The 144179-nt window shown below is 42.9% G+C and overlaps 3 protein-coding genes across 9 annotated transcripts; 2 read left to right on the forward strand and 1 right to left on the reverse strand.

Annotated features, from left to right (window-relative positions):
- Positions 1-5139: 5139 nt before the first annotated feature.
- On the reverse strand, positions 5140-40395 carry NPY5R (neuropeptide Y receptor Y5). 5 transcript variants are annotated; one of them, XM_081208969.1, is made up of 3 exons: positions 24219-24271; positions 23133-23231; positions 5140-7319 (listed from the first exon to the last, which is right to left on the reverse strand). In XM_081208969.1, the coding sequence occupies exon 3, from the start codon at positions 7308-7310 to the stop codon at positions 5988-5990; it is 1323 nt and encodes a 440-aa protein (XP_081065095.1). In that variant the 5' UTR covers positions 7311-7319; positions 23133-23231; positions 24219-24271; the 3' UTR covers positions 5140-5987. The 5 variants fall into 5 exon arrangements, 4 of the variants coding, with proteins under 4 accessions (XP_081065095.1, XP_081065096.1, XP_081065097.1 ...); XM_081208970.1 differs by having other exon boundaries at positions 23133-23196; positions 24219-24253; XM_081208971.1 differs by lacking the exons at positions 23133-23231; positions 24219-24271 and adding an exon at positions 40289-40314.
- Positions 38820-59397, forward strand: NPY1R (neuropeptide Y receptor Y1). 3 transcript variants are annotated; one of them, XM_081208962.1, is made up of 3 exons: positions 38820-39359; positions 55062-55931; positions 56053-59397. In XM_081208962.1, the coding sequence occupies exons 2-3, from the start codon at positions 55236-55238 to the stop codon at positions 56509-56511; spliced, it is 1155 nt and encodes a 384-aa protein (XP_081065088.1). In that variant the 5' UTR covers positions 38820-39359; positions 55062-55235; the 3' UTR covers positions 56512-59397. The 3 variants fall into 3 exon arrangements, with proteins under 3 accessions (XP_081065088.1, XP_081065086.1, XP_081065087.1); XM_081208960.1 differs by lacking the exon at positions 38820-39359 and adding an exon at positions 39939-40553 and having other exon boundaries at positions 55264-55931; XM_081208961.1 differs by lacking the exon at positions 38820-39359 and adding an exon at positions 40456-40553.
- Positions 59398-100387: 40990 nt separating this feature from the next.
- Positions 100388-116630, forward strand: NAF1 (nuclear assembly factor 1 ribonucleoprotein; the record flags this gene model as incomplete). The annotated part of the gene is given in 9 exon segments (XM_081208890.1): positions 100388-100403; positions 100406-101144; positions 103693-103834; positions 105269-105365; positions 110617-110699; positions 111749-111909; positions 113660-113711; positions 114612-114714; positions 115213-116630. Coding segments are annotated over 9 exon segments (1836 nt in total). The 3' UTR covers positions 115656-116630.
- Between the last annotated feature and the right edge of the window lie 27549 nt (positions 116631-144179).

The raw sequence follows: 144179 nt of genomic DNA on the forward strand, positions 1-144179 counted from the left end.
TACCTCAACCGTTCCTCATAGGGCTTGAATTCCAGACACTTTATCATATCGGTCGCCATCTTCTGCACACATTCCAGCTTGTCAATCTCCTTCTGAAATTGTGGTGCCCAAAACTGGACACAGTATTCTAGGTGTGGTCTGACCAAGGCAGAATAGGGCAGTGCTATGATTTCTCTTGATCTGGACACTTTATCTCTGTTGATGCAGCGTAGAATAGCGTTATCTCTCTCTCCCCCCCCCCCATTGCATCGCATTGTTAACTCATGTTAAGCTTGTGGTCTACTAAGACCCCAGATCCTGTTTCAATCATAATTCTCTTGATATTTACTCTTAGGGAAGTAAACATGCTCTGTCTTGGTGACATATGTTCCTGCCCCCTCCCAACCATATTTTAATAATATTGATTCCAGGAAATCATTCAGCCTTTATGCTACAAAACCAAACTGATTGTAAAGCATTTTACCTGCCCTGATTTCTCTAGACCTTACGTAAAGATCAAACCACCCTCCCATCACACCATCAAGTTGAGAAATTTGGCCAAGGATCTATGAAAGCGACAATGGCATTTGCAGCAAATCGCACTGCTAGCCAAATAAGCAGGCTAGCAGTTATTTCTGCAATTAGAATCTCATTAAACTTCTTTCATTAATGTGGCCTATGCAATTAATAATATTCGGGCAGAGAAGATGAGAGTTGCGGCAGAGGTTTAGGTATTGACAAGGGCAATAGGCTACTCCAGAATCCAATTAAAAATTATTCCATTGCTTCTGCTGTTGCCTTCTGTTTGTGTTCATTGCTGCATTTGTAAAGACATGTTGAATGTATCTGCTTGTTAATTTCACATGCAGTACAGTATTCCTATTAAGTGCCCTGCTTTTAATAAAGCCATGGTGAGATAGAGCAGCAGTGCACGCAGTGTGAAATATCTTAGAAGAGACTGTGTCCTGCTGTATATTGGTGCAATAAACTGCCACTGGGATGGGACGAAGAGAAAGCAGGTTGCCTATAGCCCATATCTGTCATTACTGATAGATTCATAGTGGGTGTTGCTAAACAAAATCAATATTTATTATGTTGTTGTTGTAGTTTAGTCTTTTAGTCATGTCCGACTCTTCGTGAACCCATGGACCAGAGCACGCCAGGCACTCCTGTCTTCCACTGCCTCCCACAGCTTGGTCAAACTCATGTTTGTAGCTTCAAGAACACTGTCCAACCATTATACCATGCTCTTAAAATTCCCTTTGGCTACATGGATATAATCAGACAGCCTACCTAGGAAAGACCAGCAGAGAAGAGAACCAAGACAAGAGTGTTTTACTAATCATTAGTCTTACCCACTGACTGAGCAACAGCTAAAAGCTAGCTGTTACTGTGTTTCTCTTGAATCTGGCAGGCCACAGGTTTGCCCTCCCTGTTCTAAACTCTAGGATGCAAGAGGATTTTCCTGCTGGGCTCACTTGTTTGTCACCTATCTGACACATTTCAGCAAGAGAGTCATATCACAGAGTGAGAGTTTCATAGATGAGTTATTCCAGGCTTCATGGGGACTGCTTTGTCAAAGGTGCTGTGCTGCTCTTCATCCTGTTTCCTTCATAAATTGATTTGATCTTTATAACCAGCTGATGAAAGTCAATAGTCCAATATGTTTGTCTTTTCGTAAGCATAACAGTATCCTTTAATAAGCATTCAATCACCAGGAGGTGTGAAATCATTTATGGCTAGTGTTGCCAATGAGACAATGATTGTGGACAGAATCCACACCTTAGATAGAGAAGCAAAGGATAAGTCTTGTTTTGAGGTTTTCTATGGATCCCATGTAAAACATTGTAAAACAGTACCTTTGTAAAGCAGAGATGCACATTAGTGACTCACATCCAACTCAGGGACCATTCAAAGAAATAAGCAGGTAAGCTCATGCATTATGAAAATAAATGATGAGGCACTAGTAAGGCAATGGGGACCACAGCTCAAGTTATTTCAGCCTCTCCCTACGGCAAGCCTTGTGTATCTCCTGGTTTCCATTCTACTGCTCTTACCAGAAGCTGCCCACAGATTTACCAGGCAGCTCCTGTTACGGCCTGCTTTAAGCTTGTTGCTATTTTTCCTTGCACATGTAGCCCTTGCAAAATGCTTGTTCTCCTCACACAGACGCCAATGTGTGCGTGTTTGGTGGAGTGTTTTGAAAACAATCTCTGTGGGAACATTATTCCCATGGTGAGATTCAGGCCCTTCCTTTTTGGGGGCCCATGGGTTCTCTGTGCAGGCTTCCTACCTGCTGGGTAATGAGGGTGGCATGGCTGGCCCATCCATGAGGCAAGGTGAGGTGACTGCCTTAGGCAGCAGGATCCACAGGGGCAGCAGATCCTTATATCTTTATTGGCCTCTTGTTCCTGATGTAGATATTCACTCATCCCTTATTGTCTGGTGGTGGGCGGGTAGCTATTTTGTAGTTTACCTCAGGTGCCAAAATGTATTGTGCTGGCACTGGAGGGTGGTTACCAGTTATGATAAGGCCGTGAGGCCTTCCTTTGCTCCGACAGTTTCCCTGGCAAAAGGGCAGTTGTTAGCAGGCTGACATGGGATTCAAACTATGGAAAGGGCTGGAGCTTGAGTTCGCAGGTGGTTGTTTCTGGCCTGTCCATTGCACTATAAGGGCTTGTTCTGGTGCATATGCATGCTCTATAGCAGGGGTGCCCAAACTTTTTTCAGAGGGCCAGATTTGATGAAGTGAACATGTGTGAGGGCCAGCCAAAATTTTTAGGATTGAAGTTGAGCTTTTTTAAAGATTTTACCCCAAAGTTGTTGAGCTTTTTTAGGATTTTGACAGGGACTGGATAAAACTGAGGGTGGGGGGCAGATTGGCCCCCCGAAACAGACTTTGGACATGCCTGCTCTATAGGGTATCATTGGCTGTCTGGTTGTGCATTGTGTGTAGAGATAGAGAACCTGTGGCTCTCCAGAGACTGTTGGAGTCTGACTCCCATCACTCCCAGCTAGCATGGCCAGTATTCAAGGGTGATGGGAGATATATGCTGCATACTGTGCGATTACTGAGTATCGATTGGTGCTTTCCTTGCTTGGGGTGGGGTCATCATTAATGCATAATTGCTGTGGTTGGTAGATAGTGTTACCATGGACATTCTCTCTGGATGTTGTCACGTAATCTCATTTCTACTGATACCGTTTTGCTCTCTCCTTTGCTACTGAGAGTGCATGAGATGGGTGCTCCCTTGCACTAACATAATCACCAACATATCAAGAGCATAAAAGCTGCCAGTCTAGCAGGACCATAGGATCAGGATTTCACTATGTACCAATCCCATGCTGCCTGGATGAAAAGAAGGGATGGCCTGGTAGAAATGCTGCTACAACATTTTAGTGCTCATTCAATTTTCTCATGATTCTGTGTTCGTACACACACACAAATGAATGCAAAACAGCATGAAATAATATTCATTTCATCTAGATGTGTTCATATAAATAACAAGTTAGAAAAAGACAATCATTTGAGCATTCATTTATCCATGTTTTTCTTTGTAAGCCTATGGATTTATAAAAATGTCTAATTTAATGAATTTATACTCGACTTGTTGCTATCAGATCTTGCTGTTCTGCTCCCAAATGTCAATTTAATTTTTCATTTAAGACCCTGGATCAACTACCAGTTATCTGTGTTGATATTTCTTGTTTGCCAGGCTTTAACTTTGTATTGGATTCTGCACATAAACTCACCACTGTGCACTTAAGGCAGGCTACAATATTGATCAGTTCTTATGTATCAACTGGCTTGGGTAGTTAGAGAGTCTAGACTGTAGCTGTAAGAGCATGGTTGGGGCCACGGATTCTTTTCTTCACTGTGAAATGGTGGTAGATGACAGGAACAGTCACTAGGGTCTTCTACCCCCAATACAAGGGGATACTGCAGTTTCACAGTCTCTGGGAATGAATTCCATTCCTTATGTTGGAGTACCAGTAATCAGAAAACTTAACATTGAAAGGTCCACCTACAATTGAAGAGCAGACATGATGGGGCTATGGGATGCTTTCATGGTACCAGTTTGACATCCTTAAACCTATAGTCCCATCTGTCTTTTATTTACACAACCTTACACTTGCCAAGCTAGCATAGAAAGGCTCTGCACAGGGTCTTAGAGAGGCAGCTAGAGCAGAACTGGAAAGCTGTAGCCAAATTGGAAAACAGTCAATGTGATTATAGCACCTCCTGGGGCACAAAGATATGCTTATGCTGAGAGAGATATAATGGGAGATATGACCAAGTTGTCATACCACACTTTAAAGAAAAGATCAGCAACACAGCTCAATTCTTTCAGAAGCAAGACATCCCTTTGCTGAGCTAAACTTTGGTATTAAAGTATAGCTGCTTGATCCACAGTACAGACATACCAAAGTGCAAGGATTTACGTGCATGCAATCCCACTGAAGTCTCTGATGTGATATAATACAGTAGGCTGCTCCAGAACAGGAAAGATACAGAGTATTTACTTTTTTCTGTCTCCTCTCTCAAAGCTGCACTCCAGCAAAACTAATTAGCTGAATGCTGATTTAAAATTTTTGCCTCTTTTTTTACTGTATATCTATGTATGTTTGTTGTAAACTGCTTTGATTTTTTTTTTAAAAATGAAGTGTTATACAATTTTTTTCTAAATAAATAAATAATCTCAAGCAAGAGTTCCCTGATGCATGTGCTTCTATTGTACTTGTCTAAAGCGTAGCTTGCATCCCACATTAATCCTACTCAGAGAAGACCCATTGAAATTAAAGGACATGAGTAACTTAGGTCCATGGACTTCAGTGGATCTACTCTGAGTATGATGTGGTTGAGACAGCCCTCAATATACACAACACGGGTATGTGCTAAAATGTAATGTGGGTTATTTCTTATCATTGTCTCTTCCTTCCCTCTATTGTCTTATTTAGATTGCAAGCTTCTAGAGCCAAAAACTCTGATTCAGTAGTACTAAACGATAGAAAGTCATCATGTATGCACAAGCTTCTTTTCAACCAGATTCAACCAGTTTCTTAAAATAGAAATTATTTATATCAAGCAATAAAGAGATTGCCTTATTTATTCCATTCACACAGAAGCCAACGATTTATTTAAAAAGAAATATTGCCTAAAGAGCAATGGGTTCACTCATGACAACAATACATTGTTCTTAATATTTGATTGTTACCTCATGACAATACATTGTTTTAAGTATCTGCTAGCAAGATTTGCAATCTAGCTATCTTTGACATGATGTTAAAGCAGCTTTAGAAGGAACTTTGTGGAACTGCGTTTCGATATTGCATTTCTGCTTATAGGGTAGCATCCAGTGATATTTTTCTAGAAAAAGAGGTTCCGGGACTCACCATGAACGCCTCTCTCGTTCTCTTATCATGGCAATGGTGCCCACCTGAGAAGTGCAGGAACTGAGTTCTAGTGAAAAAAAGCCCTGGTAGCATCCAACACAGTGCTGCTCCTAACACAAGGATTTTTGACTACAAAGGAGCCCCTCTTTTTCTTCTCTTTGAGCATCCTCTAAATCTGTCCAGGGGATTCTCCCAACCCTCTGGAGCAGATTTGGGGAGCATGGGGTTTATGGGTAGAGGGAGGGGAAGTTCCCTTGCACAAGTCGGAATCCTTGCACTACCAGAAATACTTTGCTGGATGCCACCCATAGTGTACATATTGAAAACGATCTGTTTCTTTTGTAGATTAGATGCCTCCTGACAGAAAATCTGACATGAGTGGTTTTCATAGAGGGAATGATGAGAGGATTGTAGATTGACCAGTCAAACCTTGACACCTGGCATGTTTACAAGCTGAGAAGTGTTATATCCAACCACCGAGTTAACCTTTGCCACATTAAATGGACAAGAGGAACTTTCCGTAACGCATTCCCGCAAGCAGTCAGATGATATGTTTCACAGTTTGAACCTGCGAGGATAATAATTTGTGTTTTATTGTTCCATTTACAGCAGTTTTATGATAATTGTAAGCATGGAATAAGGGTCATCAAATCAGCTTTTATGCCGTTATTAAGAAATCCATATAGAATGGGATTTAAACAGCAGGACATCATGCCCAGCAAATGACAAATACAGTACACCAATTTAAAATGCTTGTTTGAGATGAGATTGCTATTAAAATCTGTTACAACGTGGAAAACGTGAAGAGGCATCCAACTGACTGCAAAAACTATAATCAGCACCGTCAGTCGGCAGAAAACCTTCCGAGACCTTTTCCGAATCCGAGTGGTGGATCGGGCTATTGTAATCCCATCCTGTGTTTCAGAACTCTCTGGTTTCCCCTCAAAGCAGATGGGAATCCCTGGGATGAATTTGCTGGATGAAAGCTGACTTCTTTCTGTCCCTGATGTTTCAGGGAGATCCCCAGAAGTATTGCCCCGATGGTGCCTTAATATTGCTGGCACCACGCTAGCTGTCTTTTTGCTGTACCTCCTCCGATGTTTCCTAACCAAAGTATAACTCCACCTCTCGGAGCTGGAGAGCTGTCCCTGAGGCCCCTGGCTCTTGGGCGCATGGAGGGTTAAGTTTATCATCTCGTTCTCTTCCAGTTTGTTTTCTTTGCCTGACAATCTGGAACTTACAGACCTGCAGACTCTGGTGTGACTGACGGTGAGGCAAACCAAAGGCAAAATGTACTGCATGAGCAACAAGGAAATAGTGAATGCAACCCTGTAGCATGTAGATGGCCAAGACTCCACACACAAGCGCTTGCTTTTCAGTGCTTCCAGGTGGAGATCTTCGAGCTTGTGGAAAACAAGCAGAGGGGAGCAAATGGCTAAGCCAAGAGTCCAGATGGCGAAAATGAGGTAGCAGCCGTGTCTCAGGGTCAGGTTACTAGAAAGAGGGTGGCGGATCAAACGGTACCTGACCACAGCAATGGAAATCAGCATCCAGGTGGACAGCAGGACAGACACACATTGGAGGAAAGGCATTACATGGCACATGACTTCGCCAAACATCCACTGGTCAAGTAGAACTGAGGTCAAGGTGAAGGGAGAGCAAAAGACCACCACTAGTATGTCGGAAAAGGCTAAGTTGCCAATGAGGAAGTTTATTATGGTTTTTTGCTTGCACTTCATTAGAGCCATGAGAATCAGCAGGTTTCCTATGAAGCCAGCGAGGCTGATGAAAGTGTAAAGCCCAATCAGGAAGTACTGAATGTCATCTACGCTGTTTTTATAGTCTTCCCAGGTAGGAAAATGGGAGCCCTTGGAAGGGGCTGAGTTGTTCTCTGCGGCAAGTGTCCTGTTACTGTAATCTTTGAGGTCTCTGTCCATAATGAAGTCCTGTTTGGAACCAGAAATAAAATGATTATCAGCTGCAGAAACAAGGGCACCCATGCAAACCACATTTCAATACCTAATAAATAAGTGTGGTGCTGTAATTTTACTTATGTTAAGTGGCAAATGTATTCCAAAGAATGTATGCTATCCAAAGCCAAATTTCCCTCTTAAAAAATTCAAAAAACAGATTTTTCTCTTAATCATCTTTCAGAAGCAGCTTTTTTAAAATGATGCTCAAAATGTATTTCCCACCTTTCTCAAGGCAAATTGCAGAACAAGAGAACTAAGATAATACATAAATAATACAAATAACAACACATATCACAATCAGCTAAAAAGGAAGCATTAGTGTAAAATCATCTTAATGGAAATAATTTGCAAAAGCTCACCAAAGTGAAAAACTGTTTGCTGACTGTCTAAAAGCAGGAGGCTACTTCAGATCTTGGATGCAACGACCAAACTCTGTGCAGTGCCCAACAATAGTACTGAAAACGGTTCATTTGTATGAGAGGAGAGAGAGAGAACGCAGGCAGGTTCTAAGAAACATCAGAACTTCAATGACAGTCTTTTGTACAGCACATCATAGTAATCTACCGTATTTTTCGCCCCATAGGGCACAACAGTCCATAAGGCGCACCTAGGTTTTTTGGGGGGAAATAAAGAAAAAAAATTATTCCCCCCCCCCAGGTGCGGGGCTGGGGAAGCTCGGGCTTCCCCCGCCCCCAGCCCCCAGAACAAGCTGCTATTCGCAAGCCGTGGGAGAGCTGCGGGACTTCGCGCAGCTCTCCCACGGCTTGCGAATAGCAGCTTGTTCTGGGGGCTGGGGGCGGGGGAAGCTCGGGCTTCCCCTGCCCCAGCCCTGCACCTGGTGCATCTGGTGGTAACTAGAACAGTGGTTCCCAAACCTTTCCCTCCTGTTGACCACTTGAAGACTGCTGAGGCTCTTGGCAGATGACTTGATGATTTTGATTTCAAATACGATAAAATGCAATACGGTAAAGCGCCATCTTCTGCCTTCAACCACAAATCCACAGAAATGCCATGGACAACCAGAATGAAGCTCGCAAAACACTGGTGATTCACAGATCACAGTTTGGGAGCCCCTCAACTAAAGCATGAACCAATGAGACTACAAAATTATTTTACCAATCCCCCTTTTATTGAACTGAGATTCCTTTTCTCCACCCACACATAGCAGTTAATAGCAGTCATACTTTCTACAATACAGATAATTTGTATTATGCAAAATGTGCTTTCTGCCTTTCACTTCCACAAACATCAGTATTATTTGTTATGGAAGGAAATTTACAGATTGTGTGCGAGCAAGATTTTGGGTACTGCATATGTGTTACCAGTAGCTGTATTATTTGTATTTTGAGGATCAGTATTTTGTCTGCTTATATGTAATTTTTCTGGGATGAAATACCAGTCTCTTTTTAAAAAATCAAAATAAAATAAAAACCTCACAATAATACAGAATTCCCTGGAATTATTCCAATAGTTGATTCTTCCCACTAGGCAGTCAGCATTAATGTGAAAAAGCTCTTCAGTGGTGTCAAGAGATGGCTCTTGATTTTGGTTACTAGGGTGAAGTGAGGACCTCTTCTGATTAGATAAGGGATTTTGTGTGCAATTAACATGCTGGGGTTGTGAGTTACTTTTTCTCCTATCCCCTTTTGCCTGAAATGGATTGGTAATAAAATACCATTTTCTTTTGCAAAAGGACACCACACATTCCCTGAAGATTACTGCCTTATATTTGATCATTAAGTTCTACAGCACTCTTGAAAAACAAATAGAGATAGATGATATAATTCCAGCAGCCTAAGTTCTCTAGCAGGTGCCTATATTTTGTCAGCATGAAAATTGCTATTGATTGCCTGTATCTCGGTCACAGGCTTCACTAGTTCCCTGCCCACTGTGAAATAACCAGACCTCTTATATACTTTAAACAGCCTGGGATAATTTTTCTAACACCATTCTGAAAAATGGGTAGTAAGCATATATTGAATTCTTTTTTTTTTTAATAATTTTTTATTGCTTTTTTTCCAAGGTCAGAATACATCGTCAACAACACGACAAAAGCGTTTTTACAAAAAGAAAAAAGAAGTTAAATATAAAAAGAAAAAATCATTTTTCCAGATCTTTTGTCAAAGTCAACTGGACTTCCCCACGTCTTCCATCCCCTGCTTTCTTTACAATAAACAATAAACAGCAAATTGATACCTTGTTTCATGTGTTTTTGTACTTTCGTCTAATTATATACTCTAGAAATTTAAACTTTTCGCAGTCATAACTTAATTTCCAACATCATCAAATCTCAATACTGAAGCATGTTTTTCCCAAAACTTAGCAAATTCTCAACATTCATATAACTTGTAATGTTTTTGAAGATAGTCCTTAAATTTTTTCCAATCCTCTTCCACTGCCTCTTCTCCCAGGTCTCGAATTCTGCCCGTCATTTCGGCTAATTCCATGTAGTCCATCAGTTGGGTACGCCACTCTTCCAGCGTGGGTAACTCCTGTGGCTTCCAATATTTAGCCATAAGGATTCTTGCTGCTGTAGTTGCGTATAAAAAGAAAGTTCTATCTTTCTTTGACACTCTCTGGCCTACAATGCCCAGGAGGAAGGCCTCTGGTTTCTTATGAAAGGTATACTTAAACACCTTTTTCAACTCATTGTAAATCATTTCCCAAAAAGCCTTCACCCTCGGGCATGTCCACCAGAGGTGAAAGAATGTTCCTTCAGCCTCCTTACATTTCCAACATTTATTATCAGACAGATGATATATCTTTGCAAGTTTGACTGGGGTCATGTACCACCTGTATACCATTTTCATAATGTTTTCTTTTAAGGCACTACATGCCGTGAATTTCATACCGGTGGTCCATAACCTTTCCCAGTCTTCAAACATAATGTTGTGCCCAATGTCTTGTGCCCATTTTATCATAGCTGATTTGACTGTCTCGTCTTGAGTGTTCCATTTAAGCAACAAGTTATACATTCTTGAAAGCACTTTCGTCTTAGGTTCAAGTAGTTCTGTCTCTAATTTTGATTTTTCCACCTGGAAACCAATTTTTTTATCCTTTTTAAAGATCTCTAAAATTTGGGCATAGTGAAACCAATCTCGCACCTTTCCTTTCATTTTTTCAAAACTCTGCAACCTCCAAGTATCACCAACTCTTTCTATTATCTCACCGTATTTTACCCAGCCACTCTCCATGTTACGTAGTTTTATGGCCTTGGCCTCCGTCGGTGATAACCACCTCGGGGTCTTACTTTCAAGTAAGTCCTTATATTTAGTCCAGACAATGAATAAAGCTTTCCTGACAATATGGTTTTTAAACAATTTATGAAACTTTATCTTGTCATACCACAAGTATGCATGCCACCCAAAAGCATTGCTAAACCCTTCCAGATCTAGGACATCAGTGTTTTCTAACAGAAACCAATCCTTCATCCAGCAGAAGGATGCAGCTTCGTAATACAATCTTAAGTCCGGCAGGGCAAATCCCCCTCTTTCCTTTGCATCTGTTAGTACCTTAAATTTTATTCGGGGCTTTTTGCCCTGCCAGACAAACTTCATGATGTCCCTCTGCCACTTTCCAAAGCACTCCACTCTGTCCACGATCTGAAGGGTTTGAAACAGAAACAACATTCTTGGCAGTACATTCATCTTAACTGCTGCAATTCTTCCCAACAAGGAAAGTTTCAATCTTGACCAAATTTCCAAGTCCTTTTTAATTTCAGACCAACATTTTTCATAATTATCTTTAAACAAATTCAAATTTCTCCCAGTCAAGTTGACCCCCAGGTATTTCACTTTTGTAACCACATTTAATTCTGTTTCCTTCTGGAACCCATCTATTTCTGAAGGTGTCAAGTTTTTTGCCAAAACCTTAGTTTTTTGTTTGTTCAACTTGAATCCCGCCACCCGACCAAACTCAGAGATTAGTTCTAGAGCTCTTTTTGTACTAGTTTCTGGCTCCTAAACTGTCAAAACCAGATCGTCTGCAAAAGCCTTCAATTTATATTGTTTTTCTCCGACCTGTATTCCTTCCACCTGCTGGTCCTTCCTAATCAAGTTCAGCAACACCTCCAGGACAGAAATAAATAACAAGGGTGATAAGGGGCATCCCTGTCGTGTCCCTTTTTCAATTTTAAACTCCTCTGTCACCACATTATTTACTATCAATTTGGCTTTTTGTTCTGAATAAATTGCTTCAATACCATTTTGGAACGCCCTTCCCACCCCCATCACTTCCAAATTTTTCTTCATAAATTTCCAGGATATATTATCAAAGGCCTTCTCTGCATCTATGAAAATCAAAACTGCTTTCGTGTTCAAATTTGTCTGTAATAATTCCAAAACGTCAACAATATTCCTGGTGTTGTCAGACAAATGCCTACCAGGGAGAAAGCCTGCTTGGTCTTTGTGAATTACTTCGTTTAAAACTTTTTTCAGTCTATTTGCCAAAATATCAGCGAAAATTTTGTAATCCACGTTTAGGAGTGAGATGGGACGGTAGTTCTTAAGTTGAGTCTTTTCAGATTCCAATTTTGGTATCAAAGTGATGAATGCCTCTTTCCACGATTCTGGTGCCCCCTTCCCTTCCATAATTTGGTTACATACCTCCATTAGTGGCTGGACCAGATATTCCTTCAATGTCTTATAGTATTTGGAGGTAAGTCCATCTGGGCCTGGGGATTTGCCTAATTGCATATTCTGAATGGCACTTTCAATTTCCTGTTGTGTTATTTTGTAGTTCAGGGCTGTTTGTTTGTCTTGTGTTAGTTTTTGCAGGCCATGGCTTTTCAGAAATTTGTTTATCTCAGTCTCTGCTTGGGGTCCTTGGGTAAACAATTTTTTGAAATATCTCTGGAAACACTTTCTAATTTCTTCTGGTTTCTGAATACATTCTCCTTCAACCTCCAGATTGGTAACAAAGTTCAATTTCTGTCTCTTTTTCAGCTGCCATGCCAGCAGCTTCCCACATTTATTTGCCGATTCGAATGATCTTTGTTTCATCTGTTTAATTTTCCATTCAACTTCTTGATTTATCAATTTCGCATATTGTGCTTGATGGAATTTTATTTCTCTTAAAACTTCTTTTGATTTTGGATTTAGTCTCAACTTTTTCTCTCCGACTCTTATCTTCTCCAGAATCTTGTCCTTTTTACCACTCCAGAGTTTTTTCTTAATAGTATTCTGTTGTATCAGGAACCCTCTCATAACAGCTTTGCTCGCGTCCCAGATTATTTTCTTTTCCACCGAGGTATTCAAATTTATTTCAAAATAGTCTTTCAACGTTTTTTGGGCCTGCTTCACAATCTCCTGATCTCTAAACAAGTAGTCATTCATTCTCCATCTGAAGGATCCAGCTGGTGTGAGTCTCAAGTCTATTTTCAAAGCGTTATGGTCGGAGCAGGTTTTAGGACAAATCTCTATTTTTTTAGTCTTAGGTGCCAGTCCTCTAGATATCCAGATTTGGTCGATTCTTGTCCAAGATAGGTGGGCTTCAGAAAAGAATGTTCCCTCTTTACCTAGAGGGTTCTTTGTCCTCCAAATATCAATCAAGTCCATATTGTCTGTAAGTTCAAAAAAAGTCTTTGGAAGTCTGCCATCTTTAGTCAAGTTCTGATTTTGTGACTTATCCATGTAGGTGGAGACAACCCCATTCATATCTCCCATCAGAATGATGTTAGTATAGTCAATATGGTCCAGCATTATCTCCTGCAGCTTCTTATAAAATTCCGATTTCCCATCGTTTGGTGCATAGATTCCTACTATCAAGAATTTTTCTCCTTGTGATTGAATTTCAATCGCCAAAATTCTTCCTTGTTCATCTTTAAATACCAACTTTGGTGCTAGGCTCTCCTTTGCATATATCACTACTCCTCTTTTTTTGACCTTGTCTGATGAAATAAATTCTTGGCCTAGTCTCTTGTTAATTAACACTCTCCTGTGGAGCCTAGTCACATGTGTTTCTTGAAGGCAAATGACGTCTAATTGTTCTTTTCTCAATATGTGAAAAATCCTTTTCCTTTTTTCGGGCGAATTTGCGCCATTAATATTCCAACTGAGAAGCTGCAGAGACATCCTGGATCAATTTATTGGCCAGTGGGGGTGTCTCCTTTGTCGTCTTTGTCTGGAGGTGGAACCGGATTGAAACCAAACGAAGGAGGTGGCCAAGCTCCTGCTACTCCTTTCCGAAGGTCCTCCCCGTGATCGTTTAGGAACTTTTCTTGCTCCTCTGCTGTTCTAATTCTTACCTTCTTCCCTTTCCAAGTAAAAGATAGTCCTTGAGGAAATTCCCACCTGTAGGGTATTTTGTTGTTTCTCAATAAGCTTGCCAGGTCCTTATATGTAGCTCTTAAATCCAGTAGCTGTTTTGGTATGTCTCTGAAGATTTCTGCTGTCTTTCCCTGTATCACCAATGTATTTTTAAAATGCAGGCCGAGTATATTATCTTTTTCTTGCTTAGATCTCAAAATGATCAAGCAATCTCTTGGTTTGTCCTTCTTGGCCACTCTTCCCAATCTGAAAGCGGTGACAATTTTGAAGTCCTTCTCTGATAGCCATGTTCAAATATATAAAAGGATGTCACATAGAGGAGGGAGAAAGGTTGTTTTCTGCTGCTCCAGAGAAGCGGACACGGAGCAATGGATCCAAACTACAAGAAAGAAGATTCCACCTAAACATTAGGAAGAACTTCCTGACAGTAAGAGCTGTTCGACAGTGGAATTTGCTGCCAAGGAGTGTGGTGGAGTCTCCTACTTTGGAGGTCTTTAAGCAGAGGCTTGACAACCATATGCCAGGAGTGCTCTGATGGTGTTTCCTGCTTGGCAGGGGGTTGGACTCGATGGCCCTTGTGGTCTCTTCCAACTCTAGGATTCTATGATTCTATGATTCTGCCAGCCCCCAGAACTTGGATATTTCTGCTGTCAAGAAACCAATCAAATCTTCTTTTTCTGATTCTGGGATATTTCTGATCCTGAGATTGCTTTCCCTGTTTTTCAGTTCCGCCATGGACAGGTACGCTTGCTGTTCAGTAACCTGTCTGCTCAGTGGTCGTACTTCTCCTCTTAATTCCTCTATTCTCTTTTTATTTTGGTCTGCTTTTGAATTTGCTTCCTCGGCTAATTTTCGATTTTCTGTTATTGTCTTCTCAGTGTTGCTTATTGCCTGTGTATTTAAAGCGACTTGGTCTGTCAGTCTATTAATTGTAGCTGTCACCTGATCAAATTTAGCCGCTTGTTCCTCAAATTTTGCCGCTTGTTCATCCGCTTTCTTATTTAATGCAGCCAGCTGATCCAATATTTCTCTAGAGACAGGGTCTAGCCCTCCTGCAGCCATATCACCAAAAGCTGGCTGTATGGATTGTCCTTCTTGCAGACCTGTCACAATTGGAACAGATGATCTACGTGGCTGCACAGGCAGCGTTGATTGCAACAGTTCAGTTTGTTTTGCTTTCTTGGCAGCCCTTGTTTTTGCTGTACCACTCATTCCACAGCTGTCCAAGTGTCAAGGTTAAATTGTAAATCCCATGGGAAAGGCAATTCAAAATGTAAACATCCAGACGTAAAAGTTCCAAAACAATCAGCAGTTCCCAGAGACTAATAATTCCACAATCCAGCAGGGGGAGCTCCCCAGAAATTAAGGAGAAGGATAAAGAATTTCCGCCATTAAGTTCCCAAAAGAAAAGTTAGTTAAAATCCAAAACAGGGGGGGGGAACCCTCTGAATTCACTTTTTAACTGCAGAGAATAAAAGTTCTTTCCAGAGGTGCATGCAACAGTTCCTTCTTTATAGGTTACAAAATGGCCCAATGTAACTTTACGCTTTATATACAGTTTCCACAATCTGATGTTACTTTATATCCAGACAGCCCGAGAGCTGGGTTTCGTAGCTTTGTAATCCACAAAAGGTAGGAAGAGAAATCACAGTCTCTAACCACTTATAATACAGATTTAGCTTTTCTTTCACCTTTAAACAATTAAATCCGAATTTGCAGGGTAAATTCCAACTTCTTTTAAACTCCTTTCAACGCTTCCGCTTTAATAAGTCTTTGCTCAGCACTTTAAACAGAGTCGGAAGACTGACTTCCTTTTTAGCGTCTCCTGCTTTCAGCCGAAATTCACAAATTTAAGTTCCAATAAGGTCTCAGATTTCTTACTCACGAGTATGTTGTTTCAAATCAGATGTTTCAAAGAAGAAAGGTCAGCGCTCATCAGCAGCAGCCGCGCGGCTTCACTTCCGCGGAAAGAGCGATGGATTCACAGCACCGCTACCCCTTCCATGTTCCGGAGCCCCTTACGGGGTCCCTTCTGCGTTTCCGAGGTCACTCCTGGTGCCCGCCGAACCCCACGGCCACGGGCTCACTCTACCCATGGTTTTTCTGGATGGGTCGTCGCTGTGCCGCAGCGCACAACCCTTTTCCGCGGAGCCCCTCTTCAGCAGCTGAAGAGGACCGCCATTGCCGTTTCGCGCCGCCTCCGGAAGTCTCAGCGTATATTGAATTCTTAAACCTGCTTAGGCGAACAAGGCTAGCCTGAAGGATGTAAGAGATATGAGCAAACCCAGACTCCACCTTTCTGATTCATGTATTATATTTTATAATGGGTTACACTTATACAAAGAGGCACACACTTTCTCATGTTCTACTCATTCAAAACCTGAAATCTGCCAAAGGCCAGACAGTGGGGCCATTGCTGTCCCAAGTATTTTGCATTTAATAAAAAAAGAGAACACAACCATTTTGTTCTTTCCAACTGATTGAGAGACACTATGTTCTAAAATAACTCTGATTAAAGACTACGAGCCTATTCTCCTGACCATGGCACTTTAGCCTATAGAGGTTGCTTGCTCTTTTGTTTCCAGTCTATGGTGCACCAACCATTCCTCTATACTTTATTTAATTTTCTGTATGCATTAAGAAGTCCTTTTTCTCACGCTTCCCAGCAAAATTATATTCTATGCATGGCAGTGTTTGCATACGATCAACTTGCCATGCTCAAAGAATCAAAACTCACAGGCTCTTCTCACATCTACCATGATGATCATAATGAGAATAGATTAACATATGGGTAGGTAACCTGTTTTCCATCAGGTATTTGCCATTATGCTGCAATTCCAACCATCCTTGACCACTGGTCATCTTGGCTGGGATGGATGTAATTTAAAGTCCGACAACATCAGGAAAGCCACAGGTTTCCCCATCCCTGGGTTAGGAATTTGTGTATCACAAGGAGGAAGTGATCTCATCATTGATGGTCCATTCTATTTCCAGCCAAAGATCTCTGGGAAGTCAGAAGCATGAAGGCAACAGCTGCTTCCTATTGTTTGTCCACTGTAACTTTTAGATTGCTCTGCCTCCCCTAGTTTATAATATGCCTTATTACTAGCAGAGGCACGTGCCATCGTTTTGAGTAACAGCAACCCTGGCTCCCAAGAATCAGATGTATTGAACATAGATTACAAACCACATATAAGAAGGGCCAAGACATGCTTTTCCATTGCTAGGTCTTTCTTTCATGAGGGTGAAAATGTATTCCTGTTATACTTTTGATTTCTGCCAACAGCTTAACATGAATGAATCAGGGGTTGTTTGTTATGGAGATGAGGGATTAGCAAACCACATGGGCTTCTCTTCAGAATTACAACATATTGTAGTATTATTCATGAATGATACCAACTAAATAGGCAGCCCTTTTACTTACTGTTGCCTCACCTCAGCAGCCAGTCCTACCATTGGACATAGTGGTCACCTCAGGCATCTGATTCTGGGTGTCACAAATTTGGAGCGAAGTGCCATCAATATACAGTGGTACCTCGGGTTACATACGCTTCAGGTTACAGACGCTTCAGGTTACATACACCGCTAACCCAGAAATAGTACCTCGGGTTAAGAACTTTGCTTCAGGATGAGAACAGAAATCGTGCTCCGGTGGCGCGGCAGCAGCAGGAGGCCCCATTAGCTAAAGTGGTGCTTCAGGTTAAGAACAGTTTCAGGTTAAGAATGGACCTCCAGAACGACTTAAGTACTTAACGCGAGGTACCACTATACAGATCATACCTAGCTCTGGCTCTCTGTTCTATCTGAAACAGGAGAGGTGGTTGAGATGTTAGACCAGTGCTTAAAGGCAGTGATGGGCTGGATGTGGGCCAATAAACAGAAGCAGAATCTTGAAAAGACAGAGGTGTTGTGCGTCCTCATTTCTCATGTCTAAGAGGTGGGGAGACGGCCTGCCCTGGAAGCGGTTGCACTCCCCTGGAAGGAGCTTGGAGATATTCTTGGATTTAACACTGTCATTGGAGTCTCAGATGACTTCAGTGGCTAGGAGTGCCTTTTTCAGCTCCAGCAGGTTCACCAGCTACAACCTCTTTCGGACAGAAATGTCTTGAACTCCATGCTCTGATAACTTCTTTTGCAATATGCTCAATGTTTAGACATTCTGCCCTGGCACCTGAGGTTTCACTTTCCTGATCTTCCAGATCTCTTAAAAAAACACCTTTCAACTGGAGTTATCACTGGGGTCATATGCACTTACTGGCACAGATGAGAAAGCGGAAAGATAAATTTACTGTAACAAATACATGGATTCATTCAAGTTTGGCCCATTCTGTGTCTTACTTTCCTCTATGTTGCTTCTGGGTAGTTTATATGGTACAGTTATCTACCACGGGAGACGAAACCATTGTTTTTACTCATGATGTAAAATGCCGACTGGCAGAAGAGGACCTATTTCTTCTCTTACAGGTTTTTGGGGGGTCTTTCTTTTCCTCCAGGTTCAAGCAAACAGCATATTTATCGCTAGGCAATCCCCACTGCAGCAGACAATTGCTGTACCCAGTTCTGTCACCTTTTTAAAAAGAGATTGATAATTTTGGCATCCCTGAAGTCTGCTGGGATCGCTTCTCTCTCCCAGATTTTTTTGATGAGCTTGTGAAGTTGTTGTGTAAGTTCAATTCCACCCACTTTGAAGATTTCAGCAGGTATCCCATCAGGTCCACTGGCTTTGTTGTTTTTCACTTGGTTAATAGCTGTACACAACTCTCCCAGATTTGGAGATACTGCAAGCTCATCTCTAATTTGTTTTTGCGGGATTTGTGAGAGGACCTCAGCAGCTATGGGGGAGTTGTGGTTAAGGAGATGTTGGTAGTGTCCTTTCCAGCACAGTGCAATAGCTTCTTTATCTTTTAGAAGTGTGGTACCATCTGCTGAGCGTAGGGGGGCATATGCCATGATTTATTGGTCCATAGATGGTCTTTGTGGCTTTAAAGAAACTCTGTGCATCATGAGTGTCGGCTAAGTGCTAGATCTCTTGAGGGTTTTTTTATCCACCAGGTGTTTTTTAGTTCTCTGGTTCTTAGCATTGGCATATGTTTTTTTTTCTTAGTGGCACAGTTTCTTTCTCTTTGACAGATCTGAAATGCCTTCCTTTTCTTGTCAATCATAGCATTCAATCTCACTGTCATTCTCATCAAACCAGTCCTGGTGTTTCTTGGTTTGGTATCCAATAGTTTGTTCACAGACTGCAATAAGGGATGTTTTTTAGCTTGGTACAGTGTTCCTTGATGTTATCAGGGAATTCTGAAAGCAGATGGTCCTTAAGAGTCATTTAGAAGCAATCCCTCTTAATGGGAACGTGAAGGGCTTGAGTGTTCATTTTGTGCCTTGGTTTTCTTCCCTGAAGCCTGCATTGAGGTATAATCTTGATAGCCATCGTGGCACGTATTAGTTGGTGATCTGTCCAGCAGTCGTCGGTGATCGACATAGCTCTGGTAAGGAGCACATCACGTTGATCTTTAGCACGGACAATAACATAGCCTAAGAGGTGCCAGTGGTTTGACCGAGGATGCCTCCATGAAGTTTTAAATTTATTTTTCTGTCAAAAGAGTGTTTTGGTAATAACAAGGTTGTGCGCTGCACATATCGTCAAAAGTAAGATTCCATTCTGGTTGCTGTTGCCAACTCCTTCTTTCCCAATAGTCCCAGGCCAAAGATCAAAATCTCACCCAACTCTTGCATTAAAATCACCCAGAAGGATAATTTTATCTTCCTTAGGCGTCTCTGACAGGATGGTATCCAGCTGAGAGTAAAAATTTTCTTTAATGCCTTCATCAGCATCCAGTGTTGGTGCATAAGTGCTTATAATAGTAGTCTGTTTTTTTGTGAGCTTTATTCGAAGGGTTGAAAGTCGCTCATTAATGCCAGTAGGGACTTCTGACAGGAGCTTCACAAGGTCGTTTTTCATAGTGAAGCCTACCTATGTATTCAATGTTCTTGTTCAGATAGACCTTTCCAGAAGAATGTGTAGCCTCCTTTTTCTTCCTTCAGTTGTCCCTCGCCTGCTCTTCGAGAGTCTTGAAGCGCTGTGTTTAGGACGTTCGCTGTCTGTGTTATCTGACAAAGTCCATATATTCCATGTTCCAAAGTTCAATTGTCTTTTACGACCCCTGGGTGGTGACCCCACTGGGCGCGGTAATCCAGTCAGGGGGAAAGGGAGGCAGACTATGTTTAGGGCACAGTTTCCAGCCCCTTCCCCTTTTTGGGGTGAGCAGAGTGGATCCTAAAAAGGGCTGCTCAGTCATGGATACAGCTGCTGAGCCACTCAACTGCCTCATTCCTTGAGTCAGAATGACTGACCACCCATGTGTCGGTTCATGACTAGGGGCTTCCAGATTTCACATTCCTGCCTCTGTAGCCATTTAGTGATCGCCATGGGGGGGAGGGCTTGTGGGGGTTGGGTTGGGTTTTTGGAAGACGCCTGTGCGTGAATTTGTTTTATGTGTAGAGATCAGTGCATGCTGACCAACGCACAGTCTTTGCAGTAGGGCTCTGTTCTGATGGCATGAGTAGTCACGACGAACTGGTGGATCCTATCTGCTGCAGCCTTCATTCACCTTCACAGCCGTTGTAACACACTGCTTGTTATCATCCGCCTGTTCTGCCATTGAGGACTTCTTGGATCATTCTTTGTCTAGCTCCTTCCCTGTTATGTACTAAGCTTGGATCCTAGAACAATAGGCAAGTAGGATCCTAGAATGCAAGAACTGATTGGCTTGCAGGAAAAGACTAATCAGGCTCCAGGAGGGAAGCAGAATCAGCCAATCACACGGGACTCATTGTATATAAATAATGTATATAAAGGCCTGAGGTTTGGGGGGAAATTCAGTCACTGTTTCACAAGCTGCAATAAAGAGCATGAAATCACTACAGGACTCTGAGCATATTTAATTTTCTTTGACCTTACCGCCTTGGGTGACCCTGCTGGGAGTACGAGATTCCCGACGGCTTCACTCACAAGGGTCATAGGAATGTGCAAGCCCACTCACCATTACAAGTGAGAGAAATGAGATAGATTGCACTGAGCCCTGGTCTCATTAGACAAAGCGTCCCACCAAAAAGGCTCTGGCTCTGGTCAAGGACAGCTGGATATGTTTTGGGCCAGGGACCACCAGTAGGTTGCTCTTAGATGAGCGTCACACTCATGGGGGTGTATTGGAAGATAATTCCCACAGATAAGAAAGGTCACTGACTATTTAGGGCTTTAAAGATTAGCACCAAAACCTTGAACCTGATTCAATACTCCACCTGGAGCCAATCCAGCTGATGAACCAACAACTGAATGTGGGCTCTCCACAAAGTCCAAGTAAGAACTCATGCATTTTAGACCATTTGGAGTTTCTGGAGCAGTCTCAAGGGTAGCCCTGCATTTCTTTCTCTCTCTATCGCATTTATACCCTGCCCTCCCCGGCTCAGGTGTACAGCAAGTTAAAGTAGTCTAGTCTGCAGGTGACTACTGCATGGATCACCATGGATAGGTTGGAAAGGGACAGGTACGGTACCAATCGCCTAACCTGACATAGATTAAAAAATGCCAGTTTGGCTACATTTGTGACCAATGCCTCCATAGAGACAGAAGCAGCCAGGATCACACCGGGACTCCTGATGGCGGCTACAGGTGACTATATTGCCCCATGAAGAGCTGGGAGCAGGCAAACCGAACCAAAATCATTCTGGCCCAGCCATTGGAAGACCATCTTTCATGGATAGAGATTCAGCCAACTCCGTTTCCTCCATCCCAGCACACCCACCTAAAAAGTGGCCTGTATATCCAGGGTAGCATCTGACCAGGGCCATGAAGCAGTAGATCCATAATGTTTGTGGTCAGATCTGTGGTTATGTACAAGATATTTGAATAAAGGGTGAATTTGGGGTTCCCCAATGCAAAAAGCGTGAGGATCCATGGGCCATGGTATGACCAGGAAGCCATGGATCCGAGTTTTATGTGGTGCAGGCTGTGCCCCTGGCTATGCTGTGTGATTTGACGGTGATTTAGGGGTGGCCCAATGCAAAAAGTGTGAGGATCCATGAGGATCTGTGCTTCAAAACCACATTTTTGGGCCATGGTATGACCTGGAAGCTGTGGATCCGTGATTTTTGTGTTGCATGCTGTTCCCCTGGCCCTGATGTTTGATCTGATGATGACTTTGGGCTGATCTTGTGCAAAAATCATGAGGATCCATGCTTCGGAACCACGTTTTTGGGCCATGGTATGGCCAGGCAGGCATGGATCTGAGTTTTTGGTGGTGTAGGTTGTGCTCCTGGCTATGATATGTGATTTGACGGTGAGTTTGGGTTGGCCCGATGCAAAAAGCGTGAGGATCCGTGAGGATCCATGAGGATCCGTGCTTCAAAACCACGTTTTTGGGCCACGGTATGGCCAGGAAGCCGTGGATCCGTGATTTTTGTGGTGCAGGCTGTGCCCCTGGCCATGATGTTTTATCTGATGGTGACTTTGGGCTGATCTAGTGCAAAAATCATGAGGATCCATGAGGACCCGTGTTTTTTAACCATGTTTTTGCGCCCCTGCGGCCCCACGAAATAGTGGATGCATGATTTTTTTTATGCTGTCTGCAGAGTAAGACATGGTCTACAGTATCATGGTGGTTTTATTTAATTTGAATGAAAAAAATCATATGAATTCACAAGGATCCGTCTAGATCCGCCTTTTAGCTTCTTCCCTTCTGGAGCTAGGACTGGAAGACTGTTTTTTTCTGAACCCTGGATATCTGTTGCTAAGCAGTGGATGACACTGAGTTAGATTGCCCAATGGTCTGATTTGGTATAAGGTACAGTGGTACCTCAGGTTACATACACTTACTGAGAGCCAGTGTGGTGTAGTGGTTAAGAGCGGTAGACTCCTAATCTGGGGAACCGGGTTCGCGTCTCTGCTCCTCCACATGCAGCTGTTGGGTGACCTTGGGCCAGTCACACTTCCTTGAAGTCTCTCAGCCCCACTCACCTCACAGAGTGTTTGTTGTGGGGGAGGAAGGGAAAGGAGAATGTGAGCCGCTTTGAGACTCCTTAAAAGGGAGTGAAAGGCGGGATATCAAATCCAAACTCTTCTTCTTCTTCTTCTACATACGCTTCAGGTTACAGACTCCACTAACCCAGAAATAGTGCTTCAGGTTAAGAACTTTGCTTTAGGATGAGAACAGAAATCGTGCAGCGGCGGAGCGGCGACAGCAGGAGGCCCCATTAGCTAAAGTGGTGCTTCAGGTTAAGAACAGTTTCAGGTTAAGAACAGACCTCCGGAACGAATTAAGTACTTAACCCGAGGTACCACTGTATTGTTCTCGGTTTCTATACATTAGCTATACATCCAAAAAGCCAGCACATAAATACTTAACAATTTATTCTAACAACGCAGTGCTAAGCATATCTTCTCAGGAGTAGCTCCTAGTGGGTTCAGTGGGCTTTACAAATAATCTTTAATTGTGAATCTGCCAAATGGATTACAACTAACCTGTTGCACCACCGCGACTCCAGAAGGCAGAGTTTCTGAACGCTCCGTTTAAGAGGAAGCCTGGCTGATATTCCCCAAAAGAGCAATAGTTTGATTTAGCTTTAGATAAAACACGAAACGTGGGATAATTAGAAACCGATTGGCAGCCAAGTCAAGCACAAGGCAATTAGTGACGGTTTGGCGCATTACGCCTTCGCCCGCGGCGGAAAGTTTCCACCTTCTTCTTCTTTATATAAAAAAAGAAGATTTCCCACTTCTATTTCAAGCAAGGCTGAATAAAGTTGGAAACGCTCATTATCTGAAGGACGCCGGAAGAGAAGAAGTTCCTTAACCCCCTAATATCCAAAGTAAGGGCGTTTTCAGAGAAGGGTTCCCCCGTCTGGGTCGCGCGTTGGAGGGCGTCGCCAGGGGCAGGTGGAAGAAGCAGGGCCCGGAGATCCTCGCCCCTGCTTCCTCCCCAGGGCCGCCTTCTACCCTTCATCCACCACCTAACCGCGCGGCACTGCAGACCGCGGAGGGAGAAGAGAAGGCAGAGATTCGATCTGGCACGTTCCTGGTGCGAAGAAAACGCTCTTTCTGGAGCTTCTGGGCGCACTCAAGCTCTCCAACCGATGGGCGCGCTAAGTGTTTTGGGTTTAAGAGGAAAAATGGGAAAAGGCGGGTTGTTGACAAAACGGTTATGAATCTAAAAGGCGCGTTGATGAAACCGCCGTAGGCAGCGACGCGGGGAGCCTTGAGCCAAAGCTACGGAGGATCGGGGCTGCGCGTCTTTCTTTACTCGCCCTGCGCGCCTTCCTGGGGCACGGCAGCTGGGCCCTGTCTCGGCGTCTCCCCCGGACCCCGCTCCCAGCGCGGCCCTTTCCTGACCTCGCGCTCGCTCCGGAGGCTAAGCTCGGCTTCCAGAAACCTTCCGGCAGCAGCGCCCCCCGAGGACCGGCTCGCCCCTGGGGCTCCGCGTTGTGCCTGGTTTGGGTCTATCAAAAGCGCCCCCAGGCAGCCAGGAAGAAGCTCTCGCCGACCCGCTAAAGCTGCCTTGCATTTGGGCATCTGCCTTTCGAAACGCTTAGCGGGGAGAGCAGCGCTTACCCGGGGTCTCGAGGTGCTCCGCGCCGGATGGGGAAGAGCCAGGCTGCCCGTTCCGCGCCCGCTCGGTTCCAAGGAGATGTGCGCTGCTGCTGCTGCGCACAGCGCGCTGCCTCGCCTGGCCCCCCGACCGCAGCGTCTCCCTCGGCTAACTTTCCGCCGGATCGATCTCCCTTCCTCTCTCCGCGTCGATTTCCCAATTAAGATGCCGAAGGGGGGTGGGAGACACCAGCCGCCCCTTGCCTGGCTGCGTTTTTTAGGGTCCGCTGCTGCAAAAGCTGCAGGAGGTGGAGACCGGCAGAATCCTCGGGCTGTAACTTCTGCTATGGTGGCATATTGGATAAGTTGGTCGTGCGCGGAATGACCTGCCTGGCAAGTTATTCACACAGGAGATTTATCACGTTTGAAATAAGTCTTCCTCTTCCTCTTCCTCCTCTTCTTTAAGATTTGTTTCTCATAATTCACACTTTGTGTTACTAGGAAAATACCGTTCAGCGGTGGAAGGAAGGATATTCCCTTCCCGTTTGGACTGCCATGCAGTTAACCTGTGCGAGGTGAGCTGTGGTTGCTTTAGTAAAGAGGGAGATACACTCTGCATATCCTGAACAATCCCCCCCCCCTCTGTCATTATTTCTACTGTCCAGAGTGGAGTCCTGGTGTTAAAATGACGTTCCACAGCTGAGCTCTGTGTCAATTTAATCTCTGCATTTCCCGATTTTATTTCATGAAAAAGGACTTTGGCTTTTCAGCCAAAATGTTTTCCCAAGCATCATTTCAAAATTCATCTGCTTCTTTCAGTGCTGTGGGGAGGGGCAAGGTAGTGGACCCTTTAATGAAACCTACAAGCCCATCACACCTGGACTTCATTTTATCTAGGAACATAGGAGGCTGTGTTACATCATCGAGCCATCGAGCTCCACACTGACTGACAATGGCTTTTCAAGGTTTCAGACATTCCAGCCCTGCCTTGGGACACAGGAACTGATCCTGGGCTCGTCTGCATGCAAGAGGGCCACACTTAAAATTAAGGGGCCAGCTCCCCTGGAGCTTGAGGACGAGTTTCTTCTCCTGCCACCCCACGCCTGGTTATCTTCTTTTCTGACTTAATTTCATCACAGACATCACCAATCCACTCACAATTTCCCCATTAATTATAGCGCAAAGGACAGAGCTGTAATTATATGTTCTTAGAGCCCCTCTTAGGCTTACATGAAACAGCAAAATTCCACCTGGAACACATTTTTGCATAGGGAAATAGCCTGTATGAAAAAGGTTTGTATATTATTATTATTATTATTATTATTATTATTATTATTATTATACATACCCTTTCTGTGTATGTGCAACTGGAAACAATGGGCAATAATTTCCCAATGTGCATATATATATATATATATATATATATATATATATATATATATAGCAGCATGCATGAATATGAATCATGACACTAATAATCTATACCTAGGGTGGGGAATGTCTTGCTCTCCAGATGTTGCTGGACTTCACCTTCCATCAGCTCCAGCCAACATGGCCAATGGTCAAGGATGATGGGAGTTGCAGTCTAGCAACATCTGAAGAGCCACAGGTTCCCATCCTTCATCTATATCAATCTTTGCCAATGTGGTACCCTCCAGATGTTTTGGATACACCTGCCCCAGCCAACACAGCCATACTGGAACTGATGGGAATTGTACTCAAAGACATACGGAGAGCATCAGACTGGGGAAGGCTGAGCCATGCAATTATTTCATGCTAGTTCCTTTGCAGTAGAGCAGGCATAGGCAAAGTTGGCCCTCCAGATGTTTTGAGACTACAGTTCCCATCATCCCTGACCACTGGTTCTGTTAGCTAGAGATGATGGGAGTTGTAGTCCCAAAACATCTGGAGGGCCAACTTTGCCTATGCCTGCAGTAGAGTATTCCATGTTGGTATTTGTGTCTTCTTTAAAGCACCCCTTGCAATATAATTTCTTTTCACCTCCATCCTTGATCAAGAAGGTGGGGGCTTCTATAATTGTGGGCAATTCTTTCCTTCATGTTAATTGTCCAATTATTTTGAAATGTTCATATAGGGTAGAAGAGAGACCAAACCCACTAATTGACTCTGGCCTTTCAACTTCAGATTTATGGATGGATGAAAGCAGTGGTGCAATAACAAAGGGAAATGCATACTTTGTCAGGGTTCACATAAGGAGTGGGCTTCAAGAGCTCTTGCATAAGAAAGCATTCAAAAGAAATGCTCTTTTTATTTATTATGGTGTTTATTTTAAACATTTAAAACATTTAGAATGTATGTACAATGGTACTTTGGTTGTCGAATGGCTTGGCTCCCAAACAAATCGGCTCCTGAAACCCGGAAGTAAGTGTTCTGGTTTGCAAACATTTTTTGGAAGCCTAATGTCCGATGTGGCTTCCGCAGCTTTGAGTGCAGGAAGCTCCTGCAGCCAATAGGAAGCCACACCTGGGTTTTCAAATGGTTCTGGGAGTCAAACGGACTCCCGGAACGAATTAAATTTGAGAACCAAGGTACCACTGTATTCCCATTCTTATCTCAGAGTGGTGGTCCTTTGGTAGCCAAAGTGGTAATCATCCCCACACAAGGAGGAGGGATCCAGAGGCTTGGCGAAACTCCCAAAGTTTGTTGAAATACAAAAAGAGGGTGGGAGGGTTAGAAGAGAATTCTGGGCATCAACCCCAAAAACAGCCCACTGAGGAATGAGCATGCTCAGTGGCCGCAGAATGCAGGGTGAAGGAATGCGAGAAAGAGAATGAAATGAAGTATCTGGAACAGGAGCATTCTGCACTGAAACATTTTTCATAGATTCAGATGGCCAGAATCTCAGCAACACTGCACTTTGCAGTGTGACAGATGCTCTGTAAGGAAAGCTGAAAAAAATAAAATAAGGTTTCAAAGGGTCAGAAGATCAGGGGGCTTGCTCAAAAGGGAAGAAACTAAAATCCAAGTCCCACTTGTTTGTGTTTTACTACCACTGTCAGAGGCAGTATGCCTCTGCATATGATGTTGGGAATCACAGGTGGTGAGAGTGCTGTTACCCTCAGGTTCTGCTTCTGGGCTTCCCATGGGCATATCTGGTTGAACACTTTGGGAATAGGATTCTGGACTATATGGTCTTTGGCCTTGCGGTAAGAATTTACTTCTAAACCAGCTCTCAATAGTTCATGCCCAGGTGAGGGAATGACATTTAAAGAAAAAACACAGCCAAGAGAGAGATATGAGTTCAGCATCCACTAGGGACCAAGTTTATTGAGAGATAAGCTATTGCAATAGGAACAGTTACTCAAACCAGTAGTTCAGAGAACCACCAGTTAGGAGAACTGTGTTTGAGACACATTTTAACACAGCTTTTATAGGGTTTTTCGCTCATAGAATGTATGCATGAAAGGGCAGGTCACAGGTCAGGGAGCTAAAACTGTCTTGCTTGGCTTTGTTAGCTCATTCCATCTTGGGTGCCCCTTGGCATTTTAGGATTTAACATTTTACTCACTTATTGTCCTTTTTATTGACATCCAGACCCTCAAAAAGTCCACAACCTACAATTTCTATAGTTTCCTATGCCTGGAAGGATTCAAGGTAATTTCACATTAACATTCCATTCCTAAACTATGCAAACAGCACTTAGAAAGATAGGAGGTTCGGGGCTGAGAAGTCTACACGGCATAGAAATTAGAACATTGATGCATAGGTTCCAGTATAGAGTGTAGATGCAGGGATTACAAAAGTACATACATTTTTAAAGGTAAAGGGACCCCTGACCATTAGGTCCAGTCGTGACCGACTCTGGGGTTGCGGCACTCATCTCACTTTATTGGCCAAGGGAGCCAACGTACAGCTTCCAGGTCATGTGGGCAGCATGACTAAGCCACTTCTGGCGAACCAGAGCAGCACACGAAAACACCGTTTACCTTCCCGCCGGATTGGTACCTATTTATCTACTTGCACTTTGATATGCTTTTGAACTGCTGGGTTGGCAGGAGCTGGGACTGAACAATGGGAGCTCACCCCGTCACAGGGATTCGAACTGCCGACCTTCTGATCGGCAAGTCCTAGGCTCTGTGGTTTAACCCACAGCGCCACCCGCGTCCCTGACATCCATTTTTATTCAATGCTAAATTCTATACATTCTATCAAATGCTAAATGGGTTAACTAATTTTATAACAGCTTGATCCAGCAGGGCTCATGTTATGTTCTTGCATTTCTTCTGGCTGAAGTAAAGCCATGGCGATGACTATAGTCTTTATTCCCCCATCCCATCAATGCAAGCCATTAAAGAATCACACTTTCTTGAAGTTCTGCTGAAACAAAAGGTCACATCATTATTACAGGGGACGTCAAGGCAGGAGTGTGGAAAAAGCTTTATTGAAAGGGGTTCTTTTAGCGAAGTGCAAAAATGCTCGGTTACACCCCTGTCAAGGGGCTGTTTTAGGGACTTCTGAATATTTCATGCTGAACTTAGCCTGAACTTTAGATTATACGTTCTGTGACAGCTCTGCCGTTTCTTTCTGCGAAGTTAGAAGTTGCTCAGTGCAACATTTGCGACTTTTATACCACAGCCAAAGGAACAGAAGCAGTGCTTGTTCTGAAGTGTGGGATGTGGCCACATCCGTACCTTACATTTAAAGCACTATGATAGCACATCAACAGCCGTGGCTTCTCTCCAAAGAATCCTGAGAACTGATCTATCGTTCTCATGGTGGTTTATGGCTTATTCTTCCCAAGAACCTTTGGGGGTTGTAGATCTGTGAGGGGAATAGAGGGCTCCTTAAAATTCCCAGTACTTGTAACAAACTATAGTTCTCTGGATTAATTGGGGGAAGCCATGACTTTTAAAGTGGTGTTCATTGGTTGGTTGGTTGGCATCCATCTGTTTTGGAAGACAATGGAAGAATGTAACTTTGAGGGTGAAGTCAAATTGTTAGAAGGTTGCAGCACCTGCTGTAGACACTGATACAGGAGGGACATGTTTTGTTGCAGCTGGGGCAGATGAAGTGATCTAGTTGTGCTGCTGCAAATGCAGCATGGCGTTTCTTCTCTCTGTGCTCCTAGCAGCAGTCATTCCTCCTCCGGTCACTGCTATGGATTGCACTGCAGTCGCCAGCAAGGGATTCCCACATGGTGGGGTTGATGTTGCCAGTCTTCATGCCATGTTTGCAGGCATCTTATTAACACAGAGTTTGTCCGCCAACAGGCCTGGGGACTGAAGCCAGCTCCCTGTAGAGCACATCCTTGGGGATCCTGCCATCTCCCATTCTGTGGACATGACCAAGCCAGCAGAGAAGTCACTGAGACAGGAGTCCAAACATGTTGGGAATGTGAGCTTGGGAGAGAGCACATCTTTGTTTCAGACTCTAGCCTGCCATGTAATGCGGTATAAGAGTGCTTAGATGTGTGGTGTGGTGTGACTTCTGTTTAAAAGCACCGTCTCTTTGTCTGTTTAGGAAAGTTCTGTGTACATAAGATACCTTCTGAACATACTATGCAGGTCTCCCAACTTTTACAACACAATGCTATGTCAGTTTACTCTGGAGTAAGTTCATCTGTGTTCAAGAGAACAATGGTTCCCAAACATTCTTTCCTCAGACCACTTGCAAATTGCTTAGGGCCTCAGTGGACTACTCTAGGATCTCTCTGCCTATTGTAGCAATTATAATGTGCTGTGCTAAATACTGTATAGTTTTTTACTGTATTTTATTGCTTCAATTATTTATTATACATTGTGTTTTATTATATTGCTTTTATTGCAATACAATGTAATACAATATCAGAAATAAAAGAAGCAATGAAATGCAATTATTCATTCCTGTATTGCAGGGGGTTGGACTAGATGACCCTTGTGGGAGTTTACTATAGATCCCCAAGCCAAACGGAGGACATAGATGATGCCTTCCTGGAACAGATGGCCAAGCATGCAAAAGGAAGGGAGATAGTAGTAATGGGGGACTTCAATTACCCGGATATTTGTTGGATGTCAAACTCAGCCAAGAGAATAAGGTCAAACAGATTCCTCACTGGCCTTGCAGACAACTTCATTGTCCAGAAAGTGGGAGAAGCAACAAGAGGAACAGCCATTTTAGATCTGGTCCTAACCAATGTTGATGACCTGGTTAGTGGGGTAGAAGTGGAAGGATCATTAGGCGCGAGTGATCATGCTCTTCTGAAGTTTACTATACAGTGGAAAGGAGCAGCCAAGCATACTAGGACTCAATTTCTTGACTTTAAGAAAGCCGACTTCATAAAACTTAGGGAAGTGCTGGGTGAGATCCCATGGACAGTAATACTAAAAGGAAAGGGAGTTCATGATGGCTGGGAGTTTGTTAAGAGGGAGATAGTAAAAGCACAACTTCAGGCAATACCAATGAGACGGAAACATGGAAGGTGCCTAAAGAAGCCAGGGTGGCTATCTAAAGAACTTTTAACTGAGTTAAGATTAAAAAAGGATGTGTACAAAAAATGGAAAAGGGGGGAAACCACCAAAGAGGAATTCAAACAAATAGCCAGCACATGTAGACACAAAGTCAGAAAAGCTAAAGCACAGAATGAACTCAGGCTTGCTAGAGAGGTTAAAAGCAACAAAAAAGGCTTTTATGGGTATGTCCGTAGCAAAAGGAAGAACAAAGAAACAGTGGGGTCACTCAGAGGAGAAGATGGTGAAATGCAAACAGGGGACACAGAAAGGGCTGAACTCCTCAATGCCTTCTTTGCCTCAGTCTTCTCCGATAAAGAAAACAATGCCCGACCTGAAGAATTTGGAGCAAATGATTCAGCAGAGGAAACACAGCTCAGAATAACTAAGGAGATAGTACAAGAATACTTGGCTAGTTTAGATGTATTAAAGTCTCCAGGGCCAGATGAACTGCATCCAAGAGTATTAAAAGTACCGGCAGATGTGATCTCAGAACCACTGGCAGTTATCTTTGAGAATTCCTGGAGAACAGGCGAAGTCCTGGCAGACTGGAGGAAGGCAAATGTTGTCCCTATTTTCAAAAAGGGGAAAAGAGAGGACCCAAATAATTATCGCCCAGTCAGTCTGACATCAATACCAGGGAAGATTCTGGAGCAGATCATTAAGAAAACAGTCTGTGAGCACCTAGAAAGGAATGCTGTGATCACCAATAGTCAGCATGGATTTCTGAAAAATAAGTCATGTCAGACTAACCTGATCTCGTTTTTTGACAGAATTACAAGCCTGGTAGATGAAGGGAACGCAGTGGATGTAGCCTAACTTGATTTCAACAAGGCATTCGACAAGGTGCCCCATGATATTCTTGTAAAGAAGCTGGTAAAATGCGGTCTTGACTGTGCTACCACTCAGTGGATTTGTAACTGGCTGACTGACCGAACCCAAAGGGTGCTCATCAATGGTTCCTCTTCATCCTGGAGAAGAGTGACTAGTGGGGTGCCACAGGGTTCTGTCTTGGGCCCGGTCTTATTCAACATCTTTATCAACGACTTGGATGATGGACTCAAGGGCATCCTGATCAAGTTTGCAGATGACACCAAACTGGGAGGGGTGGCTAACACCCCAGAGGACAGGATCACACTTCAAAACGACCTTGACAGATTAGAGAACTGGGCCAAAACAAACAAGATGAATTTTAACAGGGAGAAATGTAAAGTATTGCACTTGGGCAAAAAAAAATGAGAGGCACAAATACAAGATGGGTGACACCTGGCTTGAGAGCAGTACATGTGAAAAGGATCTAGGAGTCTTGGTTGACCACAAACTTGACATGAGCCAACAGTGTGACGCGGCAGCTAAAAAAGCCAATGCAATTCTGGGCTGCATCAATAGGAGTATAGCATCTAGATCAAGGGAAGTAATAGTGCCACTGTATTCTGCTCTGGTCAGACCTCACCTGGAATACTGTGTCCAGTTCTGGGCACCACAGTTCAAGAAGGACACTGACAAACTGGAACGTGTCCAGAGGAAGGCAACCAAAATGGTCAAAGGCCTGGAAACGATGCCTTATGAGGAACGGCTAAGGGAGCTGGGCATGTTTAGCCTGGAGAAGAGGAGGTTAAGGGGTGATATGATAGCCATGTTCAAATATATAAAAGGATGTCACATAGAGGAGGGAGAAAGGTTGTTTTCTGCTGCTCCAGAGAAGCGGACACGGAGCAATGGATCCAAACTACAAGAAAGAAGATTCCACCTAAACATTAGGAAGAACTTCCTGACAGTAAGAGCTGTTCGACAGTGGAATTTGCTGCCAAGGAGTGTGGTGGAGTCTCCTTCTTTGGAGGTCTTTAAGCAGAGGCTTGACAACCATATGTCAGGAGTGCTCCGATGGTGTTTCCTGCTTGGCAGGGGGTTGGACTCGATGGCCCTTGTGGTCTCTTCCAACTCTATGATTCTATGATTCTAACTATGAATCTATGAATTAGAAGAAGAAGAAGAAGAGTTTGGATTTGATATCCCGCCTTTCACTCCCCTTCAGGAGTCTCAAAGCGGCTAACAATCTCCTTTCCCTTCCTCCCCCACAACAAACACTCTGTGAGGTGAGTGGGGCTGAGAGACTTCAAAGAAGTGTGACTGGCCCAAGGTCACCCAGCAGCTGCATGTGGAGGAGCGGAGACGCGAACCCGGTTACCCAGATTACGTGACTACCGCTCTTAACCACTACACCACACTGGCTCTCATTAAAATCAATAGGAATATTTAATATGATGAATGTGTCATCTTGTGTCTTCAACCTGAAATCCACAGACATGCCACAGCCCGCCCAGATGATGCTTGTAGACCACAGTTTGGGAACTGCTGCAAGAGAGCTTACCTGCACCGTAATGTAATAACTTTTTTTTTTAAGTCAATCTATTTGGTTTTATTGCTAGATTTTTTTCCTGGTCTACCTGAAGGACAAGAGGACACTTAATATTGCTGAAACTTCTACTCAAATCAGTAAGATAAAACTCTGTATTAAACTGTAGAATGCATTATCATGAAACCAATGAATGTTCATGTTTGCTAAACCCAAGACGTTTAATTTATCTGTCTCTTTATTTCTATTGTTCAAATGAGAGTGCAGATGCAGGTGTTTATGTAGCCAAAATGGTGGCATCTGTGCAGAAAAGTGAATTGTCAGGAGACTTGGGTGAATGGCAAAGTACAAAAAAAGGAGCTTAGGGGGAAATAGTTAAAAGTAGCAGGTAGGGAGGATAACCCAATGAAGGCTGAGTATGTTGAGTCGCTGTGAATGCTGGCTGACTGTTGGGGTGGGTGGGAAACAAAAAACCAGGCAAGAGATCACAGAAATGAAAGAAATCATAGAATTGTAGAGTTAGAAGGGACCCTGAGGATCTAGTTCAATCGCCTGCAATGCAGGAATAATGCAGCTGTCCCATTTGGGGATCGAACCCACAACCTTGGCATTATCAGAATGGCACTCTAACCAATTGAGCTATCCAGGATGGATTAGAGTGTCTTGGATGAAGGTATAGCTGGCTGGCTGGAACCCTGAACAGAAGCACTCCACACTGCAATGTTTGTTTCAGGTCACACTTACTTTTTAAAATTATTATTACCAAAGGAGGTCAGGGTGATATACACAAGTTTGTTTATCACCACAGCAGCCAAAGGGCAGTCTGTTAGGCTGACAGAGAACGCCTGTGTCAGCTTAAGTCATGCAGCGAGCGAGATGGCTGAACAGGGATTTCAAGACACGTTTTCCTAGTCCATTAAATCACAACTGGGTGTTGAATCCTACCCCGGCAGCCCAAATAAGAAAGTGTTGCAGCATTCCCAAAAGTAATCTGAGTCTCATTTCTGTGGGGAAGAAGCTTCACAGCTTCCACCAAGAACAGCTCTCACCTTCTTGCTGCTTGAATACAGTGTTCAAAGGGTACAGCCATTAAAGCTTTAAAGTCACGATAGAAGAACTGTGTGTAGACTTGAAGGGACTTCTATGGATGAAAACAAACATTTTGTGCCCAGAAATTAATAGGGAAGCAGCTTGGATGATGGAATGGTGGTGTTGTGTGCTTGCGCTGAACAAATCTCTGTCATCTGCTATATTAGGGGGGTTCTGCTCCTCTGCTGTGCTCACCAACCAGCTTCCAGTGCTGCTCAGATTCACTCTGCTCTGACCTCCTCTTTCTCCACAGCTCACTCCCCGGGGTGGACTTTGGTCATATGGCGCCCAGAGTGAGGCCAAAATTTGGTGCCTCCACATGGACTTTCTCAATTGTGGATCTTCTCAATTTTGCGTCCCCTCGGCTTGGTGTATAGTTAGCACAGAGGCACACACAGAGCTGGGCTCTTCAGGTGAAACATTTTATAAATTCTTTGTGATAGCCATCACAAAGGGTTCCATCACACTATTTTGCAGTCTTCAAATGTCACTCCTGGAAGTCCTGTGCATCTCTCTGAAGTCCATGAGGCATGCAATACTATGCCCACTTAACTTGGGAGTAAGCCCTATTGAGCTCTGTGGGATTTGCTGCTGAGTAGATGTGTATAGGATTGCACTCTTAGACTTAACCAAATCTAATCTGAAGTGAATCCTATTCTCAGGTGAGTAGAGGATTGCAGTGCTTGTCATTATGCAATGCAAATCTACCCCCTATCCTTTATGCAAATATTGGGAGTTTATATTTCACAACAGCAGCTACCAGTGGCGTAGCGTGGGGGGTGCAGGGGGGGCCGGCCGCACCGGGCGCAACATCTGGGGGTTAGGGTTAGGGGGCACAAATCCACGGGTTAGGGGGCGCAAATCCATGGGTTAGGGGGCGCAAATTACTTGCCTTGCCCCGGGTGCTGACAACCCACGCTACGCCACTGGCAGCTACTGAGAGGTTTTTGGTTTTAAATAAAAATATGGATGCAACTGGATTAAGTTTTCAACTGTTTAATTTTCAATATATTCCCCCCACCCCACAGGAGTTGGAGTAGGGAAAGCCCAAAACCATTAGTGTGCTTCACTCAATAAACCTTCAGATTACATTTTTCCACTGAAGCGGACACATCAATAGGCAGGAATCTGTTTGAGAAGGGCTGGGAGTTATAAAGGTATGAAGTTTTTAAATGCATGGTAGACATTAATTACAAGGCTAATTCAATGTTCCTTAATGCCTAGAAAAGAGCAATACATTCTTGATCAGTTTTGCTTTCCTAATTATAGATTGCTGGATGCTGATTTTATTACGAACTTGGCACTTTTGGGCAGGATTTCAAAGCCCAGTTTAATTAAAGCTGCAATGTTGTGCACACTAACTTGGGAGTAAGTCCCATGGAACTAATTGAAACCTACTTTGGAGAAAACATGCAGGGGATTCGTCTGCACAGCAACTTAATTATCATTTGGTGAGTTGGGGGGGGGGAGGAGCAGAGCGCTCATGGGGATGCCGTCCCATGAGATTCTGCCGCCCCAGGCGGCTGCTTCAGTCCGCCTCATGGGTGAATTGGCACTGCTTGCTGTGAGTGGTCAGATGGGGAGGAGGAGTGGGAGGAAATGGGAGACTTGGGAGGAGACCCAGCAGGTTGGGAGGCAATGATCAGGACCCAGGTAAGGAGTCCAGTGGATGGTTAGGACAGCAACTGGTCCAGGTGTCAATGGATACTTTGCATACTGCATCCCAACCAGCTAACTTGACTCCACAGCCACCCCTTGTTAGCAAAGAACCATTCTTCTCAGGAGAGGTGCCTATGGATAAATCGGGCAGCAAGCTAGCCCCACCTCTATCTCCAAGGCAATGAAGGCAGCCTCAGTGGCATGAACACAGTTTGCACGCTCAGCCTGCTTGAAGGAGCACCCACTTGCTTGCCCAGTCTTGAGGTTGGGGACAACCACACAAATGACTGTGTCCTCCCCATTCTGCAAAAGGAGAGCTTATGGAACATGGCAGTTGTTTGGACAGCATCTTAGCTTACACCTGGCCATGTACCTTAATGCTCTGCTGTGCCTTCTGACTTTGTAACATGAACTATGTTGGGGCACTGTAGTGAATTTTGGAACAAGCATCATACTCGAGCCAAGAGTCCAAATGCTGAGTCTGAAACTGGGAGCCAGGACACCTTTGTACTTCTGCATTCATAGCTTCTGCATATACACACTCTCTGTCCTCCATCCGAACAAACAACAGTCATTATCAGAGATCAAGGACACCTTCCAGTCAGGCAAAAATCACTCAAGGAGGGTGTGAACCAAGGCCAGTGAGGGGGCTGGCCTGGAGTTGTGGCTTTTGGCCCATGAGCCTGAGTTTCCCACCTCAGCTATAAAGGGAACCCAAAAGAAATTTGGCACCACCTGTTTTTAAGGTTTAGAATTTGTGACAGAAGCTGAACCTGGACAGGACTAAAGCATGGCTGGCAATAGCAAGATCTTCCTTCTCCAGAGAAGGATGCAGCTGGTGCACAAACAAGGCTATGGAGAAATGCTCAGAGTTGCAGTTGGAACTGAACATCCAGGAGCCAAACCATGTCTAGGAGCACCAATGAGTTTTTAGGTGCACAATGATCATCCCTTGCTCGATATCAGTGAGATACTAAAGTTAAATCAAGATATTAGGCTTTAGTTCAGTGGTAGTCTGTGTGTTTACCCTCAAGGGGTTATTGGGCTAGAACTCCCATCAGCCCCAGCTGGTATGGCCAAAGGGCAGCGATGATGGGAGGTGTAGTCCAAAAACATTGGGAAGGCACCACATTGACTACTCCTGCTTCAGGTATCCCAAACCCATCTCAGAAGCAACTGCATGCAGTCTAAACAGGGCAACCAGAAGCAAAGGGGGGACTTTAGAAAATAAAATGAGTTTGGCTTAATATGCCAGTATGAAAAAAGCTGGGCTAGTGAAACACCCTCATCTGACCACCCTAGGCCTTATGGATATGCTCTCCACGTACTGCATCTGGGTTAAACGCAGCAGTCAATCTGACATTTTCTTTCCTTTGCCAGTTATTGTTTAATCAATAGTCTTCTTCCAGGAGCACTGAGATGTGTATCTGTTTAGTATCCTGAGTCTGTTGGGAGTATGACTGATAATTATTCACGGCATTCATCCGGCAATTTGAAATGACAAGCTGGCCCTTGGCTTGGAGCCTGCCACAACAGCTAAAATACAAGGTGCTCTCAGGCGGATTTCTTTTTGTTTTCTTTCTTTAAAAAAATGAATGGGGCCTTGGACTCGCAGCTTCTGAAGCGTGAGCCACCAATATGCAGGATCTATTCTGTTTTTCGTGGGTGTCAAAAATCAATATTTCTCTTACATTTTAACTTTGGCAGCCAAAAACCACCTTTCTGCACCAATCACAGCAGTCACATCCACGGGCATCAAACTTCTGCTCTTTTCGCTTTGCTAAGCCTGGCCTGGGGAGTTCTGCACACAAGTTCAATGAAATGGGCTCAATGTACATACAGCTGTATGCTGTGACCAAGGTGCAGAGCTACTGGCGTCCAGAGGGTGGCTGCATGGCTCTGCCCTATCACATGGGCTGCAACTACAATGGGCAGACCCTAATATGATCCAGCATCAGCTGCCTGCCTCAGGATGGGTCTCAGAAGGAGATGGGCAGGGGATGCAGTCCCTCCTTTCCCTGCTCATTGAGATGCCCTGTATCACGAGGGACCACAAGCAGGATGGCTGCTGCTGCCACCAGAGCGTATCACAAACTAAATAATTCTGTATGTGGTTTACAAAAATTCACTTACAGTAATCAACACCACCTAATACTTAAGAGTTTTAAATGATATCTACAATGCCAAAATCATAGTGACATACACAATTCAATATATCAAAGTCAAACATTCCAAATAGAAAACTCTTGTCTTTGTAGTTGTCTGCTGTAATAAGAAGTATCCAGGATGTCTGGGCGTGGCAAGAAGCCTGCAATCAAGGCTAAAAAAAAAGCATTCCAAATATTCCTGCAATGAGTCCAAGAGAATAATTCTCGATGTGTATACTTGTTACTGGTGCAATTGTAACAGAACTCTGACAATGAGATTTCAATCTCTGTTTCATGAATCTTCTTCTGGTTGGGCCAAAAAGAAGAAGAAGAAGAGTTTGGATTTGATATCCCGCCTTTCACTCCCTTTAAGGAGGCTCAAAGCGGCTAACATTCTCCTTTCCCTTCCTGCCCCACAACAAACACTCTGTGAGGTGAGTGGGGCTGAGAGATTTCACAGAAGTGTGACTAGCCCAAGGTCACCCAGCAGCTGCATGTGGAGGAGCGGAGACGCGAACCTGGTTCACCAGATTATGAGACTACCGCTCTTAACCACTGCACCACACTAGCAATTCACTGCTCAACCACTGGATGGTTCCTTTTTGGTACATTACTGTCAATGAATTTACTCTGTGATATATTTCTCTGTATTCCTTGGAAAGTGGTACTGAGCCACCATTTAGCCTCAGAGGCTAACTAGGAAGGCCATCAAAACACAAGGACCTCATTAGGCTCCCCTCTTCTGCCCTATGCAATGAGCCGCTGGATGTTGCTTCTGTTCCAGTCTGTTCCATGGCTGGAGGTAGTACGCTTTTGAATGCCAGGAAAGCACAGGGAGAGTGCACTTCTGCTTTTGGTTCCTCACAGGAATCTGGTTGGCTGCTGTGAGCACAGGATGCTGCCCTAGATGGGCCTGATCCAGCAGGCTTTTCATATGTTCTGTGGCTGCACTTGCTGTGTCTCCTAGCCCCACCCTGGGTGGGTCTTGCACTCTTGTCCAATCTGTCTGCTGGCATGTGGGTCTGCCCAGGGAGCTATATAGATACTATGTCATGTGGACTCTCTTTCTTCCTTTGTGTGTGTTTGCTGAAAAACAGTAGTTGTAAGTGTGGCGTTCGTACGGAGCCCCCGGTCGTTTCACAGACTATTGACCTGTACACCACTAATCCGCTGCCACCAACTAGGACCTCCCTGGTAAATCACTTAGTCTCAGTCAGGTTCTTCAGTTAACGAAGAAGAGTGTAGTTTATTGCAAACACAAATAAACTTTAACTGCATTCAAAACATTGTTACTCTTTACCTTCTTAGTCTTATTTTATCCTCTCTCTAACTCTTCTACCTCCCCTCACACAAGAACCAACTGCACTAACTGTCTCTCTAATTCCAACTGTCTGCCAACTGCTTTCCCAACTGCCTTTCCCAACCAACCAACCAACCCAAACCTTGGGCTAAGCCCTTTTATAAACAGGTAGGCTCTGCCCCTGGCTTTTCTATTGGTCTACCTATTAATTCTTTCTCTCCGCCGTACAGACATTTTAAAAAGAACGGGCAAATGCCACAGTAAGGAACACATGTGGACTCAAAGCCCTGCCTGAGAGCATGCCTGGGGACTGGTGGCAATGGAGTGGTTGCTAGCTACATCACCATGGCTTAACAGAGTAGGGGGTTCCATGTCGTCATTTTGTGGTGGTGATGGGGTGCAATGGGTGTGTCCCAATTGTGCTGAGTTCATTGGCTGCCTCTGTGGGGGAGTGGCATCACTGGACCCTGCACAGCTTTGGATTGGTGGACTGCAGTTTCCAGAGTTTCCAGAGATGCCAGGAGGCTGTGTCTGTCATTTCCCCAGACACATCACTTTTGTATTTTATGCTAATTTCTCCCTGCCATCCTGGGTAGGGCACACATTGGATGTGGTACCCTGTTCTGCCAGCATAACAATGGCATATCTCCAGTTCTGGACTAATGTATTGCTCTGTTAGTTGATTTCAGAAGTGATAGCTCATCTTCTTTGTGTTTTCCATTTAACTAATAGATTTTTTATACACACGCACACGTTTGGGCCTCTCCATCAGTCGAATTTTCTCATTCGAAAAAGCCGAGGGTTGTTTTTTTTTTTTTTGGGGGGGGGGTTGCACATGAAATCACATCCCAGCCTCCACTCCCGCTAATGATCGTTTTACATAACCCCATGCACAGAGAAGGGTTCGGCACCGACAGGCTTTGGCCACGAGGTGGCGCAGCCTCGCAAACCACCACGCCGACAAAAATCCGGATTGCAGAAGCATTTCAGAAACTGTCTCCCACACCCGAGAGCTCTTCCCAGCCCCTTTCCTCCCCCTCCTTCCCTGCAGTTTCCATACTTAATTACATTTATTTCGGAATTACTAGGCAACCCACCTCCAGATGTGCAGCTTAAAGGTGAGGCGCGTGTGCTGGGATCTTCACATCCCGCACCACACACCGTCATGTGATAGTGGGAGAATAAGGTGGAGTTCAGCTTTAAGGGGGACGGCTCCTGCTCCGCTCACCCAATCTTCGGGATCCGTGGTGGGCAAATGCCAGCGGGTCTGTCCTTCTTTTGCCTTTCGCTTCCCAAGTCAGCCGTCTCTTATCCTCTCGCTTCAGCACTTAGGATGGTGCTTGGAAGAAAGGAAGAATGCAGGTGAGAGACTCTTTTGTGGCTGTTATTATCCTTTTTTAAAAAAAGCCAGCGGATCTCTCCCCACCCCCTAAAGGCGTTTACCTGTTCCCATTTGCACATTGGACGGAATGACCGTGCCCGCGAAACGAGCGATCTCCCCAATCTGACACGTGCTAGACCCGGGCTTGGCAGTAATGGGAAGAGAACCGCTTCGAGCGTAGTTGTCGAGCCGATCCGAGGCAGCGCCGTCGGACGCGCCTGTTGGGCATCTTGTAAGGGGCGCATCTCAAGCCACCAAAACTTCCGAAAAGATCGGAGAGAGGGGGAGCGAGAGGGAGAGGGGGAGAAGGGGGCTTTTTCTTTTTTCTTTTTGCTGGAAGAGAGAGGAAAGAAGCTGTGAGTAGAACAGAGGGCTGTTCTGTAGGTCTTCAAGCCAGCCGATGCCGAAAAACTGGGGAGAATCTGCCAGCAACGGCGAAGGGCGAAAGCGGAGCGCTTCGCAGAAGGACCTAGGCGCGCGATCTCTGGCCCCTTTTATCCGCGCGCCTGGCTCTCCCAGCCAGGAGGAATGTAAACACGGGGAAGAAGCTGGTATGCAGGGAGGAAAGGAGGGGAATTGTAGGGGATTGGGGTCCCCCAGCCCATTGCAAAGCAGGAATCTCAACTAAAGCATCCATGACAGATGGCCATCCAGCCTCCGCTGGAAGTGGGAGTCTTTTCGGGTTCGGGTAACCCGCGGAAGGGAAGTGGGACTCTGGTGTGTGGCCGCTCTTTCCGTCGAAAAGGACAGCAGTGGGAAGCCTGTGTAGCCCTCCAGATGCGATGGGGCTCCGCCTGCCCTCCTCGCCGGCCAGCATCCCCAGTGGTCAGGGGTGATGGGCGTTGGAGACATTTGGAGGTTCCCCAGCCTTCTCCAATCCAGAGAGCATACGGAAGGGGCAGTAAATACCCCGCTGAACCTTGACCCTTAGGAACCTTCGGCAGGCGAAGCAGCTTTGGCTGCAGGGAGTCGCCTGTAGTTACTGTTTAGGGCAGATCCGGACTGGAGGGTCCGATTGGAGAGACGCGGTGGGATGGGACGGGCTGGGTGTCAAGTTACAGCCGGTCGGCTCAGGAGCGCAGGAGGTCTCCAGGAGACCCGGGGGCGGGGAGGACAGCATTGTGGGTAATGTTGTATTCGAAGGGAAGGCAATCGTGGCAAATAAATGACCCCCGTTTTCCCAGAACCAAGACACAGAGGAGGGTCAGGTCTCCTCCGCAGAAAAAGCGCGAGCGCAGATGGAATTAGAGCAGATGAAATGAACTAGCCACGTCTCCTCAATTCCCACGAGGGGGTCCGTCGTTGGTGGAGGGTTCTCCCCATGTTAAGTGGGGGCTTTTGTTGCATGAAAGCAGAGAGGCTCAAACAATGGAAGACAATTGGAGGAAGACGGCCTGACGTCTGCTGCACTCCACAGACTGGTCGTGAGGATGAATCGGATTGAAGCCGGTTTAAATCCCACTTCCCTAACTTTCCTTGGTTGCGTCCACACACAGACAGGCGGATCCTATCCCCCTCCTCCCTCCTCTAAGGGTGCTGTTTTAGCTTCCCAGGATTCAGGAGCCATGCAAGGCGTGAGAGAGGGGGTTGGGGGAGATGCTGACTTAATGTGGGAGCTTCAGGGCTGAAGAGGAAAATTGGAAGTCTTGCATTCTCTGCCTCCCCTCAAAACTCACACATAGACACACACATACAGAGCGTTCTGGCCGATGCACTTGACTATGTCTAGTCTCATCCTATGTATATTTTCTCCCATTGAGTTCAATGAGCATATTCCAATGGAAGGGTACATTGTTTGCAACCTGACATCTCATCCTCAATATGTGAAGGCAGAAAGCTTAATAATAATAGGCCTCTCCCATCAACAATAGTATAAATGTATTCAGAAGATTTCAACAGATATTTTTTCTAAGTGTTTAAGAGTAGGGAGTGGTGTGTGTGTGTTTATTTGGAATCAAGTCTCACTGAGTCCAAAAGTTTGCCATGCATAGAAGCCAGTTCTTCAGCTCCCCATCCTACGTCCTTTGGCTTAACTGGTTTCTGGATCAGGCTATATTGGGGTCCATGTAAGTTTTCTGTCTACACCTCCTGCTTTTTTTGCCCTTTTAATGAAGCAGAAAGGGTTGAAGTTTGGTCAGTGACTGTGATCCTCTTGAGCTATGTTTTGACATAGGAGCCAACTCCTAGGGGCCAAGGTCCCTTCTCCCCCTCATAAAATATTTGAGCCCCTCCACCCCCATCAATGGACATTGCCATTCAAATGGTGTGCATGTGTGCATCTCGTGATCGATTATGCCCCCCAATATTGCCCCCAAGTTGGCACCCCTGCATTATGATGTGAGGATTTGCCTGTGTCTGGGTCAGAAAGGGTTATCAAGATTCCCTTTCAGGAATAGGCTCTTGCCCGGCAGTCCAGCCTCTGTTCAGGGCAATCAACTTTGGAAAGTTTTGATAGATGGGAAAGAAGGCAGGGTGTGAATATGAAACTCCAGCATGATCTTAACCATACCTTTCTTTACTTAACAGTGCAATCCTGTTCAACTGGGAACAATTGGGTTCAATGGGGCTAACTCTCAGTTAACTGGTACAGGAATGCATTCCAAAGAGGCAGTTCCATTCCCTCTTATCTGACAGCAAGCCCCACTGAAGTAAAAGAGACTGGCATGCATAGGATTGCACCGTTGTTGTTGCTGCACTATTAGTGTGTTTAGGGTGGCACCTATGCAGCCTGATACCAAAGTTTAAGTTTTTCCTGAATTCCTGGTACCAGCAGCATTAGAATGTAACAAAGGCTTGGGGGTGTTAGCAAGAAATAGCCAGATTCTGTGTGTGCATTAGGCCTAACCCCTGTGATTAGGCTGTGTGCTAGACAATGCTAATCCAAGGGAATCAACATAAATTAAGTGTTAATTAAGTCAGACGCATCCCCTTTGAGATGGCAGCCTGGGGGTAATATAGCACAATACAGGATCAAAGCGAGTGGGACGTCTCCTCTGCCTGTGTTGCAAAAAGCCAGGGAGAGAATAGAGAGTTAGGAGTAATGTGGGCAGAAGCTTCGTGCGGTGGAGTGTTGTAGAGTTATTCAACAGAATTAGTAAGCAGTGGGCTGGAGAGAGAGGCAAAGAAATGGCAGGTGTCTGTTTAAATCCAATGCTGCCTCCCTCCAGCTTGGACTCAGGTTGTATATATGTGTAAATGAACTACACTCTCCACTCTGCCTCATTTCCAAAGGAAACACAGGTCCTGTGTAAGCGCTTGGTCCCCTGGAATCTTGGACTGCTGTGGAGATTGGGGTCGTGTGTAAGGCTGCAAAACTAATCACACTTAGCTAGGAAGTAACTTACTCCATGGGGCCTAGAAGGAGGATAGTTTTCCAATTAAAGAAATCTTAACTGATTAACCATGGGCTTTTCCACACCAGTTTTCTGTGTGTTTGCAGCTGTTTGCATTCACATTTACAGTGGTGCCCCGCAAGATGAATGCCTCGCAAGATGGAAAACCCGCTAGACGAAAGGGTTTTCCGTTTTGGAGGTGCTTCGCAAAACGAATTTCCTATGGGCTTGCTTTGCAAGACGAAAATGTCTTGCGAGTTCCTGCGGGTTTTTCCCCTCTCCCCCTTTCCCCAAGCCGCTAAGCCGCTTATCAGCTGATGCTAAGCCGCTAAGCCGCTTATCAGCTGATCCCCTAAGCCGCTTAACAGCTGATCCGCTAAGCCGCTTAACAGCTGATCCGCTAAGCCGCTTATCAGCTGATCCGCTAAGCCGCTTAACAGCTGACCCGCTAAGCCGCTAAGCCGCTTATCAGCTGATCCGCTAAGCCCGCTAAGCTGCTAATAGTGCTAATCCGCTAATGGGCTTGCTTCGCAAGATGAAAAAACCGCAAGACGAAAAAACCGCAAGACGAAGAGATTCTTTTCGTCTTGCGAGGCACCACTGTAATTTGTGTTGTCCACATGATGGTTTACCCTTGAACAATGCCCATCTTAATGCTTCCGCCTGTAAATTCAGGCTCACCTGATACTGGAATAATGCAAATTCCTTTCCAAACCACTCCACTCAGGATCACGTATTATTATTTGTTTTTGTGGTTTCGGTTGATTAGAGCGATTGCCACTTTGTGCTACTCCCCTTTCCATGCTCAGTACTTCTTCATTGCTTTCATTTCTTTTATGGCTGTTCTTGTAACTATTTCCAGTGTGCTCCGCAAAGGCTGTTTTCCTTTCTTTCTTTTGCACAAAATCAGAAAACGGAACGAACAAATTTGCTTTTGCACACTTCTTGGGTGGGGTGGGGAAATGTTTATTGAAAACAAGGCTCATGCAGCTACCTGCACACAGGCCCTGTCAGTACTTAACTGGCATAACAGTATCAACAAATTGGAAGGCAGGGACAAGCACAAAACAGCTACAGGCATGAACAGGAAGAGCTGAAGCTGCACCTCATATACAAATTCAGATATGTGCAGGTGCGGGCAGCCCCCATCTTATTTAAATAGATGGGAAGTGTATTAGCAGCTAAATAATGTGCAAATGTGGAAAAAGCCCAAAATTTAATTGATTGATTATTCTATATGCATAAATTTGCATAGGAGAAAAAAATAAGGGAATAATATGCACTATTCATTTTTAGATGATGATACATGTATTGTTGCAGCAAGCATCATTGAGAAGACGCATTTCCTCTTCTCTGTCACACAGAAGGGAATACCTCTTCTAATATATAGATGCTTCATATTTACTAATATACTAATTTGCTAATAAAAACAGCATATGACAAGCACCATCTTAGACAGCGAAGGGGAATCTGTGTTCCTGCAGATTTTCGTGGATTCCGGCTCCCACGCCCATCCCTGAGCATTGGGCCACTGGCTCTTCAGATATTGCTAGACGACAACTCTAATCTGTCTCAGCCAGCGTGTCCAATGCTCAGGGATGGGTGTTGGAGCCAGAAACCAGGAAAATCTGCAGGAATACAGATTCCCCTTCCCTGTCTAAGATGGTGCTTGTCATCTGCTGTTTTATTAGTAAATTCTGTCATCCATTTTATCAATTTTGTTGTGCAAATTGTTGTTGTTGTTGTTAAGAAAACTCTACCTGAACTATATGAGTGTCCTCTGAGCCCCTTCTCTGTTTGCCCTGTCTGAGAAAGCTTTGGAGGGTGGCAGCAGTAGAGAGGGACTTGTCCTTTGTTCCTCCCTGACATCCCCAGATCTCCAGACTGTGACACGCTGTCCTAGAACTGACATTGACATATTTTTGGCACCAGATTAAGACTTTTCTCCCCACCTAGGCAGTTGTTGTTGTTTAGTCGTTTAGTCGTGTCCGACTCTTCGTGACCCCATGGACCAGAGCATGCCAGGCACTCCTGTCTTCCACTGCCTCCTGCAGTTTGGTCAAACTCATGCTGGTAGCTTCGAGAATATGACCCAGCTAAGCCAAGATTTCTATTGCTACCAGTCTAGGTTGCTGATAAAGCCCCATCCCATTTGGAATCTGGTGTTCATTTTATGTTCTGATCAACTGTTTAACTTTTGGTGGCTTTTGTTTTTACAAATGCATGTTTTAAAACCTGGCTGTAAATTGCAGAGAGGCCATTAGGTGAATAACAAATTAAATAAATTAACAACAACAACATCAAAATTATTATTATTATTTAAACCTGCTGGTCAGTAAGTTAGGGGAACCTTTTTAGCTGACCAATATATTTTAATGGATTCATCATGCTGATAAAATTCGCTAAACTCGTAGCCCTGTTTCTGAGTAAACATGTTTAGGATCACACCACATGTTTCTAAAATGAGGGATGTTGGCGCATGAATGCAACTCCATCATCTAGCCTGGAAGCTCTTCCTCTTAGCTCTAGATGCATAGATGAGGTGCCTTTTATACGATACGATAATCTTTATTGTCATTGTCCCATACAGAACAACAAAATTGAAAACATCTACATCAGACATTCAAAAACCAAAGCCTGCTATCCCAGCTATCCCAGCCTGATTAACCCCCTAAAAACTCTGATACCCCATAATTAAATACAATATACTCCCACAGAGACTACCTTACACTGTGTTTAAAACCAAAATCGCATTTGGATAAAAACTGTTTCTCAGGCAGCTAGTCCTAGTCTTTATAACCCTGTACCTTCTTCCAGAAGGCAGAAGCTGAAAGAGATCATTTCCAGGGTGCGTACTGTCCTGCACTATCTCTGCAGCTTTCTTATGCATAGCTGTCAACTTTTCCCTTTTCTTGCAAGGAATCCTATTCGGAATAGGGGAATTTCCCTTTAAAAAAAAGGGAAACGTTGACAGCTATGTTCTTATGACACCTGGAGCATAGATTTGATCCAAGGTGGGAAGAGCGCACCCAGTTATTCTCTCTGCAGTCCTTACAACCCTGGACAGCATTGTTTCCCCCCCTGACTGTGCAGCTCCCAAACCACACACACAGACCATAAGTTAATACACTCTCAACAGTACAATGGTAGAATGCCATCAACAGGTCCTTTGAGAGATTATTTTTCTGGAGGATTCTCAGAAAATGTAACCTCTGCTGTGCTCTCTTCATCAGGTCTTTACAGTCCCCCCCCCCAGCTTAGGTCTTCTTTTAAATGGAGGAGCTCACCTTTTCTCCATGCGGGGAGGCTCTGCTTTCTAGTCCAAATCTAAGTCCTGTTACTGAAATCTTGCTTGGGCGCTTGGTGCATCTTACCTCCTGTGTTAGGCTTCCTGTTAAAAAAGCCAGACACACCACAGTGGCAGACCCTCCAAGTGTCCCTATTTTCAGGAGACAGTCCCAGATTTACAGAAGCCATCCTGGTTTCTGATTTGATCCCAGAATGTACCACTTTTCCTTAGGGTGTCCCTATTTTTATTGGACGGTATGGAGTTATTTGACCCCCAAGCTGTCTGAAGGCAATCCTGTATAGGGAAGGGTGTTTTTTGAATGTTTAATGTATTATTAGATTTTTATATATGTTGGAAGCTGCTCAGAGTGGCTGGGGCAACCCAGTTAGGTGTGTGGGGTATAAATAGTAAAATTATCATTATGGAATGAGACGTCTCTGTTTTCAACAGAGAAATGTTGGAGGGCATGCAGTGGATGCTGGTAAATGATAACCTCCCTGGTTGAAATGCCATGTCTTCTTCTACCACACTTCCACTATTGTAGCTTTCATGTTCATCATCAATGTTGCATTTGCTGACCACAAGAAATGAAGCTAGTTTGTTTATCAGAGCTCGGAGGCAAGTAGCAGGGCAGCCAGCAAGCTCCAAAGACCGTTGAAGCTGGTTTGGGCTTAAGCTGGTGGGGAAGCTCAGGCTTAGGGGCTGAATGTAGGCCTCCCTATCTAATCCTCAGGACTCTTCCCTCCCCTTCCTAAGCCTCAGACCCTCACCAGTTTTGCTCGTTCTCTCACAAGTACTTTTGCCTGGCTGAAATGTGCCTTCCTTGAAAGTTGATAGTGCCTGAATGGAAGTGTGTGTGTGTGTGTGTGTGTGTGTGTGTGTGTGTAACTGTGACTCTTCTAGTATGGCTGGAATGTATTATTTTATTCCCTTCTTCCTCTCCAGCTGTACAGTGGTGCCTCAGGTTACATACGCTTCAGGTTACAGACCCAGCTAACCCAGAAATAGTACCTCGGGTTAAGAACTTTGCTTCAGGATGAGAACAGAAATCGTGCTCTGGCGGCGGCGTGGTGGCAGCGGGAGGCCCCATTAGCTAAAGTGGTACCTCAGGTTAAGAACAGTTTCAGGTTAAGAATGGACCTCCGGAACAAATTAAGTACTTAACCCGAGGTACCACTGTATTCTCTTCTCACCCCACTGGGCAGCAGTCAGGTTTCTTTAGCACCAGCTCCCCTTTTAAGCACAGGCAAGGGGCTGTGGAGGAGAGGCTGTGGGCCAGGTTGGAGGGAGCCACGGGCCACCTCTGGCCCACGAGCTAAAGGTTCCCCATCTGTGATATAAGCCAATGAAAATTAGGTGCTCTTATGGATCAAGGCTGTGGGCTGCCTTGGTAAACTCAGCCTTCAGCTCAAGCCTTTCCATTTAAGGGGAAACTTAAGTTGCATGAAGAGGTTTCAGAAGAGGGGGGAAATACCCCACAAGGCTTTGCGGTCTATTGATTGCATCAAATGTGGGTCAATTAATTGCTGGTTTAAGTTTCCATTGATTCCGTCTTTCTATCCTGTCTCTTCATAAATGGCAAGAGATTGCTCTGTTGTGTGTATATTTGAGTTCTATGGGTAAATATTGATTTGCTCTTTCCCTCCTCAAATCCTCTTTAATTTTGAATCCTTTTCGTTTTGTTCCTGTCTCCTCAGTGGCTGCCCTATCCCTGCTAGACAGCAGTTCTGCCAGAGATGAAAGCAACCAGGATAGCTTATTTGTGCTCGGCCCCCTACTGTTCTTCCGGGGGCCAGCTGGAATATTAACTAGGGAAGGAGACTGCTTGCAAGAACCGTTGGAGTAACTCTGCTCCAATGCACTGGGCGCTTGTCTCTTGGTAGCTGAAAAGAGCATGGCCAAAAGCATTTTTTTTAAAGTGGGAGTAAAGGGGAGTAAAGAAAAAGAAGAGGTTCAGAGTAGGTCACAAGACAAAAGATATATATAGTGGAGGTTGACCCATTAGGGCGATTACTTACTTACTTATTACTTACTTAGAAGCACTCCAGGGGGTAGCACTGACTGTCAGAATCCTGCCCCTTGTAGCACTTTCATCATCATCAGGCTCTGCCTATTGGTCTCCTTGCCTTCTGTCCCAATGGGTACCAGTCACTACTGACTAGATCAGTGCCAAACCCAATGGCAAGTTAAATCTCTCTCTCTCTCTGAAGCCCTGCTTGGAATTCTCCACTTTAAAAGTGTGTGGGGCATGATCCAGGTCAGAAACACAATACAGTATGGGGTTGTTTTTTTAAAGGTAATGGGGGTGGGGTGGGGGCTTGGTATGGAAATGGTTCAGAAAGAAAGGGTTAACTCTCCCCTCCCCCTCAGGCTATGATCCCAGTCCAGATTGTGGGTGGCTTAGGGAGGCTGGTTTGTGTGGGGGGGGGAGAGAATCCAAAGCACAGGATTCGTGCTGTGGTGGTTTGTGAGGTGGATGGAGAATAAATAGGGGACTGACAAGGTGGCAGCAAGCTCCAAGGAGATATGGGGTGTGTGTGTGTGTGTGTGTGTGTGTGTGTGTGTGACAGCCACTCAGGTGCTTATCATAGCTAATTAGATCCTTGAACTGAAAGTATAGCTCCATTATATATACCTATCTGTCTGTCTGTCTGTCTGTCTGTCTGTCTGTCTGTCTATCTATCATCTATCATCTATCATCTATCATCTATCATCTATCATCTATCTATCATCTATCTATCATCTCAGGCATTTACAACTAGTGACCCACCAATCTAAATGCAGTCCTCAATCTATTGCATTGTGCACTTTTGTCTTTGAGATCTCAGGCAGGCAGGCAGGCAGAAAGGAGGCAAACCCATAAGGTTTACCACACCTCCAGTGGACCATCATATATATCTGCTGCCCTGTGTTCAGCTGGGTCGGTCACAAGTCATTTTAACCCCTTTCCTTAGAGTCAATGTAAAATGTTTTCAGTTTTGTATGTGCATTGAATTTATTCTGAACCGTGCTGCTCCACTGACATTTGCTGTACATTACAATATAAAGAACAGGAACAAATTTAAAAACAAAACAAACCTGTAGCAACATCTATTGGAATGAAATACTTGGCAATTACAGTGGTGCCTCGCAAGATGAAAAGAATCCGTCCTGTGATTCTCTTCGTCTAGTGGTTTTTTCGTCTTGCGAAGCAAGCCCATTGACGGATTAGCGCTATTAGCGGCTTTTAGCGGCTTATCTGCTGATCGGATCAGCTGATAAGCGGCTTAGCGGCTTAGAAAAAGGGGGGGGGAGGAAAAAAACCCAGCAGGAACTCGCAAGACATTGTCGTCTTGCGAAGCAAGCCCATAGGAAATTCGTTTTGCGAAGCACCTCCAAAACGGAAAACTCCTTCGTCTAGCGAGTTTTCCGTCTTGCGAGGCATTCGTCTTGCGGGGCACCACTGTAACTTCAATCATCTGAACCTATATCTGTATGCAGAATTCTAGGCGCTTGTCGTTTTAACTCTGCAGTGCATGTCAAACTTCATGCTTTTGCAATGTGACTGAAGAACCAAGGAATACATCTTGATCATGGTCTTTGAATTCTGGTGACATTAGGACAAGGGTAGGCAATGTGGTGACCCGATATTGGACTACAACTTCCATCAGCCCCAGCCGGGGTGGTAAATGGTCAGAGGTGATGGGAGTTGTAGTCTGTGACAACCTCTGCAGTGCACCACATTGGCTAATCCTGCATTAGAATGATATTGAAGGGCAAGGAGTCTTCACCTTTGAGAGAACTTCCATGAGCTCTCAGCCTGACTGGTGGCTGGAAATTTTTCAGTGGGCTGAGCCCCTCCATTTGATTTCTTTGAGGATTGGGCTTCTCACAGTGACCTGCAATATTATTCCTAATGTGAATGAGATTGATGATTGCTTGGTGTTTCTCTGCTCCGTGACCTTTCCGAATGAATAAGTGCTTTGAACTGGCCAAGAATGTGTTATGTCTTGTTTTGTTAGTACTCAAGAAGTACTCGGTTTGATCATTAAACTGTGCTTGCTGCTGGAATCTCGTATGCTCTGGGTCTGTAGAAAAAATCCTATATGTGACCGTGTAGCCTGAATTCCAAATTATGGCAGCTAAACCCTTGAACTGAGTGTCAGAAAATAATGCATCATTCTTAATCGTAACTCATCTGCGGGTTTATGCTGGCACAATGATAGATTTCCTGTTGAGGCTCTCTTATATTAGGCTGCGCTGTTGTAACCTTAGACACACTTACTTGGCAGAAAATTGCATTTCAACTCAGTAGTACTTACTTCTGAGCAGGGTTGTGTCAAGTTTAAGAGGCCCCAGGGCATTACTCAAAAATGTTTATTATTTCAACAGAAAGGACAATGAAAATAGAAACAACACGCTTTTATATTTGCAGACATTCCACCACATAGGCAAGGAAGCAGCAAAAAATGAAACAATCTAACTAAAACAAATATTTTTGCAATAAGCCTATTTGCATGTGGAATAACTTTAAGTGAAGCTGCCTTATGATTTCTTAGTTAGCATATTGGAAGACTTAGTGTTCCAGCAACGCAAGAGCACTTATAACACTTATTCACTGGAAGAAACAACACAATATGCACTAGGTGTATGATTTTTTAAAAAAACCTTTGAAATTGACATGAGACTAATTTATGATTAGGTCAAATAATTCCTCCAGTCAAGCCTGGTATGGTCTGCCACCAGTGCTCTTTGACGGCTTATGGACACCTGGCTGAATGAAATTTTGATATATATTGTGGTTATTTCTGTATGTGATATGACCAATAATTACATAGTTATTAAGTATACACACAACAGAACAGTAATGTCTGGTTTCAGATTTTCTTCACCCTGCTCCCTTTGATTTTGAAATAATTTATGTAAGAGTTGAAATTTAGTTTCTAGGGGGTGTTAAACTGCAGCTTACGTAGCTTGTGTGTTAATCCAGCACTGCTTCTGGGTAAACATGCTTAACATTGGGCACTAAAACTAGCAGCATGTGTAGATCTCCCGTGGTTATTGTCTCAAAGTCCTTGGGAAACGCACCCCAGGAATGACTTTCAGCCAGATGCCTGTGAGTTAACCTGATATTGCATGTTGTCTTTGGGTGCAATGCATTGCAGTTAAGCTTTGTGCAAAGAGGAATCCTTTGAGAGAGCGGTTGCTGAACAGCTTGGTAGGTTTCTGGATGAAACATCTGCTTTGGATCCATTCCAGTCCGGCTTCCGCGCTGGTCATGGGACCGAGACGGCTCTGGTCGCCCTAACAGATGATCTCCGTAGGCAGCTGGATCGAGGCGGGTCGGGGCTGCTGATTCTTCTAGATCTGTCAGCAGCCTTTGACATGGTCGATCACGAACTCCTGGACCACCGCCTTGCCGACGTGGGGATCCAGGGCACAGTCCTTCAATGGCTGCGCTCGTTTCTCTCTGGTCGGGGACAGAGGGTGGCGCTTGGGGGGGGAATTGTCATCGCGCCACTCCTTGGTGTGTGGAGTGCCTCAGGGTGCGATTCTCTCCCCGATGCTTTTTAACATCTTTATGCGCCCCCTCGCCCAGCTTGTCTGGAGTTTTGGGCTGGGTTGCCATCAGTATGCTGATGACACCCAACTCTATCTGTTGATGGATGGCCATCCTGACTCGGCCCCAGACACACTGACCAGATGTCTGGAAGCTGTGGCTGGATGGTTACGTGGGAGCCGGTTGAAGTTAAATCCTTCGAAGACAGAGGTCCTCTGGCTGGGGCGGGGCGATATGGGATTGAGGGGGCAACTCCCATCTCTTGCGGGGGTGCAATTAGTGCCAGCACCGTCCGTTAAGAGTTTGGGTGTAATCTTCGATACCTCCCTCTCTATGGAGGCGCAGATTACAGCTATAACAAAGGCGGCATTTTTTCATCTCCGCCAAGCTAAGCAGTTGGCCCCTTATCTCTCTCGCCCTGACCTAGCCACTGTGATCCATGCGACGGTCACCTCCAGACTGGATTATTGTAACTCGCTCAACGTGGGGCTGCCCTTGAGACTGACCCAGAAACTCCAGTGGGTGCAGAATGCCGCGGCGAGACTCCTTATGGGGTCTTCGCTGCGAGATCACATTCACCCGGTACTATACCAGTTGCACTGGCTCCCGGTGGAGTACAGGATCAGGTTTAAGGTGCTGGTTTTAACCTTTAAAGCCCTATACGGCCTAGGACCCTCGTACCTACGGGACCGCCTCTCTTGGTATGCCCCACAGAGAAACCTACGGTCTGCAAATAATAACATCCTCAAGGTCCCAGGCCTCAGAGAGGTTAGGCTGGCCTCAACTAGAGCCAGGGCCTTCTCGGCTGCGGCTCCAATCTGGTGGAATGCTCTGTCACAAGAGACTAGGGCCCTGCGGGACCTGACATCTTTCCGCAGGGCCTGCAAGACAGAGTTGTTCCGCCAGGCCTTTGGTCAGGGCGCAGCCTGACTCCCTCCTCTGGCAACCTGCACAGAATTTTGCTTAATTGGTTGCCTTCAATTTGATTTAATTAATTTTTATAATGAAATATTTTTAGATTGTGTAACTATTTTACTGTCTGATTATTTGATTGTTGTTAGCCGCCCTGAGCCCGGCTTTGGCTGGGGAGGGCGGGATATAAATAAAATTTATTATTATTATTATTTCTCTGGGTACAAAGATGTAGGTCTAATTAATATTGTCTCTGTGCAGGGCAGGGGAGCTTTGCATGTGGGTGTTCAGTTGTTGTAGGATTCTAGTGCCCATCAGCATGGCCAATGGTTAGGGATGATAAGAGTTGTACTCCAATGCAATCTGGAGGCACCATAGGTTAGCCACGCCTGCTGTAGGGAATGAGAAGTTGGATTATCTTAAAAACGATCCTGGTTGTGGGCAGGCCCTCAATACAGCTCCACCCCACCCCCCAGTGTAGGTGGAGTGAGGCCTTCCACACCAGGGTGGCACCACAATCATCCCAGGCCTCCTTGGCCAATCACATTGAGAGAGGTGATTGTGTGTGTGGGGGGGGGGTATATGAGCGGCAGCGCATCGTGTGCTGCGCACCTGCTTTGAGCTGCCAAACACCCATCCACCCGCCCTTTTATTTTAGGTGCGCTCTGGCCTTTCTTTGGACTTTGGTTGGTTGCCTGTCTTGGGGCGGGGACCAGGTAGCAATTTTTCCATTTGGCAGACTGGCATTGGCCACTTGGTTTTCGCCTCCCTCTTAGCAATCGTCACAACTTTGTAAGGTTAGGCTGTTAGGCATTGGCTTATTGATGTGTGGGGGAGGGCAGGTCGGCCATCACCTGCCCCTCCATGTCCAAGGCTATTCCGTTAAAGGAATCTGGGGCCTGGATCTTGTCTAAAGTCCACTTGAGGGGCTGGGGCCATGCCAGGACTCTGCGAACATGTAGGAGAGCTGCAGGTGGGTTCCCCTGATATGGTACCTCTTTTGGTGGTTTACCCTTTCATGACTCCCTGCAAGGTAGGCAGGAGTCAGATATAGTCTATTGCCAATGCCTAAGCCAATACCACTCAATAAAGTTGTGGCCTAAATTTTGCCCATTAAACTTAAACCAAAATTCTGTGTTAGTGTGAATTTATTTCTTATGGGGGGCTGGCTTGGGGCCTTGACACACAACTGATAGCCCTACAGTCCCTTCTGAATATTAGCTCAGCAGTGAAAATTCAGGTTTAAACAGCCACTCCATAATAGAAAACAATAGCCTATTCCTGGCAGTGAGGGGGAATAAATATTCCAACTGTGATTAAGAAGGTCCCTGGTTTTCCAATAAAGTACAAAAAACCTCCCTCCATTTCTGAAAACCCAAGAAAAATAAATCCGTGTACATTATTTTTGCCTTTGCAGGTTGTACATTATTGATGGCATGAACATTTCTGTGGCAGCTTCTGCTGGGAGCCTGTTCTTTGTGTAAGGAGAACAACATTAACGCCTTGAATGTGCTTCTGAGAAACCGATTGCCGTTTCAGACCACTGCTCAGCGTGGGCCCAGATTGTTGTGTGCGTGTGGGGGAACCCAACATGAATTCATCACTTCTTTCCTCGGCAGGAAACTATTCCATTCAGAATGTCTCAAAGGAGGCTTCTGGACTTGTGCACTTTGAGGATGAAGACTGTCACTTGCCTTTGGTGATGGTGTTCACCTTGGCTCTGGCTTATGGGGCCGTCATCCTTCTGGGCATCTCTGGGAACCTGGCCTTGATCATCATCATCTTAAAACAAAAGGAGATGCGCAACGTGACGAACATCCTCATTGTCAACCTTTCCTTTTCGGACCTCCTCATCACCATCATGTGTCTTCCCTTCACCTTTGTCTACACCTTAATGGACCACTGGGTCTTTGGCGAGGCCATGTGCAAGCTGAACCCTTTTGTGCAGTGTGTCTCCATCACAGTCTCGGTTTTCTCTTTGGTCCTCATTGCTATTGAGCGCCACCAGCTGATTATCAACCCTCGTGGCTGGAGGCCAAGCAACAGACATGCCTACATAGGGATTGCTGCGATCTGGACTCTAGCGGTGGCTTCATCTTTGCCTTTCCTGGTGTATCACATACTGACCGACGAACCTTTTACCAATCTAACGATAGAGGAATACAAAGGGAAGTATGTGTGCTTGGATTCCTTTCCACTGGAGACAATCAGGCTCTCGTATACCACAGCTCTCTTGGTGATACAGTACTTGGGACCCCTTTGCTTTATATTTATTTGCTACTTAAAGGTAAGAGAGAATTTTGCTTTCGTGATGTGTCTTACCCGTTCCTTGTTTCCTCCAAAGAAATGCCTGTAGGATCCACAGTTTTAGGTTACAGAGTTGTTCTTGAATTTTTGTTTTCCCGCAGATATACATGCGCTTAAAAAGGAGGAGCAACATGATGGATAAGATGAGAGACAATAAATACCGATCCACTGAAACGAAAAGGATCAACATCATGCTCATCTCGATTGTGGTGGCCTTCGCGGTGTGCTGGCTCCCTCTGACCGTTTTTAACACAGTCTTTGACTGGAACCATGAAATTCTACCTGTTGCTTCTTGCAGCCACAATTTGCTGTTCCTGATCTGTCACCTCACGGCTATGATCTCTACCTGCGTGAACCCCATCTTTTATGGGTTCCTCAACAAGAACTTCCAGAGGGATTTGCAGGTTTTCTTTCGCTTCTGTGATTTCCACCCTAGGGATGATGACTACGAGACAATAGCCATGTCCACCATGCATACAGACATTTCAAAGACCTCTTTGAGGCAAGCGAGCCCCATAGCATTTAAGAAAATTAGTGACAGTGACGATGAAAGACTATAGCTCCCAAAGCTCCCGCTACAGATGATATAGTTTCAGGGATCAAGCACAATGCTTTAAAGAAGTCAACATCTTCCCCTCTCCCTCACTGAGGAACTTTAAGCTGTCACTTTCATATCTGTGGTTCAACTGCTGCTGGTCCCTACCCCCTTTTTGCTGCTTGTAAAAACCAGAGCAAATCTATCTAATCCCTAATATATAATGAAAGTTGGGTCTATTTCTGCTTGAAGCTCTCATCAAAAGAATGTTTTTGAGTCTTTTTATTTGTGCATTGATACATTTCTGTCTTTAGATTTGTTAACTGTATTTATTTAAAAGAGTATATTTTAATTGGGAATGCATATTATTTCCCGGGGCGGGGGGTTGGGAGGTGTTACCCCTTCTTTTCCTAGGTTTTATCCTCCCTGCCCAAAGAATACTTGCAGGTATACCTGGAAAGACTGTAGCAAATATATTTTGCATTGTAGAAGGTCCCAGGTATCAATCTGTGCCATTTCCAAGTAGGACTACTTCCTGAAATCTTGGAAATCCTCTGCCAGTTAGTATTGAAAATACTTAGACAGATGGGCCAGCTGTCTCAACTTGATAGCTATCTATATTCCTATGTATCTGTTCCCCACACTAAGCAATTAGAAAAAATGGGACCCCCCCCGCCCGAATATCATTACTGTAGGAATGGGGAAAATAAATGTTTTCAGAGGAATGGTAGTAAATGGGGTAGATTACCATGGACCCCCTCCCCCACATAAGACTCAAGCCTTTAGCATAAACCCACTTCTAAACAGAATCAGGCCATTCTGCTTTGAGCAGCTGTTTTGGAGCAGAATCCTAACCATGTGTTAACTCAGAAGCAAGGATTTCAGCCTTAGTCTTAGAAAATACCTTCCTGTGTCAGAAGCAACAGACTGCCATTGAAGTATTACTCCAAAACCTGCAGATTATACAGTTACACGAATCGCTAACTGCATTTGAGTTATTTAAAGGTGTGTGTAATTCAAAATGAAAAATGAACAGGATTGACGGAACTAAATAGTCAGTTGTGGACCCTGTCCAACCTAGGATTAGCACTTTAAGGCCCCAGTGTTAAGCACACATGCAAGGGAGTAAATCACCCTGGCTAAGCGGCACCTCTAGGTAAGGATTGTTAGGATTACACATCACACCCATTAGCATCCATGGGGTGTGATGTGTAATCCTAACTATTATTTTAATATCTATACTGGTGATATTTGGTTACATGCTTAACACCTTCTCTTGTAAGCCACTGGGTCTTAAAATTGTGCAGCTCATACACACAGTAACTTTGACAGCAGTATCCACAAATATGTTTGCCTGAGTTTTGTATAGAAACTACCTGCACCCGTATATTTTGTCCCACTGGGTAACTAGCAGCTTAAATGTCTGTGTGGGTGTTTAACTGGGAAAATGAGGCAGGGAGCAAGGTTTATCACTCCAGAGCCCAGTCCCACAGCCCTGATTAGAGTCTCCTGACCCCACAGCTGCCATTAAAGTCCTTTTCTTTAAAACAAAAAAACAGAGCAGGAGTTCTGGTCCCAGGTCTCCTAATGCCACATCTAGTTGTATCCCAAGGGCAGCTCAATTTACACAAATGTACACAGGGACAAAGCACACTGAGATGGTAAATTAGGACTTAAGTCCTAATTCTGAGGCGCCACATTTGATTAACTCAGTATGCAGGCTGACTCACGACCTAATAGGCAGTATTAGCCACTGTTATTGTTTCTAAGCATCTCAGGTTATTACATAAAATATGTCCCAGTGACTTGATACCATTCAGAGTCATTAGCCTAATTCGGTAGCATAATTATGCTCATGGTCTGTGACCAGATTTTCATGGTTTAACCGTCTTGAAAGGTAGTGGCAGTGACTGCATCCATTGTGATTTCTGACTGAAAACTAACTTGATTATTTGAGGCTCTTTGTTGTCTGGCAGCTATGGTGCACCATAGCAATCTACACAAGCCAGGGCTGTCTCATTCACATAAAACTGGGGAAATGTTCAGGGCTGTAGCCACAAGGTAGACAGCACCCCATAAAAATAAAAAGAGGAAATGGAATGCTTAGGTGTGCTGCTCTGGAAAACCCTCCCCCATCAACCTGTCCTTCAGAAGCATTTCTCTTTTTTTTAACCAACAACACCTTGATGGAGGGGTTTCCTTGTCACACACTGGAAATCATATCTACTCTTTTTCTTTTGGCTTTCGATGGCTTTCCCACCCTCCCTATACAACTGCTGCTGATCCTCTGCTTTTAAAATACGAACAAAGCAATCCTAAAGCTGGCCAAAGGCCTGCTAAGGGACCATTTGAAGTGGTGCAAGTGCTTTTCTGTGGTGATGTACCTTACCCGAGAATATGCTAAGATCTGTGGGCACAGATACCCACTGGTGTTAAGCGTGAAAGAGGGCAGGTGGAATGTGGATAATTTTTTGGGGGGAGGGCTTAGAGCAGGCATCCTCAGACTCGGCAGCCCTACAGCTGTTTTGGAACTACAAAACAATTCCCATCATCCCTGACCACTGGGCCTGTTAGCTAGGCCCAAAACAGCTGGAGGGCCGAGTTTGGGGATGCCTGGCTTAGAGACACAAGATCCAAGGTCACCTCATTTTGCTGACATGCCCCTGAAAAAGGCAAAGAACTATACCAGCCCTGAAGCTGGCATAGTGATCCCCCCCCCCCACTGATATCAGTTGAAGGGAATGAACAACCAAACCAAACCAAATGGTGGTGGAAAGCTGACCCTGGCAGGGTTTTTGACATGGCAGAGCAACCACCATGAAATAAGCTGGTGGGGCTGTGGATACGGCAGAGCAGTCACCATAAAACCTCACCACCACCAATAAGACTGCAAGGCAAGCTAAATAGACCTTTCCTTAAGAAATAAACTGATATTTTCCTCGCAGTTTGTTTGTCAATGAGAGCCCTTTACTGGGCTAACTGACAAGGAGGGTTGCCCCCCCCCCAAGTTATATCCTTATATAACCCTTTTTTGAAGTCACACCCTCATAATAAAAGGTAATGCTGCTACATAACTATAAACATATTAGGCTACTTTAGTTAGAGTCCAACTGTTCTGCATTGATTTCCCCATAACTGACATCTTTTTAGGCCTCCTCAGCGCAAAATGTCTTATGCAGCAGCTTGGCTGGCGTGTGCACCTGTAGCATCACCCCCCCCCCCAACACTGAAGTGATTGGGCCATCACCACCTCACACAAAACTCAGAGATCAGTTGGGCTCTTGCAGAGCTTTGGATTGCAGGGTAACAATGTATTGTACAGTCTTGTAGATAACTATATTATATTAGAAGGCTTTCTGGTGTTCAGTATATATAGTTACAGAGTTGGGTTGTGGGATCTGTGTTGACATAAATTTATTGAAGCAAATGGAAAGACACTGTTTTCTTACAGCTGTTAAAATTTCTATATATTGATTGTGCCTGTCAATTCAATAATCACCAAGGGTCCAGGTCAGGCATTTGTTCTTGTTCTTGTTATTATCCATTCAGTGACCAAGGAACTTAGTATAAGTAACGGACAGACTTGTACCAATAATGATGATGAACTTTATATATTATTATAAATTTGCCAAGAATAAATGCCTATGAGATTAAAATACTTAACTTTTCTCCAGTGTCTTGAAAAATCTCAAACTAAATTGTGCCTTGTGCAATATTTTGAACAATGCATTCACACAGTGCAAAAATCATACAGTATGTCCTTGTACTAACATCAGTCCAGTTATCATTTCATTGTGTTCTCAATACTGTACATAAAATGTAGACCAATGTACATTGCTGATTTGTTCTTTGTGACATTTTGATCAACTCACAAATATTTGCTCTTCATTCTGCAAAGAAAGTCATTAATTCTGATAGCCACAGTCAGGGGGAAACCGCTGGTTCCATCCATACATGTCTGTATTTCAAATTTCAAAGAAAATTTAGGCTACAAACTAGTCAAATGTGAAGCCCAGTCCCATCCGGGTTTATTCTGATGCAAGAACCACTAATTTCACGGGGGCTTACTCCCAGTCTGGTGTGCATTTGATTTCAGCCTCAAACCACACTGAAGTTTTGTAGATTTCATTAGTTTCATTAGGTATTTGTTTAGGCTACAATAGGCTATCACAGGACAGTTATAGCATGCCAGGGCTTTTATTTATCATTGCTGTTATGAATTATTGTGTTAGCATCCCAGAGAGAGCCCTATTCTATGAGTAGAATAGAGCAACTAGCTGTTGCTGGATTTTTGTCTCTGCACTAATAATCTCTTGTTTATTTATCCTCATTTAAAAACCATTTACCTTTCTCAGCTTATTTTGGAGTGCAGCATGCTATGCCTGGAATCCAAAGAGATGTTCACAGTAGCCCAGTGGAATTTTGTGTCTTTCAGCAATTGACACACACATGCCACAAACAGTGTTGCTGCAAAGTGCTTTTGAAATTCCTGTGGGCTTCCAAAGCAATTTGCCGTTACAGCCTACCTTATGCTCACACAGCTAGTTTCACAGTGCGTTGAATCCTGGCTACATTTCTCACAAGCGGCGCAATGTTAAAACACTCCCAACAGCAAATCCACTGCACTATATCAGATCCCCCAGAGAGGCACTTTGCAGAATAGGCACTTTCCAGAGCTCCATGGTACTCAAAAGCTGCAGGTACTGAATGGGTCTTAATTTAGGTCCTGCTTGCAAGGCAGAGGGAGGGTTATGTCCTGAGTGGTGATTGCTTGGGAGTAGAGCTGGTGGCGCTGTGGGTTAAACCACAGAGCCTAGGACTTGCTGGTCAGAAGGTTGGTGGTTCGATCCCCGCAACGGGGTGAGCTCCCATTGCTCGGTCCCTCCTCCTGCCAACCTAGCAGTTTGAAAGCACATCAAAGTGCAAGTAGATAAATAGCTCCGGCAGGAAGGTAAACGGCATTTCCGTGCGCTGCTCTGGTTTGCCAGAAGCGGCTTAGTCATGCTGGCCACATAACCCGGAAGCTGTACGCCAGCTCCCTTGGCCAATAAAGCGAAATGAGCGCCACAACCCCAGTCGTCCAAGACTGGACCTAATGGTCAGGAGTCCCTTTACCCTTTACCTTTAGAGCTGCCCTAAGACATTTTGCCTCCTGAGGTGAAAGACAAGATGGCACCCTCTCGCATCCCAGGTACCAGACCAAACCAGACTGGTAACTGAATCTTACTTCAACACAGCTGAGGGAACAGCATCCTCCACCACACTTGAGGACACTAGGCTAGTTTTGGTGATCCAGGACAGGTCAGACAGGTTCACACAGCTCTGTATTTCAACTCACCACCACCATTCATTGCCCCCATCACCCGTCATCTCACTCTGCTGGGCCTAGTGAAATCTCACCTCTGGGTTCAGTCACTACTTTATAGGAAAGGCAGTGTGGCCATTCTCTCGCTGAGCCCATTGGGACAGCGCATTTGCCAAATAGTCGTATCCTAGCTCCTCTTAGCATGCCTGACAGTAGTGGAAATGATATGGGGAGTGTTGATTGCTTCTGCTCTTACTGGCGGACTGGGCTAGGGCAGAATCTGTTTGGGTGGCTCAGTCCAGAACAGAAACTGCAATTCCTCCCTCTGCCATCCCAGGCATCTTAGTGGCATATTTATGCTTCAATTCAGATTGAAGCATGTGGCATAAAATAAAATAAAATGCTGTCTTTGATGTATTTGGAGTAGTTTCTTAATCTGAGCGAGGAAATGTGTTCAGTCCCTAGGCCTTGGTATGTCTGGAAACATTACAAGTAACATCAGACAAAATTGGCGTAGAGAACCTGAATCTCATATTTCATTGCACACCCTTCCTTGAGTCTTGTTATGAGCTGCACTATTACATCATACTCTAATGAGTTAACGTATTCTAGGACAATGTTATCTGCTAAACAGAGAACATAATGGAAAGTTAAATATTCACGTTACCATCTACCCTTCTTCTCCCTCCTGCTCTGGTTAAAGAGTTTGCTGCACAAGACTCTGCATTCAGTATTCCTGGGCTATTGAAATCCAGCAAACAAAGTTAAACTCTTACCTGAAGTCATATACTGATTCACTACATCAAAGATGAAGAAACTGTGACCTTCCAGATCTTGTTGGACTTCAACTCCCTGCAGCCCCAGCCAGATGGAGCTAACCATCAGAGATAGTGGGAGCTATAGTAACAACCTCAGGAGGGTTACATATTCCTCTGCCTTGCTCTATGTGATGGGGTTAGGAAAATGTACAAGGATAAAAAGCAAATGCACTGAAGAGTAACCCCATTCTGGGAGTAGGACCCACTCAACTGGCACTAACGGCTCAGCTTCAATTAAGGAGAAACAGCACAGCTTGCAGCTGCTCAGGTTCCTCGAAGAGTCAGCAGATCCTTTGCTCTCCTTCATTGCTACTTGAAACTGTGAGGAACAGAGTTGCATCTGCATGGTATTCTCATTCTGCTCCATTTCTCTTCCATTCCCTGGAAACCTACAGATGCCACCCTCTTGGTCCTGACTCAAGGAGTGCTACTCTCTTGCATCCCAAGGGCCTGAGCAGTACAGTGGTACTTCGGGTTAAGTACTTAATTCGTTCCGGAGGTCCATTCTTAACCTGAAACTATTCTTAACCTGAAGCACCACTTTAGCTAATGGGGCCTCCTGCTGCTGCCACACCGCCGGAGCACAATTTCTGTTCTCATCCTGAAGCAAAGTTCTTAACCTGAAGCACTATTTCTGGGTTAGCGGAGTCTGTAACCTGAAGCGTATGTAACCTGAAGCGTATGTAACCCGAGGTAGCACTGTACTGAACAACGCTCCTTTGTCTAAGTGAAAAGAAACGCAGCCACTGGAAGCTGAACGTTTGAGCATTTTGCCCACTCAGCCCCTCTTCCCCAGTTGCTTTCCTCCTCATGGGTGGGAGTCCCAGGTACATGTTTGCAAGGGTAGGGCTGGACAGAAGCTCTGGGGATGGATAGGTCATTCTATTCTCCGTCTTTGTCAATTTTTAATATGATCATTTGTAATTTTTTTCTGTCCTACGTTCCCATCAATTTGCCATTTCTTTTAAAATCACATGAAAATTCCACTATATTGTAACATACCCCCCTCCCCACACCACATGTATTTTAATAGGCATTTTATCCTAATGTGCACTTTTATGTCTGCACTCTAACCTAGTAAATACAGTGGTACCTCTAGATACGAGGTACCTCTGTTCCGGAGCCCCGTTCGCATCTAGAGGTAAATGTATCTAGCGACGGCACGTCTGCACACGCACGCGTCGCTTTTCGCCACTTCTGCACATGCGCGTGACGTCATTTTGAGCGCCTGCGCAAGTGGTGAAACCCGGAAGTAATGTGCTCCATTACTTCCGGGTTGCCTCGGAGTGCAACTCGAATGCACTCAACTTGAAGCAAATTTAACCCGAGGTATGACTGTACATGTTTTCATTTGAACAACTCCAGGCACGCCTGGAAGAAGCGGACCATTTGGATCCCTTCCAGTCGGGATTCAGGCCTCATCATGGGACTGAAACTGCCCTGGTCGCACTGGTTGATGATCTCTGGCGGGCTAGGGACAAAGGTGAGAGCTGTTTCCTAGTTCTGCTGGATCTCTCAGTGGCGTTTGATACCATCGACCATAACATCCTTCTGGACCGTCTTGAGGGGCTGGGAGCTGGGGGCACTGTTATACAGTGGTTCCGCTCCTTCCTCCTGGGCCGTGTTCAGAAAGTGGTGGTGGGGGATGAGTGTTCAGACCCCTGGGCCCTCACTTGTGGGGTGCCTCAGGGTTCTGTCCTCTCCCCCATGCTTTTCAACCTCTACATGAAGCCGCTGGGAGAGATCATCAGGGGATTTGGGCTGGGTGTTCATCAGTATGTGGATGATACCCAGCTCTACCTCTCTTTCAAATCAGAACCAGTGAAGGCAGTGAAGGTCCTGTGTGAGTGCCTGGAGGTGGTTGGAGGTTGGATGGCGGCTAACAGATTGAGGTTGAATCCTGACAAGACAGAAGTACTGTTTTGGGGGGACAGGAGGCGGGCAGGTGTGGAGGATTCCCTGGTCCTGAATGGGGTAACTGTGCCCCTGAAGGACCAGGTGCGCAGCCTGGGAGTCATTTTGGACTCACAGCTGTCCATGGAGGCACAGGTCAAATCTGTATCCAGGGCAGCTGTTTACCAGCTCCATCTGGTACGCAGGCTGAGACCCTATCTGCCTGCGGACTGCCTCGCCAGAGTGGTGCATGCTCTGGTTATCTCCCGCTTGGATTACTGCCATGCGCTCTACGTGGGGCTACCTTTGAAGGTGACCTGGAAACTACAACTAATCCAGAACGCGGCAGCTAAACTGGTGACTGGGAGCGGCTGCAGAGACCACATAACACCGGTCTTGAAAGACCTACATTGGCTCCCAGTACGTTTCCGAGCACAATTCAAAGTGTTGGTGCTGACCTTTAAAGCCCTAAATGGCCTTGGTCCAGTATATCTGAAGGAGCGTCTCCACCCCCATCGTTCTACCCGGACACTGAGGTCCAGCACTGAGGGCCTTCTGGCGGTTCCCTCACTGTGAGAAGCCAAGTTACAGGGAACCAGGCAGAGGGCCTTCTTGGTAGTGGCGCCCGCCCTGTGGAACGCCCTCCCACCAGATGTCAAAGAGAACAACAACTACCAGGCTTTTAGAAGACATCTGAAGGCAGCCCTGTTTCGGGAAGCTTTTAATGTTTGATGTATTATAGTATTTTAATATTCTTTTGGAAGCCGCCCAGAGTGGCTGGGGAAGCCCAGCCAGATGGGCGGGGTATAAATAAATTATTATTATTATTATTATTATTATTATTATTATTATTATTATTATTATTATTATTATTTGAATTTTGGCACTTTGAGCTGAGAACTTTATCACAAATTTTGGAAGAGTGCGTAAATTGAAGGATGCAAATCACTTTAAAATGTGGACCAAATGAAATCCCTAAGGATCCCTAGTAAGCACTCATAACAGGGTATTGACTAGTTGCCCATCAGCTGAGCTGCATAAGGGGCCATCAGAGCGGGCTTCATACAAGCTCCCAAAAACAATCCAAAGTGAGGGTGGAACTCCATGCTGTGTGTAGTTTCTTGGTTATTTTAAGGGAAGTTCTTTTATTTTTATCAAACATAGCCACTGGCGCTGCAACTTGGAGATAGGTGCTAGGAGAAAGAGACAGGCATTAAGGCCTGTTTAGGAAAGTTTTTAATGACTGATGTTTTAATGTATTTTTAATCTTTTGTTGGAAGCTGCCCAGAGTGGCTGGGGAAACCCAGCCAGATGGGCAGGGTATAAATAATAAATTATTATTATAATAGTAAATTATTATGTATTTCTCCAGAGAGTGGTGGTGGAAATCAGCTGGGAGGGTGATTTTCAGAAAGGAAATATTGCAAGCTGTTGTAAACAAAATGTGCCCTTATAGAGTCTTTTGTAGGTTCTCCATCGGTAAGTGAATAACAGAGGCCAACCAGAGAACATTGAGAAGCAAAGCAGCTAGTAAGCCTGATCTTTATTAAAGCTGTCCCCTCACACACAGGAGAGCGGAGGAGGACCCAGAACAAAGGCGTGCCCGCTCTTACATAGACATTGAATTGCCCTGCCCTGGAGCTCAAGGCCACCCCTCCATACATCATACCTGCATCACAGAAAATGCGGTCTACAACAGGAATTTGAATGTTGTTGTTTTTCCTGTCTGCCAGGTTATCTGATAATGCCTTATCTGATTGCCTTTTCTGGTAGTCCGGCCATTCCTTTGAGATGGTAATTACTTAATTCCTGAGACAATGGGAAGGTTCCCCCACCCCCTCCCTCCTTGCAGAGAAACATTTGGTCAGTTGGGGAATCAAAATGGTTTCAGGAGTGTCTTCCTGTGCTGCTTCTGACATGTGGCTTATCTATTTATGTACGTGTTTGCTTGGTACATTTATGAACACACACACATATATATGATAAGACCTTATTTTTTTATTTATTAGAAAGCAGACACCCCATTCAAAGTACAACCTCTAGTCTTGGGTAAACTTTGGCAGGGGAGTGTCACCCTGACTTAGGAGAGTTAAAGGGATCCTTGTTATTTTGTTTAATTGCAAACAGATGTGCAGCCGCTGAAGTTTGAAGGAAGTATACAAAGTCTTTCAACCAACACAGAAGCTTCAGAGCAGGGAATGTACATGGCACATGACTTTTCCTCAGCAAGATTTGTGACTGTCAAAGCTCCTTCAAGCATTTAAGCAATTCATGGGTTTAGTGAGTGCTAGACGTGCACCATGCATTATTTATTTTCAAATAAAAAATGTAGAGTTCCCCCTTCCCTAAAATGCTTGAGAGCCATCCTTAGGGGAATTAAGGAAATTGATTTTGGTGTCTGTTTTTTTTAAATAGCATGATTGTACAATACAGATTAATTCTAAAGCTAAAAGGAATACAGCTGGATAGAGGGGGGAGATAAAGAAGCAATTTATAAGAGTGATAAATTACATTGGGTTTTTTTTCTTGGCTCCAGTCGAGATCAAAATTGCAGTGGGTTGCTCTACTCTGACTGTTTCACTTCCATGTCAAATGGAGCATGCCTCTAATATTTTTTTTTAAAAAAACTGGTGAAATAAACACCTGATGCATCTATAGATTGTGTTTCCGCTTTTTGGCTGAACTTCTTCAAAATGCAATAAAATGTTATTTTTTTTTAAATGTTTTCATTAATTTGTTGCTTTTTACATGAAAGTGCCTCAAAGTGACTTACAAAGTAAGAAAAGAAATAATGAGCAACATTAAAACTAAATATAAAGACATCAATTAAAACAATAACTTAAAATGCTCATCCATAAATATAGATATTTAAAGCACATATTCACCCAATCCTATTAAAAGAGGTCCTCCAAATTAATGACCATAGACCTGGACAAATAAAAAATGTTTTTGCCTGGCATCTAGAAACAGACAAGGATGGCATGCCCTCTTGGAGAACATTTCACAAGCCATCACTGAAAAGGCCCATTCTTGTGTCACCACCCTCTGGAACTCTATTGGAGGGGGTACACAGATAAGGGTCTCTCAGACCCTATAAATGGGCAGAAGCAGTGAGCCGTGAACAAGCATCAACAGCAGTAAATTATAAGCCTTATGGAGGTATTCTTCTTCTGAGTTAAGCATCAATTGAGAGGGGGTAGCATGAATTCACTAGCTCTACCCACTCCCCATCACCCTCCATAGTGATGGGGAAACCCAGCCACATAGGCAGGGTATAAATAACAAAATTATTGTTATTACTATTAAATACCTGAAGCAGGGAGCCGCCTGCACTACATTCAGGGCCGGCCCACCCATGAGGCAAGGTGAGGCAACTGCCTCAGGCGGCAGGATTCACAGGGGCATCGGATCTGGCCTCCAAGAAATGCATCTCCCACTGTTGTTGCCACTGTGGCCTAGCATGATTCAGACCACTCATGCCATAGCCACCTTTGATTCCCACTTCAACCATCAAGTAAGGTTGATTTGATTCCCCTTCCCCTTCTTCCCTATGTATATCTCCACTCACCCCTTCTTCCCTGGAAGTGCGTCACCATTTTGTGGTTCACCTCAGGTGCCAAAATATCTTGGGCCGTCCTGACTACTGGGGTGCTCCCAGTGCACTTTGGAATCAGGGTTCTAAAGCACTCAGGGAACCTCCACAAGAACCCTTGCTTTAGTCATATGCTCTCTGAACTCATGGAAGGCAACAGAAATGGCAAGGGAGGGGGCAGAGCTGCCACGCTCATCCCTTCTGAACCACCGCATGTGTTTACCTAACTCCAAAGAAGACTGCCTGAAGAGGGTCAAAATCAGCATGTGTTATATATTTTCCATGTTGCTTATGTTCAAAGCAGATGGCTATTCAAAAATAGCAACAAACATTTTGCAATATATTCTTAAGACTTACTGAAAGAAATGCTAAAAAAGCAACATTTAGCTCCAGCTGCAATGTGTGCTGAGCTCTTAGCACTTGTCTGCTATATATCTACGTAATCATTTTGACTGTTCCTTTAAATCCACCCTATTCAAAACTTCCCAAAGTCTGCATTTGCTAATGATTGCGAGTGTTTTTCCCCCCTTTGGAATTCTGTTATCGATTAAGAACAGTACAGTGGTACCTCGGGTTAGATGCTTCAGGTTACAGACGCTTCTGGTTACAGACTCTGCTAACCCAGAAATAGTACCTCGGGTTAAGAACTTTGCTTCAGGATGAGAACAGAAATTGTGCAGTGGCAACGCAGCGGCAGCAGGAGGCCCCATTAGCTAAAGTGGTACCTCAGGTTAAGAACAGTTTCAGGTTAAGAACGGATCTCCAGAACGAATTAAGTTCTTAACCTGAGGTACCACTAGGATTATTCTTTTGGTCCCTCAAAAAAATTGAGCAATACATGATGAAAAAGTTATGCCTGATCACCAAGTGTTCAAAATTTAAGTACTAGTATAATGTAAAGATAACTATATACAACAATAGAATGATAATCAATTAAATAATAATAGTTTTGCATGAGAGGGTACTCAGTTCCAATTGGAATGGCATAGTGGCAGACATAATGCAAACCTTTTGATTGTGTGGGGGCGGGGATGCAGTTCAGCACCATCAGGTTAGAAGAGGATTAGCCCTTAGTCAATGGATTCTAAATTGTTCCCAGTGGCCAAAGTGTAGAGAGAACTGAATGCAACTGAACTCCAACCAGGAAAGCAGGCAATTTTATAGCCAACAATGAGAAAGCCAAGACTGTTCCTGCAGTGATCATGTTTGATCAAAGCAGTTATAGGGTTTAGACTGCAATCATATACGTTAGGTTGGAGTGATCCCCATTGAATTCAAAGGAGTTTCAGCGGAAAGTATCTAGAAAAAATTAAAGATTTGGTGATGCCATTTGGGGCCTTGTCTATCTATGACATGACAGCTTGATCCTGCTGGGAAGCCAGTTTTTCAGTTCAAATTTGTTCTCAGCAATCCATATTTTTAGGGTTTCCAGCTTTTGAACTGGCCCCTCTAGATGCCTTTAATAGCAGTTTTGCTCTGAAGCAAATAGCTGATGATCATATACTTTCTATACCATACAGAACTTCACTTCCTGATTTCTGCATGTCAGACTTTTGTTAAACAAGCAGGCAGGCAGGCAAAAGCGAGGTTGGTTATTTTCTGCCTGTTTGTGGCCTCACTTAATATCTAGAGCTGCAAGACTGGTACCCATCTTATGGACAACAAATACATAAATAATCACAAGCAGGAGCCGGAGTCAGCCCTAAAGGCAAAAACAAGGCATATAACAGTCGCAACAATGACAAAAATAAAAATAAAAATGTATTGCCTTAGTTGTTTTGTAGTTCTTGTTCTCTAGTGCCAGTAAAGAAAGGACCTTCTATAAAACTCCCTTCTAGTGAAATCCAGTGTTTTTCTGCTTTGAAGTTTTTTTATGGGGCTGAAAAGGTTATAAACCCCAAAAACTGATATTTTGAAAGCTTAGACACCAAAATAGTTTGGTAGGTTCCCTGGGGAAGAATGGTACAATTGCAATCCATGGTCTTCAGTTCCACTCACCTCCTAGTCTTGGCATAAAATGTCCGACTTCTGCAATTCAATAATTGCCACAATTCGCAATGAGAATGTAGAAAGCCATGGGACGCGGTTTTGCTTTAAGCAACCGGTGGTGCTATCCTATGCATTTCTATGCATAAGTAAGCCCCACTGAGTTCAGCAGGACTCCACACAATCATAGAATTATAGAATCGCAGAGTTGGAAGGGATCCTGAGGATCATCTAGTCCAACCCCCCGCAATTCAGGAATATGCAGCTGAATATGCAACCTTGGTGTTATCAGCACCATGCTCTATCCAGCTGAGCTTCATCCTAGGTAAGGATGTATGGGATTGCAGCCTTATTATTGTACATCTGAGTTTTCACAGTGTGCTGCCTTTTGGTTTTACGACAACGTTCTTTTGTTCCTAGTCTTTGTTCCTTATTTTCTCAATGCATGTCCATATTCATGAGTGAGTGAATGAATATTCAGGTAGCAGGTGATGAGAAAGGCGTCTTGAGACCACGGAGAGCCATGGCCAATGTTGGCCCAAGTGAGTCAAACCTAAATGCCTTTAACCCCATAATTCGACACTATGCCATTGGTACACAATGTCTTGCACTCAGTTCCCCCCCTTTTTAGATTCTGATCTCACTTTAGCCTCTTCCCAATTACCATTCATATTCTTTTTTTTAAAATGATATTTATTAAAGTTTCAAAGAAAAGATTACATAAATAAAAAGAGAGAAAAAAGAAAAAAAGAAAAAGGAAAAAAATACAGAATACAGAAAAAAGATAAAAAACACTTAAAAAACACATCAATCTTTCCATGCCTTACATTTAATTTCCTTACTTCCCTGACCTCCTCACACCTCCCTTTTTTGTATTCCAGTTCTGTTAGTTAATTCAGCAATTCCTTTCCCTCTTTGTTTTTGTCTTAATCCTTTAACTTAATATATTATAACTTTGGATTTTCACCTGTTAACAATCCATTTTTACATACGCCTTTATAACATTACTGCTAAAACCACTTAACTTCATTCTGGCATCATTCTAACATTCATTAATTTTGCAGTATTTCTGTAGATAGTCTTTAAATTTCTTCCAATCTTCTTCCACCGACTCTTCTCCCTGGTCTCGGATTCTGCCAGTCATTTCCGCCAGTTCCATATAGTCCATCACCTTCATCTGCCATTCTTCCAGAGTGGGTAAATCTTGTGTCTTCCAATACTTTGCAATAAGTATTCTTGCTGCTGTTGTGGCATAAATAAAGAAAGTTCTGTCCTTCTTTGGCACCAATTGGCCGACCATGCCCAGGAGAAAGGCCTCTGGTTTCTTCAGGAAGGTATATTTATATACCTTTTTCATTTTGTTATAGATCATCTCCCAGAAAGCCTTAATCCTTGGGCATGTCCACCAAAGGTGAAAGAATGTACCTTCAGTTTCTTTACATTTCCAACATTTATTATCGGGCAAATGATAGATTTTTGCAAGCTTGACTGGTGTCATGTACCACCTGTATATCATTTTCATAATATTCTCTCTTAAGGCATTACATGCCGTAAACTTCATACCTGTGGTCCATAACTGTTCCCAGTCAGCCATCATTATGTTATGTCCAACATCTTGTGCCCATTTAATCATAGCAGATTTCATCGTTTCATCCTGAGTATTCCATTTCAACAGCAAGTTATACATCTTTGACAAAATCTTAGTTTTGGGTTCTAACAGTTCTGTTTCTAATTTTGATTTTTCCACCTGGAAGCCAATTTTCTTGTCCAAATTGTATGCCTCCATTATCTGATAATAATGAAGCCAATCTCGCACTTTGTTTTTTAGTTTCTCAAAACTCTGCAGTTTCAATCTATCTCCCTCTTGTTCCAGAATTTCCCAATATTTCGGCCATTTGGCCTCCATATTGAGCTTTTTCTGAGCTTTCGCTTCCATCGGTGACAGCCACCTTAGGGTTTTGTTTTCCAATAGGTCCTTATATCTTATCCAGACATTAAACAATGCTTTCCTGACAATATGATTTTTAAATGCTTTATGTGCTTTGACCTTATCATACCACAAATATGCATGCCATCCAAATACATTATTAAAACCTTCTAAATCCAAAATGTCTGTGTTTTCAAGAAGCAGCCATTCTTTCAGCCAGCAAAAAGCTGCTGATTCATAATAAAGTTAAAGGTCTGGCAGGGCAAATCCACCTCTTTCCTTTACATCCGTTAGTATTTTAAATTTTATTCTAGGCTTCTTGCCCTGCCAGACAAATCTAGAGATATCTCTCTGCCACTTCTTGAAGCAATCCATTTTGTCCAAAATTTGCAATGTTTGAAACAGAAACAACATTCTAGGCAATACATTCATTTTCATCGCAGCAATACGGCCTAGCAGTGAAAGCTTCAAATTTGACCAAATTTCTAAATCTTTTTTCACTTCAGCCCAGCATTTTTCATAATTGTCTTTAAATAGATTCCCATTTTTAGCTGTCATGTTAATCCCCAGGTATTTCACTTTCTTAACCACTGTTAAACCTGTCTCATTCTGAAACCTCTCTCTCTCAGCCACTGTTAAGTTCTTCTGTAAGACCTTTGTTTTTAACTTATTCAGTTTAAATCCTGCAACCACCATTTATATTCTTTTATGACTTTCATTATACTCAGTGTGTTGCTTCCATTCATTTACCGGTCATTCGATGAGCAAGATTATATGTTATATGCACAATGCTTTCTGTTTCGAAGAGCTATGCAAACAGCAGTTAATTAAGCCTTATACCGTATTTTTCGCCCTATAAGACGCACTTTTTCCCCTCCAAAAATGAAGGGGAAATGTGGGTGCGTCTTATGGGGCGAATGCAGGCTTTCGCTGAAGCCTGGAGAGCGAGAGCGGTAGGTGCGCACCGACCCCTCTCGCTCTCCAGGCTTCGCGGACCTCTCCTCAAGCAGCGGGAACGTTCCCACTGCTTGGGGAGAGTTGCCGGCATCCCGAAGCCTGCAAGCGCTGATCCCAGCACGTGCAGGCTTCGCGGATCTCTCCCCAAGCAGCGGGAACGTTCCCACTGCTTGGGGAGAGTTGCCGGCATCCCGAAGCCTGCAAGCGCTGATCCCAGCACATGCAGGCTTCGCGGATCTCTCCCCAAGCAGCGGGAACGTTCCCACTGCTTGGGGAGAGTTGCAGGCATCCCGAAGCCTGCAAGCACTGATCCCAGCACGCGCAGGCTTCGCGGATCTCTCCCCAAGCAGCGGGAACGTTCCCACTGCTTGGGGAGAGTTGCAGGCATCCCGAAGCCTGCAAGCGCTGATCCCAGCACGTGCAGGCTTCGCGGATCTCTCCTCAAGCAGCGGGAACCACCGCTGGGCTCCCACGGCTTGCAGAGAGCTGCCTGTTTGGGGGCTGGGGTCGGGGGAAGCTCGGGCTGCCCCAGCCCCGCGCCTGGGGGGGAAATAATTTTTTCCCTTTATTTCCCCCCCAAAAAACTAGGTGCGTCTTATGGGCCGGAGCGTCTTATGGGGCGCAAAATACGGTAATATTTGTGTGACTAAAAAGATTATTATCCAATTTCTCTGGCTAAGCGACTGATGACCTAATGTTGATAAGGATGCTGAGTTATAAAAAGGATTTAGATGAGCTTGCTTAGGCACTGGCATGATGTTTGGGGGCTTTTTGTTAATTGGAGAAACTACCTAAAGTCAGTTGTTTCAGAACTAAAGTTTCTCTGTCCTGGGGGGTGGAGGGGTGGGGGGGAAATAAAGGTTGTCCTCACCCATAGGCAAAACCATTTTCAACTGGGACATTATCCAAGTGTGACGTACAGTGGTGGTTAAGTGTGGGACTAAGGCCAGGGAGACTTGGATTCAAATCCTCACTTAGTAATGAAGCTCATAGGGTAACAGTGGACCACTCAGTCTCTCTCAGTATTAACCTGCCTCAAAGAGTTGTTTTGAGGAAGGATGAAGTAGGGGAGCACAAATCACGTCGCCTTGATCTCCTTGTAAGAATGGTGGTTAAGTAAGTAATAGCGATTATCAATCATTAATACTGTTAAGTTAAAGAATGATCGTTTATCACATTTATAAACTTGTCAAATTTACTGGATGTGCTCCCATGCCACACGTTCAGAAAGTAAGCAGGTGACATCTTCTTGGGGATAAGCCTGGATAAGGGTTTAATAAAGCAATGGAAAATTTCAGCTAATAGTCAGACCACTATTAGAGAAAGGAGCAGCTGGCAATCCAACTGCTAATTCCATTAAAAAAAATGATAGAATGGTGAAGACTTTATGAAATACTGTACAGTACTATTGAAAGTAAGGGTTAGTTCACATATGCAACACTCAAGTGTTGACTTTCATGTCTGAAAGAGGCCATCACAGATTGAAGGCTACAGGCAGAGCTTTCATAGCATCTGAAATATTTCAAACTGCAAGCTTTAACCAGTAGATAATTAGCTGAGGCTGCAATCCCATGCCTATTTACCAATTTTCACTGACAACATTTAGAAATGGATGGGACATGCTTATAGCTAGACATGTAAAGAGGTGCATTGCACAGCATGGGTGGAAAACCTCAGACATAGGGGTTCTTTGCAGGCCATGCCCTTTCTCCCCAGATCACACCCCTCACTGGCTCTGCTCTGCAACCCCCTCAAATGTGTTTGCCTGTCTGGATTGTGTACTTGAAGTGTAATCGTATTTCTTGCTTGCTTACATGGAGGAGAAAGGTAGGTATGTGTGGGTATATGTGCGGAACCTCTGAAATGTGTGGGCTGTAATGCAGCCTACAGCACAAAGAAAAGTGTTGTACACCTGCTTTCTGTACAGTGCTTAAGAAAAATGAGAAGGATGTGAAGCTTGAAATAAAAACAACTGCTAACGAGTCTTTTGCAAATGCACTAAATACAAATTAGAGACTTCTGGAAATGGGGTTTGGCAATCTTGATGCATGACTAGGGCTGCCATATGTCCAGGAATTCCTGGACATGTCCTCTTTTGGGAGTCCTACATGCCCACCCAGAAGGAATTTTTGTCTCTGGATTTTTACCTCTTGAAATATGGCAACCCTATCATGGCATACCTTTAACAATACCTCAGTGAGTCATTAGTTGTTCAGTGCATATAATAGACATAAAACATTTAAGGAGAAAACCAAGCCTTAGGGGCAACAGTGAGGCTTAAGAGCCACCACCACATCTGCTGCTCCTGCTGGCCACGGTAGAAGGCAAATATGAATTTGTTTTCATATCATTCTTTTCAACATGCCTTCAGGCTAAAAGAATGTTGTCCATTCTGCAAACACATTTCAGAAGCCTTAATGTGCCCCTGCCATCTTCTGGATCATGTGATGACAATGGGGCTGAATTAGGATCCAGTGGATCCTGGGTCAACTCAGACATTCCCCACCCTGAATGACCCATTTTGGCACTTTCTGTGGACTGCCTCTGCCATTTGGAATCCTATTGGCAGTGCTTCCTTCCACCCATTTGGCAGGTGGAATGGGAAGCTCTGCACCTGTGGAGTGATCCTAGGGTCACTCTGAGGTCAGGGGTCAGTGGAAGCCAGCAGAGACATACACGGAGACATACCTCCTTCCAATTCAACCCCACCTTTCCAGCCTCGTGCAAATGGGGCTTGGATTGCAGCGCTCAAAATGTCACTTCTATCTACTTACATTTCTCTCTGCAGGGTAAGTTCCTGCTGATGATAGAGGGCTCAAGCAGTAAATTAAATATCTTCCATTTTTAGTAAACGATACAGAATCACAACTGCGCTTAGTGTTTCTGTGCTCATGTCTCAACAGTACATCCTTAAAAATGTTTTCTTTAATATTTTTTCCAGGCTTTACTGCACAAAGAAACTGATGAAGATAAGGCATAAACAGTCTTCATATTTCTCCCATAAATAACTGCATTTATCTAGGCTGTCCTTTCCTTGATTGAATTTAATGCATGAGATAATTATTAGTTTAAATCACTTCCTGTTGGAAGCATCGGTTTTTCGTATCAGCAGGCCAAGGTGACAGGTACACATCTTGCTGAGACTCCTCATTATCTTTACTGGAGAATACTGTCTGGGTGGAAAAAAACCTCCACTCTTCTTTGCCTGAAATTCCAATTGATTCACCCAGAAGGAGCATCTTGACAAAACGAAAGTCTGCTGCGCTGTCAAGGTCAGCGAAGCTGGCACAATGAGAACTTTTAAAAAATGTCCTAATGATCTTTTCATTTTGTGAGCTATCACTCATCTTCACATAGTGCCTAAAGATTTAATGGCCTTGGAGAGGGCTATGCATTCATCTCCACCCTGAAATGGCTGTTCCCAGGTACAGTAAAGCTGTGGTCCACCAATGAGCAGTTGGAGCAGCTCATTTACTCAGCCAGCAGGGGTGTGTATTGACCACAAGAACTGGTTTAGATTTGGATTTGGAACTTTGTAAAATAGACCAGCATGTTCTTTGGTTGCCCAATTCAAGCTATTTGTCTAAGTCTGCTTTGTTTTCCCTCTTCATTATTAGGAAATTAAAAAATGAGTGTAACTCCTGCACCCTTTTGATAGAAGTGTGTAAAATCAGCATGCTAGCCCCTCCAGTGTGGATAAAGCATGCAAAGTTACGGAAAATGGGTCCAGGGGAATATTTTTTGCTTGTGGAGGATTTCTGTCTATTGTTATCATCCCATCAACACTGCTTTTGGATGTTTCTTTTTAAATCTCTACTTTTTCTATCTATCATCTATCTATCATCTATCTATCTATCATCCATCTATCTATCATCTATCTATCTATCTATCTATCTATCTATCTATCTATCATCTATCTATCTATCTATCATCTCTCTCTCTCTCTCTCTCTCTCTCTCTCTATCTATCTATCTATCTATCTATCTATCTATCTGGTCATCTATCATTCAACTGCTTTCTCTGCTGCTGTAGTTCAATTACCATTACCATTTTATTATAAAGCCCAATTCATCCACCAGTAACTGTGGTTTATTCATGGTACAAAACAGTCCTGACACTGTTTAAAAGCAGGCAGAGAAAAAGTAAGATGTATTTTAAATAACAATAAATAAAACAAATGATGCTGCTAGCGTTAAAGGTTGCTTTATATCAAACTTAATCTGGCTTCTATTGTTTCAAATAAAGATGCATACAATAGCACCCCCCCCTACTCAAAACCAATTGTCAGCCATCCTATGCCAGCCCCACTATAAGTTGACTCTCATAAATCCAGGCCTCTGGAGATGCTCAGACTACTGTGGAGGGATCCTGCCAAAGTCCTCCCTCTGGTCTAGGAATCCTCTCTTGCCTCAGGAACTTAGCACTGACTCCATGCTATCTTTTGGCTTCTGAGCTCCCTCAAAACTTGTCTTCTGGGATTTCTCCTTTTCTCCACTGCGCTTCTTCTGCTCTAGCAGTGATTTTAGCTCTTTGAATTTTCTGCAGGCTCCCCAGGTCTCTTTAAGCCAGGATGTCCCTCATCTGACTCCACCTTTAGCTAAATCTTCTTCAGGGACATTTCCACCCACCTACCCACATTGGTCAGAGATCTGCCTTTTATGCTCCAGCGGGGACTTCCTCAAGCCAATCATTTTAAATCTGACAGTTTTTGTCCAATGAGGCACAGCAGAATGCTCACTTATTTGACCAAATAAAAATACCAGATTTCAGTTTTCTGTCTCTGGATAAACAACCAAGACCTCACTTCTCAAAGCTCTCCCTGACTAGGATCTGGGTCAGTTTACTCTCTATTTCACAGATATCTTTATCTGAATCTGATTTTTTTTAAAACTGTCCCTTGGCAGGAGACCTGTGTCCTTTGGATGTTGCTGTTCTCCAACTCACGTAATCTACAGCTTGTATGGCTAATGGTTCGGAATGATGGGGATTTTAGTTTAGCAACGCCTGGAGGATCACAGATTCTTCAGATTCTTCGCTTCCTTTAATGTCACCTACTTTTCCTGAGCTGGTGGTGTGGGCCCATCTCCCATTTTACTCAGTTCTTCGGTTACTAGAGAAACATAATGAGATATCTGATGGCTTTGTGACCTCCCATTCCCTGCAAGGATTTCCTGCAATATCACCTAGAAGTAATAATAAGAAGAAAAAACCCTGCTGATTATTAGAGCAGCAAAAAGCAACTGTGTTAGTTTATACAGTGAAAAGGCTGCTAGAAGCATTTTAATGAACATGGGTTTCTGATGACTCTTCGCAAACAGTGAGATTGGGAACAGCTCCCTGAATACATTCCCAGCTCGTTTCCTAGTCAACAGGAGTGCTTACATGTTCAAAGTTTCATCAGCACTTCTGTCTTGCTAGGGATATATATATATATCACACTCATATGCTCATCTAGCAACCTTTGGGATAACCAAACCTCTCACCGTGGTCTTCTGCATTATCATTGCAGAAGACTTAACTTTCCTACCCGTGAGGGTCAATCCATACCCTTCATCCATACCAATGCAGAAGTGCTGAGCTTGTAGCCTTTCATTTGTGTAGAGATCCTGCCTCCATTAAAATGGATGGAAGCAACCTGAATGTGCATAAACTAGGTCACCCAGAGGAGTAGATTGTGAGGGCTTGCATTGTCAGGAACTATGTATTAGCAATGATGCTCAAATTGCATAATCAGGAGTATTAAAATGGTAGCATAATCTGTGGAGTGAAATGTGAATGGTGTGTAGCTGAGGGGATTTCAATAGGTAGAACTTTTCCTGCAGCATTATGACATGAAAAGCTGCACTTCCTTGACTACGTAAATGTGGAAGATACAGACACTCTGTCCTCCTTTGCGTCTGGTCGCCCTACCTAGATGTGTGATTTTTATTACATAACCAGCCAATCTGTCGTTTGCTTGTATACCACATAGTATTATTAATCATAAACAAATGCAAAGCCACCACAGTGATGTATAGGATAAAAAAAGAATAAGACACAGAAGTACGAGCTCAAAGAACAAGAAAACCAGTTGATCAAACTTTAAAACAATAAACACAGACTCGAAAGACAAGCATTTCATCACGTATAAAATTGATCTTCCCAAAAAGATTATGAGAAAGAATGCCAATCACATTTTGCAGACATCTAGGGGGAAATCTACAAGAACCGTCAAGATGGGTAGAATCTGCAGAGTGGACTCTCCCCCACCCCACAATTGAGAAAAAGAATGACCCAGCTGCATTTCAAGCTGGTAATGTGTAGACAACCAAAGCTGCACTATGAAATGGCGCCAGTTACATGATCTGCTTTAGGTTTGTGTTGTTCCGTTAATCCTGTTTTAATGATCTTCGGTGTGTCTCAAGAGGTGAGGCTAAATTTAAGGTAATTACAAAACAGGAGACATACACCCCTGTTCTGTTCTGCACATAGGCAACAAATAGTCCTGATAATTAAAAATAGATTTTCAGTATGGAAAAGCAAAACACGAATAGATGATGACTAATCACAGGGTGCATTTCTCATTTTTCCTTCAAGGAGTGGAAGGAGGCATTCATGGGTCCCCTTTCATTTTATCCTCACAACAACCCTTTGGGATAGATCAGCATGAGAGACAGTGACTGGTCCAGGGTTACACAGAGAGATTCTTGGCTGTGGGGGATTTTAACCTAGCCCACCCACCCCGTCCTATTCAAACAATCCAGGGGCTGCCAACATGTGGCTTCCATGGGCTTAAAGGTCAAGGTAAAGGACCCCTGACAGTTAAGTCCAGTCGCAGACAACTCTGGGGTTGCTGTGCTCATCTCACTTTACAGGCCGAGGGAGCCGGTGTTTGTCAGCAGACAGTTTTTCCGGGTCATGTGGCCAGCATGACGAAGCTGCTTCTGGCGAAACCAGAGCAGCGCACGGAAACACCGTTTACCTTCCCGCTGGAGCGGTACCTATTTATCTACTTGCACTTTTGGCATGTTTTTGAACTGCTAGGTTGGCAGGAGCAGGGACCGAGCAATGGGAGCTCACCCCGTCGCAGGGATTTGAACTGCTGACCTTCTGATCGGCAAGCCCAAGAGGCTCAGTGGTTTAGACCACAGCGCCACCTGCGTCCCCTTCCATGGGCTTATAATAATAGAATTGTAGAGTTGGAAAGGACCACAAGGGTCATCTAATATAACCCCCTGCAATGCAGGATTTTATTTTTTTTGCTCATTGTGGGACTCAAACCCACAACCCTATTGTTGGAATTCAGCCCTGGTGGTCAAGGATGATGGGTAATGCCGTCCAACAACATCTGAAGAGCACCACATCAGCTGCCCCTGCTCTAACCACTACACTACACTGAATCTATATCTATCTATCATCTATCTATCTATCTATCTATCTATCTATCTATCTATCTATCATCTATCTATCTATCTATCTATCTATCTATCTATCTATCATCTATCATCTATCTATCTATCATCTATCATCATTATCTATCTATCTATCTATCTATCTATCTATCTATCTATCTATCATCTATCTATCCATCTATCTATCTATCTCTACCTACCAGTATCTATCATCTACCTATCATCTCTCTCTCTCTCTCTCTCTCTCTCTCTCTCTCTCTCTCTCTCTCTCTCTCTCTCTCTCTCATTATGGCTCTTTCAAGTAGCCAAAGCACTTGATATGATACGTACTGCAAGATTTGCAACAACCTTGTAATTGAGGTCAGTACTGTTGCCCACTAACAGAGAACATCAGTTATAGCAGCCTTGCAAATAAGATCACAAATATTACTAGCCTGCAAAGCAATACAGGGTACACAAGTTTTTTGTTTTTTTAAAAACGTTGCCTTCTGCCAAACAGGCTAGTAGAGGAAACAGAGGACTGCAAAATGAGTTTCCCCTCTTCTTCCGCCAGCAATAAATCCACTTTTAAAAATGATTTTTTTGCAGTTAGGAAGGTGACAGGGAAATGCACAGAAAGGTGTGGGAAGAATGATGATTAATGGGAAGATGTATAACCACTATGCAAGCAAATCAGGATGAATTCAGAATCTATGTTCATTGTCCTATAACACTGTCATGTAAATGCTCAAAAAAGGCTGGATGCAGACCGATTCCAGGTGACCTGTTTAATAACCATTCTGCCTGATTTGTTTGCAAAGCAATTAGAGAACTGTTTGCCAGCAATTTAATGAGCATTGATATTGATTTGAATGGACATTGCATCAAGCATCATCCACACTCTTTCCAGTGCCTTTCCCCAACACTTTCCTTATTGCAAAAAGTCCAAACCTTTAGGGAAGCAAGTGTATTCCACAAGAGCTCCAAATGAGCTTTATTTGTGGGTCCTGAATTTGCCCCCTGAAAATAACGACAGTCTGGAAGTTTTCCTGGTCTAACCTCTGCGTAAGCATTGCAAAAGGAGATGAGAAAGAATGCAGTTTTTTGTTTTCCTTTGGTGTCCTCTGCTCTGGGCTGCTTTTTGGGTGCAAGGATTACACACACATGAAAGTAGTGGATGGCTGGTGGAAGGAGCCTGAGTGAGAGGCAGGGAAGGGAAAACCTCCCAGGGTGAGAGACTGGGAGAAGAAAGGAAAACTCCCGGGTGAGAGCTGGGAGGGGCCACCACTTTCTGCATGAGACAAGGGTTAAGAGAGTCAACTTTGAGAGAGGACCCTGTGTTCTCTTTTCTTTTCTTTTCTTTTCTTTCTTTCTTGATCTTTTTGATTTTATTTCAATTAGTTTCTTTTATCTTATTGCATTATGAAAAAAGCTTTAATAAAATATTATTTAAAAAAGAATGCTCATTAAACTGGTCATCGGGAGAAGTCCAAAGCACAGCATAATCATACCCAAAATTTAATTGCTCCTTCACTCTTAATCTGATCACAAAAGTATTTGAATAGTTCATTTAGCAAAAGAACAATTCTAACAGTATATTGCCTCTTAAATTTTAACCACCTCATTTATTGGCATTTAGTTTCATTATATCTCTAATTTTTAGAAGAATCTGTGGGCATTAATCTTTGTGTGTCTGATTTAGGGTCTTGAAACCTGCTTCTTTATTTCATAGTTCAATTTATGATGCCTTTAAAGATATTTATGAACTTACGAGGGAGCTTTCATTCTATTAGGTAGGGCATATTAATGTGACACTCTTCGGCAAAAGAAAAGTGAAATTACTGCATTCAGTGTCATTTTCTGAAAAACCTGGGGCTAGGATGATAACTTCCCAGTTGAAAGCTTATGTAACTATAGCTGGGTAACAGTCTAATTTGTCAAGGTGACCCGCTGAGAACTCTCAACATTTAAGAATGTTGTTCCAATTTCAACAGCTTTGCATACCTCAGACACATGAACAAATAAGGTATTGCTAATCCAAATTTCAATGAAAGTAGTTCTCTCTTTCTTGTTAAAAAATGAATCATCTAATATTTTAGGGTCATAACATAACTCACACTATATGTAAAATATGCAGATCCTTTCCCCCTAACATGTAAAACTTAGTAATCCAGTAAAGGGGTTGACTGTTCTGTGGTGTTTCCATCTATGCACACCACTTTGTGTGTGTGCAAGTTAATCTGAGGACTTCGCTGGATCATTTTGACCCTAATTAATCTGAAGGGAGAGGGGAATGACGCAATGGTGCTGGGAAGGATCTAAATGACCTCAGCATGGTAAAAGAAAATGCACTTAATAACACCTACAACAAGAAAACACTACTTTATGCACATGTGGCAGTCAAGATAAAGAGGTATTAAGCATTTGGTTGTTGTTTTTTGTTCATACTTCCAGGAGGTTTTGCACTGAGGCAAAATGCATAATTAAGTTATCAGGGGTTTGTGATGCCTTATAGGAATCAACGCTGTGAGTCATTGCAGAGCCCATATTCAATTTACGGTATATTATTGTATCTGTTTTCATGGTTGTTGTTTCTGTTATTAATTCTGTCCCACATTTTAGGGCAAGTGAGCACAAAGTGGCCCACAATAAAACAAATAAAACAAATTGTATTAATAAAAACAGCATCGTGCAAAATCATAGGGGTGGGAAGGGAGGAACCAGCAATAAAAAGCTTGGTGAGTTTAAGAAGTGTTAAGGTCCCTTTAAATATTAAAAGGGAAGGAGCCGATCAGAGTTCTTGGGAGAGGGAATTCCACAAGTGTGGGAGCCATCACTAAAAAGGCTCTGTCTCTGATACCTGTCAACCTGACCAACCTTAGTGGTGGGCCATTTGGATGTGGCTCGTGGTTCAAATAACAGTTTCATCCCTTTGCTATGAATTACCGTATTTTTTGCTCTATAAGACTCACTTTTTCCCTCCTAAAAAGTAAGGGGAAATGTGTGTGCGCCTTATGGAGCGAATGCAGGCTGCGCAGCTATCCCAGAAGCCAGAACAGCAGGACGGATTGCTGCTTTCACTGCGCAGCGATCCCTCTTGCTGTTCTGGCTTCTGAGATTCAGAATATTTTTTTTCTTGTTTTCCTCCTCCAAAAACTAGGTGCGTCTTGTGGTCTGGTGCGTCTTATAGAGCGAAAAATACGGCACTTCCCCATTTAATTTCATATTTTTACATTAATTGTTTTTACATCTTTTTTTTTAATTTGAAAAACCACCAATGTACTGCCAGGCTGAGCTCACTTGACCATAAGCCCCATCTAACTCAGCGGAGCTTACTTTGGACGGCAAGAGTTTTGTTTTCTATTGTTGCTGGGTAAGAGATTATGATGCACCAGTATTTTCTCTTCAGATCTCATGGGGAACCAGGCTGTCAGTTTGCACAGGTTCACACAACCATTCTCCACATATGGGTGTTAGTGCAAGAATCACTGACAAAGCCAATTATGTACAATAATATGCAACAGAATCAAGCTGAATAGGGCTGTCTAAACCAGAAAGCAAACTAGAGGAAACTCTTAAGAAAAATATTGCGGTGGTTAATTTTTGTGCCCTCTGGGCTCCTTTAGTCTTCATTTCCCCTGAAATATACTGAACTAAACATGTGGGAGAAAATCAAATATGTATGTGACATTAAGAGTTAAGTGATTCCAGATTTTGAGATGCACTACCCTACGATAAAATCTGTTCAGCACTTCTCATTTCATAATCTGATTAGATATTAAAATTAGAGATTGGTTTTATATAATGGACTGCAGAGAAATTAGTAGTCTAATTATGCAAATGATGATGAAGAACATAATTTCCTTAAGCCACAACCCATTATGCTAGTGATGGTCTTCTATTTATTGCTCTATCCCTCAACGTAGCCCAGACATAGACTGACCTTTTCTTAATTTGAGTCGTCAGATGCACATTATCGCCTGGGATACCCTCCCAGTCTGCACAAATATCAGCATTGCTGATCAACAACCATTAAGCTGACAAATAAGCTACTCAATATTTTAATTTCCTCCTCTGTTTCCTACGGTCCCCAGGTTCTTTCCTGGGAATATTTCATTAAAGAGAAAGTGAGAACACAGCAGAAGGATGCTCTTTTAATGCCACTAGAATCCATTTACATGATGATCACTGAATAAAATAAACACAGTGTTTTTCCTTTAGTGATGTTGGTTTTTTTTGTTTTGTTTTTTTACAAAATTAAAAGAACAGTGCTGTGATGGGGGAGTAGTTATATAGATGAGAAGAATTCTGTTTATATTTGCATGGGGGGGGGGAATGTGCAGCTACTCAGTCCAGGAAAATCCACACCATCATCTCACAAAGGACCTCTTTTTCCACCATGAATTGATTGTTAATGTTAGCTTCCACCCCCCCAGATCATGGATCAGGGTGGTCTAATACAATGGCACCTTGGGTTACAGATGCTTCAGGTTACAGACTCTTCAGGTTACAGACTCCGTTAACCTATAAATAGTACCTCGGGTTAAGAATTTTGCTTCAGGATGAGAACAGAAATTGCACGGTGGCGGCGCAGCAGCAGCAGGAGGCCCCATTAGCTTAAGTGGTGCTTCAGGTTAAGAACAGTTTCAGGTTAAGAATGGACCTCCAGAACGAATTAAGTTCTTAACCTGAGGTACCACTATACATGGCTCGGGGGTAGTCTTGGTCAGTACTGTGCAAACAAGAGAATCATGCCACCAGCCCCTGCTACGGATTTCTGAAGCATCTGATCAAATTTGGTCAGGAGTCCTCATTACCATCTGATTTTATCTTTAGCTCAATTTTTGTAGAGAAGACCATTTTGACTGTGAGAAATGTTGATCCTGATGGAGTAGAACATAGAGGTGCAGTTGGAACTGGCTCAGTGGGCAGGGAAGTTGTGGAAATATTTCAGTAAACTGGAACTTACTTTTTATGTTCCAAAAAGACCAGGGTATTTGGGACTGGCGGGTTCAACAGCTGACACATTTGATTTAGCAACATACAGATTTTTCTTAATTGTCTTTGGCTGTGGGATGAAGTGGATTTGAGTTTCCAGCTGTTCTTCTCTCTCAGACTGTTCATTGAGGTCTAATTTGAAAAATTTAATTACTTTCCACATTCCCACCCTTCCCAACAACCCAAATCCAAGGGCTAAAGAGAGTTTATTAATAACCAAAGCGCACCATTTAAGAGAAGGGCATCAGATGTTGTTATAGCTTTGAATCAAAAAAAAGTGGTAGATAGTTGTGGGCACCAAAATGGAAGAACCCAGAGAAAAATGGTTTCTGCATTCCTGAAGAACATCTCAGGTTTGAAGAGAAACTTGCTTTGCTTGTTAAAAATCTGAGACCCCCAAAGTCTGCCACTGTCTCCAACTCCAGCTTCTTCCCCACCCCAGAAAAAACCATTTGAAGTATTACAAGATCTAAAACTTTTGTAGAGTAAAATGTCATTGGGGGTAGTTAAGCTGAATGAGACACAACAGTACTTCCTCAAATCCAAATAAACACACACACACCCCACACACAAAGAACAATTTAAGGTATAAAGGCGGCAGAGTCAGTGCATCCTTTTGCCAGGTTTTGTGACTCGGGCTTTACATGGTGCTTTTTTCTGGGGGGGGCGGCGCAGGGGTACGCATACCCCATAACATTTAAGTTTGGCCCCATTGAGGGGCAGTATTTCAATATGAATAGGAAAATGAGAGTACCCCAAACACAAACAAAGCACTGGCTTTAGATATATTTTAGCTATATTATCAAAGTGCCCATTATGATGGGCTGGTGGGTGTCTGGGCAGGATGGGCTTTGCGTGCTATATGGACCCCTGGGAAGCAGAGTTTACCTGTGTGCTCTGCACTAATACAGATACAGAAAAAGAGAGGGTGACCCTATATGGGATCCTCTCTGCAGTAGTGCCAGACCAGTAGTGCCAGAAGTTGCATGAGTTTCTTTTAGTCTTTAGAATGCCCTTCAGAAGGACAATCTAACACCAAATTAGGACATTAGTCACCAAGCACATTTGAGGAAGATTGGAAAAGCATGACCTGGCCTCCCAACTAAATAGATTTATGTTGACTTTTGACTTCCTTTGCTTCCAGTGTCATAATTCCAGCTCCTGAACTGTATCCTGCACTATTCCAGGCATAGCCAAACTCCACTGTCAGCAATACAAAGGACTCTGCATACAACCTGTTTCATAATGGACAATGAGAAAGCCCTCACTGCTTTTGTAGATACATTTGCTGAACCACACAGTCCTGGACTGTTGCAGAAGTTCCCAGTTAAGTTGTGGGCGAACATATCAGACGACACAGCGATTCTTCCAAAGCAGCTCTTTATTTGTAAGCTGGAACTGAACTGAACTGAGGAGCTCAGTCAGCCTGCTTATATAGAGCTCCACTAGAATGCAACAGTAACCATTTTCTGTAACTATCCAATCACTGAATGTCACTTTCGATCCTTCATTTACATAACTATCTACAGTATCCCCCTGCTGGCCCAGGGTGAGAACTTCAGTACATAACACCCCTCCCCACCAAGATAAGGCGTTAGTTACAATCGTAATGGTTTCCTTATATACAGCACTACATGTAATGGTTCCCAGTAGTTAGAGGAAAAGCTAGATTTGAGAAGAACACAGGGTTTTTCCTTCTCCTTTTCTGTGGAGGTATTCTACAACATGTAGTTGACACAATTACAGTGCATTGGAGTAATTTTGGACTCACAGCTGTCCTCGTCCTTTCTGCAGCTCTACTGCCATTCTAAGTATGATTCTGCTGGCACAATATTTCAAGGATAAGGTCAAAACAATCTATTGTTAATTAAATATTGCATGAAATATTTAATATTGCATAATTCTATTTCTCAACCCACCCCCCTTCCCTGGATAGCCATCCTCTTCTGTTTGCTTTGCTTACAGATTGTGAAGCACCATCAATATTAAAACAGGGCAAAAAGCGCCAGTAGTTATACCAGATGCTCCTGAAATCGATTCCCTGACTGTGCCGCAAGGGCACCGTTTGAGTCATAACACTCAAGGCTGAGTCATTGGAATGGCTTATATTAATTTCTTGAGCCTGCAACACAGCAACTCAAAATTATTGTGGAAGAGAGCAGGAATAAAGTACCGATAAGGTGTGCCTTCCACAAGAAATGTAATAATGATAGGTCAGCATTTTTCAAGCTATTTTAGACTACAGCTCCCATCAGCTGGGGGAAGTTACGTTCTCAAAGGCCGCACTAGAACCTAAGCAGAATTTGACCAACAGAATATTTTCTGATTGCTATGGGCCTGTATGGAATTCCCCATGACAAGCAGCCACACAGAAACCAAAAATGACCAAGCATGTCCAAGGTTAGAGGTTCTTAGAGGTTCTTATTCATGGCAGCAGTACATGCAATTGGTGAAAAGATGAGTTGATGTGCTACAATAATTGTGGCTCCTATAACCCCAGATATGTTCAGGCCATCAGGCAAGATGCTCCACAATAAAGATTTTCCATTGCCTGTGTTATGTACTGAAGTTCTCACCCTGGGCCAGCAGGGGGATCGAAAGTGACGTTCAGTGATTGGATGGATACTGTAGATAGTTATGCAAATGAAGGATCAAGTGACGTTCAGTGACTGGATAGTTTTAGAAAGTTGTTACAGTAATGTGGTACTGGAGCTCTATATAAGCAGGCTGACTGAGCCCTTCAGTTCAGTTCTGTTCTGGCCTCTGAATAAAGAAGAGCTGTTTGAAGAATTGCTGTGTTGTCTGATATGTTCACCCACAACTTAACACTGTGATGTAAATATTATATACTCTTGTGCTTGTGGTGGTGAAGCTTTACCACTAATGATAGAGGAGAATGAGAGACGATAGAAGTAATGAGCAGGAGATAGCCATTCCAGTTCATCCACCAGCAGAAGATTCTCATGTAGGCCTTGCATCATCCATCTGCTCCCTTCAAGAAAATGCTAACTTTCCTCCACAACCATGCCTGCTCAGATGATTTTTATTCCTGGAAGGAAGGGGAGAAAAGGTGCCGTTGGGTATTAAAATGGACCATCGACCTCACACATTCTTTGGTGTTTGATGGAGGGGTGGTCAGCAACTCACAGTTCCTCAACTACTTACATTACCTACTTAAGAGGATTGACATACAGCTTAATCAGAAGTGGGCAATTTTTGTTTACAATACATGCACACGAAAGCTCATACAAATAACAAACTTAGTTGGTCTCTAAGGTGCTACTGGAAGGATTTTTTTTACTTTGCTTAACATAAAATATACATAGAAATTAGTAGTTCAGTGATCATATATGGGATATGGTAAACTACTAGCAAAGCCATTGCTAAACAATAAACCAGGACAGACAACAGACGAGAAAGGAGTAGGGTGAGAAAAGGATAGGCAAGAATGAAAGCATAGGGGAGGAGATTTTCCTGTAGGCCATTGACTGGGGTGGATGGGATCTCTCTGTGTTAAGTTGCTATTGGTAAAAACAGCCACTTAAAACCTCGAGTAGCTACAAGTTCTTGAAACGCCATATGTGGTCATTCATTGGGGATCATACTTCCCAGTTTCAGGTACATATTTGCCATTTCAGGTAAAACATGGACTTGCTGATTCACAGGTGTTTCAAATTATAGTGTAGGCTGACATGAGGAACAGTTATAAGCATGCAGTTGCCTTTCCTATTTTTATCTTCCTTCTCCTACCAGCCCACAAAGCCTGAAGGTGTCCACTCTGCTTTCCCAGTTTCTGTAGAATCGACGTGTTAGGAGTGAGACTCCAGCAAACCAATTAATTTATTTTGTATACGTAAACTGATTTGCAAGCACAGAATATTTTCACCTAATATTTTAACACATCGACAAGAGCACCCAGAGGGTGTTGGATGGGTATTTTGTCATTGTGCTTTGCATTTATACATTTAAATATGCTGCTTTTCACTTTTTACTGTATCAGACCACTTAATCTTGACTCTTACCTCTCTGAGATGTCACCACCTTCTCTCATTTATTTATTCAAAAATTTATCAGCTGCTCTTTCATAAGATATAGCAAAGTTGTTTACCACATATAAAATAAAACTGGTCTATGAATTTCTACAAGACTAAAAACATCAATGAGACATTATTAGAGAGAGAGAATAAATTGCACAATTATGTACAATTGATTCATTTGCCATAAATCCATTGAACAAATAAAAATGTGCAATATATCATGCTGACTTCAATTTGTGTGTGTGTGTGTGTGTGTGTGTGTGTGAGTGAGAGAGAGAGAGAGAGAGAGAGAGAGAGAGAGAGAGCTTTATTTAGTTCTATTTTCTAGTCACTGGGAATTTTCCATAGGTTTCCTATAAAATGTTAAGACTTCTTGCCACCAGTTTCCAACCCCCCCTATGAAAAGCATGGGATATTTATTAATTGAAGAGTGCTTTGAAGTTTAATAAAAAAACCTTTCAGCTCATTTAATCAACTATTCATTGCATATATTTGTACTGAACAAAATCCAATAAGGTTAAGAAAATATTATGTGAAATCTTAAAAGGCTCTGATAGCTACCATACATCAATGAACAGAATTCTTATGTAAAATCTATACAGACCCCTGTTTCGTACTGTCCTCATGTCATGCAGTCATGAGTGGCAGCCTGAGTCTCAAGAGGGGACTCAGCTATACAGCTGCAAATGAAAAGTTTTAAATGTTGTAAAGTGCAGTATACAAATGTGACACTATATGGCGAAAGTGAGCTATGCCAAATTCAATGTATTTTTCAAAACTTTTTTTTTAAAGGAGCATTTCTACAGCATTTTTTAATATGTGTGCACATTCCACCAGGATCAGCTCAATGACTCATTTAAGACAATTGTTTTTTGAAAACACCGCCTTGAGCTCTATGTTTTCCACGAAAGATACACTGGCTTTAAAGAGTACAATTTGCTTACTGAGGGATCAAATATTAGTCTTCCCCCCCCTTCTGCCAATGGCAAGTGGAAAGATTTGAGGGTTATGTAGGTAGGTTTCTCTGTGCTTGACTTTGAAGCAACGTCATTTAAATCCCAAACTGCTATTTCAAAGGCAAAACTCAAGATAAAGGAAGCAAAAAAATGGGGTCTGCGATCAATGTTTAGGTGTTGTTTTTTTTTTTTAATAACCATATGAAATGGGCTTAGGCAGAAAGATAGCTGTCGTCACTCCATTTGTGAATGTATGAAGCTCTCTTAGACATACAGTGGTACCTCGGGTTAAGAACGTAATTTGTTCTGGAGGTCCGTTCTTAACTTGAAACTATTCTTAACCTGAAGCACCACTTTAGCTAACGGGGCCTCCTGCTGCCGTCACACCGCCAGAGCACCATTTATGTTCTCATCCTGAAGCAAAGTTCTTAACCCGAGGTAATATTTCTGGGTTAGCGGAGTCTGTAACCTGAAGCGTATGTAACCTGAAGCATATGTAACCCGAGGTACCACTGTATACAGATATGTCACATTCACTAACAAAACAGTAATTGTCCTAGCGCTTATCAGTCACTAGCTTAAAGTTTACTGATGCCTAGAAAAGATCCTAGTTGGAACTCAATAACACAAGTTTGATGAGAAAGGAAAATGGACCCCATGTACCAAAGGGGCATGTAATAGCAGTATGCCTCCAAATCACATTTCATAGAGGCAATGTCAACCCAAGCTTAACTGCACTGTGCATAGACATCTCTTATATTTGGGCTCTTAACCTGCCCTCTTCACTCTGTAGCCTGCAGAACAATTGAAGCAAAGCTCAAAAGGGTATTGGCAACTTGTCAGTCAGCCCCCAAAATCACAATATGCAGCACACCTTAACTTTTAGGGAAGAAATAGCAACTTACAACCTTTTCTTAAAAATGAAAATAAATCCTTCTAATGAGATTGAAAACAAAACCCAGGACACAGAAGTCATGGCAAAGGCAAATGCTTGTTGCACTGCAGGAAAAAGGATTGAAAAGCTACTACATTTGATTATCTTTAATCAGCGTAGTGAAAAAAACTACTCATTGATTCTTCTGGGAGTCTAAACACAATATTTACTATGCCACAGAATTATCAGCAACAAAGAAGAATGTTGATTGCAGCAATAATTAAAAATGCAAGCAAGAATGGAGTGATTACATATTAAAAGTTTACCCTTTAAAATTGGTTTCCATGAATGATTGCTTTTCATCAGCCTTTACACTTGTTTCTATGGACAATATAAAAGCTTACAAAGGAGAAGTGAAAACAGAAATAATAGAAATTTTATCACGCTCTCTAACTTGCCCTATTAACCTTTAACTTTAATAAATATAATTATAATAAATATTCTACAACTATAGATTAAAATACACAACTAAAACATTTATTTATATGTATCTATATATAATTATTTTTATGTCATTTTTTAAAAAGTCAGTTTGGGCTCAACCACACTTCTGGTTTGCCCCATGCCTAGAAAGCATAAGTCTGAGAGGTTTGGGGTCCGAATGGGTTTTGGTTTTTTTGCCTGAGCCATTGCTTTCCCCAGGAAAACCAACTGTTTACTGCTGAATTGGAACAAATGTCAGTCCACAAAAAAACTGATTGGCGTTTGTTCCGTTTCAGCAGTAAACAGCCGGTTTCCTCAGGACAAGCAGAAGTGTGGCTGAGCCCAAACTAACTTACGTAGCATAAAAACATAGTACGAAAGCATGATTATAGCTGCAGCACTGCCAACCATTTAAGGACATGTGCCAGTTAAAACATATACAACTAAATAAGGTTACAGGAGACAGAGAAAAGCTATCCAAGAGAGCTTTGTAACAATGAAAGTCTTCTTTAGGAGAAGGTGCCCCCAAATCAACAGTTGGAGTCATGTAATAGTTGAGTGCCCCTCATAGATAATTCATCCAGCCAGAGGTCGCTTGTCTTTGTTTTATATCTCCTCATCCTGTCCCAGGGGTGGGTGGGAAGTGAAAACAAATATTCTAGTGTTTATGAAAATTAAACACCATGTATCAAATTAATACACTGTCTCTAGATCAGTGTTTCCCAAACGTTTTTGGGCAACGGCACACCTGTTTACCGGAAAAAAATCTCGCGGCACACGCCGGGAGGGACGCACAAAAGTGAAAGTTTTTTCCCTCCCCCTTGCCGGGGTGGGAGGAGGCAGCAGAGCGAGGGACTGAGGGGCGGCGGCAGCTGAGGCGGCGGCGGCTGCGATAGCGGGCGGAGGAGGGGGCGGCGGCGGGGCTTGAGATCGTTGTTGTTATGGCTGCTGCTGCTGCTGCTGCTGCTAGGGGATCCGGGGACGTGAGCAGGCCTGGCCCGACCCGGGTTGAAGGAGGACAAGCCGGCAGCGCGCCAAGTGAGTTCGGTTGCGCGCGACGGCCCCCGCTCCCCCCACCCCCGCCGGATCCTCGCCGCCGCCGCCTCTCGCCCGCCTCCCTCCCACGGCACACCAGCCGATGTCTCACGGCACAGTAGTGTGCCGCGAAACACCGGTTGGGAAACACTGCTCTAGATACACTAACTGGGAAAAATTATTGCTGTTATACATCTCTGAAATGTGTGCCTGAGGGCAATTCCAGACTGTCGTTATTTTCAATGAGATCTAGTCGCATGCTGGAGGGTTGATTGGGAGGTCTTGCACAACAAACCCACTTATCCAGAAGATTGGACTTTTTGGGGTAAGAAAAGTGACCAGGAAACACACTGGAAAGTGTGAGATATCATTAGCTTTGATGCAACATCATCTCACCTCACCACCAACAAATCAGATTTAAGGCCCAACAACCAATGTCATCTAATTTCCCTGCAATCAAATCAAGATAAAAACAACAACAACCCAGATCATCTGGAAATACTCTGAATGAGGAATGTTCCTATTTTTTTGCTGGAAGGGCTGTGCTTTGCCATTGAGACAGGACGGGAAAGCAAGGACATACAGTAATGGCTTGGAAAAGCAAGACTCTTAAGGAGATATATTATGATCGATTCTTCCACTGTGAATAATAATGCCCTTGATTCATAATAGAAGCTACCTGTCAGTTTTTCTGTACATATATTTGTGTTTTTCCATAGTTGGCAGGTAGTCATTTTGTTCATTTTATAAAAGATCTTAAAGTACCTCTTGATGATTTATAATTTACTCAAGGCAATACGAGTGTCTCTCTTCCACCGCAGTATAATTTTGCATTTCTTTTCACTGTATAGTATGGGAGCGAGACCACAAAGGAACTTGTTACTGTAGGCATTCTGTTTCTTTGAAGAACTGCCATTATAGAAGCAGAAATAGTGATCAACAATCAGCCTGTGTTTAGATGAATGGTGTTCCATATGGAAATACCTATTCTTTCAGTGCCAGGCAGTCATCACCTTGCCTGATCACTGCATGTATTGAACATATTTCTTGGTGGCAAATAACGACTCGACAGCATTGAAATTATAAGCAAAAAAAAATCACAAGAGAATTTTTGCCAGAAGTCTTAAGGCAGTAACCCCACAAATGCTGTAGCTTCCAAGACAAGGCAGCCTTGTGTCCTCTATATTTCCATTGTACTGTAAGAAGAACCGTAACGAAGGGAAGCTGCCCATCAACTGTTAGCAACTGGACCCCAGACTGAGCAGACACACAGCTCACCTGGTTAGTCTTCCCTACTATAACGAGATGTACTGCATTTCTATTTAAATCACATCAACTATTTCTAAATTTGCACCTATATATGTACATTAGTACTTGCAAATGTAATGCAAATCTGCACCACATTTGGTCCTCTTGTTTTGATGTTTAATGTGATATTGGCACATTGGCAACCATGTCTGTTGAAAAAGAAGGCATGGGGCAAGGAGGACTCAATTTTTCCATGAAGCATTTTTTGGGTATTTACCTTGAAATTTAGTAATCCCAGTTTAAACAGGGTTTAAACAGGTTAAGAACAGTTTCAGGTTAAGAACAGACCTCCGGAACTAATTAAGTACTTAACTCGAGGTACCACTGGTGTGTGTGTGTGTGTGTGTGTGTGTGTGTGTGTGTGTGTGTGTGTATTCATACATTTAGAAGAGTAAGAACTAACGTCTGTGACTGTCCACATAAGCTCTACTGTCCTCCTTCAAAAGAATTAGTGAGAAAGATACTGAAGCCCTTCCTATGCTCCAAAAGGTTATACAAGGGGAAAGCAGGCTTTATTTGCAGCAGATGCTGTCTCCAAATATGAAAAGTAATCTCACTGCAGTCCTTCTCTGTCATCCATCTTGACACAGCTGTGATTATTTACTTGTTCTTCTCTCTATCATGGGCACTGAAAAGTAATTTAGTATTTTAACCTTTACATAGACTTAGATAAACATCTGGGAATAGGCACAGTTAAGGTTACTGGTGAGTAAAGAAGGGTTATAAAGTGACTGGATGATAAACCTCATGTGTAGGTTTGTGTAGGTGTATGTAATGTACATGTTACATATAACGTTTATGAAAGAGGCTCTCTTTCAGCTTCAACTTTGCTTTTGATCACTAGGTCTGCAATGCAGTTAACAAAATCTATAAACTGTCTGCAGACAAACGTCGACTCCCTCGGCCAGTAAAGCGAGATGAGCACCGCAACCCCAGATTCGTTCGCAACTGGACTTAACTGTCAGGGGTGTTTTACCTTTACCTTTTTTATAATCTAATCAGTTACGTCAGCATAAATCTGCACATCACAACCATATGTTTCCCTGCTTAATATTTTGGTAAAAATAAATAAAAGTCAGTAGTGTGATCCAGAGGCTTTAGCGTAGGACAGTTGTGTTAGATGAGCTGCAGAAGGAGGGATCCATTGTGCACATGTCAAAATGCACCGGATTCGGAGCACTGGATTATTATTTGGGTTGTCACTTAGGGAAAGGAAACATTGTTTTCATGAGTTTATGAGGTCCAATTGATAAATTGATTAACTAACCCAATTTGCAAACAAAAAGGCAATGCTTTGGAAGGAGACACCTCCCTCCACTGATTTTTGGCTTGCACATGTTGAAGCAGGTTCTGCCTTGGAAGAGGTATCTCCCTATCCAACTATGCATAAATTCTGGTTTCGAAACCTAATATATAGGGATGTGAAATTATATGGAGGAAAACGGATATGTTGTTTTTAAACAAACAAACAAAGAATTTTAACAAGGAGAAATAGTAGAGATGGGTACAATACAGAAACGAACACCAAAAAGATAACACAACAGAACCTTTCTCAACTCCCTTCTTACTGTGCTCAAATCTTTTTTTAAGCTGCCACTCTTTCCTCTGTGTCACCCCCTGCTCACTCAAAACTCTGCCACCGTTGTTTCCCTCGCAGTTTCTCTCCAAGGATTTGAGCCTTCAATATTTCATTGTATGAAGGTCTAACCTCCGCCATTGCTTAAAAGTTCAATTTCCCTCTCAGTACTCTGCCTTCCTGCTTTGCTCAGACTTCTTCTGTTGTTTTAGACCATCACTTTCCACCTGTCATTGTTCATCCTTTCTCTCTCCCATGTCATAGATACTGGTGTTGTGCAACCGGCCTTCTCTTTTGCTTTTCTTCCCCCCTCCTACCCTGACAATATCAGCTTCCTATATGCACATAAGGAAGGAAATTTATATACTGCTTGACTGTAATAAAACATCCAAGCAATCTACTGCATGTGTTCATTAGGAGAGTTATATGGAAAACAGTTTTAAGAATAGCAATTTTTTTTTAGCCACCATAAGACATTTCTTGAATTTATGTAACAATCCTGGTTGTCAAGGGAACAGAAAACAAAGCCAGACTCTGCTCATTATTGTTTACCCAGGAGTAAATATCACTGATTTCACTCCTGATAAGCGTGCACAAGAAGAGTTCAGTCTCAGACTGAGCATCTCTTTCTAAGCGGCCTTTGAATGCTTACACATGCACACACCTTTCAGTCTCAGGTCAGAGAATTCCAAATTCCAGAGGTACTACACTCAGTTGTCATGGTTACTGAACTCGTTAAAATAAAGCCTTATGAGGAACAGTTGAAGGAGCTGGGTATGTTTAGCCAGGAAAAGGGGAGACTGACAGAAGATATCTCAAGGGTTGTCACATGGAAGAAGAAGAAGAAGAGGAGGAGGAGGAGGAGTTTGGATTTGATATCCTGCTTTATCACTACCCGAAGGAGTCTCAAAGCAGCTAAGATTCTCCTTTCCCTTCCTCCCTCACAACAAACATTCTGTGAGATGAGTGAGGCTGAGAGACTTCAAAGAAGTGTGACTAGCCCAAGGTCACCCAGCAGCTGCATGTGGAGGAGCGGAGACGCGAACCCGGTTCACCAGATTATGAGTCTACCGCTCCTAACCACTACACCACACTGGAAGAGGGAACAAGCATGTTTTCTCCTGCTCTGTAGGGTAGGACTCGAACCAATGGCTTCAAGTTACAAGAAAGGAGATTCCAACTAAAAATCAGGAAGAACTTTCTGACAATAAGAGCTGTTTGACAGTGGAACAGTCTCCTTCGGTAGGTTGTGGACTTTCCTTCCTTGGAGGTTTTTAAGCAGAGGTTGGATGGCCATCTGTCATGGATGCTTCAGCATTGCAGGAGGTTGAACTAGATGACCCTTGGGATCCCTTTCAACTCTATATTTCTGTGATTCTATGAAAGGAAACAATTATTTCCCTCCCAGTAAGCAACAGTGACCCACCTGCCTGGAAGCTAGTGGAGTGACTCCATCCCACCTGGTGAGCCACTTCTGCCTGGGAGTACACATGTGAAGGACTGCTGCATTATGACTAAGTCAAAATCGTAACAGACCAATTGAAATCAATGGACATGACTAACAAGCCAACTGATTTCAATGGATCTGCTCTGAATATGACTTAGTCAGATGCAACCCATTGATTGAGAGATGCTCTGAGCTGGCATAGCTGAGAAGAATGGAGCAGCTTTGGTTCCAGAAGATTTGTGGACATCCCTGCTCCTCTCCCGCCCCCTAACACCCACTTTCAAGGCCATATGCTTGCTTCTACTGGTAGGAACTCGACGTTCTTTGCGGTTGCAGTAGGGGCCTCATAGTGGCCCCTATGCATAGGGGCCACCAGAGGCAGCCAGTAGATGGACATCTCCTCCTTTGTCATAACCCGCTCCAGCAGTGAAGAGAAGGATTCCTCTTTATGCTTTTTTTTAAATAAAAAAGTATACCTTGCGTTATCAAGACAAATAATGTATTTCTCTAGTACAGTACGCTTATTTGTGCAGAAAAGTAACAACGTACATACGGCTGATATTAAAATAAGTGATGAAGCGCTGAAATATTATTATGAAGCACAGTAAATATTTAAATAAGAAATCTATTAAGCAAACAAATTTTGAAATATGATAAAATTATTTATCCTGGTGAAGGAAATTAGAGAATGAAATAGATGAAGAATAAATAAGCAACAGCTGTATATTTGCCCAATAGATAAGTAATTGTTGCAAGTGTTTTTCTTAATTTAACTTTTCCATAAAAGGGCCTGTTTGCATATACAGTAGCACTCAGTATTGCACAGCAACAGATCCAACCAATTGTGAAAAACATTAAGAATCGATTATTTAGCCATTCCCTGTCCCACCCTTCCCTGGTTAAATGGAAAGTTGAGCAATATAAGCCTCATTTTTCATGAAAACACATACAGTGGTACCTCAGGTTACAGACGCTTCAGGTTACAGACTCCGCAGGTTACAGACTCCGCTAACCCAGAAATAGTACCTCGGGTTAAGAACTTTGCTTCAGGATAAGAACAGAAATCATGCTCCGTTGGCGAGATGGCAGCGGGAGGCCCCATTAGCTAAAGTGGTGCCTCAGGTTAAGAACAGTTTCAGGTTAAGAATGGACCTCCAAAACGAATTAAGTTCTTAACCCGAGGTACCACTGTATAAGGAAGCCAAGCTTTAATTTAGAAAAGCCTCTGTAGTGGAGACAAAAGGCATTCCCCCACCCCAAGAGCCCCCACCGAAACTTATTCTCTTCTTGTGGGGTGCAAGTTACTCTACCAGTTAAGAACAGCCATGCCCCACCACCCACAGAACTGACAAAGAGCCAGGCATAGCTGGAGGGGAGAGTTGGTGCTGTGCTAGCTTTTACTGGGAGAGGGGTGATGCAATGGGGAGGCCAGTCTTGAGAGGGCACACTGGCAGAGCCAGTCTGGTGCTCCCACCATTGTACAAACACAGTACCAAACTTCCTGTCACCTCAGCATCAACACCCCCAAAGTCTTGTTTCTCTCATTAGTCTCAGCCTTGGATTCCAACAAAAATCAAACATCTCTCTCTCTCCAGCTTGATGCTTTCCCTTCCATTTGCTGTCTTGTACAGAGCCCCTTTCCTTTGTTCCCCTTAATAGCCCATCACCCAGGCAATCGCCTCATCAGGAAGCTAGCCTGGCTTATATTTCAACATTTGCTTGATCCAGGGGTTAGAACAGACTCAGCATGCAGCATACTCCTCGCCATAACATTATTCTTAGAAAGTTGTATAATCTTAGAAGGGGCATGGCTACAAGGAGTCATGGCTGTGACAATCATGAAGGCACCCTGCACTTCTGAATTTGCCACTATGCTACTGCCCTCAAGGTGGGGAGATGAATAAAGCTTTTCAAGAAACGTAAGGCGCAGATGAAAAATGTAAGTACCTAACCAGCCTATGTTTAGTACCACTATCCCCAGCACCAGTTAATTACCAGTTAAATGTTACTGTTAATAAGAACAAGATTATTACAATTTTGTGAAAATTCCTGCTCCTGCATTCTCCTAGGTTCCTCATACTAAATGCCTTCTGATGTGCTGTTAAAGACTGTTGTTTTATCTCAGCAGGCCTTTGATTGGTTTGTTTCCAGCTTTCTTTTTCATTTTTGTTTGAAATACTGGTTTTCTGCTAATTGTGCCTGCAGGTTTATTCTCTTTTATGATGCATTTTTATTCATTGTTACTTTTATTAGCAACTTCAAAGGGCAGAAATGCAGCTTAGATATATGAATGTAAATAAATATAAATTTATTTAAAAACATTCAAAATGTCAGGTAAGATAATAAAGCAAGAACTGGGGGAACTTTTTTCAGACTGAGGGCTGCATTGCTATCTGGACAATGGTGGGTGGGGCAAGAGGCAAAAGTGGGTAAAGGAACAAATGTAAATTCTACCTTTGTAGTAGGCTAGTTTCTACAGACACACGCACACACGCACACACACACACACACAGACACCCTTCTAGCTAGGCAAGCAAGAGACATTATCAGAGTTCAAGCACACATTCCAGCCATGCAGCAACACTCAAGGAGAGTGTGAAGCAAAGCCAGTGAGGGGTGTGGCCTGGAGAGAGGGGGTGTGGCCAGAGAGAATCCTGATTCACACAGAGGGTGGATAGCTCAAACCGTAAAGCAGAGCTTTACAAATTGTGTGTCGGCTGCACTGTGTAGATGTGTTGCGTGAACTCTCCCCATCTGTCTTACTTTTTCACGAAATGACGCATGTCTAAAAAGCGTGTCACCAACATGAAAAGTTTGGAAAGCTCTGCTGTAAAGGACGGGACTCATAACCTCAGCGTCATGGGTTCGAGCCCCATGTTGGGCAAAAAAAATCCTGCATTGTAGGGGGCTGGAGTAGATGACCCTTGTGATCCCTTTCCAACTCTATGTGGCTGATGGTGAAGCCACGGACTGGGGTGTGCCATCTAGGCTGAACCCTCCTGAGAGAAGTCAAAAGGCTGCACAGACGTTTCAGCTGGTCTAATAAAAGTTTCTAAAAAGTTTGTTTTTAACAACCACCACAAAGACGGCACACTACTTTGTGACATTTTTGGTTGGCCTGATGAAAGTTTTTCAGTCGTTTTCTTATGGGGGCTCTAGGGCAACCTTACTATTCCTGGGTTAGCTCAGTCGGTAGAGCCTGAGACTCAGGACTGTGCGCTCAAGCCCTACGTTGGGCGAACGATTGAAGTTTCAACGCTACCATAATTCTAACTGCTCGCCTGTTACGTATTTAGGCAAAAGGCGCCTGCGCACACGCGGGAGTCCCCAGGTCCCCGCATGCGCGAAGCTCTTCCTCCCATGCGGAGAACGAACGAGGCCGGAAGCAGCGTATCCGGCGCGCGCGCGCGGCAGCTCCCGCCGTTGTTGCCAGGGCAGCTGTGCGTAATTACGCGCGGAGAGAAGGCGCGCAGATGGACGAGCTCCCGGCTTCGCGGGACTCCGGCCTCGCGGGCTGCCGAGTGACGCAGCGGCTGCAGCAGCTGAGCGTGGCTGGCGGTGCCGAGGGGAGCTCGGCCGAGACCTCCCCGCCGGCCCTTGCCGTGAAGGAGGGCGAGAAGGGAGCCACGGAGGCCTCCGAGGCTCCGACGCGGCTTCCCGAGGAGGCCGGCCCTCATGGAGGCGGCGTGGAAGGAGGAGCCCCGCAGCCCGGCCCTTGTCCCGGCCTGTTGCAGCTGTCCGGCGCGGCGGAAGGGGAGCCGTCTCCGCTGGGAAATGGCTCGTCGTCGTCCTCCGTCGGCGGCCCGCGGCTCAGTTTCAACGCCGGAGAAGGAGGCGAGCCGGGCGGGGAACCTCGCCGCGACCCCGATGCTCCCGCTGCACCGGCAGACGAGACGCCCCTCCCCGGCGAGGGAAGGGAGGAGAAGCCGCCGCCGCCCGATTTGAGAAGCACCCCTTCTTGCCTTCCGGATTTTAACGGCGACCCCCAAGATGTAGGGATGGGTGTCGCGGAGGAATCGAGGCCGGCGCCGCTAGGGATCGAGCAGGACTCGCCGGCGATGGAAGGCGGCGGCGGCTCCTCCTCGGATTCCGACAGGTGGGTAGTTCCGCAAAGCATGGCAGGAAATCCGCCCGGCCGGAATCTTGCATTTTCGAACTTCCCGGGGAAGTAGGAGAGGAAAGGGGGTATTTGTAGTGCTCGGCTTGCTACCTAGTTGCGCGTAACCTTTTAATGGCCGCAAGACTGGAGAAGAGCACTTTGGGAAAGTTAGACGCTGGAAAAGGAGCTTGCCTGGCTTTGCTTCTGCAGTGATAGATTGCCGGTTGTGTAGCAGCAAAAAAAAGTCGCATGCAGCTCTATAGAGTCTGTTTTATTTTGTGCTACCTTCCAGTTTTGCTTGTTACCAGCTTTATAAAGAAGCTGTCTGTAAATGTACTGTTGCAGGACATCCGAAATTGCTGCTGAGCTGTGCACTGGGTTCCAGGGGTCTTGGTCCTCAACCAGGGTCTATGCTTCTTGGGAGAATTGAAGACAACTGTGGAGGTTGTCATTGCTTTAAGAATGACAGCCTTAACATATTTTAAAACTGATGTCTGTCCTTACATATGCTAGGGCAGTATGCGGCAGGAGTGATTAAGTTAATATTAAAACAAATCTAAATGGAGTTCGAAGTAGTTAAAAATGATGGAGCAAACTACCAAAACTTAAAAATGCCATATACAATATTTTAACTAGCTCTTGCAATAAACTTGTCTATACCCAGACATATTGATAAGAACATAGTCCGCTGGATCAGGCCAGTGGCCTGTATAGCCTAGCACGCCTCGTCACGGTTGCCTATGGGAAGCCTAGGAAACTGCTAGTTAAGTGATAAATAACAGAACCAGATGTATGTATATTTATTGTGCCTATTTCTCAATGGTACACCAGTGTGGTTTAGTGGATACAGTGTCTGACCAGGACCTTGGAGACCAAAGCCCACTTGGCCCATGAAGCTCACTGAGTGGCCTTGGCCTATCCACTTCCTCTTAGCGTAACCTGCTTCACACTGCTCTTGTGGGGATTAAATGAGGAGGGGGCAAACCATGTACACCACCTTGAACTCCTTGGAGAAAAAGGTCTTCTAGAAATCCAGTAAATAAGTAAATAAATAAGTAAATTCAGGTTGTAGGTACCTTAATGCTTGAACAGACCTGGTCTTGTCATGACCAGAGCTATGTGTGCTGTTAAAAGTTGAATATTAATATACTGCAAAAGCTAAATTCTATTGGCATATTAGTGATGAGAATTAACCATACTTGGATTTTGTTTGTTTGTTTAGCACAATACTCCAAGTAAGAAAGTGGCACTAAGGGCTTGCAAAGCATTGTAGTTCTGGCACTGGGAACACTGGGTCTCTGCCAATCTGCTGACTATGGAGATTTTGTGCAGGCATCAACAAACCAGTGAAATACATCCTTGCTGCCATGAAAGTTAGAAATGTACTGTTGCGGGCCATGCGAAATTGCTGCTGAGCTGTGCATGGGGTTCCAGGGGTCTTGGTCCTCAACCAGGGCCTATGCTTCTTGGGAGAATTGAAGACAACAGTGGAGGCTGTCATTGCTTTAAGAAATATGTGGGACCTGACATCTTTCCGCAGGGCCTGCAAGACAGAGTTGTTCCGCCAGGCCTTTGGTCAGGGCGCAGCCAGACTCCCTCCTCTGGCAACCTGCACAGAATTTTGCTTAATTGGTTGCCATCAATTTGATTTAATTAATTTTTATAATGAAATATTTTTAGATTGTGTGACTATTTGACTGTTTGATTATTTGATTGTTGTTAGCCGCCCTGAGCCCGGCTTCGGCTGGGGAGGGCGGGATATAAATAAAATGTATTATTATTATTATTATTATTATTATTATTATTATTATTATTCTTTTATTATTTATTCACATGTTTACACTTGAGTCTAGATTCAGGTAGAAATTGCAAAATATCTTTTGGAGGACCAGCATAGTTCTCAGCTCAACTGTATTATGCTTTTGAACTTTTTAAATGTCTGTTCTTGTGGGGAAGAACATTGGTACTGGCCAGAGTCCGAATAAATTGTGGGCTCTCTAAGAGCCTTTTGCTTGGAGAGGCTCAGCAAACAATTGTTTAGTCCCTTTCCAATCCTGCCCCCTTTCCTGCTTCCTCCTCTGTAGCTTGTTCTGTAGAGTCCCCCTAAAGCTCAGATTTGCATCTCATTCATGCCTTGATGGAAGGCTACAAGTGAACCAGAGTTTAGGCTTCTGCGAAATTTTGTGATCATAACAGCACTTACCAATCCAGAATTGTGTCCAGTGGTGTTTCTCATGTGACAGGAAGGATTCCATTGCTTCCTTCCCAAAATGTTCTCCAGAGGGTTGGGGAATCCTTCAGACCTTGTTTTTTTTTGGGGGGGGCGGGGCGGGGTTCCAAGCAAGAGAGGGAAATCACTGGATATTACTTTCCCCTATTCTGCTGATTGAAGCCTTACCATAAGTTGAGTGACATGGTTGGATGCAGCCCATAGGCTTCTTTTGCTATTATATGAACAACAATTTCTTCTTTTGAGATTTTTCTGCAAATAGAATGTGGCAGGAGATATGCTGAAGAATAAAAATAAAATTTAACTTTCGTGCAGTGATACAGACAGTTCATCTACAGACAGTTCATCTTCTGTCTCCTCTTCTTCCTGTCTTCCAATGCTGTCTGAAGATGATGATCAGCAGTCTAAGACTGAAAGTAACTCTTGCCCTAATAGAAAGAAGGGCGAATTAAGTGAAGTAAGTATGTTGATTTATAGACTATCCTCATCTACCTTTAGTTGGACGGTTTATCTGAGAATCTTATCTGTAGTGCTTTTATAGGGCAGAATTAGATGTTGTTATAGAAAGTGCTCAGAGCAAAGGGGCCCTCCTCCTTTGTCTGTTAAAGCATTGCAAGGGATGCTTTGGAGTCCCACTTTATCATCTTTCCCTATCACTTGCTTTTCTGGTCCAAACTTAAAGTTAGCAAGTGCCAAAACAAGTGTATTGTTTATTATTGTATATATTTGAACAATTTATAAACTGCATGGCTGCAATAGTTGCTAAGCAGTTTTCTAAGATACAATACCTCCAAAATTAAAACTGTAAAATCAAGAAAACAAGTTAATAATAATAAGTATTGTTTTGTTAATGTTTGTCTTTCTCTTCATGTACAGTGTCTGTTTTTGCTCCTCTTTTTTAAAAAAACCCTCAACACAGCAACTATAAACTTCAGTAAAACTTCAGTAAAAATGACTGCAGTAGGCACTCATTAGGGAGAAGGCTCTTGGTGGATATGGTCTGTACCTCTGAGCCATGGGGAACACTTAACAGTGACTCCTGGAAATCTCAGTGATAGGGCAGGGATATAAGGAATTAGGCTGCCCTTGAATACTGGGCCCCAATGGTAAATTATTACAAAACCTTGAACCTGGCCCAGTACTGTTTGGGCAGCCACTGCAGACTTTTGAGGTTTTGTACCAGCAATAGTCTGTCCCCATCAACAGTCCAACTAAAGCTTTTTGCATCAGCTGGAGCCTGTGGACCAAGGTCCAAGATGTGCTGTGATTACTGTCTCCATCTCCACCCCCAGCCCAAGAGTCAAGAGAAGCAAATAACAGGCTGCTTGCTTCCTTTTAGGCACCCATGCTGCCTTCCCTAGCTAATGAGAGCTCAAGAGGCATGAAGACACTGGGCATGCACATCCTTTGTCACTTTTGGTGATTTGTAGGGAAGATAGCCAGAGGAGTTCCCGTTGTACTGTGCTTGCCTTTCCTTGGGCAAGGTGCATCCAAACATGCAGAGTTTGCTAAAATTAGATGTTTTGACCAAAGGAAGCTCCAGGGAGGCTCACTTAGCATCTTCATTACATATCTTCAGGTGCTAGTTGAAAACATTCCTCTCCTCCCAGGCCTTTGGCTGCTTAAACAATCTATGGTCTTTTAAAGGGGGAGCATTGTTTTGTTTGCTATTGTTAAGTGTTTTTGTGTTTTTATACGTAAACTCCCCTGTGATCCTTGGATGGAGGGTGGTATATAAATTTAATGAATAATAACAAGGTTAACTAATTGTGGATTTTAGGTCTGCAGTTATAAATTGACCCTCGGCCAGACAGCTACAAAGAGATTATCTAGGGTGGGCAGCAGTAGAATTAATATTTTATTATGAAAATAAATTCTTAAAATTATCCAGCAGGAGCCACTTCCTGTTGAAGATTTTACCATAATTCTGCCTGAATCGGTTGAACTTATGCCTTTCGGAAAAGTGTCCAGCATCATTGAGCACCTAGGTAAGCGAAATGTTTATGTGTGTGCATGCTTTTTCAATAATTGTTCTCCTTTATAATTCATAGTGTATTGAGAAGCTTAATGTTTTGACAGAGGGGTTCCTTTTGGAGGAAAGGCAGGATATAAGAATAAGTTATTGTCAGGGGTTCAGGAGCAGAGGCGAGGGCAAGGGAGGAAACAGAGAGCGAGGGGGAGGAGGCAGAGGAAAAGATGAGTGATGACGACGACCCGAGATCTCCGAGTCTTTCCAGTGAATCAGAAGATTCACAGAAAGGAGCACCAGTGGCCAGAACAAGGGGGGAACCTAGGGGGACACCCCAGGAAGAAGGGTCCAGAGGGGGCTCAGAGGGGAGCAGTTGGAAATCGGGACCAGCGTCACCAACAGAGAGCAGGGGAGAAGAAGGGCGCCAGGTATCAAGCGCTGGCAGCTCGCAACAGGAGGGAGGGCACGAGTCAGGAGTGGCCACACCTCCATTGGGGAGCGAAGAAACGGTCAGGCGGAAAGTGGAAGGTTGGGCGCGCGCGCCAAGTTCAAATGCACAGGAAGGTGGCGCAGTAAGCAGCCCGGAAAGGGAGCCAGGTCCTAAAGCCCGGCGCAAGGAGACAGGAGGGTCCGGGGGGTCAGCGTCAGAAGAATCCCGGAAGGAAGAGACCACGGGGGGCAGAGGGACCCAGAGAAGAACGGTCAGGCGGAAGAGGTGGAGTAAGACTAGGTTAGTAAGCTGGTGCACAGGGGGCGGAGACTCAGACGGAGCTTCGCCGGTCTAACCCATAAGACGTAGAGCTGCACGCAGCAGCTTAAGAATGGAAACTGTAACTCAATAAAGACTTTTATAAAGTGAACGCTGGCTAGCGTGATCCTCTGTGAGCTAGGATCTGGAAGCAGCTCTGACAGTTTTAATATGATACCATATTCCTAAGTGTGTAGATGCCAAGTGTATAGTATAGTTTAGTGTCAAGGGATAGTCAGAACCTCTAGAATGTGTACTTTTTGTTTCACCCCCTGGCTTCATGCACATCTACCCAAAACCTATATTTCATTCATTTCGTGCATGCAGCTGTGCATCCTGCCCCGCTCTCTCTCAGGCTACCATCAAAATGCAACTTCTTCTTATGCTTCCTTTGTCCCTCCAAAATGTGTAGTAGGTTTCTTCTGCCTTACACCTCTCATCTCTGTGACTATTATTGCATCACATAGAACTAAAATCTAAAGGTAAAGGGACCCCTGACCATTAGGTCCAGTCGTGACCGACTCTGGGGTTGCGGCGCTCATTTCGCTTTATTGGCCGAGGGAGCTGGCGTACAGCTTCCGGGTCATGTGGCCAGCATGACTAAGCCGCTTCTGGCGAACCAGAGCAGCACACAGAAACGCTGTTTACCTTCCTGCCACAGCGGTACCTATTTATCTACTTGCACTTTGACGTGCTTTCAAACTGCTAGGTTGGCAGCAGCTGGGACCGAACAACGGGAGCTCACCCCATCGCGGGGATTCAAACCACCAACCTCCTGATTGGCAAGTCCTAGGCTCTGGTTTAACCCACACCTCGCCAAATTCTCATTTTGACTCTTTTGCCACCCCTTCTTCCTCACTAGGCTCTCTCCTTGTTTCAGCAGGGTGCCCTTGCCAATAAGATCATTTTGTCTTGAGAATTCCTAACTTTTCTTCCAGTTGTCAATGCTAAAACATGTGTTATGTGGAAGGTTGTCTGGGGGCACAAATTGAGCCACTTGGACAGCGATAAACTGCAGTGCAGTGAGACTAAAGGCTGAAGAAGAAAAAGCTTTGTAGAATGTGTATCACAGAAAGCAATGACAATATGTGAAAGTAAATAGAAAATAAGCTTTGGGAAAGGTAGTGGTTTTTGTGCTTGGTGTTCAGTTAGTAGTGATATTTTAGTATTGGAAGTTTCTTAATAGCACCACAAACACTGCAGTGTCAAAGATTCCATTGGCAAAGGATAATTCTTAGGTATAGTCCACATAGTGATTCAGTTCCATATTGGTGGCAATATTTTTCATACTTTCTGTGGGCATTTGTTTACTCTTCATTAAGTTGAAGGTGGTAATTCTGGAATTGCAGCTAAAGTTGGAGAGGAAGAGAAGAGGGACACACCATAGTACCACAGAGCTAGCTGCAAAAATCTGTATCTTTAGGCAGGACGCTGTATATATTAAATTGTATTATACAAATTAAAAATCTACTTATTCCAGTTAAACCTAGAGGCAAGTAAGATTGTCCATGCCAGAGAAGGCTGCATGAGTCTAGCAATGCTGTTCCAACTCCTGGGTTTATACCATAAAATTAAAATACGGAGAAAGCAAAGCTATTGGCATGCATGTGAGGTAAATGGTTTCTTTTTTTAAGAAAAAAATGTTTCTGTACTGTTCTTCCTGTAGGAGCCAACAGTGATGAACAACATAGAGAATACAATAATCAAAACCATCTTAAAAGCATTTAAAATGCATCTGAAACCAAAATAATGTACAAAAACATTAATTGAAAACATGTTGTTGCCATAGTCAAAATAAAAAAATTCCTTCCAGTAGCACCTTAAAGACCAACTAAGTTAGTTCTTGGTATGAGCTTTCGTGTGCATGCACACTTCTTCAGATACATGTTGTTGCCATGTTTGTTTTGAAGCCGCATGGTATGAATGAACTGCCATAATGGGGGGGGGGGAGTATTTTTGCTGTTCAAGAAGGAAAAGTGTATTGTGCGTAATATTCTTGTCTAGATTTCTGGTTCCCCTTAGCGTTACCCCTCTTTTTGTGCTTGAAATGGTATGGGCCAGACACTAGCATGCTGCATTTCTCCTAAGATTGCGAATCTGTAAGTGAGCCCCATTGAACAGAGTGGGACATGAGACTGAAAAAATATGCACAGGCTTTCACTGCAAATCTTACCTTTCTAAAAGCAAATAAGATAGGTAACGGATTTAAAGTGACAGGGTCTTTCAAGCACATTTTCTACACAGAACATGAATCATAGTCTGTCAAATGCAAGCAATTTAAATCAAGCCTAAAATTGTGCTGATAGCTGTGTAATCCTGATTGTATGAAAACACGCATGCAGAAATATAGTGTGACTAGTACAACTGAGCATTCTTATTGGATGCTCAAGCCATTGTGATTAAGTCACTAAAATACGCATTTTAAGGTGACGTATTTCTTTTTGAGTTAAAATCTACTCAGTAGTTCCATCTGTTCAAAACATGGGTCATTGTACTTGGGTTTGTCCAACCTTTTTTTTTTCTTCCTGGGGGTACATTTGAAATTTTGGGAGTGCTGTGGCTGCTGCACCTCAGTCCCCTCTCTCCCTCCCTCCCTGATTATTTTTACACAAGGTCCTCTGGAAACCACTGCCACAGTGATAAACCTCAAAGCTGTAAATCACAGATCAGCAGCACCAAAGCACAAAAATATTGATGAAAGGCACAGATCCTTATGGATCTGAACCGTTTCAAGATGGGATGCCAATAGATTACAGAACACATATATGGACAGATACTTTGATAATGTGAACAAGTGGGGAAATGCCTTGCAACTCATTACAGTAAGTTACAGGTTTTGATTTACAGCTTCAGGCCTTTAAAGAAAAGTTTATATGTGGTACAATATATTTTCACACCTGATGAGGTGAGAAGAGAGAGACCAAAGCCATTAACTGACACTCACAAGATCGCTGTTGCTACTATTCAACTAAGTTTTATTTAGAGTAGACCTATTTGAGTTAATGAGCATGACTAAGTTAAGTCCTTTAATTTCTGTTGATCTGCACCCTGTGTAGTCTGGTGTTAGCCAGAACAAGAGTGCACTTTTTTATTTTTCTATTGCTTCACCTTTATAGCCCTAGTAGGGATCAAGCTGTCACTGCTGCATTAATTGTACTCTGGAGTTTTTTTGTGAAGGAGTGATGAGTGTGAATATTTAATTGATCTTTATACTGTCTCAGAATGGATGACTTCCTTGCCAGGAAATGAGTTTCCGTTAATAAGTGTTGCAGAAGCATTTTCTTGTTTCTGCAGCAATGAATATTAGATTTTTGCAGGATAATTGGGAGTAATTTACATTTTTATTAAATGATATCAAATCACCTGCCTTCTTTGTAGTTTTCTTCTTTAGAAATTGACACTCTTTTTCATAGTTTCATGCACTTTTGATGTTAAGCATGAAATCTGCTTGTCAGAAAGTATATAATAGGAAAGGTAACAGTTTATCCACAATATCCACAATTCATTACATTGCTATTAGTTCTACAGCAAAGTGTCACAGTGCTTTTCTTGAAGCTATTGATCTCTGCGTCTTTTAATTATACCGTCCCAGTGAATATCAAGCTTAATGGAGAGGTGTAGCATTCTGATAGTTCTAGCAGAAGTTGATAGATGTCTAATTTCCATCTGTAGAAACAATAGAGCTTTCTGATTTGTAGCAATAAGCAATTGTAAACAGTGAGCTTGTGAGTACTGAGAATGCTACTCTGTCTTACAACAAGCTCATCACGTGAATACCTTCAAATGGGGCACTGCTTTCCCAGTGCACATGCCGGTTTCACATGATGCATGGCTCAAACTTTATTCATCAGTGCAGCTATAGATTAATATTGTAGTTTAAAGTACCGTATATACTCGAGTATAAGCTGAGTTTTTCAGCATATTTTTTATGGTGAAAAAGCCTCCCTCAGCTTATACTCGAGTGAGGCGGGCGGCAGCAGAGGGACAAGCGGCGAGAAAGGAGCCCTTTCTCACCGCTCGTCCCTCCACCACTGCCCGCCTCTCGCAAGGGCAGGCACAGGGGCCAAGGTTGGAAGAGGCTCTGCGCTGTGCCTCTCCCAACTGGGCTCCTATGCCTGCTCTTGTGAGCGGCAGAGGTGGTGGCGGAGGGACGAGCAGCCTGAAAGGAGCCCTTTCGGGCTGCTTGTTATTCCTCCTCTTTCACCGCTGTCGGCAGTGGCAGAGGAGGAAGGAGCAGCCTGAAAGCAGCCCTTTGGGGCTGCTTGTTCTTCCTCCTCCGCTGCCGCCGCTGCCAGGTTTGTGGTGTGGTGAACCGGCTTCTCCTCGAGTTAATAAGTTTCCTCAGTTTTTTGTCCTAAAATTAGGTGCCTCTGCTTATATTTGGGTCGGCTTATACTCGAGTATATACGGTAGTTCCTCAAACTTGGGTTATGAAGGTAGAAGCAGGGCAATGAGATTTAAACTAATGCTGTTTAACCTTCTTTTGGAAAAGGTTGTCAGCTTTATAATATTTTCTTTTTAGTAATAATAGAGTCACAGAAAGGACTACCTCCAGTCAATGAAGATACAGTGCTATTTAAAGAAGATCGGCATTCAATGGGAAAGGTGAGCAAATTGCATGTGACTTGTACTATATACATTATTTTCTAAAGCAGGAATGGGGAACCTCAGGCCTGGGGGCTCAATGCAACTCTCCATCTGGACCTTGGGATTCTCCTCAGACTCCACCACTTGGGCCTCCCCACCCCTGGCCTGCTGAAGGCTACCCACAAGGGAACGTGGCCCTCAGACTCAAAAGGCTTCCCCATCACTAATCTAAAGCCTTTTGGCTTTTTGCATTCTGCTCATTATGTGTTTTTACATATTTTTGATTGATGTCTAATGAATTTCTGGGGAATATATCTTTTTAAGTAAAGAACAACTAAAGAGGTAGAAATACTTTGCCAGTATAAAGGCACTATCCAGCTACCTTACGTAGGCAGTAACCTTGAAGATACTTAACTGTACTTTCAAATAGATGATTTTGAAAAAATGACTCACCATGTTGCATAGGTTCAGCCAGTGATAAAATATAGATTGAAAGCCTATTCCTTTGTTTTAGATTGTACGTTGGAGGGCCTATTTCTCTCTTGTGCTGCACTTATTTGCATACATTCAAATGAACTTGGCTTTTCTGTTTGAGCATTCAAAGAAACATGCCTAAAATCAATGGGGCCCGGAGGAGAATTCTTACAGGGTTGTGTTCAGCAGTGTTGTCCATCTTACTTTAAGACTGCCATTAGCAGAACAGGACAGAAGCAATTTTCACTGATTCCCTCTCCCTTCTTAAGCCCCTGCACCCTTCCTAAATCACTCAACCATTTGAAGGGGGGGGGGGGAAGGAATCATTGAAAACTGCTTCCTTCCTTGTTCATCTGACAGAAGCCTTATGAGCAGCTGAGTAATGCTACATTGTTTGATACAACATAGTATTTTATATTGGGTGCTTCAGTTCCCCAAGCTGTGACGTGTTTTGGATTGCTACTATATCATTAGCCCAAGTCAGTATGGCTGTGCTGACTGGGGCTGATGAAAGTTAGTCCAAAACATGTGGAGGGAACCAGGTTGGTGAATGCTAAATTATAGAATGTCTAATGTTGGTTTTTGTCTTGCAGGTCTTTGAGGTATTTGGTCCTGTGTCACATCCCTTTTATGTGCTACAGTTTAACAGTCCTGAGCGTATAGAATCCAAAGGTATTAAGATGCACGAGGCTGTATATTTTGCTCCATCCGTTGAAAGCTTCACCCAGTATATATTTCCAGAAAAAATAAAACAGTAAGTAATGTAAATGTGTGCATCTTGAAAGTCTTGCTAAATAGATTTAGAACTCATCTTTTTGATGATGCATTCTGAAATGCTTAGACAATACCTTTGCTAGCCATTAGTGTCCATATACTTACAATTCTTGATATATGAATATGAGACTAATATGCAGATGTTCTGTTTAAAAGACGTAAGTATCCTCTGAGGTCCTTACCTTGGTTCTCCTGAAGATTTCCTCATTTTGAGCTATAAATTTGGTATGGAAATACACAACTCATATTGCCCAGAAGGCTTTTTAATTCTAGACTAAATGTAGCCTTCAAATGATCCAAAACCTATCCTTGAGCATAATTAGCCTTTTGGATTTAGGATTCCTGATTAAAAATCGTAATGATTTTGAACAGAAGTTAAAATCATGTGCTATATCCTCTCCCAGAAGGGTGTGTTTGGGATAGAGGAAGCATCTATCCTGAGCTTCGTCAAACGTTGCTCTGTTGATAACCCCTGTTCCTTATTCAAAATGTTCATCAGATCAGGTGGAAATGGGTTTGCTCCTTATTTGTGGCAACAGGCTATTCTCTAAACTGAAGGCCTCATTAAGTAAATGCAGCATGCATGCACCCAGAAGTCCTGTTTTTTTTATCTGTCTTAACCTTTTATCTGTGGAGGAAGCATGGATGAATCACTGCAAGTATTGAGAAGCTCATATGGGGCGTCTCTATCTCCATTCTGCTTTCCCTCTCCTGAGTAACTTGCATGTTAGACAGAAGGGGGAGGGTAAGGCTCTGAGCCATGATGAAATCATCTGCTGCAGCTGCTATGCTGGGGCTTGGACTGGATCAGGCCCTGTCAGTTTCAGTTAAAATCTGTTTCTGTTTAGAGAGCGGTATTAGGGCTCACTGACAGTCCTATTTCAGTACTCAAGATAGGAACTTGGAGCTGAATGAATTGTGACTTGCCCAAGGCCACTTAGTAAATTTGTCACAGAGGTAAGATTTGAACTGTTGCTTTCTGGCTCATGCTGCTGGCGAATATGGTACACAATTGAATTGAAGTGGGCAATTTGAAAAATTGCCACTGGTTTTCCAGCAGGGTGGATTTGATTTAAATCACTAGTCAGTAAGACTTGGTTTAAATTATTATTTTTTTACAGAAAGACACATTCTTGCTGGTATAATCTTAATATTTACAGCCAGATGAAGGTTTCATTTTTGTAATAATAAATTTTCAGAGTACTTTTTACAGTTATATCAAAAATTCCTGATTTGGTTATACTATTAGAAATACATTGACAGATAATTATTAAATTATTTTGAGGTTTAATAAGTTTTTTTTTAAAAAAATCATTTATTTCTATCCACCCTGTTTTCCGGCTTTTCCTCTCACCCATGACAAGAGAACTCTCAAAGGACAAATGTTGTCTTAGGAATCACAGTTCTTGCAAACTTTTAATTAAATCTGACGTTCCCAGACTGGAATCAATACTGCATGTGTACTATAATGTTCCATGTATTTCTTTGCCATGTGTAGTTTTGCACATAAGATGAATTAGACATTATAACATGCAGGTGAGTTTTCCTATGTGAAATTGATATCTATAGTGGAAGCTGTTTTGAGTGTTCAAATTCTGAATGGCTGAGGCTGCAGGTAGCATTTGAGTTGTGTTTTTTTTTTATTCTTTCCTCCTGCTTGAGGGTAACAGTAACTCATGTATAGAGATAATGCCCAGTATATAGATCTTTCACTTTGTCTCATCTTGCAGAGAGAGAGGATCTGATGCATCATGGAAAAATGATGAAGAACCACCACCCGAGGCAAGTACATCCTTTTGTGTACAAATTTTATACCTTAATGTCTGTAAGTGGTTACTACTTAAAGAGCAGTATTCTTGCGGGATATTATATGCATAGAAAAATCACTTAAGCAGTGTCTGTCGTTCAACGGAATATGAATTTCCCTGAGAGCATCTTAACATTTAATTGTCTGAACAGCAATGAGAGATAGCGCTGCATATATCTTGTCTGCATCTTCATTAGCTCTTTATGAGAATCAGTGTGAGTCCTTTAGCTCCACGTATCAGTAGTCTGAAAGCTGGATTTTCAAAGTAGTTTGTCAATCTTTAAAAGGTTTTAGTTCATCCTCAGAAAGAGGATAAATTGACTTGGATCCTAAACTGCTTCTTCAGCGACTTAATGAAGGAGTAATTTTCTATCATTGCCCCCTCCACCTATAGCTCCCCACATATCCTATAATATTCTCAAGGATCAAGCTGGGGGAACTCCCAATGGCAGATTTTTCATTAAGTTTGTGAAAGGCAGGTTAGAATCCCATGGTCCATAACGTGTCATGAAGATCATGCTGCTTTAATTTTGTATTTCTGCAGTGAAATTGATTCTTGGTCCAGTTCCAGATTGCTTCTAAATAGTAAATTTAGGAAAGATACAAAACTAGTTGTATCATTTTGTACTTTGAATGCTATGTAAATAATCCTTTCCTATATTTTTCACTTATTATATATACCCCGCCCATCTGCCTGGGTTTCTCTTCTACTACTATACTCCAGTGGTAGTAAAGGTGCTCATAGTGTATTCCAGAATGTCATATTTATGAATGAGCATCAAATAACCTGTTATTGCCTGCTGATAGCCAGTAAAAAGAACCAAATGGTATATTCTGCTCAGTTTCCAGTTTCTTATGTAAATATTTTGATCTAGGCTTTAGATTATAGTGATGATGAGAAAGAGAGAGCAGCTAAACAGCAGAAGAAATCTCAGAATCTAAGAAGAAAGAAGTGCCGACCACAACCAGAGGATTCCAGTAAGTAGGTGCTATTACGGAATTTTAATGTTGGGCCTCAAACCAAATTAATGTATAAAAGCTCAAAATCCCACTTTCTTAGGTGGATTACTGTATGAATATAGCATAATTGTAAATGTTAGTCCTTGCGTGTGAGAACCTTTCAGTGTCAATATTGCCTTTATCCTGAACAGATTAACAGTGTGGGGTTGCAGGGGGAAATTATCATTTATTCTGCTACGGAAGCTGGAAATGTTTATTGAATTTTTATCACACCCTTCTACCCAAATGAATCCACGGTGTCAGCAGACATTCATTGGTTTGTTGCAATTTATATGCTGCCTTTCTCGCAAGGTAACCAAGGCAGTTTACAAATTTAAAGGACTGAAACAAATGAAAACACATTTAAACTTGGCCCAGGGTGGGAAGGGGACAGGCCATGTTCCCCATGATACCACATTCGCAGGATAACCCTGAATTACCAAAATACCACAATTGCTTTTTCATTTCTTTCTTCAGATGGGAACGGAGCTCATTATCAGCCCAGAAGACAATATCCTTCAGATTATTCACATGGCTATTTTGGGAGAGAACCCAATCCTACCTTTGCCAGGAGTCGATTTCCTCATTCGTCTGCTTCCCCACGTTCCTTCAGGCAGTATGGAACGTCTCCACAACATTACTCTAACTTCACAGAACTTCCAAAGCCTTCAGTTTATTGCCAGCAGCAGAGGCAGGAGAACCTGAGGAGACATCAATACTCTTTTCCTCCCCCAACATTTGAAACTGTTAATAACGAGGCAAATTTCCCACCTCCTCCCCCATCTGTACCATGGGGGTGGCCTCATGAGTGTAGTCAGAATGCATACGACCCGCTGTTCTCACTGCTGTCTCTGCCACCGCCACCCCCACCTCCAATACCACCTCCACCTGCTGCTCCCCACAATACTCATCTTCCTTAGAGTAAAGTGGTCCTTCTGTCATTCAGGGACCTGGAGAATCTATAATTGTGCACCTGATGCTTTGTATATTCTTACGTCCCCTGTGGAGAGAATGATTTTCAAATTATGTACAAAAATATAAACTTTGATGTTTTTGTATGGAATCAAAAGTATAAACCATGTGTATTTTTTGTTTGTTTTTAGAACTGACAAAAGAATAGGGGAATAGTGGTTTAAATTTTATAGAACATACCTACATCTAATGGAAATACTAAAACATGACTATATTTGTACAATCCAAGTTCCTGGAATTTTTTTTATAAAGCTGTACATTATTTTTATAGTAGCTGTCCTAAACTAATGTATGCATTTGTCAATGCAGTAAAAGAAGATTGTGTTTGCAGGGTATATATATGGATTTAAAAGTTTATCCAAGAAATACGTTTAAATTATGAATTATATGCTGAATGTATGGCAAAACATATTATCCCATGCCAACAAATGCCAATTCTTAAAATAAAAATAATGTGTTGTCCAACCAAGACCTATTGAGTTTAGTGGGCACGTGCTTAACTCTCCTTTTAAATTTGAGGTTTTAACCATGCTTTATTTAGTAATCAGACAGGGGTATGAAATGGTGAAATTGGCTTGTTGACCATTTTGGTGGTAATTAAAAGTTTAGGTGATTAGGTTACCACCTTTATGTCTGGTTGACATAAGAAGTTACAGTACAAGTAGCCTGAATTAGCTTCTGTACTGCATCATGAAAAAACATAGCCATAGGAAGAAGTAGTCTTCTTGTTTGAGGTCATTGAAGAAAGTCTTGTGTTCAGATTAAGATTGCTAATAGTTTAACTTCAGCTTCCACATCTGATACTAGTGTCATTTTTGAAGGCTTAAGCGCCATGATGTGATGGATCAATGGAGAAACTAACCACTAGATCTGACTAGGCTTTCTGTTCTGTGTGAAATTGAAATAAATAGACTTTGTTCAAATTATGGTGTTGAATAAAATTATTTGTGGTGTCTGAAGTATGTCTATAGGTTTTGGTCCTAAGCTGAACAAAGTTCATAAGTGAATCAAGCTAGGTTATACATATTTTTTGCCAGTCCACTTCAGGCTGCGTGTTCAAATTTCTTCTCATTTCTTTTTTCAGCATCACTGTGCCTGCATTAGATGAAACTTTCTGTATTGTCTAGAGCTAGACTTTAATTAGTTTCCCCTTCACTTTTCTGTGCTGACTGGTATTGACAGGATGCCATTTGCAGGCAGCAAGTTGTGTCTGTCAGACAGGCACTATTGCTGCCTCATTTGCCTCTTGTCACCCCTGTGTTGTCAGGAGTTTACAAGATAAGCATGCTGGAACCGATCCTCCTGGATTTTGATGACCTTACGGGAGCAGGCCTCCTTTGATAGCATATGCTAAACCCCAATTTACCAGTGTGTCGCCAGCTACATGACTCTTGACTTCATCTTGTTGCTGTCATTACTACTGGTGGCAGTCCCTCTCTGAAGACCCTAACAGCTGCTGCCACAATTATGTTAGTTTCTCTAAGACATTGCCTGCTGTAGCAGTTGGTCTGCTCTCTACAAGGTATGTGACTGTAGCCACCTTAGTACTGACCATCATGGTCTGTATATAATTCTCCATTGCAGCTGACCATGCTCACAAGGCCTTTTCTCCTTTCCTGCTATAGGTGTGTCTAGTGAACTTTTCTCTGGCACTTCCCTATAGTGGGGACATTCCAGGAGTCAGTTAAGGGGTGGAACAGTAAGGTCCCCACACCGGACTTCAAGCGTGCATGCTGAAGGCTGGGGCCAGGCAACTATCTCTTGCCTATTCTAGAAGGTTCAGGTCTCATATGTGCAACTGCACAGATGAAAACTTTAAAAGATTAAAGGGTTTAATAGGGTTTCCCTCCAGCTTGTTTCACTTATCTTTAGAAAATATTACCGGACTGAAGCTCCCATTTCCCATTCTTCAGTCAGTTGCCTTTCTGTAACCACGAAGCATAGGCTGTGGGGATATTACCCATTTGATTTTTTCACCAGATTTAAAAACAACTTTAATTTTATTTATTTATTTATTTTGCTGTGCTGCTATTTTTGTCTTTTTTTTACTTGGTGCTGTTTTATATTAAATAAGCATTGGCACTCACAGCTGAACATTAGCAATACTGTGAATTACGCTATTATGGGCCCATTTGGATAGAACAACATTCAAAACTTTGTTTCAAAGATGCATGGTGAAAGTTCTTTTGAACCATTCACCAAAGTGTTAACACATCTCCCAAAATGTCTTCTATGAATAATTGTAAGCAATTCTCTGGCCATGATGCACACTTGCAGACAGAAAAACGAAAATTCCATTAAGCATGGCCAGAAAACAATAGCTTTATAGCTCAGGCAAAACCACAGAAAGATAATTGAAGCTAGTGCTGCAGTTAAAAGAGCTAGTCTGAAATAGTTGCTTTCAGAAGAGTTGGAAAGAGTATAACTTGTCATTTGCTGCTATTGTGATGTTTAAAAAATGTTAGTGCCATAAATATCCCAAACTGGCATTTTCTAAAAGAGCAACTCTTGCTATGGAAGACATTGCATTAAATGATAAATGGTTCAGACTGTAATTTAACTAACAAAGGTTAATCAAACTTTTGCTTTCATTTCTCATGGCAGGGGGAATCTTTGTTGTTCCTTACTTTGAAATAATTTAATGATAGCACCAAAGAGTCTTCAGAAGCCAAGAGTGGTTAAAAAATACCCTTGAAAAATTAGGTCCAATTGTTTTTATTTACCACATCATCATAATTTCAGGGCAAATTTTGGAATCCAGGTAAGTATTCTTATTGGTGAGGGCGGAGGCTGCAGCCTTGAGAGATCAGGGTCCTTCCGTGTGTGAGTGGAAGAGCTTTCTGCTTATCCATGTATTTCAGAGATCCAAGCCTTTGCTATGAAGTGCGTGCATTCACAATCTAATAGCTTTCATCAAGATAAACGCTAAACATAATTTCCATAGAGTTTTCAGATAATGGAGGCTTGATTATAATACGAATCTATATGATTATCAATATTCACTTCATCGGTACGTGCAACTGTATGTCTTAAGGATGCCTGAGAACAAGCTTATGTATGGTAATGTAGAATTCGGTGAATGAAATAAGAAGATATTATGGCATAGTGTGAATTTTGCTTCTATACTGCATGATGAATGTGCATATTATGGTGAATGTAGCCCACATTAGACATGCAGTCCACATTATTCCTAATAAGTTTGTGTATGTACACACTATGTACCTCCTTTTAATAATCTGTAATGATGTTTCAAATAACCATATTGCAAATTTATTATTTCAAGTTTCTATGCATACTTACTAAGAAGCAAGACTCAAAAATCCCCAGGCTGTTGGTACTTCTTTATCGTGGTAGCTCTTTCCCCAGTTTGTATCCTGGCAAATCCTGTGCGAGTGAAATCAGAATTGAACTTATAATCCTTGTTCCTAAAAAATATTAAAGTTAATTAAGGGGAAACAAATAGTTACAGAATTTCACTAACCGTATAAATTTAGCTCAAGCATCTATCTTAACCAAGTTAGTGTGACAGATCTTCTATTATGGACGATTACATTATCAGTCTGCTTATACAAATGCGATTGCCTGGATGATAATACCCAAACCCTATCTGATTAGTGCCATATTCCTAGATTAGCATGTCAAACTGTCAACAGCAATCAAGAGATGATAAGCTGATGGATCTTGGTACTTATTGCTGCTGTGTTGAATAGACTGATTGCATATTTATAGTGTGTCTTTGGTTACCTAGCATCACTTTACAATAACATATTACTGTATCATAATTCTATTAGGGTTGTTATAGAAGGATGTCATTTAACTTGTGAAGCAATTCTCTCATATGATTTCCTTGGAGGAAGATTTAAGAATGCACTTGGCAAATAGTTCCATCTTTTCACCACAAAATCATGATAGGATTGGTGGTGTTTATGTGAAAATGTGTGCTGTACAGTATACAGTGACTATCTAAATACTCACAATATTGTGCTTTTATCATTTTTGAAATTTATTAAACCTAGTCCTGTAATTGCTAGGCAGGGCTATATTATTGCAATTGACTTGCAGGTCAAGCTTGATATGGATTTCAATGGGAGCAATGTCGAGCAATTTCTCTAATAATAATCTTGTCTGTTGAACAGCATAATCATTCCCAATCATTTCTCAAAAATACCTCACCTTTTCTTAATAAGTCAGTGACCCTAACTTTCTCAGTAGGGACTGTGCTCATGCAAAATAATAAGAAATAATAAGTTTGGAAGTAGAATATTAAGAAGAGCAAGGATTGGACAGAGTATGAAAAATGAACGACAAGAGAATTTAGGTGTTCTGCACAATCTTTTTAAAAAGTAGGAGCTGTAACAGTGACAACTACTGCTTCTTAATGGCCAAAGGGTGTGTGGAGCCCCCAACTATTCCTGACCTACAGTGTAAAGTGGACAGTGCTTTGTACCCTCAGCAAGGATTATCTTCTAATATGTGAGAAGGATGGTTGGAACTGGAGGGACTCACAAGAGAAAACATAGTGGTTCTTCCATTTCCCCACACAGGGATGAGGTGGAGAGGTTACTGTGTCATCAACCTTCACCATCTCCTGTGGCTCAAGATATTGCTGGGAGGTGATTTCTCTTTCAGTGCCAGCCAGTGTACCTTTTAATGCCAGCCTTAGGTTTTACTGGCAGGGGTAGAATATATGTGTTCAGCACACTAACCAACTTCTCAATGTACCTTGAACATTGCCCACACCTGGACACATACACCATATTACAAAAAGTAGTGTGACAGGGGACCTCTATGTGAGCATATCACATTTTTTCGTCTTTAAATTTTTTATTAAGGTTTTCCATTAAAAAACACCAAACATATCCATTTACATATCACATAATTTGTCTTATTTGGACCTCCCACAACTTCTCTAGCAATCATTCGTAGTACTAATCTGAACCTCACATTCCTTTGTTATAATATTCCCATTGTGTTTTATATTTCTGATCTTACTTGCCTTCTGGTAATATTCCCTATTTTTCACAAAGCTTCTTTGAGACACACTAGCGTTGTACCCTCCTCACATATATTTTCCAAATACTCTGTAAATTTCCCCCAGTCCTCAAAGAATCTGTGGTCTTTTTGATATCTAATTTTACCCGTTAACTTGTCCAGTTCTGCATACTCAGTTAATTTTGACCTCCATTCTTCCAAGTTCGGGACCTCTTCCTGTTTCCACCTTTGAGCTAGCAATATTCTTGCTGCGGTGATCGCATATTGAAACAGTTTGCTGTCTCTCCTACTTATATCCCTTCTTGTTATCCCCAGCAAGAAGGTTTCTGGTTTCCTACCAAAGCTATATTTTAGCATTTTCTTTAATTCGTTGTGTATCAGCTCCCAGAACCCCCTTACTTTCCTGCAGTCCCACCACATATGCATGAATGTACCTACTTTCTCTCTGCATCTCCAACACTTGTTACAGGTCTTGTACATTTTTGATAGTTTTACTGGTGTCATATACCACCTGTAAACCATCTTCATTGTGTTTTCTTTTAGTGTTACACATGCGGTAAACTTCAAGTTCTCATTCCATATTTTTTGCCAATCATCCAAATCTATGTTGTAACCTAGATCTTTGGCCCACTGAATCATAACTACTTTCACCTCCTCATCCATTGTGTGCCATTCCAACAGAATTTTGTACATTTTAGAGATTATTTTGCAGTCCTTATTCACAATTTCTGTTTGAAACTTTGAGTCTTTTTCTTTATACCCTTTTTCTTTCTCTTCCTTTTTAAACATTTCATTTACTTGGCGGTAGTGCAACCAATCATAGACATATTTTTTCACTTGTTCATATGGTTTTAACCTCCACTTGCCCTCTTCCTTCACCACCAAATCTGCATAGGTGGCCCAATCGCTTCTCATGTTAATTTTCTTAACTCCCATGACCTCTAGCGGGGATAGCCAATGTGGAACCCCTGTTTCCAATATATTTTTGTATCTGTCCCAAACTTCCAATAACGATCTGCGAAAGATATGATTTCCAAATGGACCGTAGCCTTTTTTCCTTTCTTTCCAAAGATGCGCGTGCCAACCAGACCTGGCATCGAATCCTTCCAAATCTAGGAGCTTTGTATTTTTTAATTTTATCCACTCCTTCAGCCAGCAAAGACACGATGCCTCGTAGTATATCTTCAGATCTGGCAGGGCAAAGCCTCCTCTTTCTTTTGCATCTATTAATAGTTTATACTTAATTCTCGGCTTTTTGCCCTGCCAGATGTATCTAGAGATCGTTTTTTGCCATTCTTTGAAATTCGCCACTCCTTTTAAAATTGGTAACATCTGGAAAAGAAACAGCATCTTCGGTAGTACTAACATTTTAATCATTGAAATTCTTCCCCAGAAAGACAATTTTAGCCTATTCCATATTTCCAAATCTTTCTTAATTCCCTTCCACACCGATACATAGTTATTTTGGAACAGATCAATGTTCTTTGGCGTTAACCATATTCCCAAGTATTTCACTTTTTTGGCGATTTCTATACCCGTTTTTTGTTGCAATGCTTCCATCCCTGTTTTTTCCATGTTTTTAGCTATAATTTTGGTTTTCTTCCTGTTTATTATAAAGCCTGCCACCTCTCCAAATTTTTCAATTTCTTCCAGTATCTCTGTTGCGGTTTCCAACGGTTCCTCCGCCAACAAGACTAAATCGTCGGCAAAGGCTTTAACTTTATATTGGTTATGGCCTACTGCGACCCCCTTTATACTTTCCTTCTTCCTAATTAAATCCAATAGCACCTCTAGGACCATGATGAACAGCAGTGGTGACAATGGGCATCCCTGTCTAGTGCCTTTGGAGATCTTTATCTCTTCCGTGATCACATTATTCACTATTAACTTCGCCCTTTGCTCCGTGTAGATTGCCTTTATCCCATTGAGAAAGTCATTCCCCATTTCCCTCTGTTCGATATTTTTAAGCATAAAATCCCATGACACGTTGTCGAATGCTTTTTCGGCGTCCACGAACATCAGCATTGCTTGCTTCTCAATCCTGGTGGCCAGATATTCTAAGATGTTTATGACATTTCTCACATTATCTCGCATCTGCCTGCCTGGAAGGAAGCCCGCCTGGTCTTCGTGTATAATTTCTTGTAGAACCTTTTTTAATCTTTCTGCCATTATTCCTGCAAACAATTTATAGTCCGTGTTTAGTAGAGAAATTGGTCGGTAGTTCTTTACTTGAGTTAAATCCGCTTCTTCTTTCGGAATTAAAATTATAAATGCTTCCTTCCACGTCTCTGGGATTTCCCTCTTCTTTAATATGGTGTCCATTACCTCTCTCAATGATTGCGATAGGGTTGTACCCAATTCTTTGTAATATCTTGCTGTGAAGCCATCCGGTCCTGGGGCTTTACCATTTTTCAGTTTTTTAATCGCCGCCATCAATTCTATTGTATCAATTGGGGTGTTCAGCCTTTCTTGTGCTTCCGTCGGGATCTTTTGCACCTCCTTCTCTTTTAAGTATCTCTCTATTTTTCTCCTGTTATTCTTCTCTTTTCTTTTATACAATTGTCTGTAGAAATCCAAGAAGCCTTTCCTAATATCTTTAGGGTTAGTTATCTCATCTCCTTCCACTACAATTTTGTTTATTGTATTTTGCTCTTTCCTTTTTTTAGTCTGCCACGCGAGCCATTTTCCTGATTTATTTGCAAATTCGAAGTTCCTTTGTTTCAATTTTTTAATGTTCCATTCCACCTCCTTGTTTATCATCATTGCGAATTGAGTTTGAAGAGCCTTGATACTTTGTTTAATTCTTTCATTGTTTGGTTTCTTAATCAGCTTTTGTTCATTTTCCATAATTTGTTTTAAAATTTCTTTCTTTTCTTTCTCTCTGTTTTTCTTTTTGATCGAGTTCTGTTGAATAAAGAAGCCTCTCATTACTGCCTTTTTTGCGTCCCAGACTGTGCATACTTTCGTTCCTTTGTTACAATTATCTTCAAAGTATTCTTTCAATTTCTTCTGTGCCTCCTGGACGACCCTTTGATCGTCCAGAAGATAGTCATTCAATCTCCATCTGAATGTTCTTTCTTCGAAGCCTTTGATTTCCACTTTAATGGGACTATGGTCTGAGATAACTCTCGGTTGTATTTCCACTTGAAGGATTCTTGGCGTTAGTTCGTTTGAGATCCAGATTTGGTCAATTCTCGACATTGACTGATTTGGTTCCGAATAGAAGGTAAACTGTTTTTCTAGTGGGTGCCTTAACCTCCAGATGTCTGTTAAATTACAATTTTTAACCATTTCAAAGAAGGTTTTTGGTAATTTCCCTTCTTTCGCTCCGTTGTTTCTCAGTCTGTCCATTTCTGAAGACACCACACCGTTCATATCTCCCATCAAAATTATCTTCTGGTCCGCGAACTCCAGCAGCTTTTCTTCCAAATTCTTAAAGAAATCAGTCTTGTTTCCATTAGGCGCATAGATCCCGACTACTATTATTTTCTCACCTTGCCAAATAATTTGAATTGCCATGATTCTTCCGTCCTCATCCTTAAAAAATTGTTGGGCCTCAATCTTACTCTTTACGTATAGTATCACTCCCCTCTTTTTTTCTTTATCTGAGGATATAAATTCATTTCCGAGTCTCTTATTGATCAGAATTCTTCTGTGTCTCTTTGCGACATGTGTCTCCTGCATGCAAATTATGTCTAAGTTCTTCTTTTTTAGCAGTTGTTCCACCTTATTTCGTTTCTTCTTATCGTTCAGTCCGTTAACATTCCAATTCCAAATTTTTAGAGCCATAGTGTTACAAATTATTCAAAGAGTTTTCTTAGGCTGTTACAGTCTTTCTTCCTCATCCTCCTCACTCTCCTCGTCCTCCTCCTCTTCCTCCCTTTGCCCTCTGTTTTTCGTCCCTTCCTCTACCCCTCCTGTTGCTCCTTTAGCTTCTTCTTCTTCCTCTGCAGTTAATTCTTTGTATTTTCTCTGGAACTTGCCTATCTCCCCTGGGCTGGTCAGTCGATGTCTCTTATTCTTATACATGAAGGAGATCCCTTCCGGAAATTCCCATTTAAATTCTATGCTGTTCTTTTTAAGCATTTGAGCCAATGGTTTATAGGGATCTCTCCTCTTTAACAATCTGATTGGAATGTCTTTAAATATGATTGTGTAGCATCCGTCTATGGACAGTCTCTTTTCCCTATTTTTTCCCAGGACCCGGTTTCTCATGTCCCTATCTTTAAAAGTTATTAGACAGTCTCCAGGGTATTTCTTCGCTTTAGTCGTTTTTACCTTCATTCTGAAGGCATTCTGAATTGTGTTTGCCACTTCCACTTCTTGGAGTTCTAACCATTGAGCTAATTCTGTAATTAATTTTTGTCTGATATTCTCGTTGGGAGATTCTGGTATCCCTCTCAGCCTTAGGTTAACTTCCCGTTGTCGGAGTTCATTCATGGAGATGGCGTCCCACATTTCTTCTTGCGTTTTGTTGGTTTCCATGAGCCCCACCCTGAATTTGTCTTCTTCCCGTTTCAGTTCCCTCATTTCCGTTTTGGTCCTTTTCATTCCTTCTTCTAACGCCTGGGTTCTCTTAGATACTTCCTTAATTTGTCCTTTCAATTCATTTACCGTCTCATCCATCTTCTTATCCAGTTTCCCGATCTTAGCATCCATTTGTTCCATTTTTGTTTCTAGGTTCTTTTCACTCTGCCTAATTTCACCAAACATTTTTAAAATTTCAGCTCTGAAATCTGAGTCTTGTTTAGAACTCTTTCTTTCTCCCGGAGTCCCCCCCTCGCCACCTTTTTTCTGTGTGTGCGACATTTCACACAATTTGGTCTTATTTAGCTCCCTTACTCCACACCACCCTACTATTTAAACCACCTTCAATAATAACAAGCAAGAATAAAAAAAACAAACAGAAAAAAAGATATCAAATATTCTTCCCCTAGTGCAGTCGCAGCTGCCCCTTAAGTACAACAGTCAGAGTATTTTAAACCTGTTTTTAGACCTGGTACAGTTATGTTTTATGAGCAATCTCAGTAGTCAAAGTAATCAAAGTCCTTTCTTCATGCCACCATTTAGGCTAATCCACCAAGTATAAATATTGATGATTAGAACCGGTGACTGTGAACCCAGGAACAAAAAAGAAAAAATAAAAAATAAAAAAAATGAAAAGGTGAAAAAAAAAGAGTCCCCACACTCTTTAAACTAGGTTCTTCTTGCCACCGTTTAGGCTAATCCATAACGTAATCCATGTCTACGTGTCTGCACACTTTCTTAGTCTTCTTGCCCCCAATTGGGCTAAATCCCTTAAATACTCGGACTAGTGGGGAAAACCGTGGGTTAAAGTCGAATATGTAGTGTCTCGTTAAGGTTCCGTGAAACAGAAAACAGATTGTAAATTTCCAAGAAAAAACAAATAATAGTTTCCAAGAAGAAAAACAAGTTGTAATTTCTCACCCAGCCACCGGAGGCTATCGCCCAACATCCGAAGGTTCAGGGGGTGGGGGAGGAACAAAGGAGTGAAGAGGAAAAAAGAAGAAAATCGACGAGAAGAAAAGTTTTTCCCCACTTCGGAATTGGAAATTCTGAATACCGGCCGTTTTATACGTATTTGAGTGTTTAGAGATCCTTAGTTTTAGTTTAAGTAAAGGTAGCGTACTAGTAGCGAGCCAGGAGATGGCCCCTTTCTCCTGCTTCCCCCTCCTGGCACACGGCCGCCGGAGAAGGAATGGAGACTTTAAGACAATGGAGTCTCTGTTACAATGTAGTCCTTCATTGCAGAAAGCTTTAAGAGTGAAACCTCCGGTCCTTCTTGTCCCTTTTTTGTACTGCGAACTGGAGAAACAGACACCTATTCAGCCTTAAAGTGTCTTTTTGCTCCCCTCTACTTTCTTTTATCGCAGTTACTTAGTTTCAGGCTTTCTAGAAAGTTTCCGAGGGAAGAGAAATTTGACCGCTAGCGACACTTACGTTTTGCTCCGCTTTGCTTAGATCTCTGCGTCCGCCATGATTCCAGATAGAAAGTTGCGCTCCCTTTTGACTTCCTTCTTGTTCGAATTATCTTAATGCACGTCCAATTTGTACCCCCCTTATTTGCGTTCGAATTTCTTTTTTTTGAGAATCCAGCGCTTGTCCTTCAGGCTCGGGGCTTCGCTTTTCTCGGAGGGAGCTATGGCTTCCCTCAGCCCGCTTCTTCCCCCGCCGTACTCCTCGCTCCGAATTCGGAGTTACCTGACGGCCGGGAGGTCCGCGATTTCGGCCCCACGGGAACCAGTGTATCTGCACGCCCTCCAGATACTTTTCAGGGGTCCGCTGCGCCCTGCGGAGCCCCTATTTTCCTCCGAGAAGCTCGGGATTCTCCGCTGAGAAGAAATCCCCGCCTGAGTCGGTCTCGCGCTGGACCGGAAGTCGAGCATATCACATTTTTGAGTTCCTTCCCCCCTTAAAACATTACAGAGATTGGGCCTAAGCATGTACAGCTGTGCATCTTGTGTTTTGGGGAGTTGATGGTGATGATGGCAGCTCCTTCACCACAGAAACGTAATCCATGGCCTGGTGAGAATATGTATTAGTGACCCAAACAAATGGAAATGTTTTACATTCTCCTGATGGAATAATGTCACTACAAGGGAACTTTTTCAGCAAAAAACCCATGCAAACAATCCAGCCTTCCTCCAGGAACGAGTTTTGTGATGTGAATATCTGCATGTGTAAACAGATAAAGTACTTGGATTGAAAGCTATTGCCTAAATATTAAGGCATGTTTCTACACTGTGGGCCATTTCCACCTACATGTTTTGAAGAAAGGCATATGAAAGCTTTAGAAGTATTAGAGTAAATGAGAACCGGCATTTTTCTGACTTGAAGCTATTCTTTTTTCCAGCTTGAACGCCATAGAAAGGCTTAAGGCAATAAGAATCCATACAAGTGTGATATTAGCTAAGGCAAAAAAGGAGATTATGGATGTAGGAAATATAGCTTTGAGGGTTTTCTTTCCTCAAAATAGAAAAGAAACACAAAAAAGAAAATTCTCTATACATATTTCAATTATTAAGATAGTATTAAAAGTTTCAGCAACACTGTAAAAAATGGGGACTATTTAATCAACTGTAAAAATGCACCCTGCCCTCAGTGAATATTCTCTTTGGGCAGGGTTGCCAACCAAGGTAAAAGATCCTGTTCAGATTGAGGGCAGGAAGCATTGCTCTCAATTTGAATTGGCAGGGATATATTGTTCTCAAATACATCCAGACAATTCACAGTATCCTGATAATGTTGCACTGTTTGTGTAATCTTTGATTAGTTAGAATCCTATAGTCAGCATCAAGAGTTACCCACCCTGGAAGAATGGCAAATGCAATTAATAGACTACATGGAGATGGCGGAGATGACTGGCAGAATCCGAGACCAGGGAAAAGAGCTTGTGGAAGAAGATTGGAGGAAATTTAAAATTTATTTACAGAAACATTGTAAAATTTTTGAATGCTGATGACGTTGAAATGAACTGAAGGGGTTCTAGCAACAAGGTAAAATGTAAGATGGGATTGATAATAGATAAGCTAAATTGGATATGAATTTGCTGAACCAATTTTTAAAAGGAATACAAAAAAGGGAGGCGTGAGGAAGTCAGGAAAATAAGTTAACTAAAGATGAGAAATCAAAAAAAAGAGGGAGCTTTGTTTTCTTTTATATGTGTTTTTTCTTCTTTTTGTGTTTAATGTTTGTATTTTTGTATTTTGTAATTTTGTATTTTTTGTTTTTGTATTTTTCTGAACTTTTCTATTGATAAAACTTAATAAAATATTATTAAAAAAAAAAAGAATCCTATAGTCAGCATGAGAAAGTCCCTGTTTACACTGGGAGCTGTTTACACAGCACCAGAACAACTGGCATTAAACAGAGTAAAAGAGGTGAGCAATATTTACTGTAGCTCCAACCTCTATGGAAGCAAAAGCCAGGGATGGAACAAGCCCTGTTTCCTCCTGGGAAAGAGCTGTAGCTTAGTAGTAGAGCATTTGCTTTGCATACAGAAGTTCCCAGCTTCATTCCCTAGCACCTCCTGTTAGAACTGGGAATTTTGGAAACCTACTGCCAGTCAGTGTAGACAGATGGGCTGAGTTGGGTGGACTTGGTATAAGGCAACTTTCTATGTTGCATCTTGAGGTCTGTGCTGTTATCTGGGCAGGCAGCCAAATTGCAACAGTTATGAATAATTTACAAACCGGCGCAGGCTCATCTGTGTTCTAAAATTGGCTTACCGCAGCACACGGCTTCATTTGTTGCCGGCAAAGATCACTTCGGGCTTTTTGTTCGATTTCCCACTTCCTCCTCTATCAAATCACATCAAGAGTTCCATTTAGAAAGCTAAACTTGCACTCTATTTAATAAAGCTGAGAGGCTAATGTGGCTTTTTGACACTGCCACTACATTATCGTTAAAGTGCTGTTGTGATATATGAACTGTGGGTCGTTGGGGTCCTTTTGCCACGACACTGGTGCAGTCTTCAGTTCCCTAAGCGTGAGACTTTGAAGAGAATGGGGGAGGTGGGTTGAGTGCCCTTCCCCTTAGTTCAACATCTGTAGAGAATTGAAGCACAAGACCAGGCAGCTCTTGAGAGTATTTCTCTGAGCCCCAGGAAGCAAACTTCTTCTCTTCCTTTTTCATCCTTGCTGTCACTTAGATTCTTATTTATCTAATAAACGGAACTATGTTACTTTAATGGCCAAATAACTTCACCTAAAGTTCTGGCTAGGGCTGTCGGTCTATAATTAATGGTGGTTATTTTTTATTTAAACGATGGGACTCTCTCAGAGCTTTGATTGTCAGCAACTGGGAATGTGCTCACAGTAATTAGCTACAGTGGTGCCCACTTCCTACAGAGTTAGGTCTGGAGCGATAGATTTTCACGCTTCTGGCTGCCTCTCTGGAGAATTTGGCAGAAGCAGTTGGATTTCTGTGTTCAGAAATGATATAGTTTATTATTCTAAACCAGGGATGGGTGTACCTGTCAATTTTGGCTTCTCTCAGCTGTCCAGTTTTCTAGTTCAGTTTACCAATTTCCATTTTTCAGTTTTTAAAAAGTATGCATGAGAATTCATATATACTTTTGTACACCTTTCTCATATGCATTTTTAATACCATTTTGGCTAATGTGTGCATTTTGGCAAGCAATTTCCCCTAATAGTCATTTTTTATCATTACCAATGGGCATATTTTTGTACACGTTTGTTGAATGGAGAACTTCATCACAGTATTTGCACATTTCAAAGGATAAGGGTGCTTTAGTTCACATATTAGTTTTAGAAGGACAAACAGAATAATTTTCTCCTCCATCCCTACTCTAGGTTTGCCACTGTCAAAATATCAACATCACTGGTGCCCCTTCTGTTATCCTATCATTGGTATCCCAGGCTTCTGTATCTGTAAATAAACAGTTTGGTTGTCATTCTGTGTCTCGCACAAACGACAACAGTTCTGCAGAAGTTGCCTAGAAGTTCCCAGTGTTTGAGAAAATGAGAATAAAACATTATACACTGTTCTACTTTTAAATAATTGATTTTCTCATAGGTCCTCACTGACCCTGTGGACTTTCCAGAATGTTTCTTGTAAGTATCAATGGATATTGTGGTCTTTTAAAGCTGTACTTAATTTCAAGAACTAGTCAAGCAGCAAATTACATGTTGACTTTCACCTTCTCCCACACTGTTGTCACACTTTCTATATCTTCTAGCCAAGATCCTTTTCTGGGGGGAAATTACTGTGTGATATCTTTACTCCCCTTTGCAAATAACCTCTCAATAACCTCAGCTTTGCATATGCTCAATGAATTTTGTTGTGAGATAACATGCCCCTTCCAGATGAGGAATCTCTGGGTGTTCCAAAGCTCACATGTTTGCTGATTTATTTTGGGTCATTCTTAGGTTATCTGTTTCTCTAGGGAAATGTGAACTCCATGCACCAGGCAGATCAGACCTATTATTTTGAGATCACTTTATCTCAGGCATGGGAAACATTTGGTCCTCTAGATGTTGTTGAACTACAACTCCCATCAGCCCCAGTAAACATGACCCATAGCCATGGGTGTTTTAGTTCAGCTAGATATGGAGGATCAAAGGTTCCCCATGCTTGCTTTCTCCCATATCCAAAAGGAACAAGTGACAGAAGAGGCCACAGTCTTTCCAGTCCCTTTCTGCTCTCTTGAATGCCCTTTAGTTGTTTCTGTCCATGGGGTTGGAATCGAGTGGAGCAAGAGAGTGCATCTGGCCCTGCGTTCACCATCGCATGGTGTCTGCACTTTGGGGCTGAAGGTCTCAATTGGGAAACCTTGTTTTTATGTGCACAGACTCCCTGGATCATGTAGGCTTCTCAATCACATACATTGCCAATGCACATGCAGCAGACTTCAGATCTTCAGCCCCAAGACGTGAATGTGAGAAGACAGGTCTGGCAGGTGATGAGGTGGTGGTCAGGGATGAGACCCCACATTCCCCTCACAAAAATTCTAGTTGTGAGAGGCAAGAATAACTGCAGAAGGCTTTAATCTCCTGAATATTTAGCAAGTCAGGAATTGAAGAAAATTCATGCATTGCTATTCCAGGATAAATTGTTTTGTGTAAAGCAGGTCCCTCTATAGTCCTCTCTTCATTTACATGCTCAGTGTTCCAGAGAAATCAGAAAAAAGTGTATGTGGAAAACTGCATAATTCTGACTGGGCTCTAAAGTTTCAGTTGATCACATTCTTAGTCTTCTTTTGTGTGTGTGAATGAATAACTTCCAAATCTGTGTTTTCTTTCTTTCTTTCTTTCTTTCTTTCTTTCTTTCTTTCTTCCTTTCTTTCTTTCTTCCTTTCTTCCTTCCTTCCTTCCTTCCTTCCTTCCTTCCTTCCTTCCTTCCTTAACTAGGCACTTGAGAAACAAATTATATGAAAGGAATGGGTTTCAGGCACCGCACTGTTTCCCTGTTTGATAATTGTTGTGCATGAATAGTCTAAAAGAAAATGTGCCTGATTGTCTTTCTCCCAGCAGCATATGATTTCTGAAATTTCACTCCAATAACCAATATGCTCTGTACATCTGTGCTGCAGCCCCAAGCTTTGCAACCACATTTCTTTGTGCTTTCTTTCAAGAGAAATGTGCCTTTGGTCTTTAAAAGAAAGTTCACATTTTTATATTAGACATTTTAGATTTACTTGAAAACAATTGCTCCAGCTGTGCCTTTTAAAAACCTTGTCTTAAACTAATGATTTCATTTGCATTTAGACTGTATCGTGAAACAATTTTGAATAAAGTTTCCAACTGTGCGTGATGCTTGGAAGCCTTCAGAGGGAACCTTCCCTGACTTCAGCTGCAACAGGTACTGAAAATTCATTTTTAGGAACACTAGCAGAGAGCCCTGACTTTTTACCTGATTTGGCTTCCATGTTCTTTGCTAAGTTACATGTCTCAGAGAAGTGAGGTTGCATAGATACTCCCACCTCGATGATCTCATCATCCACTTCCAGTTCTTGGAGCAATGATGGCAAGACTTGAAATTCACCAGCTTCACAGTTCCTAGTCAACAGGGTCAGAATTGGATACCTGGTGTTATGCACTGAAGTTCTCACCCTGGGCCAGCAGGGGGATGCTGTAGATAGTTTTCTCAGGTCCACATATGCAAATAAGGGATCAAAAGTGACGTTCAGTGATTGGATAGTTACAGAAAATGGTTACTGTTGCGTTCTAGTGGAGCTCTATATAAGCAGGCTGGCTGAACCCTTCAGTTCAGTTCTGTTCTGGCCTGTGAATTAACAAGAGCTGTTTGAAGAATTGCTGTGTCGTCTGATATGTTCACCCACAACTTAACACCTAGGAATAACCAACACAACGGACTATTGCTAGATGGGAACTATTGGCCCTTTTGATCGAGAAAGTGGATAGAGAAAAGTTTCTGCCTTCTCTCCTAAGACTGAAACTCATTGGCACCCAAGGAAGTTGAATGTTGGGAGATTCATGATAGGCAAAGGAAAGTACTTCTTCATACATCACATAGTCAAACTGTGGAATTTGCTCCCACAAGTAGTAGTGATGGCCATTAACTTGGGTAGCTTTTAAAAAAGAGTAGAAAAAACCATGTGTGATAAAGTTATCAACCGCTCCTAGCCAATATGGTTATTTTTTCCTCCACTATCAGAGGCAATATGCCTCTGAATGCCAGTTTCTCACTTGTCAGAGCAGTGCTCCCCTGCACAATTCTTCTCTTCTTGTTTATTAGGAAAAGGTTTCCTCATATCTCCTTGTCTCTCTTATAATTGCCTTTTGTTGTTTGGTTTGGTTTAACCAGTCTTTGATAGTTTGTCAGTTTAGCTGTATGATGTATGCAGTTAGGACGTATGACTTTTAATGTGCAAAAACTTGTTTGAGTTTTTTTTTAAATCTGAGGGTAAAATCTGCTCCTTCTCCCACTCTCAATTTAGTAATCTCTTAGCCATCCTGGAGAAGCAGCTTAATCTCCATACCCTTGAAAAGAACATAAATTCATTGCTAAGACCAGAATTTCCTTGTCAGAATCAAACTGCAGTATCTTACTGCTTGCGGTTGAATGGTAACAGGCTCAGGGAGGTGGGGTTGTTTTTGTGTATGTGCATCTACATGTTTTGCTTTACTGCCTCAGGAAAATACTTCAGATGAGTGAGTCAACTCTTAATAGAAATAAATAAAGATAACAAAATCTCAAGAAGCCCTATGATAAAAGACATTCCAGTTGTAATTAAAGTTCTCTTGCCTGACAGCACATCTTCATGCTATCACACCTATTGCTTTCATCTAATGAAATAGGATTAGCAGGAGTTAAATGGGATTCTTATTAAAGTAATATACATTAATTGGGCTTTCAAGGCACTAGAATGTTGATTTCTTCCTCTCTCTCGGACTCTTGATTTAACAATTTACAGATTCAAGCTAAGATGTAGCTTTTAACTTCTAGTATCATATGCAACTTGGAAATATTAAACCAAGGTATTCATGTGCTTAAGGCAATACATTATATCTTCAGAATCAAACTTTTGCTGAAGACTGCTTCATTGTTTTCAATCAAGAGATAATCAATTTCCATTATCTGAATACATCACAATCTGGCTTCAGGCTTGATTTTGGGATAGAAATAGCCTAAGTTGCCTTGACTTACACAGGGAAATGGACACAGCCTTTCTGAATCACTTAGCAGCTTTCAGTATTTATTGTATATTTCTGGATAGACTATCTGTCAGTATCTCAGCTCACAGTCAGAGGTAAACTGGCCTCCCCCGGGCAATTGAGCTAGATACTTGTTTACCTTCCGTCTGCTACTCCCGGCAGGCTAGGTCGTAAACCGGCGATTCTCCTCGTCAGTCAGACGTGAGAAGAACACACCCTCTGCTACTTCTCTGCTTCTCTCCCTCCCTGCATTCTCCCCAGGGAGGGGAAATGAGACAGACAGGAGTCCTATTTACATGTTTTATTCCTGTCATTCAGCAGTACATAGAAAACGTGACTGCACCCTTCAGACTCCATCAGAAGAGTCACAGCTCCTCCCCTGTACTTCCAGCACAGGTCAGATGAACACTCTGAGCTAACATCCGGTGCTCAGTACAGAGAATAGACTCCTCCTTTTTCTCCAACAGTACAGTTGCAAACCACAACATCCTGTTTTGCATTCCAGCCATCTGGAGCTGGCTTTTGCATTGCTGCTTTTCCCCAACACTATCTGGGTCTGGCTTTGGAGGGACAGTGCTATGTAGGCTCTGGTCCTTCCTGGAGAATGAATTTCAGTAGGTGGTGGTAATGGATATCTGTCCCTCCCCTTGACCTTTAGCCTATGTGGTGTCTCACATTTCTACCTTGTGCCTCATGCTGGTGAACATATACATTAAATCACTGGGAGAAGTCATCTGGAGGTTTCGACTGAAGTATCGTCAATATGTAGATGGCACTCGGCTCCAGCTCCCTTTTCAGTTTATTCATCCTAAGAAAGTTGTTTGACTTCTGAACGGGTGCTTGGAGGCAAAACCAGGATGTATAGTTTTTAGGAAGCTGAAACTTAATCCCAGCAAGATGGATATGTTGAGGAAACTGGCTAATTAGGATGGAATTTGCATCTGGTCTTAAGTGGGTTTGTATTCCTGCTGAAGGACCAATCTATTTCCTCATAAATGGATGGGGAATGGTTTTAAAAGTGCAGAGATTAAGTCTGGTAATTGCGCATCATCTGAAGCAGATTCACACCCCAACTATCTGAGCTCTAGAAAAATACTGGCAGGTAACACTGTATGGGGGTTTTCAACTGAAAAGAAAGGGTGGGTTATTTTGCTTAAAATTAGTGCTCAAATATCATGTTCACGGAACTTCATTACCAATACTCATAAGACCAAGGTTGCTGTTTTTTAAAGAGAGAGAACATTTTTCTGCCAGCACTCTCTTTAGCCTAGGACCCATGGTGCTCTAAGAAAATGCTGGTTATTTGGGAATTGGTGAGATGAAATAATCAAGATGTTGATGTTGGCTTGGTCAGAAATGTAAGCAGCATTGCCCCCAGACATAAAATAATCGGTCCAAGAGGAAAGGTATCTTTGTCCATGAGGAAAGCTTTCTCATTTCTGTTCTGTTACAGACAGGGATGTTAGGCTAAAAGAAACTGGAAAAGTAAATCGATAACTAGGGCTGGCAGTATATTTGTGTGCTTCATAGTGGCAAAAACCTGATCCAGTTATGTCCCTCTCGGGAGAGTCTTCTGCAGCAGGAACAAACAGATATGCTTATTTGGAGGACCCTGCTTTGAAGCATTAAGCCTTAGTGACTGCCAGAGAGCCTTGAGCAAAAGGCACATCCAAATATCTTGGAACAATTTCAGAATGAATCCTGCACATAATGCAACATTTGCTACAATTACTGCATAGCTAATTGCTCCTCAGGCTCACCAGCTCTCTTGTACCTCTTCTGATTTGGAGAACAATGAAAACCGGCAAATCCTATTTCATATCTTCATCCTTCAGTATAAGAGGGATGAGGAGAAATCTGGAATGGAGTCCAAGAAATAGCCTGCCATCCACTGTAAACAAAGCCATCATCTTAAGAAGCAGATTATCTGATCCCCAAGCATAGGCTCAGCAGCCAGACATTAAACAGGAAATAGAGAGGGCACCATAAGTCATCTGAGATGTTCACAACTGCAGACATTTAGTTAGTATGTTCTTGGCCATGACTGAAATATAGTGGTACCTCGGGTTACATACGCTTCAGGTTGCATACGCTTCAGGTTACAGACTCCACTAACCCAGAAATATTACCTTGGGTTAAGAACTTTGCTTCAGGATAAGAACAGAAATCATGCTCCGTTGGTGAGATGGCAGCGGGAGGCCCCATTAGCTAAAGTGGTGCTTCAGGTTAAGAACAGTTTCAGGTTAAGAACGGACCTCCGGAACGAATTAAGTTCTTAACCCAAGGTACCACTGTATTGCTAAAATTTTGGTTAGAAAGGTTTTTCTGTTGCAAAAGCAATGCTGACTCATCCACACCAATGTTTTTGTTACATGCCACCCAATCACTGTGCTCTGCAGGCGAGGGCCTCCGGCGGATAATATCTCATTAGGAGGTCTATTCTGTACTTTGTACAAATTGGACCTTTAGTCTGGCAGCACTATCCTCTGGAATTCCCTCCCATTACATATCAGACAGCCACCATCTCTATTGTCTTTTTTTTTGGTAGCAATTGGAGACTTTCCTTATCCAACAACTTTTTAAGTAGAGTTTATTTTCTGAGTCTGTTTCTGTAGTGGATATGAACTTGTTTCTATGTATGTTTTTATGATATTTTAAATTATGTTTTATTTTTAATTTCTTCTGTGTGTTTCATGGGAAGCAATACATACCGGTAAGTGAAATTAAATAAATACTGTTATGAGTTAGTGGGTGCTAGACTCCCCTAAGTTCCTGGACCCAGTTAGTGTTAGAATTTAATCAAGCTTCCTGAACTCCTGGATCCAGCAAGGGTTAAAATATGATGCAGATTCCTAATCCCTGGGCCCAGTGCCAGGAAATCGACTGGGACGTGAACCATTAAGAAAACAAAGGAAAGGTGATAAGCTATCAAGAGAACAAAGGGAAGGCGATGGGCCATTAAGAAAGTAAAAGCGCTGGGCCAGATGGCAAATGGGCAGGGCCCTTCCCTCAACTCAGGGACAGTTAGAAGACAAAGCCAGAGTGTGAAGTGGAGTTTTAGAGTTGACCATGATGTGACTTAGGGAAAAAAAGATTTCAGGCTGGTAAAAGCAGCAAGCTGGAGAGAGGGTGAGAGCTTGATGAGTGATCTCCATTTGAATCTAAAGCTGTGGCTATGGGAGAAGCACGATCTTGGGGTGTTGATGCTGTGAACCCCTCCATTGTAGGCTCAGGCTGTATATATGTGTAAATAAACCATATATCACAAAGACACCACAGTCTCTGCTGTGTTTTATTTCCAAAAGGAAACAAAAACAGTAGGTAAGCACATGGAACCCTGGGAATCTTGCACTGCTCAGAGATTGGGGTGGTGGGCGACACTTCAGTTAATTCAGTTAACAAATCTAGTATTCATAATAGCTTCTATATTATACTTACCTGGCAGGGGAGATACCATGATCACATAATAGCTTCTATATTAAAGAGAGATGTTACTAATGTAATTTCTCAGATCCACATGAGATTTCCCATTTTAAAAAGCAACTAATGTAAATTTGGCTGCTTTCCATTCCTCTGGTATAGAGGCCAGTTTTATATTTATTTTATTACACAATAGGTAAACATCCTTTCTCTGTGCTAATCTGTTCCTTGATAATTTTTCAGGTAAATCTCTAGCAAACACTTTGTTATCTCTGCTTGATATAAGGTATCAAATGCTAATCCTACAGCGAGCAGACTCACTGAAATTAATGGAGATGGCTAACATAGTTTTATTCAGTTCAGTGACTGTGGGTATAAATTCTGGCTTCCTATATACTAAGGGTTATGGCAGCTTTAGCAGCCTCCCTCATTTCTGCCTCTTGGCCCCCTCCTCTCCAGCCTCCACTTCTGCCTCTGATTCTGGACTGCTGTTTGCCACAGCCTCTTCCTGCTCATGAAACCCTGTTGCCTCATCAGCTTCTGAGACCTCCTCCTTCCATTTGGCTCCCTCTGAACACTCATCATCATCATCATCCCACCACCAATCCCCTGGCTCTGAGCCTTCTTTTACAGCCAGGCCTTGAAATTGGCATGTTAGAACCATCTAAAATAGTTTTATGTGTTACAATCAATTCTTAGAATTCTTAAAGTGCAATTCTTAGAGGTCCTTCCTCAAAATTGTAATTGAGCTGTGTAATAGGGTGTACAGTCTGAGCAAAGTGTGTAACTTGGAATAGTCAAGAAGTCCTGGGATGCCTTGAAGAGGTCATTGCAGTAATCAAGTCCCACAGTTATGTAAGCATAAATAACTGTGACTAGGCTGTGATATGGAAGTTATAGTTCAGAAACCTTCCCTTGCCATCTTGATTGATAGTGATCAGCAGGGGAGCTTGCCCTCTGTGAGACAAACAAGAATTTATTTTGAACAGGCATGAGGAAAACGATAAGTGCAAGGGATATCTCTGAAACACAGGCTAATGTAGAGAAACTGTAGACGTGTTGCACAAACAAGACAACAAATATATAAATCAGTATGAATAGCTTCTGAGCTGAATGAGAAAACAACTAACTAAATAAATGAAACATTCTAAGCTGGGGGACATGACATATTTTTATTACCAAAAACTTCTGGAAGATGCAGAGATTTTTTTTTAATCACTAAGGGCAAACAGAGTGTTAAAAACTTGTTTAAGGAGCTGGTGAATTTCACAGCTAATGAGACATATGGATGCTGAGATGAAAAGATGTAAAGAGGAGCCATGCCTGCATTAAGTTGCCCTGTAACTTCAATAGAAGGGCAGTGGGATGATTTTTCCTGTCCTAGGTAAATATTCAGTGAAGTTGGGTGACTACAAACTGAACTGAATCCTAGGCATGATCTTGGCTATTAGGCAGGGGGGGGTCTTGCTGGAACTCTGAGATGATTAGTTATCACTATAAACCTGAGATGAGTTTCATTAAACTGACAACTATTCCAGGGGGTTCAAATGTTGTTCAGAAGCTTTTCCAAAATACTATTTAGGAGGATTTTATATATATATATATATATATATATATATATATATATATATATATATAAAGTCAAACATATAGTACATGTAAGGATATATATTCTTCATAATCTTCTTGTTCAGTATCATGGCTGGGAAGAAATAGACCTACTCCTTCCTTTACTATTCAGGGCATTCACCTTTTCAAATGATTATCTTTCATGAGAATCCTAGAGCAAAGAAGAACTCTCACACATAATACATAAATTGTGTGGGTTAATGCTGCAGGTCACATGCAAACATGAAGGTGTGATGGACCTGTGTGATGATGATGATGATGATGATCATCATCATCATCATCATAGGTGCTGTAAAAATACTACCATTAATGCAACTAGTCAGTGGAACATAAGTGGGATTTTTTTTTGCAGGAGGTTTATTCTAGATGTCATTTTTGGGGTTCCTTCCACTTGTGGCTTTAGATCTCTAGGATGAGATTTTTGCAAAGAAAAGGGGAGTGCTAAAGAGGTCAAATCAGTTTTTGGATAAGTTAATTGTCCTGGCCATTATGTTAAGTACAGTGGTCTCTTGGGTTACATACGCTTCAGGTTAAAGATTCCACTAACCCAGAAATAGTACCTCGGGTTAAGAACTTTGCTTCAGGATGAGAACAGAAATCGTGCTCTGGCGGCGCGGCAGCAGCAGGAGGCCCCATTAGCTAAAGTGGTGCTTCAGGTTAAGAACAGTTTCAGGTTAAGTATGGACCTCCGGAATGAATTAAGTACTTAACCTGAGGTACCGCTGTATCCCTTTGCCTAATTAAAGTGTTATAAGTAAAAAGAAAACTGCTCGTTTTCCCTTATGGGGTACCCAAGAGCCCACATAGAGTCCTTTTGTAGGTTCTCTATCTGTAGGAGAAAACAGAGACCAACCAGAGAATATTGAGAAGCAAAGCAGCTACTAAGCCTGATCTTTATTAACTGTTGCAACAGGGTGCTCACCCACAGGCAGAGAGAGGAGGAGGACCCATAGCCATGCGTGCAAGCCATTTTAAATTGCCCACCCTGGAGTCCAAGACCCCCCCCCCCGATACATTATACCTACATCACAAAAAAGGCGGTCTACAAAAGAAATCTGAGTGCGTTGTTTATCTCCTGTCCGGCAAGTTGCCCGATTGCATTATCTAGGTGTGCTGGGCCCAGGGGTAACCTGAGCAACACGGTCCAGGTCTGGTCCAGAATCCAAGGATTCTGTGAGGAGTCAGTCCAACAGGGCCAAGGCAGGGCAGCAGGCAAGGTCTCAGGCAGGTTCTCGCAAACAGCAAAGTTGCTCCCGCAACCTGGGGCGGGGTCCGACAGCCTTTTATCTCTGCTGGGGTAACAGCCGGTCCTGATCCCCCGGTGACTCACCTCCCTGTCTCGCCCAAAAGCGAGCACTCCTCCTGCGAGTACTCAGGTCTCTCCTTCTCTCAGACCTCAGTCTCTGCAGCTCAGGAGATGTTGGTGGGTTACTAGACCCAGAGGCCACCTCAGCCTCTCCTGACCCAAGTAGTAGTGGAGCAGCTGTAAGTGATTGCCCAGCTGAAGGCAACAAGGTAATCCCCACATCTGGAGCCAGGGCAGGCTCAGGCCCCTGACTCGGGCCAGCTGGTGCTTGTTGCAAGGAAACTGTGCAGACTGGGGCTCTTCAGAATCTGGCCCCAATTTGGTTCAGATGCCGCCTGAGGCAAAGAATCCGGTGCGGACTGAGACTCCTCTGGTTCCAACCCCAAGCCCGAGTCCCAGGCTATCACACTAGGTTTTGGCCACTCTTTTGTTATTATAACTACTTAATTCTTGAATCTAGGTCACAGGTCACAGGCTCACACCCTGTTCATATCTTGAATGTGCCCTTAAGACAGGATTTGTGAGGAGAGGATTTGTGAGGAAAGAGACAATGGGGAGGTTTCCCACTTTGACCTTGCAGAGAAATATTTGAGGTCCATTTGTTCAGGACCTAATCTGTGGGGTTTCAGACATGTGGTTTATATATACAGTTATGAACATTTAATTTTTTTTATATATGACCTTGAAATTCTTATAACATAAGGAATACAGGTTGCCACAGTAACCACTAGCTGAAGATACGTGGAAGGGTTGGCATGCCTTTGCTGGCTGGAGATGGAGAGACTTTACGAATAGAAAAGCTTCCCCAGTTCTGAAGTTCACTTTCCCACCACTTGGAAGGTGATGTTGCCAGTTACGCGGATGTGATGGAGGGCCTGAGGTCAATGGGCATATTCCTACTTTCGCACTCAAACTATGTAATCATTTGTGCGGGAGAATGCTCAGAAGGGATTTCCTTTTACAGCACTGCTGTGACAATAAAAAGGTGGTATAGAAAATCTCATTGGACCTTCTCTTCAGTTCCTTGGAAGAAAGAGAGTCTGGAAAGTGAGGTGTCTTGATAAGATGGCTTGAAGACTTCAGAACATGATGTTCCTCACCTTCCAGATGTGGAAAGTATAAAACTTTCTTGAGTTTATAAGCAATCCTTAATTTTATTTTAAGGAGGCTGGTGCCTTTTCTTTGTTGATATATAACCCAGGGATGTCTTTGATACAGACACCAAACAGGGTTCTGCTCAGTTGTGTAAACTATCATCCTATAGCCTTGAGTCATATGAATAGAGCAGTGTTTACAGAACAGCAGAGAGGTCATTGCAGTACACTGTAGTTTTATCAGCTGTTATTGTAAGCTCAGGTATTAAACTGAAAGCATGCTGAAGACAGCCATTTTGTCAAAAAACTGGATTTAGGACTAGACAATCCTTTACATGTATAATTCTGCTTTGTAAGAGAGTAATTTCGCCATTCTCAATTCAACCTTTGTACACATTTCTGCTTTGCACAAATAAATTATTTGTAACATTTTAAAGCATTTTGTTGCCCGCTTCAGATAATCTGCAGTCAAGAAGCATATAATGAAATCAGGTTGTGATGGCCACTTCTCAGCCACTACGGATCCAGGCTGTCTTGAAAGAAGGGGAAGTCTCCACCTATCACAAGGTATACTCCTCTGATCAGCTCACTGTTCCCTTTTGACAACTGCTTCCACCAGATAAATGGGAGAATTATTTCTACACTGTTACCCTGAAGCCTGTCTACATAGTGAAGTAGCCTGAGCAGGTTAAAATGAGAAAAGACCACACCAGAAAGTCACTATATTCCTTTTGAAGCAAAAGAACAAACACACACAAGTCTCTAAGCATATTATCTGAATACAGAATCTTACACAACGTTCCGTTGTTGTTCTCTGTATGATTCTCATCATTTCCTTGCCTGACTCTTTTCCTTGCTTTGTACCACGCTGAGATCCACTTTGATCTAAACGCCTCCAGGCTGGCTACCTGCAGATATTGACCTCCCTTGTCAATCACAGGCCTCACCCAGCAGGCTATAGGAAGTCATGGAAGCCCTCAGCACAGAAACCACCAAACTCCTTGTCTGCAATGAATTCTTTTTTCTTCCCAACTGAACCCCAGGTGCAATTCTAGGCTTCACAAATTAACCCTATACAGTCGTACCTCGGGTTAAATATGCTTCAGGTTGAGGGTTTACAAGTTACACTCCGCAGTGACCCGGAAGTAATGGACTGCCTTACTTCTGGGTTTCGCGGCTCGCGCATGCGCAGATGCTCAAAATGACGTCACACGCATGCGCGGAAGTGATGAAACATGACCTGCACACACACGCAGTCGCGTGTTACATTCTACTCAGGATGCTAACTGGGCTCTGGAACTGATCCCGTTCGCATCCAGAGGTACCACTGAAATCTCCAAATAAGGGAGGAGGAACCTTTTAATCAACAATTTTAATTTTTACAATGTTTTTTATAAACCACTTAAAAGGTTTTCTTATAATCAAGTAGTATATAAATTTTGTTATGTAAATATATACGCAACATACAAGGATGATGCATATGCAGCCCCATAGACGCAACAGTCCACCCAAGTGAGACCCATACAAACAGCTTACTGCAATGAAGTTCAGTTCTTTTACAAAGGTAAAAGGCATGTTGGGTGGGATCAGCATGAATTTGACTCCATGTAGCACGGCATGTTGAGACTAAGTGGTCACCAACCATTTATTCACTAAGCAGTTGTATTGATTCCCCTCACCCCATGGTCCGTTTGAACGGTCTGTCATTGTGCAATATCAAATTGAAATAGGCTTGTAAATAGCCTCGAATCCAATCTCTTTAAATAGATGCTTGGCTTGGGCAAGAAATGAGACTCCCCTCCCACGCTGCTACATTTACTGAAAATCCTTTTTGCAGGAAAAAGGAAGGCAAAAGAAATGAATTCATCCCCCCCCCCCAAGAGGAGCAAATGATACTTACTGATCAGCATAGCTGTTGATTACTGGAATGCTAATTTATGCATTCTTTAAAGACATTTTTTTAAATTTGCATTTCTGCTGTTGACATATATGTTAACTGATAACCCCTTGCAAACAGAATTTCCCTTGTTTTGTTCCTTTATTTTGCAAGAAGAAATTTCAGCAAATTTATCACTGGGGTGGGGAGAATCCAAGTTCTCAACAAGTACTTCATTTGCTTATATTTTAAAGGTTAAAATAAAAGCAAAGTAGCTGTTGAAATAACAATATTGCTAAGAATGCTTTAATTATTCATTGCTTATTTGTTTTTTAAAATCTTTTATCTACAGGGATTGCAGATAAAGCACTATCCTTTCTTAAGGCAGTTTCAGCTCAGCAAGACGCCTCCACCTCCTACACAGAGAAACTAATATGGTTTTGTAAAAGGTTGGTTGTTGTCTCAGCTGTTGCCAAGCTACATGATTGAACCTCAAGGTGCAACATTTCCTGCTTTATTGCATTCCTCCCAAGAGACTTGATTCAGGACACTTTACTGCTTCAAGATCCTCAGAAAACTGGAACAAAATTCCTTCTCCTCGACTCTTCCCATTGCCTTCAGGTTGCCAACAAGCCTTCAACTCTCCGAAAATAAGTTTGTCCATCAGATTGAAGTACCTTTGTAGTGGAGGCTCATCCATTAGGGCAACTGGGGCACTGCTGCACCAACCTCCATCAGAAGGTTTCAAATTTCAGTGGTGACTTGTGCGAGCCCAAAATTCTGTGCCCCTCCGCCTCTCACATTCGGTTCTGCTCAACTTGCTGCATCAGAGTTGCAATGCCTTGTGACTCCCTCTAGGCTCAACTCCCCGTGTGGCGGAACTGGCCATGCTGCCCTAAATCTGTCTCTGTCTCCATCTTCCCCTGCCTGCATTCTACATCCAGTCCAGCGAGTGGCACTGCCTTCCAGATTCCTCTTCTCATTGTTCCCCCTTC

This window comes from Podarcis bocagei (assembly GCF_964188305.1).
Source record: "Podarcis bocagei genome assembly, chromosome: 9".
Taxonomy (NCBI): Eukaryota; Metazoa; Chordata; class Lepidosauria; order Squamata; family Lacertidae; genus Podarcis; species Podarcis bocagei.

Coding starts and splice junctions, on each gene's coding strand:
- NPY1R (XM_081208960.1), top strand. CDS start 40,295: ATGTGCAGCTTAAAGGTGAGGCGCGTGTGCTGGGATCTTCACATCCCG. Junction 40,554..55,263: donor GGAAGAAAGGAAGAATGCAG/GTGAGAGACTCT, acceptor TTTCCTCGGCAG/GAAACTATTCCATTCAGAAT. Junction 55,932..56,052: donor TATTTATTTGCTACTTAAAG/GTAAGAGAGAAT, acceptor GTTTTCCCGCAG/ATATACATGCGCTTAAAAAG.
- NPY5R (XM_081208971.1), bottom strand. CDS start 7,310: ATGGACAGAGACCTCAAAGATTACAGTAACAGGACACTTGCCGCAGAG.